At 49.5% G+C, this 144,179-nt stretch overlaps 1 protein-coding gene and 1 long non-coding RNA gene across 3 annotated transcripts in view; both read right to left on the reverse strand.

Annotated features, from left to right (window-relative positions):
* Window positions 1-21,574: 21,574 nt before the first annotated feature.
* Window positions 21,575-90,485, reverse strand: MVB12B (multivesicular body subunit 12B). Of its 2 annotated transcripts, XM_055719882.1 has the most exons (11): window positions 90,176-90,483; window positions 84,494-84,611; window positions 83,304-83,426; window positions 77,254-77,361; window positions 73,088-73,184; window positions 69,914-70,043; window positions 69,477-69,599; window positions 55,018-55,115; window positions 32,424-32,479; window positions 30,537-30,596; window positions 21,575-26,442 (listed from the first exon to the last, which is right to left on the reverse strand). In XM_055719882.1, exons 3-11 carry the CDS (start codon window positions 83,412-83,414, stop codon window positions 26,131-26,133), a joined length of 1,095 nt encoding a protein of 364 aa, XP_055575857.1. In that variant the 5' UTR covers window positions 83,415-83,426; window positions 84,494-84,611; window positions 90,176-90,483; the 3' UTR covers window positions 21,575-26,130. The 2 variants fall into 2 exon arrangements, with proteins under 2 accessions (XP_055575857.1, XP_055575856.1); XM_055719881.1 differs by lacking the exon at window positions 84,494-84,611 and having other exon boundaries at window positions 90,176-90,485.
* A 49,008-nt stretch (window positions 90,486-139,493) lies between these two features.
* Window positions 139,494-144,179, reverse strand: part of LOC114015343 (uncharacterized) — a 9,798-nt gene continuing 5,112 nt past the window's right edge. The window contains exons 2-3 of the long non-coding RNA XR_003559209.2: window positions 143,916-144,052; window positions 139,494-139,729 (exon numbers count right to left, since the gene is read on the reverse strand). This is a non-coding gene — a long non-coding RNA (uncharacterized LOC114015343). The remainder of the gene's footprint in view (window positions 139,730-143,915; window positions 144,053-144,179) is intronic.

The raw sequence follows: 144,179 nt of genomic DNA on the forward strand, positions 1-144,179 counted from the left end.
GGGCTATGGAGCCTGTACCCAAGCAGCAATTCTTGGGAAGCATGTCTTGCTGGATTACTTACCTGCATCAGCACCCTGACTCACTGCAGGGTCCTGGCCCTGGATCACCTTTCACCATAAGTGAAAATATTTCCATCTCTCTTGGATGGATAAAGGAATGAGAAAAATAAAATACTTTGTCACTTGTTTTGCATTTAGCACAGCTAGCAAGACCTCCATCCCTGGGCACAAGACTTCCTGGAAATGGGTGGACACATGAGAACACCAGCATGCAGGTCTTGAGGTTCATGGTATTCTTTGATGCTGCATTCCCTGCCCTGTGCAGGCCTCCCCCCACCAGCCATTTAAACCTACTCGTGGCAGGAGTTGCTTGGCATTCAGGCACTCACTTGCCTGTCCCAGAAGAGCTATTTGATGCAACAACAGATGGACAGAGCTTGGCAAGCACTAAACAGAGGACTCAAGGGGACCTGGCACACATTTCTCTGGTCTTTTCCACATTAGCCTTTAGCTTTAGTTATCATGAATAAAGTCAGATATGAACAAAGTCTCCTATCCTCATCCACCAAAACATTAGTGTCAACATCCTTCCCTCGTGCACTGGTCCCTAGACAACACCTCCCACATGTCCCAGTGCTGTCTGTGCACTGGGCTGGTTCGGGGCACCTGTACAGTTCATGTTCTTTCTCCTTTTGGGTGGCTGCTGTCCTCTGAAGCCCTGCCCAAGCCAGGGCAGCCCAGCCCTGAGCTTGGACAAGTGTCACCAAGATATGTGAAGCTGTCCCTTTTCCTCTTGGGAGGCTATTGCACATAACCAAAAAGCACTTCTGCTTTGGGAAGGAGCCCTGTGCTGCTCATGACACAGGGCGACGATACACAAGGTCATATGAACCTTAAGAAAGCCTAATACCTCTCAGGCCACGGGCTAACAAGATGTCTATCCAGCCAGAGCTCACCTCAAGCACATCTCAGCCTCAGCTGCAGTTGCCAAGCTGAACCCACAAAGTGCAGCAGTGACCAGGCAGAATCTGCCACACAGCAGCACACAGGACCAGGTACTGCATAAAGCAATCTAACAGGCAACATATATAATTGTTATTATTTATAAAGTGTTAGAAGCATGCATGCCTCTTTACAGATTAATAAAAGGAAATGCCTTATCACTGTGACTTGCAAGTGTAGAGACTCTGCAGTGTGAAGAGTAGGAATTATTCATACAGTTGATACAGGAGAGTAGAAACACACGTTACATCTGCAGTATCCTGTACTCCCACTAAAGTTACATTACTTACCTCTAGGTACAGGTACAGAAATGTTTGAAGCTGTTATTCCCTGCAAATACATCTATTAGTGAGCATCTATGAGCACTTGTTGTACATGGTTGTTGGAGTTCAGTGGCACTGGGATCGTCCCTGAGCAGGACTGGGGCTATTCCAGTATCATTGAATGGTCAAGACGACTCTTACTCTTTGTACAAGGCAGAGGTGGTATTTTATACTGGAAGCCAACAGCTAACAGAGCTCCCAGAAACATCAGACATGCAAGCCCAAACTGATAAAATACTCCAAAATAAGCCCTGCAAATGTCAGCAGCTGATGGTGCAGAGTCTAATCCAGCCTGGCTGCTAATATCTGAGTGACACATTGGTCATTCTTATTCATTGTGATGTTCATTAGTACCTGGGGAATTCATTACTAAACACATACAGGTTACCTCCATTGCAGCTACTGGAAGAAACAGGCACTTCTGTCCTCAGTTATATATTTTACAACTGTAATGACATCAGTAAAAGGCATTTTTTTGATCGGATTTAAAACTGAAAAGTCAAGGCAAAGCTTAGATGCTGCAGTTGTGAGGAACTGCCACAAATACCTTTGGCAGAGCTGGATATTAAAACCTGTGAGCTTGTTTGGTCAGGGTAAAGTAATAAACCACCATGTTCAATCACATTGGAATGCAAGGGCTGCAGTGAGCGTGGCGATGCCTCTGTGCTGCCATGCCCTTTCCAGCGGCTGCTTCATGCAAACTTTTCAGCACAAAATCTGAAGGCAAAGTAAATACTGATGCAGAGAATACACAAAACAATATTGCAAAGAGCAGCAATGACCAAAAACTAATCATCATGACACTTCAGCATGTATGACTGAAGAACAAGAGACCTGTTGCTGAGAGGCAAAGGGCAGCTGGGCTAAATTAGCTGAGCAAGTTTGAGTCTGGATAGTGTCATTAGGAGAAAAGCAGAACTATGCCATAAACTCTAATGAATGCATTAATGGATGGCTTGTGCCTCTCAAAAGGGGAAAAAACGGTTTAAATAAAGTTATTAACACAGCCCACCTGTGTTTGGCTCTTGGACTATGTTGTTTAAATAGCCCATTAACTCTTGGAGTAACTAATCTTGAAAGTGAATATAGCCTTTCTGAAGTAGACATTTAACTACATTCATATAATTCAATTAGATTGAGCATTCTTAGTCCAAAGCCAGTATTCTATGCTTTCATCTCTAATAATGGTGTGCAGCAAACTTTGTTAATATGGTGCTAAAAAAAGAATTTGCATTTGTAATTGTAACCAAAAATAAATTGCTGGACTGACCGTAAAATATAACATGTAACTTAAGTGGTATGAGTTAACATTATTATAATAATACAGAATTTTAAGATTGTATTTAATTCTAAAATCAGCATTACAAGAGTGAGCTGAGTTTTACGGCTCTGCCTTAAAAACTCACAAGGGAAAATTAATGATTTAAAAAAAAAAACTGGTAGTGAGATAAAGTTTCTTTTCTGGGTACCAGAGCTCACATCATTTAACAGACAATACTCTGGACTGCCTCTGCTTGGGTTTTTGTGGGGAGGAAGCAGAGAGGGTGAGGAAGAAGAAAAACAAATCGTGGCCTGAGCAAGTTCATCCAGTTAATAAATAGTTAAAGCAAATTCATTAGGAAACAGGAATTTTATAGATTTAGTTAAAGGTTTCTTCCTATTTATGTCACTGAGAAATGATAAAATTCCTTTTATCACTCTACAACTTGTTAATGTTTTACCCCAGGACCACTTCATCTGTAATAAACATCTTAACAAAATATGCATCCCTAGGGAGGAACCGTTAATTTCCTTAAGGCCTCACACATGTAATAGGTTTTTATTGCATGCAGGTGCTTTGTGAAATTGCATTGACTTGTAATAAACGTCCAGTAAAGAGCAGGTAGCACCTAAAAGGGGGAAGTGTTTGTGCACCTGTCTGAAGAGAGACTTAACACACCCTAATCCTCCACGGGCTTCTTCTCCACTGCACATAGACATCACCGAGCCTCACCTTCTAGGGCGTCTGCTGCCTCTAATCACAGCAAGGTAAACGCTTGGATTTTTACAGTTGTGTTTATCCAACTTAACAAATAAATGCTAGGTGAATTTAATATATATTCAAATATATTTATTGCTGCTTTGGCTAAAATTGCAGCATAAATTACAATCAAACACACTCTAAAGGATAGGGATAATAATGCATGTCAGATTTTCCTTTTCTTTTGTAGGAAGTTATCTGTGTAAAAATCTGCATAGAATTAATATATTTTATTAATCTGTTTAGAATTAAGTATAAAGAAAGTTTAATTTAATACTTATCAGTAGTAACATACCTTAGATATTTCAGTGAGGCTAGCTTTGCCTTAAATGTTTAATTTTGTAAGAATATTTTTAAAAAGCCATTTGAACAAAGATATATTTATAGTTTTCCATGGACACCTATTGAAGAGGGCTGTTTTGCTCATCACACTAATTAACAGTAATGAAAATTTTGCATTCCAAGAGAATACCCTTCTAGCAGCAGCATTGTGTACATTTTTTTGAAGCTTTGTTATTCAAGCAATTGTTTTTCGAGTTCTGACAGAACAGGGAGAACATTTGCAATACCTGTGAGCAAAGAATAACTCCCCCCCGTCCTAGGGGAGTGCGAGAGGTATGTCTAAGAGACAGTGTTTGCAGAAAACCAGGGAGTTAATGTTTTGTGTCAGCATTTGAGGCGATACTAGAGTTTGTATCTGAGGAATTTCTGAGTTTAGTTATGAAGACCAGAACTTACACAAATTCTTCAGTAAAATCTCTGTGTATTTCCTTCTTCTCCCCGTTTTGTTTTGGGTTTTTTGTGGATTTTTTTCTTTTCCAAATACAGTTTCCCAGTGAAGGGATATCAGGCAAAATTGGAGCTAGAAACCAAATAAATGGTTCTGGTGATCTCAAGTAGCTCAGATTAGAAATCTTTGAGATGAGATTGGATCAAATGCCTTTGTCTAAACCTGTCTAGGCTTCACTCACTACAGGGTGCCAGAAGCAGCTTGCTAAGGGCAGTGATAAAGTCACTCTATGCACCCCTTGGTGAAAAACACAGGGCAAACTTTTTGAAAAAGTCACTGTGACACTTACAAACGCAAGTTTAGTTAAAATTTTTATCCAGGTCTGTAGGAAAGCCTTTTGACCTTTAACAGGACTATCCCTAAAGCACCAAAGATGCTTTTTTGTTTCAAATTGGATATTTTTGAAAATTGTGACCATATGCAAGATTAAGGAACTGAAATGTTTTGACTAGCCCAGACAGGACATACACTTCACAGTCCAAAGCATCACCTGAAATACTTATTAATGACTGAAGCATTTAAGCTCAGCAAAAGTCTAAGAATCCGAGCAGTATTTTAGGGGTGTGTTTAATTAAAACAAATACTTACTTTTCACTGACACCTTTCTGAACTGGATACATACTGTAAAAACTCAGCTATGATGTTATTGAAGTCAAGAATAACAACAAACAAATGTACTAAAATGCATCCTGACTTCTTGGTGTGTGTGTGTGTTTAAGATAAATTTGCTCACTACTAAATTGTAAGAAAACTATTAAAGGGACTGGAAGGGATGAATTTAAAGTCCTATCAGAATAAATCATAAATGGTTGTGTGTGTGGTGTGGGTAAACAAAAATTTAAGAGCAAATAGAGAGATGGTAAATTTTGAAAGAAAATCTTCCTGACTTTAAAAAGCAGAGAAAAAACCAATAAGTAACCTCACACCTGAGCTAAGATGGCAAAGAAATAAATAGCACTGCAAAAATCAGGAAAGCATTTAAACACATAAGTCACTCATACGCAGCCCCATTAAGCTCGAAGGGGCTGTGCACACACAGAAGGCTCTGCTAGAGCCAGGCCCTCGGCTCTGACCCCTGCGCAACACCACATGCCCAAGAAGGCTGATGAATTATATGCACGGCATCTATGAGGGCTCATTAGAAAATATTGCACCCGGCTGCGGAGGCGGGAGGAGGTCCGGGCGTGCAGGGGTGTTGTGGGAGAGCAGATGCTGGGGGGGGACCCTGTGGGGATACTGAGAGACTTTAGGGGTCTCCTGCAGCCGGTGATGCTGAGGACGGAGCATGGGAGGGAGCACAAAGCTGTGCCGGGCACGAGCGCTGTGCCCTCTGCGCCCCAGCACGTGCAGGGCACCGCTCCCACCCCCCCGGGCCAGTGGTCCCCAGCTCTCGGGCTGAGCCAGGCCAGGTGGGGGGAGCCAACAAGGGCAGCTTCTGGGGGCTTTCGGCCGGGAAGCTGTTGGCGATGGGGCTGGGGGGCCGCTGGGATGTACATCCCTGTGCGTCAGTCCCAGCCCGTCCCGCGGGTGGGGGATGCCGCGTGGCGGGTCGGGGGGACCCCGCTATCCCCGGCCTGGATGGCGAGAGGCAGGAACGACTCTCAGGACTGCGGTCACGGTCAGTGGGCGCTTGGTCCGGGCCCAACGAAAGGCAGCGACAGGGGCAGGGACCCCCGGCCCTCGGGCAGGAACTCGCTGCCCTCCTCCTCCTCGCAGGCTCCGAGGGAGCCCCGCTCGGCTGGAGCCGCGGCGGCCGGCGTGCTGCGAGCGGCCGCGCACGGAGCAGCGGGGCTCCGCGGCGGAAAGGGAACAGGTTGTGCCTGCGCCGGTCGCTGAGCGCCCCCCCGGACCGGCCACGGCAGCGCTGCCCCCCCCGGCCGGGCCGGGGCTGCGGGCACCCGCGCGTCCGGGCGCACCGGGCGAGGGGAGCCGCCAGACCCCCCGGCAAAGCCCGGCCAAGGCACGGCTGTGGGTGGAAACTGGGCGCTGCTACCGCGAGCAATTTTCCGGGATTTTTGAAGGGAAAGACCCTTCGTTCCTGCCCACCCCCGCCCCCCCCCCGTACACTTCGCCGGAAGAGCGGGGGCGGCCCCGTTGTGTCCCGCGTCTCTGGCCGAGCCGCTCTTTAACGGCGTCAGGCAGCAGCAGCGGGCACCGGCCGCGGGGGATCCACGGGCGCTGCCGGGGCTCGCCCGCCGGGCGCTGAGCAGGGGGCACGCTCCCTGCCCCTCCCGCAGCTGCCGGCCCATCGATTCCCTCCGAAAAACTTGGCGTGGCATCTTGATTTTTTTCAAGGAAAAAAACTCAAAAACAAACCTCAAACAAAAAGCAAACACAAATGAAGAAAAGCAGTCAGCCCCCTCCACACCAAGGAAAAAATAGACAGGAATTGTAGAGGCAAATGTAATTAGGAAACATGTGAGAAGATTCAAAAAAGTTCAAAAGAATATAAGAAAGGAAATGTATAAAAAGTAAATAAAACACATTGTTTAAAAAAGTTTCATATTAGACTTCCCCTATAAACGTTTTACTTTTTATTTTATAGATTTCATGCTATTCTAATCAACTTTATTTTTGTAACTTCACAACTGAAACTGCAAACCTTACAGCCTGTTTTCACATTTCTGGTGTGTCCTGTCAGTCTTTTATATCTCTCTAGATGGGCGGAAAATAAAGTCAATGAAGTGAGCCAAAAAATTCTAATTTCAAAACTTTTATAGAAATTTCTCCTGAAGAAACTCAGGCACCACATCATGGAAAGATCATAAAGGTTTGGTGAAAACAGTTCCAACTCCCAGACAAATCAAAGACTAAATAGTGTACTATTGCTTATGACGAGTATGTAAACTTGTAAAGGATATTAATGAAGGTGTAAACTCTTACTGAGGAAAAACAAATCTTTGCTGTAGAGGACTGGGGTATTAAAATAAAGCAAACACAGCACCTCATCTGCCATGCCTTAAACTGCACCAGAGCATTGGAATTAGAGAAGCCAGGTAATCTAAAAAACAATTTAGAGATGCAAGGCTGTTGCTGGCCTGCGGTCATCTGGATGAAGGTCCCATCTCATCTTTACAATCAAAGAGTTAACTCTGATGTCCCAGCACACAAATAAGTAAATGTGGGATAATTAGGAAACAAATTCTGCAAACATCTTGAAAGGGGCTGGAGACCTTTGATCTTTATAGAAAAGAAAACATTACAATACAGTCTAGCTTTTGGGGTCTGCACACATTTTATACCAAGGCAGAGGATGGTATCTTTCTTAAAAATCAAGTAACACCTAATTCCATCATACCCTAATTATCTTAACTGATTTCATATGTCTAAAGGTATTTCACCAAAAGATTAGAGTAGAAAGAGGGACTGACAAAATAATTAAATATGCAATTTGCCAAGCTTGGGCAATATGGCTTTGAAATCACCTTTTCAGGAAGTTTTACAGCTTGTTCATTGACATATATATTGCAGCCTTCAGATTCTTATTTAAGCTCTTTTGATTACTTTAATGGATTAATACTTGAGTACCATCAATGTAAAGTCTAATACTCAAGCCTGTTTCTAATTTGCCAAAAGTTACACTAGTTTCCTTTTGGTGTTATGATAAAAAAATAATAATCTGTATCTTAATCCATATATATATGTTTTTTAAAAAAATCATAAAATTCTCTTGTCAAAAATAGTTCTGTGAATACAGAACTACACCTGTATCTAGTATCCTTTTTAGTTATACGAAGTACTTTCATGTTTTCTAAGGTTTTGGTGACCTAACCAACATACGCACACAGCCATCAACAACATGTGGGGTGGGGTGTTTTACCAGAAGAGTGCAGAATTGTCACCTGAATCCTTTCAGTTTATTTTGGGCAAAGAACCCAAACTTGTAATGAATTCATGTCCAGAGCCTTCACCACTGCACCATCCTAAGGGGCACGCAAAGCAGGGCCGGCGTGGCAGCACCTGCACTGTTGCCCCCAGCAGCGGTGCCCAGCTCTGGTGGCATCGCCTGCTCACCCTTCCAGCCCTGAGGATGCCCTTACCTCTGGAGCCACCACAGCCACGTGACAGCTCCAACCGCATATCCATGGCATGGGCAACACTGAGGTGGAAAGACTGCCTCTCTGCATTTCCAGGTTCGTCTTCCAGCCAAACTCAGGGAGGACATTTCTATATTCACCGCAACAACATTCCTACTTCTCTTTCCTGCTTTGCATCTTCAATGGTACAAAGCTTGCAGGAAAACTTTCCACCAAAAATCTGTGACCTGCTAATGGAAGCCATGAAAGCAACCACAAGGGGTCAAAGCAAGAGTTGTCTGGCCAAGGTTCTGTGACACTGGCCAGCAGAAAATGCCCAGAGCAGAGCCTTGCATCTCATGGGTGACCCTCTGACACTCCATGGCCACAGAGTTTCCCGAGCCGGGGGTGGTTTCTGTATCTAGCAGCCCTCTGTCAACTTCTTCCCTCCCAGCTCTCATCACAACCCATGGTAATGCATTTCATGATATAATGGCACGCTGTGTGAAGAACCACCTTCCCCAGATTGTTTTGTGCAGCACAACATAGAAACGGCCCACCCATGCTATACACAAATGCACACGCACACAGCTCATACGGCTTCTTGTTAGAGAGCCAGGGGCAGCTCTTTCACCCAGATGAAATGGGGGGAACACTACTGAAGTTGAAAGACATTTTTAAAAAAAATGAAATGAAAATACACATCTGAAGAGTTAAATGATTTGGCCATGGACACCCAGAAGCATCGCTACCCAAATGCAATCAAGCGTGAATTGAACAAACAATTGTGTAGCATGGAAAAGGCAGCCAACTTCTCAAACACATCAAGCAGTAAAGCTCATTTTACCTAACTCACCTACCAAAGTTTCTTTCTCTGCCCTGCGCAGAGACAGCCAGTCATCCAAAATTCCTTGGGAAATGAGCCTTCCTTTGATACTTAACCCTTCCCTGACAAACCCTCCCGGACTACGCGGTTCCTGGCCGTGCATGCTGTAAGCATTCATACGGTCAGGGCTGACCTGGCTTCTGCTCCCACAGCCTGTGGCACATGCCATCTCTCCAGTTCAGTTCCTTTTGTGAAACCAAAAGCAAAGACAAGCTTTAGATTTTTAAATTAAAAAAAAAAAAAGAAATTTAGGTTTAGAAATGCACATAGATACCAGAAAGGGGAAGGCCTTCAGCCATTTCTCCAGAAACCAAGACACATTCTTTAATGAAGAACAGTTTTTCTTGAGATTTAACAAAACAGTCTAATCCAAACCAGCACAGCCTTTGCCTCTTCTTGAAGAATTCCAGCCTAATTATAAACTTCCACCACAAAATGAGAAAATATAGCTGATACTCACAGTTTGGAAGAAGATGTAGCCAGCAGCAGCTCCAACACAGCAATTCCACAAATGGCTGCAGGCCTGGAAGAGAGGATGAGAAAGGCCTTCCCAGCCCTCCTGGCAGAGGGGAGCTCTGTGTCAGGTCCCTCCTTTTATTGTCAGTTAGAGAGCCTGGCTTTGCAGGCTTGCACCTGGGTAACTTTCTTATTACAGGTGTTGTTGCACCTGACATGCTGGGTGTGTTGCATGTCAGTGTCCCTCGTCCTCCTCCATAAACAAACCCAGCTCTAGATTGTTAGGGTTGTTTTCCTAGTGACTTTTTTTGGGTTTATTATTTCTCTGTTACACATTATCATTCGAAGCCATCAGAAATGACCCAGGGTAGAGAAAAGGCAATTGCTGACCACAAACGTGTGCAATGTTCTTAGTTAGAAAGGCTGGCTGTGGGTTACTTGAAGGTCTCAGAGCAGGGATGGGGAAAATGCTGGTGGACTCTGGTCTTTGCTGCCCACAGGACGCTGCTCTCTCTCTTGCAGGTCCCTGGGGCAAATGCTGATCCGGCACCTCACATTCCAGGGAAAAGGAGTGGGTCATCTGGCTGAGTTGGGGTGCCTTGCCCAAGGGCTCTGTCAGGGCTGGTCCTCCTGTCCCTGCTGCATCCAGCTGAGAGGGAACTGGCTGAAGCCACAGCACGGGCTGCTGCCAGCACGGGGGCTCTGGGGTTGTTCACCTGTGCCTCTCGGGCCGAGTCCCGGTCATGGGGCAGCCTGAGTCCAACAGGCAGGAGCAGTGCTGCTGCCACGATGCTGCCTGCCATCGCTGCACGTGGGTGCCTCAGCCTGCACGTGGCACGGAGAGCACGGGCTGCCAGCAAAGAGACTTGCCTTTGCCAGTGGCACTGGGGAAGGTGCAGAGGGCTGGGAAAGCTGGAAAAGAATAGTGCTGCTTTGATGCCAAAACATAGTTCAGGGCCTGTTTGTTTATTAGTGTCCATAAAGTTTCACCAAGTGACACACGTTAGGATTAAAAATATAGGTAACGTCAGAAATATTCCCTGGAAGGCACAGTTCAGCAGATGCCTTTAAAAATAACTAATTGAACCACAACAGAGAGACACTAAACTGACCTGATCTTTTCCCTCTTTAAAATCATGTACATACACTGTGTTTCAGGGTCAATTTATCACAACATGCCCCTTCCTCACCGGTGCATAGCAAAAGGGAGTGCACAGACATATTTATAGCAGTCACTGCTTATCAGATGGTATAAATATGTCCATGCTAAAATAAATCAAGGCGTGGATGTGAAGCTCAGTGACCTATAGCAAGAAGGAAGTGTTGATGAGCATCTGGGTCGCTGAGGCACTCCTGCGGGCATGGGGCAGGCTGCTCACCCTCCATGCGGCTCGGCGAGTTCCCCCATGGTGAGGGCAGAGAGGCACTGCTGAACAAGGGCACTGCGGTGGGGATCGGCCTTTTTGTTTTCTTTCATACTTGCACCAAGGAGCAGATGGAGAGGATTAAAAGGAGCCTTCTCTGTATTACCTTTTTCTGATTGTTCCTCCGTAGCTGTTTACCTGGTTGCATTTTGGATATAATGAAGCTCCCCAAGACAAGGGTTTTTCTCAGCTTATCCTAGCCAGATCTTGGACTTGCCTCCTGTGGTATTAGTGATAAGGCACCGATAAGGCATGTAAGGCTCCTCTGCTGAACTGTAGAAAACAGTCAATGCTTTTCCTAAGCTTTTAGCTGTTACCAATTTGCTGTGATCTCATTAGCACTGTTGTCCAAATTCTAAACATCCCTGAAGCTGAAAAACCCCAAGAAAACTTCCAGAGACTATGGGATTAAGTAAACACCCCAACAAAGTGGGTTCCCCAGTAGCCATTGCTTTCAGGAGAATAGCATCTAGTGCATCCCTAGATACAGAAATAGGCCCAGACTGAGTCAATACACAGGAGAGGCGCAGGGAGAGTTTTGATTCAGCATCATTTCTGGCTCACTTGTGCATCTTGTATCTCCTGCAGCCTTGTGGGACAACTAAGATTTAAGGTTTGCCAAACTGAGGGCACAAATATATTGGCAGGCAAATTGGTTTAACTTTCGAACAGCAAAACACAGTAATTCACAAATCAGCAGAATTCTTGGGACAGAGCTGCTGGCGGTGATGCACAAAGTATTCACAAAAGAATTACAGAAACTGCACAGACCTGGCTTGTTAAGAAGACTACTGAGATAGAGCTGCTATGTTTCCGTATGGGGACCATTTAAGATAATGCCCACTCCTGTGCCTGGACAGTTAGGGCCTTCTAAGAATAAACTGATTAAAGAAAATTTTGCAACCTATAAACCTGGTGCAGTTTAAAAGAAGTCTTTTAACCTTGGAGGTCTTATTTTCCTTAATAAGAAGTTGGGAAGCCCCTTGCTTTCCCCAGTTTGATCAGCTCATTAACGGACTGACAATATCTCAGGAGCTGCTGATACTCAATGCTTTAATAATAACATCTGCTGACTTCCTCAGGGCCCTTTTCAGAAGAAATTAGGTACAGGTTTGCATGCCAAAGAAAGCAGGGATGTCATGAATCTGCATCCAGCTGGGAAAAGCAGACAGGCTGCAGAATCGCTGCTGCCACACAGTCACCGCCCAAGCAAACCCTGGCCAGAGGAGGCAGGTTTTGCTCCCCTCTCCCTCTCTTTTTACGAAGAGCATAAACCCGGACTGCCGTGCTTGCTCCGCGGGCCCCCCGCCCCGAGCATCGCCCTGCTCGAGACTGAGGGGGTGGGGTGCCACCGAAGGGGCTGGTAACTGCTGTGGGATTTTTTTAATCTAGTTTCCTATGAAAACAAGGTTCCTGTGATCCCTGTATGCTTGTCTGTCTGCCTGTCCTGCCCAATAACTTTGAACTCTTTTCTTTACTGATTTAAACCAGATTTCACAGAGAGGTTGAAGTCTCAAGGATAATTAAGTTCCTAAAAGTTTCATATAAGTAGGCATTTGGGCAGAAAAAGGAATTTAGAGTTAGAGCAGGCAAAAAGTTTGCATTAAGGGCTTTAAGTCCATCAACTGGCTTCTGCTGACTGCGATAGGTCACCGCTGGGAGACTGTGGGAAAAGTTTTAGGTGTAGGTGGGAAGAGTGGAAAATTTTTCTGTCATTCAGATAAAAGTCAGCCACAGGAAACCACGTCCATTACCTCCAGCACCTGTGAAACAAACTGATTCCCATGTATCCCTAAAGTTTATACTCCTTGGGTTTTGCTGGCAGCATGGCCCAATCCATGGACACAACAGCTTTTCCCCACTCCGTGGCAAACTTGTTAGTCACTATAAAATAAAAAAGTTCATTCACTGCTTCCCTTGTTCACCACAACTTCATGCGGCTCAGCCCAGCTGCAGGCAGGGTGCTTCGCAGTGGCATCCCACTGTGGGGGATGCCATCGGGCAGCCGTGCCACCACACCGTGCGGTGCCAGCTGCCAGCCCCGGGCTGCCTCTGGCTCCCGTCCTGCCTGCATCCTGCCCGGAGCCGCTGCTGGAGGGAGGTGGGGGTTACCATGCCCTGGGTGGGTTACTGTCCCAGGCGTTACCGTGCCCTGGGTTACCATGCTGTGGGTTCTGTGCCATGTGGCTGTGGGCAACTCGGGCTGTTTGCGACCTGAGGGTGCAGGGAAATTTGTACATGGGGCTTTTTATACAGGTGAGAGAGGTGTTGTTCCAGAAATGAGTGCAATTTATCAGCAAGTCTTGGTGTGCTGTCACTAGGTCCCATTCACCTACATCCAGTGCCTGGACCACCACCCCTTCCCTCCCCCCGTAGGGGGCCTGGGCCAGCAGCTCGGGAGAAGGGTTGGCCCCGCTGCAGTTACTGCCCCCTCTCCTTCCCCTTGCTTGCCTCATCCCCTCTGCTTTTTGCCTAATGCACCCCGACCAAGCCCTCAGGTGCTCCTGCAGGACATGTTACAGGGAATAGCAGTAACAGGCTTCTTGCCTAGTTTTTGAAGAATGACCCTGCTCAGACACTCCTGCTGGGAGCATTTCCCTGGCAGGGAAATGACCTGAAATAACCTTATGGCACATCAGTTTCTCGGGCTCCCTGTTTTCTTGACAATTCAGTGACTTTGTAGGCACCCTCCCCAGCATCCAGCAAACCCAAATAAACCACATCCCAAACTTTTCCGGTGACTGTGGGAACAGCCCACTGGTGCGCTCCCAGAGGGAGGGCAGTGCCAAGGAAGGGAGGGCTGTGGTGTTGGGCACTGCTGCACTCCCCTCCCCGTGGGGGCTCAGCTTTACCTCCACTGCTCCAACAAGCGTTTAGCAAAGACTTAATGACAGAGCTACACGGCCCTACCAGGCCTCACCTCTTCCTCCTTTAGGAAGCTTTCTTAATTTCCAGTATGAATTTTTCTTGCTACCATTTAAACCTGGCACTTCTGGTGCTCTCTGTCAGACCCACAGGAGGTCGTGGGTTCATCACCAAGGAAGCACGTCCCTCCCCGGTCTCTTCTGCTGGTGCCCCGATGGCTCTGCTGCCTGCAGCACGTCCAGCACCGTCCCGTGGTCAGGTTGCCCCTGGGCCAGCAATGCTAAGCCTGCCACAAATCCACCCAAGCCTGGCCTAATCTAAGACACAACGCTGCTCTTGGGAAACATCTGGTAAAACTTTTAAAAGTTGAAAATGAGATTTTGTTTCTTTGCCCAGCTGACAGTGCAGTCCAATTTGGTCAAAAAAAACTGTTCTGGACAAATAGTATCTTTATTTTTCCACACCAGATAGTTTAAATTATAAAACTATAAACTATAAGCAAACCAGTGGGCAGGCTCACCTGTTTGGCACAGGTGTAAAAACTCTCCTAAGAGAAGAGCACAGGTTCCTCCTGCCTGCTTCCAGTCTTTGCTGCAGTGAGACCCTGGCAGGGAGCACTACCCCCGAGCCAGGCAGGGCTGCCGCCGACGGGGAGCTCCGAGGGCACCGGGATCTGGGGCAAAGACCTCTCTGTCTCTTCACTTCGTCCTCAGTTTTCCAAATGGATGGAGAAACAGCCAGTTTGCTGTTTTTCCAGTGAATTTCTGCTTCTGATTTAACACATTTTCTTTTTTTAAATACCTTCTAAAGTAAAAAATCAGGAAAAATGGGTACCACAGAAAATGTCTCGGCATGGGCCCCAAGGTGTGGGGTCTCACCCGTGGGGGTTTCTCTGAGGAGCTGCAAAGGCAGCACAGGAGCTGATCTCCAGGCACTGCCAGCAGCCCTGACTGGGGCTAAGCCTTCCTAGAAAGGCCTTTTTCTGATTATGCAAAGCAAGATTTTAGCTGTAGCTTAAAAAAATCCAACACCCCCCCCCCAAAAAAAACCAAACCAAAACAAAGAAGGACAACATGTCTTTTTGCAACACATGGCTGCAGTTACTTAAGGACAGAGGTAACACACGGGGTTTCACAGCAAAATTTTGTTCACAGGTCAGTTTACGATCACTATGTAAATCATCAACATAATCCCCAGGGCTTCACACTGCACTTGCCAAAACCAATTGCTTCTCCTTCCCACGGGGGCTCATGCTCTTGAAGCCTCAAGTGGGTGCAACGGGCACTGGTGCCTCCCGCCGCCACCGCCGGGCAGCCACGCAGGGGGGCTCGGAGCCCCGGGCAGCAGTGGTGGCAGTGGCAGCGGCAGCAGTAGCAGCAGCAGCAGCAGCCCTGGACAGCACGGCTGGCAGGTCCCTGCTCTGCCTGTGTGGGAAACTGCCTGGCACTGGTTATCCCTGGGAAAGTGCCTGCCCTGCTCTGAAGCACCAGGAGTTCTGGACTTTGGGTGAGGACGTGTTATTTGATTTCAGGTTTCTTCACTCACTCGTGTTCATTTTGGAAGAATCCCCGAGGATCTGCTTTGGTCCTGTTGAACGATGGATGTTAAAGTGGGGCCTTAAAATATATAACTATAGGTAACCTGTCTGAGGTATGCTCAGCTGAGCATATAGCATTTAAAGGCTGATTCCCATCAAAGCCCCTCGAAGAGGATTACCTGGAGTTTGGTTTGGACTTTTTTTACCAGCAGCCCCCATTGGCAAGCGAGCGGCAGAGTCCTCCTTTATGTGTACAGGTATAGTTCTGGAAAGCTGTGATACGGTACGGTCTCCACTGTACAAGCTGGTGGGAAGACTGTAAAATAATATCTGGCAGAGCAGCTGGATGAATAGTCAGTTTAATTTAAGATCCAACACTCACAAGTCAAACTACAAAGTGGTCCCACTTGGGATATTCGCACAGTTTTTGGTTTAATCGAGCAAAATTCTAGAGGTCAAATTTCATCCTCGGTAGAAGTATGTTCAAGAGACTTCCAGCATTACTGGTGGAAAAAAACCAGCCTAGAACCCGTCTCCTCCGGAGAATTGCACTATGGTTTGCTCAGGCTTTTTCTCCTTGACACGTCACCCATTTTATTAACTTTTGCTTTGCTTTAAAAAGAGGTATCTACCGTTTTGCTTCCCTGAAGAAGCTCATAATGTTATAATTCAAGTGTCAGGACAGATTAGGTTAAATGTACTGTGTGATTCCCAAAGGAAAACAAACTTCCAAACATACTCTATTTGCCTTGTTACATGTCATGGATTGCATTAGAGCTGAACATGTAATTCTGTCGCCTAATGTGTTAAAGTTGGCATGAATTTTATTCTCTGTGCAAGGTGAGAAATTACTTAGCTAACAAAACATTTCGTTTCCCCCTCTTTGCGTTCCTTCTTTATGAGATTCTGAATGTGACATTTTCACAAAAAAAACCCTGCACTTATTTGTGAAAAATGTATATTAAAACCAAAACACATCAAATGGAAAGAAATCACAGATGGTTTTATTCACAAGCAGTAGAATTAATGGCCTTCCCTACTCTTTATAAATATTGGAAGCAGATGAGTTCATTACTATTTCACTCTAATAAAGAAAACCTGCTTTATTTTGACAAGACATCTACTTATCTAGTGTTTCTACTGAATAATAAATCTATTTTCTTTGAAAAATAGAAGAAAGTTTATCAATAAACAAAAACCTGCCTGGAAAATTTGTCAATCAAAAAACCCCCAAACATCTTCATTTCTGATAGTGCAGAAATGGAATTCAAGGGATTTTGAAAATGTCACTAATTTTCAGAATAGAAAGTTTTGAAATGTTTACTTTGTGGTTGTCTTAAATTTTTACATCTTTCAACAAAGCAAGCAGAAAAGTGAAAACATCTGAAAAGGCTTTTGAAAAGAAAAGCGTCAGCACAAGCTGGATAAAGCTGTGGGCTCCTTTATCTTCGAGAAATCTGCACACATGGAGCTGAGTTTAGGACTTTTTTTTTTTTAACTATGCATTCAAACACTTCCCACTTCACAATCCAGGCTACACTGAGTTTGCCAGACCTTCAAAGTACTGTTGGCAGCCTTTCCTGCGCTGGGATAAAACATCTTACCCTAGGGAAGCAAAAGCTGAGTCATTTTTAACCCCAAATAACATTCACTGATGTGGTCATCTTGTTAGTCATGGAAATCCTGTGTAATTTCTATTTATGCTTCTTTCAACACTTATTAACCAAGAAGTGAGGTTTTATTTTAAACTGCAGAAGATGTTTATCCTCTCTAGGGCCATGACAATCAGTTACATGGCTTATCCATCATTTCAGAGAAAGGAAAAGATTTTGCGAAACTCCCCAGGCAAGTTAATTTTTAAAGCTGTAGGAGGGAGAGGAGAAAAGAAAACAAACACCACCACCAAAGCCACAGGCACACAAAGCCTAACACAACCGTCCAACGCCGCAGGGACCGCGGCTGGCTCCTTCCAGCCCTTGTGCCTGCTGCTTCCCTCTGACAAAAGGAGATCTCCTTGGGGCTGGGGCAGCCAGGAAACACCTCGCTGGAGACAAATGGCAGCTCCCGGTGCCAGGAGCACTATGCAGAGCAGAAGAAATTAGAAATTTTCCTTAGAAAACAAATTCTGTGAATGATGGACAACAGAAACCAGCTCTGGTGTCACCCTGCCTGCGCATCCACCCAGGGATGCTCCTGGGCAGGTGGGTCCCTCATCGCAGCCCTGCAGATACCTGGGACCTGGGGTGCAATGCCGAGGGGCTGCACTGCGTGAATGCCAATGCCTGGACAAGCCAGTGGCCTGGCAGGTCGGTGCTGTCAACAGCCCAGGCCTCTGCACCGCGGCATGTGCCCTGGCTGAGACCCAGCACAGGGCTCGTGGCGATGGCCCCTCTGCACGAGCTGAGCTCTCTGCTTGGCACCAAAAAACCCTTTGCAGAAAAATTTAAATTTAATTTGTCCAACAAGAGGCAAGAGCAGAAAGAACTGAAATATCAGAGAATATTGTTCTAGTTGAGGGGGAAAAGATGGTTCAATGTATGGGGATTTATGTTTTCGGAACAAAAGAAAATGAAAATATTGTTCAGGCACTGCCTTGGTCTCTGATGGCACCAAGGGATGCAGCAGGTGAGGCCCCGGGTTTTTACTCCGTCTGTTTTTATCATCTTGGCTAATTTGTGCTTTTGAAAACCATGTCCATGCTCTAGCTTTGGCCTGTGAGCAAAACACCGCCAGCTAAAGCGTCACATCATGTCTAGAGGCACAGAAAGGGATGCCTCCCTGAGGCAGGCAGGGAAGGAGAAGGATGCCTGCGCTTCTGCAGGCTCTGAGCACCGCTGTGGCTCCTAACAAAGGAGACCCCCCTCCAGCTCATCACCACTAGTAACAGCAACTCTTTAGGTTACAGCTGTTTCAGAAGAAACACTGCGGAGAGAACTGGTGAAGAAGGTTGTGATGTTTGGGTTTTTTTTAAACATTCAGTAATTACCCCAAAATTCTGAGCAGCTGAATTAGGAAGTGCAAAGATCAGAGGCTGAGTAAAAAATACTGGGATTTCGGTAAAGTCTGGAGTATTTCAACAGCAGAGCAATTCCAGAGGCCTCATGGGGAGGGGAGTGCCATTCACCAGCAGCAGGAGGAAAGGCAGCTTGTGCTGTATGAGAGTGGTCCTGGGCCCAACCACGAATAAAAGCAAGGGTTGGGGGATGAGTGTCCTCCCCGGCAGACATGCCTGCCTGGAAGCCCAGCTGTATTTCCAGGCAGGGATGTGCAGCCCCAGCCGGCTTCCTGTGCCACAGAACAGAGCCCACGTCCCGTGGCTAATTAGGCAGAAGGAGCTTTGCTGTTTGCAGGCATCACCTGCTCAGCAGTGGCTCCAAGGCAGCTTATGTGCCTGCCCACCGCACGCCCATGCGAGGAGACACGAGCTGGTGTGCAGGACGAGCTCACTCTGGTTTACGTCCCCCCTGCGCCGCCTCCTCCCCAGTCGGGATATTCAATCAGGTGCTGGTGATGGCTCTCACAGCAGCTCCAAGACGCAGTTTCTTAGTGTTTGGTGGAACAAGTGGTACTTGCTTTCAAAGGAAGGTTATAAAAACATGTGCCTGAAGAGAATGTCGGGAACTTGGGTATTAATCTTTAAGTCAAAGACCACTCAAAATAAGCGAGACAGAAATATTGGCTGGGGTGAGAGAAGATGCCAGAGGTTGCATTGCGCACCACCAGCTTGGTCAAGTTCAGAAGAATAACTTAGCATAAACAATAACAATTTTCGGTTCTAGTGATGTAGTATTAGCCTCTCCCTAGTCGAGAAGTCTGTTTTCCCCACAGGGGCTTGCTGCTGCCGGCCATGCAGGTACCTGCCTGTTCGCAGCGCCGCTGGCCTGGCAGCCACTGCAGCTGGGACCCCTGCGGCCGCCTGCCCAAGCCCAACGGGAAGGGCTCTGCCCCAAGCCGAGTGCTGCCCTCACTGCCACCGGCACAGTCCCTGCACCAGGTATTTGTTTTGCCAGGTTTCATCCTGTCCTGCCCAGTAACGAGATTCTCCCTGCTGCTTGGAGATGGCCAAAGGGACTTCATCTTCCACCACTGCACAGGCACCAGGCACCGTCTCCCACCACTCAACCTAAGATCCATCCTGGCAGCATCCCTGCGGTGCCCTTAGAGTGCTCAGTGCTCGGCTGGGCACAAGCAAAGCATGGCCACGCAGGGCAGGCTCAGTCATAAAAGCACCGCACATCCCCGGCAACTCGCACTTCCATCCTTAGCTGCCTCTCTTAAAACACAGCTGCATTTCAGAGTTGATTATAGAACTGTTTATTTCTGCAGAATCCCAGTTTATAATATTTGTAAAATAGTGTGTGCGCACACATGCGCACGGGGGTGTGTGTGTACACCGCCCCCACCCCCCCCCACCCCCCCCCGGGGTTCCCTGAGCTGGGCCAGGCCACTCTCACCTTGCAGAAACACTCCCACCTGGCTCACGTCCAGCCTCCATCCCTGATGCATCAGCTCCGAGTCAAAACGCTGCACCAGAGGGTGGCTGCTGGGGCGGCCTCTGGGCAATAAAGCCCTGCCCGCAAGCCCTGCCTGCTGCGGGTCCTTGTGCAGTGTAGCAGGCAGCAGCCAGGGCCCTGGGGGCCAGGGGGAAGCAGTGAGGTATGCAGCCCCATGCAAGCTGCATGCTGCTGTCACACTGCACACTGCTGTCACTCGCTGCATGCTGCACTCACACTGCATGCTGCCACAGTCTGCTGCTGCTCCGGCTGCAGTGCCACGAGCTCCAGGCAAGTGCCATCCATCACTGCCCCGAGCTGTGGCGGCACCCGCATCCCTGGCATGGGGAGGCAGGTCTGTACAGAAGGGCCAGGCGAAGGACCGGCCGCGGACATGTGTGCGTGTTAACAAACAACAAATTCAACGAAAGCCTGTGCTGACAAGTCAAGCCTGCAGTGGTGTTTCCAGGCTTTGAGGCTGACTCCATGACTTTGACTTGACCTCCTCCTAATTACACACAACGCAAAATTTGCAGCTGATAATTATGAATGACTAAAGTTGTTAATCCTTATAGAGGATAAACAAGGTGTTTCACTGATGTTGCTGTCATTTACTGTAGTGACACACTTATTGCCACATATACCTGGGACACAGGCTGTGTGGCAGTGTAGATGTCACGTGTGGTCCCATATGCTCCAGAAAACACGCTGAGCTATTTTGATTTCTGTTTTGACTTTGCAGCATACCTCTTGAGAGAGACACTTTGGACAGATTTTCTTAAGTCCTTTTATATGTAATTTCCAAGGACAAAACCCCAAAACCGAAAGTAAATGACAGGGGGATCATGCTGTCACCTCTGAAGCTGACCTTTCAGATCCATGAACAGACTGTAGCTGCTTCAGTCCGCCGAGACCAGCCAGCACTGCAGGCAGTCGCTGCCGTCAGCCAGCTCCTCCTCAGAGTTTGTGCAGCCCCTGGTCCAGCTCCAGTGATGCCTCTGCTCCCATTTCTTTACTACTCCTGTGCCTGAAACCAGCTCCCATCTTTTGTGGTGTCCTTCACCATCCTGGGCAGCTTGAGAACAGAGAAAAAGCCATCTCTGGTCTTGGCCCTCACATCCCACCAAAACTGCTCAAAAAGTCCCCATCAGCCCCAAGCAGAAGCAAAAGGCAATCTGCCCCACTGCCGCAGAGGAGAAAACATCTCGTTAATCTTTCACATTTAAGCTTGCAATCCCTGTTCTTTACTGAGACTCTCCAGTCCAAGGGCTGACATGCATGATGATTTGGTATTTTCTTCCAGAAGTGGACAGGAGGTGGGAAGGGAGGCACGCTCATCTCTGCAGGACACCGCTGGAAACATCCACTGGGTGACAAACCCGTCCCCTCACAGTGTGCAAGGCTGACCCTGCACCGTTCTCATTCCTCAACGAATGTCCGTCAGGGTACAAAGCCCAATGCCTGCCAAAGTCCAGCCCTGCTGTAAGAGGCATTACCTGTACCAAGCAAACCTGTAATCACATAAAGAAACAGAAGTGGTTCCAGGTGCCACAGCTACAACCTCTATGTTGGGGCTCTCTTCAGAATAAACACTGACTCACGCTTCGCTCCTCCTGATGTTTTTAACTACTTCCAAAATATCCAGGTTTGGGATCTGAAGAAGTCAATGCAATGACTTGCAAGTCCAAGGGACTCCCACAAGTCAGAGCTGTGGCGTTTTAAGCTTCTTAAACTCCAAATTTAAAACACAAAGCACAGAGAATAAACTGATTAAAACAAGTTTTATTTAACAAATTATATTAAGAATACAGACTAAGTTATCACACAACGAAACTTCCCTTTGTAAAATACAGGAGGGTCATCTAAAATAAATATAAAATGTAGTAACATTCGTAAGATTAATGCACAGTAAATTCACTTTCAATAACCCAACAAAATGCATTGCATCTTAGAAAAACACTTTGCAACTGTGTAAAAGGTTTCTCTCTTCTATTTGCAGGATGACATTTAAAACTGTTGCTGTTAGGAAACAAGTGCACAATAAACAACCAAAATATCCAAACTGTTTGGTTTCCCTGTATTGAATGAATTGAGCAGCACCTTACTGAGCTTTTTCATGAGTAGAGGAGCACCCCCCCTACTGCAATGCTGTCAGAATTTTATGTCTCAGGATAACTAATCTCAGCTGCCCTGCTGCCGAAATTCCCGTTCTGTTTGTCAAGGCTCAAAGGCTGAGGTAATTATTGGAACACAGCGAGACGCGCATGCCCTGCAGCAGGAGCAGGAATGGCTCTCCAGTGAGCTGCTCTGCTGGCACCTGCGTGATGTGCCTGCTGCCACCCCGGCCAGGCTGCTGGGGCTGCTTTGGGACAGCGGCCGGGTGGGCACATCTGGGAGGACAGACCCCGTGTTGCCTGAGGGCAGCAGGGAGGTGAAGGCCAACGTGCGACCAGCCAGCTCCAAAGGCACCGCATGCCAATTTCCCTCCCAGAAGCAGATTTTTAGGGCCCCACTGAAGAAGCGCCCAGACCTGTGGACGCACACCCTTGCCACTGGCATCCACCCGGCACATGCCAAGCCCGTGCCGGGACCTTCTCCAGGCTCTGCGGGTTCAGTCTGAAGAGCTCAGGAAACCGGGGAGCAGGGGACAGGTATGGGCGTAAAACAAAACAAGCCCAAAGGTACAGACTACCAACAACCTCGCACTATACAGGAGGCTCACGGGGGATCCTCTCCTACAAACACCACGGGCAAACTCAGTGACAGTCAAAGGAAAAAAGTTTGACGAAGTTTATTCCTATGCAACTACACCTACGAGATGCTCCCACAGGGAAGACACCTGCTACAACTGTCCACACTTGAATTTTAGCACAAAGTTCACACTCTACGGTACTTTCTGGACTAATTTCTTGCCTTTCCATTGTTAACACATTAGACAGCACAGCCTGGCCTGGATGGCCCACGAGTCATCTCGGCACACGACCTGCTCTTTGCCGTGAGAAATCCAGGAGGCAGCGTGTCACTACTAATTCACATCAGAAGGTGTATTTTACAGCAAGCAAACCCCTCACTGCTGCTTTTCTGTCTCTGTTGCAGACATAGGATAATTTGGCAAACTGATTTCTCCATCAGCCACAAGATTAAGCTACCTAGAGACTAGTTTTGTTCTAGGAATAGAGGCAAGGTAGCCAAGCACATCTGGGAAAGCTCTGCAAATCCACTTTTGTTGCTTTCCATTGACTCATCCCCTCCCCTTATGCTCCAGAAAGCTCCTCCACAGCCAGACACCGTCAGCATCAACATCTCCCTGAATATTTCACCTGGGCCAATGCTACCACAGTTGCCTTTCAGACAGGGAGGGAGTAAGATGTAGAGATGCTGGTACTGGCTATGGCACACACCAACAGGGGACTTGCTGCAAGGAGGATGCAAGGACCAGCCTTGCAATGAGCTGCTGCGAGTACAAAAGTTATGGAACAGCAAATAAAATCTGCCCGTGGAAATGCTGACCTGATGCCCAAGGTATTGGGAATTCAGAGGTGCAATATAAAAGCTTCCTATCATTGGCGGACTGAGAAGATGACACATATAGTCAACCAACCTGCACCGTGTGTCTCACTGTGCTTCCAAGCACTGGCTCTGAGCCTTTGGAAATGCTGTTTTCCAGCTGTCGCTTAGCAGGTCTCAAGAGCTCAGCTGCCTCTCAGCAGCTGTAGCTCTTTGCTCAAGACAGTTCTGTTGCATTTGTACCACAAGAACTGCATTTGTACTATTCATGCTTTCAGTACAGGCTATCCTTGCAGTGCCACAGCACAGAAACACACAGTGAAGATCAAGCTAATCTCTCAAGTTTTTTTGCAGATGCACCCTGAAGCAGCTTTGCTAGCCCAGCGTAAGAGGGAAGAGTGAGAACCAACTATACAAATACATCTTTGAAGATTTCTTAGATGCTTGTCCCAGCTGCACATCCCATCAGCATTTTGAGCTATCCAGTGTTTCTTGTAGGTCACTGAAGAGAAAGCTGAGCTCACCATCTCTAAGACGACTGACCAAATGTTAACTGTTGCTGTAAGTATTAAAGCACTAACTTTATCTACTGATTTTCTTGAAGCTAAATCTCATAGGAAGGGACCCAAAGCTACATGCCCATTTTTCTGAGGCATATGCAGGGAGTACCCCACTGAACACAGGGCTCAGCAGCTATCTGAACTCGCTCCTCACTGAGCCCTCCAGCTGCTGCACAGTCAGCCCTGCCCTCAGCATGGGATGATGTGGCTTGAGGAGGGGCTCCTGGCAGCCACCCCCCCCCCCCCATCTCCCTGTGGCAGGAACTGCCCTGGAGCTCTGCAGACTCTGCACCGACCGCCCTGCATCAGCCTGCAGCCCTCACTCCTCCACCACCAATCAGTAACAGGGAAGGTCAGTTCCCTGCAGCTCCTTCATCCCAAAAATATGAGGAATGCACTGCTGCAGATGGCTTCTACCTACCTGCAGCGTCCACTAAGCCACAGAAGCAATGAATGGATGCCACAGAAAACTACAGAAAAAAATACAAGCAGAAAAATAGAAAGACAAAAGATGGATGAGATGGGCATAGTACTACAGCATGGAGTGGATTTGAACTTCAAGTGAACCTGAGCCGAATGACCAGGCTGCCATGGTATGTTCATTTGTCGATGTCGGCATCATCAATCTAGCCTTTGTGAAGCTTGGCAGTGAGGTCTGGCTTTTCTTTCCTGCAGGATAAATAAGAACTAAAAATGGTGCTGCAACCTCCAAGTAAACGAGCATTTCCATGGGGCCACCCAAACCTCCAGAGCTGGTGCAAATGGCATAGCTTTAATTCTTTTGCCCAAATACGACACACCTGCAACCAAATTGGCCTCTGCTCTCCAATTGCACGGCCTTGCTTTACAGAGGCAGTTTCAGAAAATTATTTACCTGATTGGAAGAAGTTGAAGCGAAGACTTAGACTCAGTCTGTCCTGAATGTTATAGTATTTTGTGCTCATTATCCCAGCAATACGGTATGGTGCCTTAAAACCAGAAATGACTCTTTGGACAAGAAATATTTTACATATATACAAATAAAAAATACAAGCTGACAGTACAAAACCTACTGTTAGTCACTATTCTGTCCAACTAGAAAACACAAGATCAATCAAAAGCAGTGCAAAGCAGGTCAGGGCATACATACGACCCAGACTGAGAGCAACAATACTATTATTTGTTACTATGGCAATTGCATTTCAATAGGGTTAGGTAATCAGTATTTTACAATATAAAAATTTGTATGTTTTAACACTTACTTAAAAATTGCCATTTTGCTGCCATGATGTAGCTTTGTTCTACAGCAGAGACTTGAAAAAGCAGCATGGAGTCAGATGGGCACTTCTAAATAACTTATTACAGCAACAGACTTCTCCAAGACATGCATTTGACTCGGGAGCGAGCTAAGGTCAGCGATCACAAGGAGGCTGAGGTCAGGGTTTAATGCATCCCACTCTCATCCTGCACTACGTCAGAGTTCAGTGCTTCCCCATGAGTGCACAAAGGAACAGGCACATCTCTTTTTTTTTTTAGCAGCTAGTGGGGCAAATATTAGAAAACTGTCCAAAGTTACCAGCAAGTGACAGCATCCAAGTTGTCAGCAGGGCGCCAGCTCCGCAGGCAGCTTGGCCAGGGGTCAGCGGGGCACTGCCGCGGTCTGCCTGGGCCGCTGCCAGCATCCAGCCCAGAAAGAAATACAAGACGTTTGTCGCTCTAGTTCCTGATGGACAAATGGACACCCTGTGCAAAGCAGAGGTGCTTCACCTCAGGAACTGCAGTGCAGCCTGTGCTCTCTACACCCCTCCACCTTGCTGGTCTCTGGAAAGAGAGCCCAAGGCAGGTCTGAGCAAGTGTCCCCAGCTCCACCAGCCTACAGCAAAAACAAGTGATCACAGTCTCGGGTTGATTCCGGCTGCGGCGGAGCTGCTGTGTGCCCGGACCTCGGCAGAGGCAGACAGGGCATCCGCCATGGCTCGGTGCTGCCCGCTGGACAGAGCGCTGCAGGGGGCCTCCAGTCGGGCGGTGTCGAGAGCCCATCAGCTCCATGTCAGTTCAGGTGTGATGCCTGGAGGCTTGCAGATTAACCAGCCATATTTTTTACTCTTCCTTACTTTTAGGGCTCACTGCTGAGCATTTCTTCATGATCCATGAGCTCATGGCTTGCTGTTCACAGCAGTTTGTAACAGCTCTGGGTTTTGTGACTGTCCTGCGGCAGGGGTTATAAAGTGAGGACAAGTGAGGAGCTGCTGTCAGGCTCCCAGTCATGTACTCACGTGGAGAGGTATCTGCAGCAGCGAGAGAGGGTGGTGGCAGCTGCTGAAGGGTTGCGCAGTCCCAATGCGTGGAGTGGCATGTGCAGGAGGAGGTGGTGCAGCACAGGGTGGGCGGTGATGGCCGGACGAGAGAGGTCTGCTAGGATGGCCCCAGCACTGCGTCCCGTGTCCCGCTCAGTAGTATGCATGCACACGCCTGCTCCAGCGCCGGCGGCCCCTCTCAGGACTGCGGGGACTGGTGGGCATCTGGTGGGGCTGGGCGGCAGGCGGGCCGCCGCGCTCTGCTCTGTCCGGAAGCTGTAGTCGTACTGTGGGACAAAGCAAGACAGAGGGAACCGTGGGGCACTGCCCGATGGCAGCCTGGGCCAGGGTGTGCAGCCACACAGCCATGCTCCCCGGCCTGTGCCGGGACGATACACAAGCAGAAGAATGACATAAGTAATGTGCCTGGCAGCTCCCTGAGCTGTGACCTTGTCCCTCTGCCCTGGGCATGGCCACACCGCGTGAGCCTGCTGGAACTACCACATCTAACTGTCCTGGCTAGGATTCACTCCGCTCCTCTAAAGCCCAGCGTTAACACAAACACAGCCACAGTCATCCTGCACGTAAAGCAGCTAGTCAGAAAGATTCCCCTTTGCAGGCCTCATTTACACAAGCATACTACCATAATTACACTACCATCATTACACTACCATCATTACACTACCATCATTAACATTTTTAGTTTGGCAAGGTGGCCGACAACACCTATACTCGTGTCTCTGCAGCCCACAGATGTCACTGCAGCTGGCTGGACACTGCTACAGCCCAAGGGACATCCCTGCTGCTGAGGGACAACCCTGCTGCCGGCAGGATGGGGCGGTGCAGGCCTGGGCGCCACAGCGCACACGAGTGCACCGTAGCAGTGCCATCTCGTGGCACGCCACAGGCCGCATCCTGACAGCCCCAGGCCACCCTGGGTGCCACTGTGGCCCCTTGCCATGCCATGGCACCCGTTGGAGAGGCCAGGGCGGCGGTGGCTCTCCCATCGCTGGTGCTGCGGCTGAAGCAGGAGCAGCACACGGCGCCGGCTCACCCACCGTAACAGCCCTGGATATGAACCGTCCTTCATGTTCCCCATTGTCCTCTTTATGGCTCCTGGGATGTCACCAAGATGTCCCCCTGTTCCCCTGGGCCAGACTCATTTGTCACCACTCCTCAGCAGCCAGCCTGGGGTTCGGCACACGCAGCCAGCACGGCGGCCTCGGGAACTCAGTGACTTTGCTGGTGCCTGACCCCGGCCACGTGTGCGGGGCTAGGGCCACGGTGCTGGCCGGGCTGGCTATGCCAGGGCTGCTGCGGGCCTGTGCGTGGTGCCAGGCACCCTCGGAGCTGTGTGCGGGCTGCGTGCCCCTGCTGGAAAGGCAAGCTGGGCCTGCTCCCGCAGCCGGCTCTCCCAGCAGATGTGGCTCGGCCTTCCCTGCTCCAGCGCCAAAACCTTCTTACCGCCCCGCTTCGGCTCGCCAGCAGCCCTCAGCGCCCAGCTGCGGCAGGGCCTGCTCCTCCCGCGGGCATCAGCCGGGCCCTGCAGCGCAGGTCACCGCGGGCCCTGCAGCGGGGCCCTCCCCGGGCCGGCAGAGGGCGCGCGGGCTCCGCGGCGGCCCCGCTCCCCGGCCGGTGCGCGGCTGGGCGGCGGCGGGAACGGCCCCGGCCCCGGGGAAGGCGCCCGCCCGGCTGGGCCGCGCCGCGCCGCGCCGAGCCGAGCCGAACCGAGCCGAGCCGCACCGCGCCGCGCCGGGCCGGGCCGCACAGAGCCGAGCATTAGCGGCCGCTTGCACGGCGCAAGGGGACGCGCCACGGAGCCGTCCTTCTGCAGGCTGCGTTTTAATTGGCAAACGCGTCTTCATTAATTTCACCTCAATGTCATGATGTCACAGCTAGCAGTACCAGCCCCAAGCTAAATAAGCAATAAGCCTCATTTTTCAACACACAAACACATAAAGATGTCAGCTCAAACTGTTTACTAATTAACACTTAAAAAGACACAAATTAGATATGCGTGGCTAAGAGCAATTATAATCAAGACGAATTTCTCTAGTCATTTGGGAACTGAAAAAAATGCCTAATTGCTGGAACCAATGTTTTAAAAACTGAAATCATGCCAGTTAGCAAATATGTTCATTTAAAGAACATTTCATGTGACTGCACTCCGGAGAATTGACTACAAACACGAGAACAAGGAAAAATATTTCTGTATAAAATTAAAATTTTAAGCCCTTTTAGATGTACAACTTCTTCATCAAAACATATTCGCGAAGAGCAGCCCACGAAAACTCGTAGCAATGAGGTGGTTAAACGCACCGCCTTCCCTGTCAGTTTAGGAGGAATGATTAATCCGAGATGCTGCTTTACTAATTAGCCTCTCCCCAGACTTTCCGCCCAACCCGGCTGCAGCGGGGGGGGGAGCGGGGGGGGAGCGGGGGGGGGGGGGGGGGGGGCGGGGGGGGAGGGCTCCGCCAGGCCCAGGGCACCCGCCGGCCGCGCACGCCGCTGCCCGCCCGGTCGCGGTGCCGCCCCGCCGCCCGCTCGGTGCTGTCCCGCTACCGGGACGGGCAGGCGCCGTGAGGCCACACCCGCGCGGCCCCGCTCCTCGGGGCCCGGCATCCACCAGAGCAGCGGCGGCCGCACGGCACCCTCGCCCCCAGCCCGCCGGCCCTCCGCTCCGCACCACTCCGCACCGCAGGGCTCCAGGTGCAGCCTGAGCACCCATTTTCAACAGCGTTCCCGAAAGGGCAGAGTCCATGCAGCTCACCTCGCAGGGTGCACACATCTGCAAATGCACGACAGAGAACAGTAACTCTTGGAATTCTTTGGGAATATTTTTTGCAAGGCATCTAGCTCCAGGGAAAATGTTCTTGCTGCTTTGGAAATCCAGAAGATTTGCTGTAATGGTGCTATTGCTTGCAAGGGAAATAAAGCCATGCAGAAATTCACAATATTTATATGCACAGCTATCTATGTACAGACAAGATGCTTCATCAAGGAATATGGGCTGCATAATTATACTTTTCATTACTCTGAAATGCACACAGCCTGTAACAGAACGGGAGGGTGTGGGGAGAGCTGGCAGGTATCAACCTCTCCTCCCAAGGCCACAAATGACGCCGGTGCCAGTGTCGCTGCTGCACGCCACTGGCCTGCAAGGGGCATGGGGCAGGGCTGCACAGCCCCCCCCCCAGTGGTGCCCAGACCTCTCCTGCACCAGGCAACATGCAGAGGACAACAGAAGCAAATCCAACACCACTTTGCCCTCCCCCCAGCAAAAGGGACCTGCTGCCCCATGGCCAGCTCCTGGCGTGAGTGGGGGGAAGGAGGCAGGCATGCAGAGGGGCTTGCAGCCCTGAGCACCCCTGGCTCACAGTGCGTGGGGCCCTCGTGACGGGCGCAGGCAGCCCCAAACAGAAGCAGGGCACACATGCCACACGGCAGGCCCACAGCGCCCAAGGCGGCAGGTGCTTCTGCCAGTGATTGCCCCCGTCGGGCAGCACTGAGCCACCGTCGGTGCTCCCCTGGCCCACTGGGTGCCTGGAAAGCCCTGGCAACCGACCACCTTCTTTTTGTACTCAGAAAAAACTTGCATCGGGAGAAGAGGATGGATTCAGGAAACTGGACTCACAACTGGAATCAGAAAGCGGAGAAGTCATGATGAGTCTGGAGGTTTTGCAACACCATCTTCTTTCTCTCTGCCTTCAACCCAGCTGGTTGGCACAAGATATGTTTGTGACTGGTGGTACCCGAAGAAGCATGTGCTGCTGAAACAATTTTCCTCCTGGTCTGAGACTTCAGCCGAGAGGCAGCCCTTGCAGAGCAGGTGGCTCCTTGGCACCATGCAGCCCAAGTCACGCATATACCAAAACGCTCCCTCAAGAATGTGAGACCACCCTCAGATTGATACATGTCTCTCCCCCAAGCTCCTAGAAGACTCACACTCACTGGCAGTGCAGCCCCATTTTCCTGGTAACGTTACCAGCACTATCAAACTGAAAAACGATGAAGGAGTTCACCTGACATTGCTTAGACAAGTTCATTTGCTTCCCTGAGACGCAAGAGGCAACCTAATACAGTGTCCCGTTTGTAACGTGTTTTGTTAATAAATGAGAAAGGTTAAATAGAAAGACATCTGGAATTAAACGGAGGGCAGCAGACTCTGCCATTAGATTCAGCATCTAAAGTACCTTCACCTGGCACAGATCACAGAGGACATCCCCAATTCTGAGCTTACTGTTTGAATCATGTTGACTTTTATCCACCAACAGTGACTTGGGGAAGTCAAGGGAGGCCTTTTCCATAAGGGAAAGGATCTCACAACAAAGTGAACACAGCTCTCACGACACTTTTGCTTAGTGCCTGGCTGGCTACCTACCTCCTTTTCTATTTCTGCAAGAGTTTTGATTGTGATGCCCAAGAGATCAACTGGCTGCATCTGGCAAGAAAAAAAAAAAGAAACAGAAATGTCAAATTCAGGGGTTTTTTTTGTTTTGTTTTGTTTTTGTTTAAAGTCAGCAAATACCCTTATCACCAGAGATTTAGAGGCACCATCTGTAAACACGTGCATAAGCCTTTTTCTCAGTCCACCACGAGAGTGAAGAAGCAGAAGGCGGGTTAGGAATAACAGCTCTAACGCCTTTCTCCCTAAGTGGGGACAGCTGACACTCATCTCGGTGTCACTTCACACAGGTAGTTCCTCAGCCATCTCCCTGCTGCAGCATGGCTGTTACTGCAACGCACTCTGTAACACCCTATGGATTTCATATGGCCACAGCACATAGGTGTGAGCAGCACCGGCTGTGAGAAGCCCTGACCAAACTGACCATATGGTGGCAATGGTGTCTAAAGGATCCGAGGGGAGGATTAGCACGACCTAATCTCTCTGCATTTGTCCTCGCAGCAGGGACTCCAGCTTTCTGGGAATAACGGCCCATAAACAACCCTTTCAGAAAGCAATGGTTGTGAAAAACTGCATCCGGCTGCACACGCAGGTTGTGTCAGCAGGAAGAAGAAAGCACAAAGTGGGAGCACAACATGAAAAATCAGATACAGCTGAGGCTTGGTGTTTGCCTTAACAGCTTCTTGTAAATTGATTTTTAAAGAGCTATTGTTTTAGGATCAAATGGATTGGGGAACTGGTAACGGGAGGTGGAGCCTCTGAGCTCTGGATCACCAACTTAAACTAGGACTGGCCCAGTGACACTCAAAAGTAATTCTGAAGCGGTATGGGGGTTTCTGTTTCAGCTGAGCAAACCTGTCCTGCCCAGGCCATTGTCGGCACCAAGCAGGCAGGACGCAGGACGCGGTGCCCTCCCGAGCTCCCCGCTGCCAGGCAGGAGCCCTGCCGCCAGCAGCACAGGCATGCCGAGCAGGACTCCACTCCAGGAGTGAACTCACTTAGAAACACGCCACATGAAAATAACCCAGCCTGTTTTGTTGCTGCACTTGAGACACTTTGGCTTGTATAATCTCCCATGCCAGAGGGCAATGGGAATCCTAAAATCGTTCTTCCATCCCTGCTCCTGCTCCCTGGAACGCAGCCGAGGTCCAGCTGTGGTGTCATTAGGACATATCCACCTCCGCAAACCTTACAGGCTGGAACTCGCAAACATGAGGGTGCAGCCTTCCCACCAAACTGGATTTTGGCCAGCGCAGCTGTGGCAAACCTGCTATCCCGGGCCAGCTACAGCTGCTTGCGCTCCACCTGCAAAACCACCAGCGCCCACCAAGAGTGAGTAACTCTGGAAGATCCTTGCCCACGTGTGGCCACCCAGCTCTGCCCATGCAGGGTGCGGAGCCGCAGGAGCCACATGGCAGCTGCCATCACTAAGGTGCACCATGCCATTACCATTGCATTGAACTTCTGGGGCACAAAAGGGAAGCTGTAAAGCTGACTGCACTATGCCATCTCCACAGCAGGTTAAATCTAGGAGAGCTGTTCATTTGCAGCTTTCTTTACAATCTAAGCTAAGAAATTAGGTATGTTTCCAGCGCCAGAGTCCCATTGACATTCCTGTTTCTGGTGGTGATAAATCTTCAAGTCCTGGGACAATTCAGTTTTAGAAGTAATCTGGCAAAAGCCATTCCCACACTATGGGAAAGTATTGTGAAACACAACCTTGGGTCATCTCAAGCACTAGGTACGTATTAGGCCCCACAAAAGAAAAGCTCCCAGAAATGGGTAGTTTGTGTTGATGCTTTGTGATCGTTCCTCATGCAAAGATGAATTTTAGACACTGGGAGAACAAAGAAGGCAACTCACCCCTTCAGGAGCACAGGCAAACTTCTCTGAAATCATAAAAGGCACTCCATCCATTGCTGAAAGGGACAAAACGAGTAGACATGTCACATTTCCAGCTGACTTTGACATGCAACTTCACACATTCCCAGTGACAGATCAGGTATTCATGGCATTGACACATGATTGATACCTCATAGAAGTTATTGCCAGGCTTTTCCTCCCTCTAACCTGTCAGTGGTTTCTCTCTGTTCGAGTCACAGCTGGGTTAGTCCCTACCAAATCAGGAATTCAATAAACCCTCCCTGCTCTATCCATATACAATCTCATACACTCAACGCTGAGTCTTCCGATTTGGTTCAGCTGCTCAAACAGGGCAGTATTTGAAACTGAAACTAAATACACACAGTTTAAGAGGACAGACATCTGTTTACCAGTACCACACAGAACCATTTGAGCAAAGCCAGTGGTGTCTGAGCAAGAGGCTAAGGACCATACCTCGTTCAGGTGACACACACCTCCCCACGGCAGTCAGTACTACTGCCTGGGCAGGATGAAATCAAAAATCCAGGGCCAAGCACCTTCCCCGGCCTGGCTCCTGCCAGGGCAAACCCAACAGCGAGCAATGGATCTCAGACACTTGCAAACCACATCTGGAAGATGTAAACCAGTGGAATATGAAGACAGACACAAGGACATCACAACACACAGAACAGCCTTGTATCACTGGGCCAACTCTGTAGCACAACCTCACTGACACCAAGAGGCTGGTTTGCCTTTATATTGTCTGGTGTATTCTTCTTAGTGCAATGATGTTCAGTGTTTCTGTCTTGCTATCACCACCTCAGAAACGTCACAGAATGCCTCCCACAAGACGTGTCAGTACAAGGGAGACACTTATTTTTAAAACATGTAACTCAGCAATTTCCACACAAGACTGAAAAGGGCACATTTCTAAGGCAGAGTGCAGCCCCAAACACACCCCCTTTATTTCTGTTACGTCTTTAACGTTCTAAGTCTTTAAATTTCAGCTCTGAAAGAAATGAAAACTTCAAACTAGAGCAAATTTAAGCCCTGAAATGCCCTCAAGTAATCCTCAAATAGGGTTTTCTTTCACAAAGCATCTGCACCCAGGAACCCAGTGTTTCTCCACTTGCTGTTTGTGACTTCCATCAGCACCAATGAGTTACCACATTAGTGATTTAACAAGGGTTACTAAGCATACTTAGCATTTTACATTTACTTTGTATATTTTCGACTTAAAAACCCCCTCCACTGGAGTTATTTGTGGCAGCCACAGTGCTACGCAAAACAAAAGGAAGCAGATAAAAAGCAGCATCACCAAATCCAGGAAGTTTTGAACCTGAAAGACCATCTGCATTTGTTATCCCGACAGAAACCTGCTTTGATCAGTCACACGCCGGCTTTTGTAAAGTAATTTAAAGAATAAGCTGCAATGAGCGTGCGTGCTCTCGCGGCAGCCCCCGCTGGACTGCCTCCATCCGTCCTTCGGTCCTTGAGCACTCCAGTCCTCTCAGAGCTCAAAACTGCAGAGCAAAGCAGCAGATGAAAGCAGGGTGTGCCAAAGGCTCAGCAGCGCAATTAGCACTCTCCTAAACAAACGAGCTTCAACAGAGCTGTAATTAAGCAGGCCGGTAATTAAGTATATGCCCTTTATCATAACGATCATGCTTAAAAATGGCATGATGCATGGAAGTGTGTTATTAATGCTGCACTCCCAAAGCGCAGGAGCGTGCACAGGAGCCAGCGTGTCAGGCCCGTCACCAGGCTGCTGGTAAAATACATTAAAGGGAGAAATCAGAAAATAACACACTCATTCAACAGCTCTGTTCACAGCCAGGCACTAGGAGTCACAAGGATTTAAATACCCACCAATTCAGGAAACTTTATGGGACTCAAGCACCAGGCTGCCACAGCCGGCTGCCTCCCCAGTGCCGGGAGGGTGGCAACCTTTGCCCCACGGCTTGGCCGAGCTCCAGGAGCCCCCAGTGCTGGCCAGTGGGGAACCCTCCCCCCCCCGACACGTGGGGACCGGCTGCTCATCCCTTGCCTCTGCTTCCAGGCTGGACAATGGCCCTGGACAAAGGAACCACTTTGGAGGAAGGACACCCTTGTGTCCCCCACCTCGCCCTGGGAGGTGCTGCCTGCCCTCCAGCAGCACTGGCCACAGGAAGGGAGAGATTCAAAGCTGCTGCCTCATTTTTTTCACGTTCACAAGGACTTCAGGAATGAGGCACCCAGCTTCCTTTTAAGAGTGTATATACAAATCCAAGAAGATTAACAATTGCAGCGACAACTTGTTCCAGCACAACACTGAACCGTCTCACATTAACATTAGCTTTTACATCATGTCAACAAGACTGCATCATGTTTGAACAAAACCATGCTGCTTCCAACAAAACTCCAGCTGCAGCAATGCCTTTTTGCAGTGATTTTACAGGGGAGGCTCAGTGCTGCGTACCCCTGCCCGCTGCACAGCCCCTCGCCGCAGCAGGGCCAGGCTGTCCCGAGGCCAGGCTGCAGCACCGGTCCCTCCCTGCACTCTGCAGTGCGTACCTCCCGGGCAGCGCCAGCTGCTGCACCACCAGCTCAGCAGCACGTGCCCAGCCCTGGCAGACACCTCTCCCCACACAGGACCCATCTCTCCATGTTTCCCATGTGCAGCATGGCTGTGCAGCACCAGCAGCAGTGCTGCCGTGATGGGGCTGCACATGAGCAAGCTTGCATTCAAAGCGTATGGCTTGACCCCTTCAAAGCACTCCCCCTGCCCCCAGCTCACCAAGACTTGCAGAAGGTAACTGCAGGAAGCGATCGCCAGGGCCCGGCATCTCCAGCAACAGGCAGGGCAGAGCTCCCGTCGCTGCACTGTGGTCTGCCGGGGTGTCTGGCACCTGGGTCTGGGCACGGGTGCCATCGCTCCCGCTGTGCACCACCAGACAGTATGCTACTACCATTTACAGCAGCCAGTTACTTTCATAAGAAAATTAAATGAAACCAGAAATGTAGGAGGCTTTTAATTCCATGTCCCTTGTTCTGATGTACTGTAAATAAACATCAGCAGCAGCCTCTGATTCCTCCCTTTTTCCTTTCCCACCTCCTCTCCGTTGCTTTTGAGGCATTCCTGGCAGTCTTTGATGAGCAGAGCGCTGTGCTGCGATTCTGCCCAGTGTTACCATTGCCAGGGCCAGCGTCAAGACTTACCAGCCAGGCTCTGGCCTGGAGCTGCAGTTCTTGTTTTAGTCTGGCCAAGAGCTATTCAGCACTTCTCAATGTCAATTTGTGCCACGTTCAAGACCAGCAGACAGTAACACAAAGGGATAAAAAGAAATTGGTGCCGGCGAATGATAAAGTACAGCTCTCTTTCCAAAGGCAACCTGCACTGATTCAGAACAGAAAAGGTGGGCAAGATCACATTTTTACAGCATTACCATCAGTAGTGTTACTCATACCACTACACGAGTAAGCTCATGCACTGATCCACATAGGTTTTAACATTTTAAAAGACTGTGACTTTAAAATATTTTTAATACCTATAGGACATTTGTACCTTGCACGTTTCATTTAAAGCCTGCTTGCACAGGTAGACAAAGCTGCTCCAAGCCAGGCCAGCAGCAGGGCCAGCGGGAACACCACCTCCGCCAGTGTGTTCCAAGGCAGCCACAGCCCTTGAGTGGTTGCAGCTCCTGACCCTGCACATGGAATTGCTGCTCGGCTGCAGAGCCTCACCTGCCAGGAGGATGCCGGGGGCCCAGCATGGAGGGGCTGGATCCAGGAGGCAGCAGGTTCTCCCCGTGCAACTATGAGCACAGCATCTGCAACACATTAGGGAGGTGCCTGCACTCTTCTCCCTCTGAACAGAACAAACTAAAAAGGGATTTCAGAAAGGTGGCTTCTGTCTGCCAGGAGCAGCTCCTCCCTGAGGGTCACATCCAATTAGCCTACTGCAATTAGATAAAAGAGTTGAAAGGAGCCAGGGGCAGCAGGGAGGAGGCCAGAGCCCTCAGGTGAGAGGCAGGGGAGCATGCCACCCTCTTCATCGGGGCAGGACCACTGAAAAGCACAACCAACTTTCAACCAGTGGCTGCTTCTTCATTACCATTCACTAAGACTTACTCTCAGCCCTTAAAGGGCAGGCCACAAAACTGTGCTCTATAAATACAACTTGTTAGCTTGCTTAGAAATTCTCTCTTTAATCTGAAAAAGTACTGTCACCTTCCCCTAAGCACACGATAGATGCTGACTTCTGTGCTGTAGACTCCAAGTAAATCTCAGTTGTCAAATTAGTAATTCATCTTTCTTGAATAACTATATTTTTAGCAAAGCTACCAGATTTAAATAATCAGACCTGCCAATGCTACCCTAATTTAAACATGCTGACGAACTTTCACAGGCAGCATCAGCTAACATAATGAGTTTCTGGATGACAAAGAACTTCAGACCATAGTTCTCTACACTACCCAGCGTAATAAGCACTTGTTCTTTTCTACTATGCGCACATAAAAGAGGAATCTAAATAATAATTGCTGTAATTATCTTGAAAAATATGTGGTGATTAATGGTGATTATGAAAATCTGTATAATTGTTCATTGAAATCTTCAATGATCAGATGCTTTCTTGAAACAACCATTAATGAAGAACTTCGGAACACAAAAAGCATCAAAACCCAAGCCAAGCTCCTGACCATTTGAAGCGAGTGAGGATGCGATTGCAGAACATGCCTGGCTCAGCTTCACCCCTCCCATGAACTCTATGCAAGAGGTTCTGCGATGTCCGTGATGTGACGCATATGTCATTGCGGTTCAAAGCACGAAGTTCAACCTGTTATTTATGCAAATAATTAATTACTCTTGTATCCAACTAGCAGTTTGTCATGACACATTAATGACTTGATAGACTTCTATGAACTAGTGAACACAGGACAGCAGAGCGCTTTTATCGTCATTTAATTTAAAAACGATCCTGTGTGAAATTATCTAGTCGTGAGTGATGGAAGCATAAAGAACAGACTCAGCAAAGCTTCTTTTGGATCATTGCTTTATTAATGGTAACGTCAGGGAAATGAAAAATGCTAACATTGTCATATTTAGCTCCTGGGTATAGATGAATAGCTGCCTCAGTGCTTGGCGGGTTCAGTTTGCACACTGCACTGAGCGCTAATTCTTCACACCACTATTGTGGGGATACACAGCCATGGAAGAGTTTATATACCTCAACTCCCAAGGAAATAACAGCTGTTTCTGCATTTAAATTCTCACCATAAGGTTTTATAGCTTTGGATTTCTTTACTGCTATTTTTGTATGGCCTTTTACACTTGAATTTTCAACTGCTGATATTAAAAATATTTAAATCAATCAATCCCTTGCAAAACATTTTCCCACATGACTCTGAAAACTAAGCATTGCTAATCCAAACCAACAAAAAAACCCCAACGCTGAATGTACTATTGCCACCTTTAAAATTCAAATGATCTTAGATTTTAGAAAGAGCTTTCTGTAATACTGCAAAAGTCTTCAGATTTTCCCCAGACCTGAAATGCTAGCAGAGTGTTTATGTTTTACCAAGATGAGTATCTCATAAACCAGCCTACAGCAATACCATAAACCCAGCAAAGCTCACCTGTTTAGAGAAAACTTAATTTTCAGCTCCATGACACCAGAGGAACTTGGTAGCGGGCAAAAGCCAGGGGGCCGGCAGAGAGTGCAGGCACGGCAGCGATCGGGCTGGGCGGCTGCTCGCACCTGCCCAGGGCAGCCACGGTTAGACCGGAGGGACATGCGAGCCCCTGCCCTGCGCGGACACCAAGGGCACCCACCAGAAGAGCTTGATGCTGCCCCAGCACGCAGCCCAGCCTCGCGTGGGTGGGAGGGCACCCCAGCAGGGAGGACCCCTCCGAACGCGGTTTCCACATAAGTGAGAAAGTGCAGCCCACGTGCAAGCCTTGTCCCCCAGGCCGAGGAGGGCAAGAGATGGCTCTCACCATCAGAAGCGGTGCCCTGCACGGGGTGAGGCTGCGACTCGGCTACGGAATCACCCCACAGCACATATGGAGACAGTTCTTGTCCAGGGAATGGCCACTCTCTGCAATCGTGACTGTGAACTCAGGGTGACAGCGCTAGGCTGATGGCTTTTCAAGGAACAGGACAGGGATCTCCCAAGCCCTTGCAGGACACACAGGCCGCCGGCTCCAGCACCTGCCCATCCATCCAGCACACCAGGACTCACGCTGCTACCTGGGTTGGCTGACCAGCCACGGCGGGTCAGGGCAGGCTGGGCAGGGAGGGACCAGGACATCACCCCCTTCACACTGCCTCCCAGCTTTGGCTCCTATTTGCGCCTCTCTGCTTCCCACCGAGCGCCCTGGCACAAGCTCTGCACACCTGAGCCTTTACACCCGCACGTGGAGTGTACAGCACACGACACCTGCATGAACCCAGGCACGTTCTGTGATCTCAGTACAGGGGGAAGTCATTCAGAAATATGGAAAAAAAGTTTTACAACAGTCTGCAACGCATCAAGAGAAGGATGCAAGCTTTTCAAAATAAACCACACTCTCTATAATGTACAGCTAAGCCTCCTACTTCTGTATTTCTGTACACAGTAATTTAAATAGCAGTCTGAATAGTAAACATGTGTGTGTGCTCTCTGCGCTACCGGGCACCGAGTCCCAGATGGAACACCACCACTCTGCATTTCCAAATCACTAATGATAGCAAAACCTCAGGGGAAAAACAAAAGCAAACTCTCCCGTGAGCTCCTGCCAAGCCGGCTGCTATCGGGAATGCTGCAACTGCCCCAGGCTGCGCTTCCCAGCTGCAGACACCCCCTCCAAAACACACACGCTTCTTTATTTAATAAAGGACCCAAATATTAAGACATTAACCCTGTTTCTTCTGGCTGCTCTCCAGCCCCTTTCCAGCCTATCCAGAGCAGCCCCACAGTAAGAGACCGCTTGAATGAGGGGCAGGGGATCGCTGAGCCACCCCCAGCCCAGCAGATCACCACGACGCAACAAACCAGCTGCAGCCCCACTGCACCTCCAAGACATATTGCAGTTTACGTTGTTGCTTGGGCTTGCCATCTGTGCTGCTCCCGCAGAGGCCATCACTGATGGCTGCCCAGGGGATCAGCAGGTCGCCAGCCCTGTGCGGCCCCTCGTTAGTCGAGCGCACTGAGAGGAGACCAGAGTAGTCAGGATGGTCCTGTGCTCCGTGCAAGCAACTGGCACCACGGGCTCGGCTGGCAGCGCCGTGTGGGCTCTGCCCACACCCCCAGCCCTGGAGGTGCCTCCAGCCGCCCCTGGCTGGACCGTGAGCAGGGGTGCAGGGCTCAGCCTCCCGCCTCTCTCCTTGTTCAGTTCCACTGGACCAAGGCACAAGCCCAAGTGCATGAGATGGCCCTGAAGCATCGCACCCAGCTCTGGGGGTGGCTGCGCTGTTGGTCCTGCAGCTCCCAAGGGAGCAGGAGCTCGCACCAGGGAGCTGCCGCAGGGCAGCAGCGCTGGGAACGCCCCAGCCCCGTGCCCTGTGCCCAGGCCGGGGCAGTGGGATGGCGGCAGCACTGAACCACATGGTGCTCAGTGAGGGGAGCGGGAGAGCAGGGGCCTCCCGGGCTGTGGAAGGAAACCTCCATGATGGGAAAGGTTTACAGCTTTCCTGTTCGTCTTGAAAAGACTTTGATTAAAAAAACAGACCTGGACTAAATTTTCATTTTTGCTAATTTGATTGTCAGCCTTGATTTTCTCTGTTTCCTGCATAGCTCACGACATGGCACAATTAGTTCTTTACTGCTAGATCAAGCCACGAAAACACTTGAGAAAATACTCCTGGTTTTGATTATTTTCTTTTTTAAATAAAGCGAAGGTTAAGTACTGCATGGTGATGGCTAAGTAGTACCTCAGCGCTGTGCCTGTATCAGCACCAGAGAACATGGAGAGACTTCAAACAAGCTCTTCAAATTGCAAGTGTTTAGGAGCTCTTGATTTTATTATTTTTTAATAAAATGTCCCCTTTGAAGTCTCCGCACCACACTAAACTTCAAAGATCACACCTAAGCATGTGCTACTTCCAAGCAACAACCCTTAATTAATTAGACCAGAGCAGATACAAAACAGGGCACTGGTGCGGGGCTGCAGCAGAGCTGGGGCAGGTCCCGCTCGAGGACAGGAGGCAAAGTGGAGGCACTGCTCCAGCCTCTGCGCAACGCTGTCGCGCTGAAGAGAAACACAGACGCTTTTCAATTACTTTCAGCTCTAGCTGTAATGATAGACAGACTCCTTGGAAGTCATTAAACATGTAATGTCTGTCTGCCGCAGAGAGGCATGGAGGTGCAGGCAGGCAGGACTTGGGCTGGAGCAGGCAGTTGCAAAAAGCATCTCAGGAAGCACCCACAATAGCTGCAGTGTTCCCCGGCCGGTGGCTGTAAATTTCTCCCTCTTGATGAGAGAAACATCCTGTTGGGTAACGGCTGCTTCCTCCCAGCTATAGTATTTTTTGCACTTCAGTCATTTCAGTACTGCAGGTTAGGAGCAGGGTATATTAAAGAAACACACACTGCATTTTGTTACAATATCTGGCCCTGGTAACTTTGATTTTCCTTTGCTGAGACACCTACAGAGGTGTGATTTTATACAACAGCAGCAGGAAGGTTGTCACTGCGAGGGTACTGGGCTCTCCAACTTGAAAACCTCTGGATGGGGGCCAGGTCACCAAGCAGTGGCAGACGCTCACTCTTGCAACAGCTGCCAACCTGGCTGTGTGAATTCCAGCTGTGTGCTCAGCGACCAACATCTGTCCCACAAGGCTCCGTGGGGAGATAAGGGTGCACAGCACTCTCTCTTAACATGGTTTTGTCTTAAGGGACTTAAGCTTTTTTAAACACACAGGCAAATTTTTGCTTCCAATAAAAGCAGAGAAAGGAAGACTGATCAGCTGTCCTGAAAGCACCACGCTCTCCATATCATGGGCACCCCTAAACATGAGTGGAAAGCAGAAACTCACTAACTAGCACAGCTACAAAGGACCTGGGACTCCCATCTCCTGCCCTGGAACTCACTGATGCACAGAAACTGATCCCACCATCCAATGATGTAACGCTTATCTAGCCAGAAGAGCCTTGACAAGGACCCAAAGCTGAGGTCTTCAGTGCAGGAGAGGATGGCAGTACAGCAGGGGCGATGGCCATGCTGCACAGATACCACCCAGCTGCGGGAGGCTGTACCTAACACTGAGGTTTGGGGAGCCGAAAAGATGGGGGGGGCATTTCCTCATTCTCCCAACGCGGGGGACACATTTCCTCGTCCTCCCAACGTGGCAGACACATTTCCTCGTCCTCCCAACCGCCAGAACACGGAGCCATGGCCCCACAGAGCCAACAGCCCTTCTGCGGGAGGAAATCCACCATGCCACTGCACGGCAACTCAGGATCCCGATCTCCTAATGTAATTTAATTTTTAAGTGCTCAGAGTCATTAGTGGAGCCACATATTTCTATCAGGTAAATTTCATTTGCATATGCAAATTATATCTAAATACACTGCACCATTAATATGATCACTAATTACATAATAATAGTCACCAATCTCCACACAGATCAAACTTACAGTTTTGTAGCTATTAAGGAAATTGTGCTTTGTAATTAAGATAATCTTCATTTCCAGATGCTAATTAACTATATAATAATTAGCTTCTTTTGCTAATGCAAATTAAGTATTTTCATCCTTATTGGTAAAAGAGTTGCTTATCACTTAAAAAAGAGACAACCTAGAAATAATTCCTCCTCCCCCTTAAAGGTGAAAAGGTAACTCCATTTTTATCAGTCTCATTTGCGAATGCAAATTAGCCCTGATTAATCAAGTCACAGATAAATGCACCCGTCTCGTAGCATGGCCGGCTGCCTGGAGCTTCTTTCCTGCCCTGGGAGGACAGGGCCCGTTGGCAGCCCACAGGAACACCCGGCTGGCCGCAGCTCCTCTCCTGTGGGTGCCGGGCCAGTCCTGTGGCGTGAGGCCGAAGGCCCCAGCCCTGGGAGTGGCGTGCCGCCTGGCCAGGCGGAGGACAGCTGTGACGGCGTGTGGCTCGTCCCACGGAGCCACTGAGTTGCTGAGGAGCGGCAGCGGGCACGAGGGGCAGGCGGTGGCGACTAACGACCTACCTGCTGAGGAGCAACCGCTGCCAGCCAGCCAGGCCGCCTTGGCAGGACTCAGCCTCGGCTGCAGAGCATTCATCATCTGCTAAACCAATCCACCCGCTCCGCACCACCATTTGTCATTAATTATGCTAATCAGCAAACCATTACTCTCTGATGACACCACAGCACTTATTAGCTAGTTATGGCTTTTCAAAAGCACAGCTTATTGTGTATGTAAGTGCTGCGCATACATTAGCCTACAGGGAAGAAATGTCCAATTATGAAAAGAAGAAATTTGCTATTATCTCCCTCTAACAAACCAATTTAGTAATTATAAAAGTCTCTGAACTCAGAAGGATTTTTTAAGAAGAGCTAAGTGATGAAACCGGAAAATTTTGTTTGCAATAACTTTCTGAGTTGGAACTAAAGCGACAATAGGGGAATGAACATTTTTATTATCGCAATTACAATTCTTGCATCTTAACTTTAGATGATCAAAAAAGCAGAATTTATCTGAGAGCACGATTGTATTTGGCTCTTTCCTTAAAGTGCTTGATTCGTTTATTTTAGTGGATACACAACCAGATTTGCGTAACACGCTACCAATATTTACGCAGGTTTAGCCTGTTCTCAACCTACACTTCACTGAATCGTTTAGGTTGGAAATGACCTTTAAGATCATCAAGTCCAGCCGTTAACCCAGGAACTGCCAAGTCCACCACTAAACCTACACGTGGATACACAAGCCAAACCACCCCTACTAAGCCCTTGCACGCCCAGGACACAAGGTATGAGCCGGTCCAAACAACAGTGCCAGGGCGCAGGGACTGCATGTGCCAGGAGCGCGCAGCAGAAGAGCGGGGACGCAGCCCGATGCTTACAGAGCTAAATGGATTGGAGGGGGTGTGCGAAGACTCAATTGAAAAACGGCCTTGTTGGAACATCCAATTCATTTACAATTCCTAAGTTGTTTTGCTCACTGCAAGAGGAATACCACTAGTTTTAGAAGCTTAATATGTGTTAAGAGCTCATTAATATCATCACAGTAAATGGGCCTATTAAAACATCTTTAAGCAATATCTGAACATAAATCTCCCTAAACTATATTTAATGACTGTACTTAAGATACATTATATGCAAGTCTTAATGAGACATTAGATAGCATTTTGAAGATTAAAATTAGAGAATCCATATAAAGTCTGTCCACTTAATGTAGCCTTAAGCTACACTGATGAAAAGCATTACTACCAAATTATTACTTCATTAGAACAAATATTTTCTGATCATTTCTGATTTATGCCATCGGTTGTCTCCATATATATTTTTTGTATATATACAAAAGTATTCACAAAACAATTTTCTAGTTCCACAGGAGATGTGAGAAATTTTGAGCTTTCTAATGGTTGAGTTAATTACTTGTCTTTTTTTCTACTGAGTTAAAAATAAGCACTCCTTATAAAAGTCCATTTACTGTATCCCCACTTTTCTAATTTAATTGGAGACTTTAATTCCATTAACCACAAGGTCATTTTTTAAACATTTGCTTTTTTGCTTTCCAAAGATTAGTAAGATGCCTTGTGCTTGGCCCCGACTCTCCCTTCAGCCCCTCAGCAGAGCTCTAAGAGTGGCGGCAGCAGAGACCCCCAGACAAAGCCCGGCCAAAGGGACAAGCAGGACCCTTGCACCACCAGGGCACCCGCTGCCTGTGGGCAAAGGTGTCACAACCCTGGGTCTGGCCAGAGGGAGGAAAACGGAGCAAACTCACACAAGCCTCCGTTGGCAGGACACAGCACAGCATGGGACAGGACACGATGCCAGAATTAACCAGGGCCCCACATTACTCTTGGACAAACCCGCAGCAACGTGTGAATGCCCGTCACAGCATCTTGCCTGCTCCGGCAGGACCGAGAGCAGCTGTGGGACCACCCTGCCCACAGCACGCCTGTGGATGGCACCCGCTGCCGGGACCCGGTGGCCGGCTGGGACAGCGAAGCAGCGGCACACCTCCTCCCAGTGAGTCGCCACCAAAACGAATTACAATAAACTTATTAGGAAGAGGGCTTTATGTGTGGTTTATTTTGTATAAACAGCTCTTCATTAGATAAATGAAGCCCAACAACCTTTATAAATGTTTTCAATTATGAAATTATGCCATTGAGATATCTGGATGACGATAACCAGGGAAAACACCAGTGACACCTCTTGATAGGAGTCAGAGTGTGCTGCCCGCATGACTGCTCCTCCCAATAAAATACAGCCTCACCGCACCAGTGATTTACAAAAATCCTTTTTTATTAGATGAAATCTGTAGCAACAAGACTATTTTCATTTGTTCTGCCCAAGTCTTCTATCCAAAAGAGAGAACATCTCATTGTAACAATTTTGCATTTTTAACTGTGCAAATTAAGCATTCTTCATAAATAACAGCCTGGTTTTCTACACTAGAACTCCTTTTTATTAGCAGCACAGTAACGAACAATGAGCAATGTGTTCTATTATTCTTTGTCAAATCACAGAATGCTACATTAGAGTAACTCTGCTGGTCAATGTAATATAGTAGATTAAATTCAACTTCTGTGCAAAAACCACTGTAAAACAGCATGATAAGAAGGCTATAAAAAATTTAATTTTACTCCAAACTCCATCAGAAAAAAAAAAATGGTGTGAAAAGTAATTTTGCATAATCAGTACACGCCATCTGGAACAATTAACCGATTTCTATAGAACTATGAGGATCAGTCATATCTGCTTATTAAAGATCAGAAATTATACAAGTAATAAATCCTTGAAAAAACTAAGCGTACTCCCGCCTGTCAACGCTATTTTAACTTCAAATACTGAAGAACGCCTGATAAGGCTGAAAAGAAGAGATTAATATATGCAAATTACATCCAGCATTTAAAATCCCCAACAACTGTCTCCGGTTTTCTGTCCCTTATTGCTGCCTTTATGTTTTATTCATACACCAACTCACCTGTCACTTCAGAAGCTATAATATTATGGGGGTATTATTAAACAGCATAAAGCCGTGCTTTAATTGGAAAGCTTCATTGCATTTTCCAATTATTTGGAGTAAATTAAAAGCAGATGCACATAGTTTAATAAGGAGTCTAATATCAGTTCCGGGAAATCAAAATTCATTGTCATTACTATGCCGTGATAGTTTTGCAAACTGTACTCAATTTCAGAGGTTTTGAAAAGAAAATCTGTCTATGCAATCTGTTAATTGTCATTCGGTTAATAACTGTTTAAATATCCAAACCACAGAGCGGCTTCCTATTTAAAAAAAAAATAATAAAATTAAACCATGGCACTCAGAAAAGCAAAACAAATACAGCGCAGCCCGCCTCAAAGGTTGTGCTCCACAAGCAACCTGTGCAAGTCCCGCCAGCTCATCCTCCTCCAGCAGCCACATTCCTGCGATGACTGCTGCTGGGCGTGCGGAGCGAGGGCAGAGCAGGACCCCTGCCCTGGCAGGGCTCCGCATCATCAGTGGGGTCCCCTCCGGCATCACCGTCCCTCTCGACACAGCCCTGCTCCAGCCATTGCTTGCTTTTGGATGCGCCCTGTGGGCTCGGAGTCATTGGCGTCAGCGCCAGCGGCTCTGCCACCACCCACGCCACTGGGATGGGGAACGTCCCTGCTGGTACACCTGCTCATACATAATTCAAGGCTTCAGGGGTAGCAGCAGCCAGATAATCCTCTCCGCAGAGATCAACAAGCAGCTTCCTTGGAAGGTGATGTGTGATCTGCAAAAAATGGGTGCAGTCTGTACGTCTGGTACGTTATAGCAGAAGAAGGCGAGATTGCCATGCCAGCCTGCAGCTTCATGGGACAGCCGAGACTAAGGCAAGAGAAAGAGCAGCACCGCAGCCAGAGCTGTCACGCTCTTGTAGAAGTATGCAAAAGTGAGATGATGAAGATAAAGAATGCCACTTTGGACGACAGCAGGTTAATCAGAAAATCACATGTCTGAAAAATTACACAGGCGGGAGAACTCATGGCTTCATCTTTCACCATTTGGGCCATGCCTGCCTGAGTGCAACACTGATAACGCAGGGCGGTACGCTGGAGCAACAAGCACGCAAAGATTCTGTATATCATGGATGAGCTAATTTAATAAGAAATATAATTTTCTGAATCTCATTAAATGCAGTATTAAGTAACATGTACATTTCCCTTCCTGAAATACGCAGCTGCAGCATTTTACGTGAGACTTCAGTCTCCCTGAACTGCTGGATATTAATAGAGCCTTTTATATTTTGAAGATTATCCAGGTCTCTTAGTCCAAAGACTGGAAATTGCAATAGGGTAAAGAACTGGCTGACTTTAATCTCAGCCTCAGTAAAGAGGTTTCAATGCAGAATAAAGCTTGTGTCACAACTTGTCTGCTTTTTGGACCATCCTGATTAAAATTCAGTGTCACAAAAAATAAATTTAGTTCTGCTTCTACTCTTAAGAAGTGCAAAGAACGTACACGCAGGAATCAGGATCGACAGTAAAATGTAGCACAGGGCCTCCCCCTTTAGAGAGCAGGGTGTACTAAAATGCTTGAACATAGGAGAGTATCGCAAAACCACCAGAAACTATGCTGGAAGATGAAGATAAAAGCAATTCTTGTGCAGTGATCCAAAAAATAGCATCTTCCTTTTTTTCAAAATTACCTGTTTTAATAAAGCAGACACACTGTGCCAAGCGAACCATTTAATTACCTGCAAAAATGATGAAGCAAAACAATAGTTTGCAAAAATAAATGACTAACCTCTGATTAAAACGTCTGTCCTCATTACATACAGATAAAAGATACAGTATATTTTAAAAGAAAATGTACATTGAAGAGAAGTAAGTGGCATAGATAACCTGACATTTTGCAACAAGAAAGAAGTTGACGTATGGGCACTGAAATGTAACGAAATCTTTAATTTTTCTTCCATTTCTTAATCTACAAAGACCTCAAAGAGACTTTTGTCATTTTGGGGGGGAAAAAAAGGAAAAAGAAAAAATAGGGGGAGGTACGTGTAACAATGCATTCCTGAGTCAATCACTGAGCAGTGGAAAAACAAAGCTGCCAGCACCCAGGCAGCCAAGCTGGGCTCCGACCAGGCTCCACAGCCATGTGTTGGTGTTTCGGAGCAGAACTCACAGCCACACTGAATAAACCAATGGAGCTCCTGAAAAGGAGGAGGGATATGGAAGCAAACTGCTGCAATAAGAGCAGTGTGTGAAATAAATGCTTCCAACAAAGCTGCCCAGACAAATTACAACTCCCCCCTGCCAAGATCTGCATTATCCAATACGGAACAGCAACTTGGTTTCCTTTTCAGGAATCCACTGGCTTTGATGTTTTTCCAGATCATTAACATCAGTTTCCACTCTCTCTGCTTCCTCCAGGGATCTGGATGATAAACTAGTGTGGAATGAACACCAAATCTCACTGTATTCCCAAGGAGCACCCGCTCCTCCCACAGCCATGCTCCCAGACCTGGCTCCCCATGCTGCCCCAGCCAGGCTCCACGGGACGGAGCCCCTCCACCCCCTCCCCAGCAGGGACCCGTCCCTGGGGGACTGGGGCCACTTCCAACTGAACTCGTGCTGGGACAGCTTGCTGGGGTGACCTAGCAGATTGAACTCTGACTGGAATCTACGCGCTTGCAAATGTTTCCCTCTACAGCTGCAGCCCAACCGTCCCATGTCGCAAAGGCAACTACTCCGACCTCTCACCTGCCCCAAGTTACCACCTAAGGCCCACCAGATACCACAACAAAACATCCTGCTACCCCAAAGCACTAAGTTTGTACTGACCTTTCTACAAAGTGTCTGAAAGAGGTGAATAAACATTTAAATATCATAAAGAAATATTTCTCTATAAAATATAATAATAAACAACCATTTAAGTAAATATTTACCTCTAAGGTAAATATTAAGGTAATAAATATTGCTGCATGACTCCAAAATAAACAAATTAGAGATGTGGGGAAAATGCCACCTGTTAGAGCTGCCCACAAAAACATCCTTTGTAGCGAGCTTGGCAAACAGGCACAGCCAACACTAAGCTGGCAACTGGCCGTGTTTCCCTTCATTGGTGCTCAGTCCAGTTTCTCTGGGAAAAATACTGCACACGAGTAACTGTGATGATAACATGGTTAAAGACAATCACAAGACAGTGCTTTTAAGACAAGAAATATACGCAAAGGCATTGCTGCATCAAATAACTGCTTTCAAAACCCACTGCTCCTAAGCAAATGAATGGGAAACATTGCAGCCTTGTTCAGAATCGCTAATGTTGCTTTATCAGTAGATAAAGCGTGTGACATGTTTTTGGGTGTGACATATAAGCTCCAACCCAGAGGATATGGCATTTTGCCTTTGAAAGAGAATGATAACCTTCACCTTCCGTTCAGTATCAGCAAAACTGAAGAACGCTGGCATTCTCAGAGAACAGCCATGATCATGGACAGCCTGAATGTAAAGAAAGGATTTAAGAAAAGTGAGCAGCAGCATTTGAATGGCATCAGCTCCACTCAGGAGCAGCCAGCAATGCTGCAGGCACACAGCACAAACACTGTGGGCACAGGCTCTGGCAAGAGGCACGGGGTGACGAGCTCTGCTGTCCCTGCTCAGGGCCAAGGGCTCTGGCAGGTGCAGCTCTAAGGCAGGCTCTGCACAGAGCCCTGACTGCAGCTCCACAAGCACCTTCTGCAGCATCTGCAACTGAACTGAAAACCCCTCAAACGGTACGAGAGTCTTAAGCATATTGTAAAAGACAACTGAGTTAACATTTATACAGCACAAATAATACGTGCTTCTGGATCCTGTTTTATTTCTATAGATCAACACAATTTAACGGTACTATGAGATACTGAACTTATGGATGACAGAATGGTATGTCAGGCTAACATCAACTATTTCTTTAAGTACTCACACAAATGTTTTAATTGTTTTTGGGCTGACAGCTGGCAAGTATTATTTGAAAATACTATCAATAAACAATTTAACGTATGTTCTGCTTTTGCTCTGTTGCTTTTCCAGCACAGCTTCCATATTTAAGCATCAAAAAAATGAAGCTCAGTCCTATCCAAGGGTAACTGATCATTTTGTTTATCTCCAGGTTTCTGCTAGAACAAAAATCCTTGGAGATCGGTTTATATAACTGAAGTTAGCTTTCTATGACTGAAGTTAAGTTTCTGGCTACGTGATGACAGCTGTAGCAGTACCTGGAAGTCCATACCCTTGTTTCACACATAAAATTGATACAAAGATGCTTTAGCTACTTTGTGCACACATTCTGACAGGGCTGAGAACAGGTCATGAGGAGGTATGACTATTGACTCCTATATTCAAATTACATAAATTTGTGTGCTACAACCAACAAACATGTCTATCTACAACGTGATGCCAAAGATGGCTACAGTAAAATTTTGGGGCAAAAAAAAAAAAAAAAGACAACCCTGCTTAGCAGTGTGCAGGGTCACACACCAAAGCCAGCAGTGACTTTGACCATGTCACTTTAGCCAAGAAAACTCGCACTATGGGGAAGTACACAGCTTGGACCAGCTCATGAGTTCCCAGAAACCACAGCTGAGGCTGTAAGAATCTCATTTGGCAAACTCGGTTATCAGTTTCCAACGCAACATGTTCTCAGACTGTCAAGATGGAAATCACATTGCACAGAGTCTATCAGATACTTCTGCACAGCCCCATCAGAATGTGCTCTGCAAGGTGTGTTAAGCCTTTTTTCCATCCCTAATCCTTTTCCTGAGACTAGTCGGTTGAGTACGTCTCAAACTGGCAGGTTGAAGTGATTCTGAAAGTGAAATCAAAGGTTAGAGCCGGTGTGGGGAGGCTCTGCCAGCTTCCACAGCAGAGCAGGGTCCCCCCCGCAGCGGAGGTCGTGCATGGCTGGCTGTGCAACCTCTCCCTGCCGGCCTCGTCCCCAGGCAGGAGACAGCTTTCGCCTGTAATCAGAATTTGAAGGGGGCTTTCAATGGAAGATTTTGTAATTCGAAAGGTTTACGTTTCAGTGGCACTTACACAGCAGAAAACTTATGGGAGACAATATCCCCAAGAGGCATCGGCATACTGGTCTGAAACACACTGTTTATTAACTTCAGAGAGCTACAGTGGTATCAGAACCCATCCAATTAGCGAGGCCTGCAGGAATATTTGCACTCCTAAATCTCTTGGTTTCTGAAAGGGTTAAAACTTATTATTAGCATATAATTTACAGGTCCTTTCTCCCAGGAAAGAAATAATGTACAGTAAATGCCACATTCATTTTAATAATACATGTTACAGTCTGTGCCCAACATCTGCACAAAGGTAAAGCAGACAGATTTTTTTGACATGTCCCACTCTGCCATCCAAACACAGGCTTTTTGTTTCTTAAGTGACGGAAGGTTTAATCAAGAAAGCAGGCAATTCATCAATCGAAACAAGGCTGCTCACATCGCCCTGACAGCACACACATGGTTTTATACAGAAGAAACCTGGCCACCTGTCAGCAGCACCTTTTACATCAGGATATACAAATACACCGAGTGATCAATCCTCCAGCTCTTCCCATTCATTTCTTCGTTTTCTTATTATATTTTTCTTTATGCTAGATGTTGCCCTCATTCTCTGCAGGGATAGATGGGAGACAAGGCAAGCTATGGCTGTTTATACACTATCGTAAAAATTTATATACCCTTAGAGTGACTTATTTCCCTTCTATTTGAGTACCATTATTATAAATAATTTTTCACTTCATTCAGGAATTTCCCCTGTACATTATTATCTGTGGCTGCCTGAGAGAGCTCCCTCTCTCCCTCACTGTCCTTGTAGCTCTGATAAGCCAAAGCAATATGCAGCCAGAAGATGCTGAAGTCTGAAATGAAGGCAGTATGTAGTCACAACAACATCTTAATTAAGCTGAAGGCCATGAAGAAAGACTACGCTGTGAAATACTGAGCAGTGTCTGTCGACAGGTCTGTCTGGAGCAAGGCATTCTTCTTCCAGCAGCTGCCCGTTCGAACATGCATATTAAACCTGTCAGCTCCTCAGCACCACACTCCCAGCAGTGCCCAGAGACCTTTTGCAGATCAACTTAGAAGTAATTCTGCCCGCTGGTCTCAGGCACAAGCCATGGGATGGGACCAGGGAGTCTGCCCAGCATGGAGGACAATGCCCGCAGCCAGCCGCCCTGTGACACATGGCATGCTGCCGCTGCGAGGTCTGGGCCATAGTCTCCTATACGCACCCTGTCAAAGACTGATTCATTAGTTTACTGTGCAGAGAGCAGTCTCCCTAACTTTCTGGTCACCCGATGCCTCATTGCGAAGACTGAAAGTGACAAAAGCTTGGTTTTAAAACTGTAATTACTACTTTCAAGATAATTTTTCCCTTGACTCCAGCTTTGTGATGATAACTGCACTGCACACCCCAAGGAGCAACAGGACAGTTCCAGGCGGGATATGGCAATTTCTGCCAAAATGTATTTTGAGATACAGAGTAAGCTTGACAGCCAAAATTCATTTCACCTTCCATAAATAGACTGAACCCCAGTTGGAAGTGTTGTTTTCACCGACTGCTGAGAAAATCGTGGGTGTCTACAGAGAACCAAGACCATGCTGCAGCTCTTTATTTCACCCTCCTTTACAGCCCCCTCCCTCCCTAAATAGCTCATCCTGTCCCCACCACAAGAACTCAGACCGAGGCGATACCAAAATTGGAAAGTAAGAGACCATACGTTAATGGCTTTTGTTTCCCTGTGCCAGCACCGGGGATCCTTCCATTTTGCTGAGAGCCAAGAGAGGGAGCCCGCAGGCTTGGCCACGCGCGGCCGGCTGGCAGCACCACAGAGCAGTCCTGCAGCCCCCAGGGCACCTGCCAGGGCACCAGGTCACCTCGCCTGCCACTCGCCACCACGGTCTGCACATCTTCCCCATGCCCACACCTCCCCTGGCGCCACGGGCCCCACAGCACACCGCAGCCGGGACCCCACAACATCCCAGCAGAGCAATTAGGGACGACAGTGGAAGTGCGTTAATAAATTTCCCGTTGCCATGGCACTGCAGCAAGGCACTTGCATTGCAGTGCAGATAAAACGGACTGGCTGCAAACTACACCAGCGTAACAGGAAACTTCGCAATGGTTTCCACAGTGTGTCTGGGGGCTAATCTACCTCGGCAATGACGAAGGGAACTGTCACAGCACCTCATCACAGCTGCTGAAAAGGCAGCCCTGGTCGGGAGTTACGCATGAAGATCCCTGCCAATGCACAGGATGTTTCCTATGACAAGACCCTTTCTTCAGAAATGATTCACAGCTGCAATAGCCATTACCGCACACGTATGCACAACTTGTATAACAACGTGTCTGGAAGAGAATGTGAAGTTGCGGGGGGAGAAGTTACATACTTCGACTGAAACGTGCTCACACAAACACGGAGGACTAATGCCATGCCCAGTTTTGCAGGCCTATTTTGTGCTTTGCTTATAACTATCTGGTTAAGTATTTGGGTTCTTTGCAAAACAGGTCACCTTCCCAGGCTGCACTGCAAGCAGAGGCAGTCCATGGGAAGTCCTAGAGCCGGGCTGTTCTCAGTAACATTCATGCAGAGTTGCTGCCTTGCTGTTTGTGCATTCGATGCTTCCTCAGGAGAGAAAGCACAGCCTTCTGTCGTCCATGCAGGACTATCTCTCATGTGGCCACAAGAACACGCCTTCCCTTACATTTCTAAATCTATTAGGGCAGGAGAGTAACAAGAAAAACGAGTACTGACAAGAATTATGCAATTGTTATATTCCATCTATTTAGGAACCCGAAGCTGCAGTTTCAGTCAGAGATTACCTTTTAAATAACCCTTTGATTATGGTACATGAATTAATGCCATGTTCCCATGTTAGAAGTGTCACTCATTATTAACAGCAAGAACCTGTGAATGGCACATTTTTGCCATCTTCTCTTCCCTGATTATGCACAAGCAGTACATATTGTACAGCCCACCGAATCCACTGCTGCTTTTTCTGTGTTTCCAAGCTGTCCTGAAAAATCTCCTTCAGCCAGATGAAGGGACTGTACTTCCATTAGGTTTTGACAGAATCAGGTTTAAAGGCAATATTTTTCTCCCCTTGCAAAAGGACATAACAAAAAGAAAACTGTGGCTAAGTGTGACTCTACTGTGCCTATCACAATATTTGTTCAGCTGTAATATTACTCCAAAAAAAATAATCCTAAGGAAAACTCTCTTCCACCCCAGCACTACTCAGCTGAAGCACAGAATATGAGCTAGCCCCCTAACAGGAGAAGCAGGTGAAACACACTGTTGTGCCACAGCTGTGCCTAACATTTTTCTTTAGTTTGCAGAACCAGAAGTCCTTTTGCTGGTGTTCACAAATAGCTTCCAGACCACTCAGCTCTTGGCACATCCAGGAATGACAGACTCCATGAGATACAACTCTAAGGCATCCCTGCCTCTCACTCCGAGAGGCATTTCTTCCTGGGCCCTGAGAACGAGGCTACGTTCCTTTTTAGTTCACCACTCCTCCAAGAAAACAAATACTTAAAGGCACTCCAGAAGAGCAGAGCTGTTGGGGACAGCTCACAGGAACCCCAGTTCCAAACCAAACCCACTGCATGGTCCTGAAGCACAGTAGCAAGTTCCCTCACCCATGTAGGTACAGGTATGGACTTGACCCTCCAACACTTTTTAAATACACATTTTCCCTGCATACCAGTACTAGTTAAAAATAAAAACCAGCTAAAATATTCATTGGTGGGTTCTTTCCACATTGACATCTGGAAACTATCACTAGCTCCAGCACTTGTATACCAGCCTGGAATGGTGAACAGAGAGAAAGCTGCAGTGAGAGTCACCAAGCCTGTGTGTGCAAGCACACACTTCTTACAAATAACACAGACACCCCCCCTCCATATCCTAACATCTAATTTCAAATTTGCCTTAATACTCAGTAAAGAAATCTATGCAGTGCCAGTATTCACGAAATACAAATGGGAAAGAGTAAAGATCTCATCTGTTTTTAATGTGTATGTTGAATGTAGCAAAGATTAGTGCATATGAAACTCATCCTTGCCAGGCAAGACAAAGCTTCCTGTGAAACGGGCAGAGATGTCATCTCTTATGACTCACCTGTGAAGATCATGAAAAAGATGAGGAGCAATGTTTGTGTCAGTGTTGCTTTCCATCAGAGCTCTCATCTAGCACCTCCACGGGCAGCATCATCCCTCCCCAAGGGCTGTGATCTCCCCAGAGATCAATAACGTTTGCTTCCAGTAACACATGTGCCTGGGCATTTTCTGGGGTCTCTCTGCACCCCTTCTGCTCTTGACACTTAAATAGCACTAACGAAAAGCTGGATGTACATTTCATGGGTACTGCACACCTGGCTGTCTGCAGAAGCAGGGTTGCTTTACTTGGTTACACGTCTGATTACACAGAAGAGCAGAAAACCATTGCGTGCGCCAGCTTACCTGATATGGCATACAAATTTGAGTGCTGGTGCTCCAAGTCCAGGCGAGTGCTGTGACTCTTCCCACGAAAGCTAGCAGGGAGTGTCAGCGAGATATGCCTAAGGAAGAGAGATGGGAAATGGAGAGGATGTTACTACAGAGCACAAGATGCTGCTGCTGCCGTCAGCTTGCTCTTGGCTGATGACTCCAGTCAGGTTAAGCTGCAAACAGAAATTTTAACATTGCTTACAAAAGCTGGAGCAGGCCCCAAACACCAGGGGGAGGCTGAGGTGGCGATTCAGCCATTACAACCAAGGGTGGTTCAGCTGCTTTACCTACTCCTTAGTCCAGCTGCGAGCAAAGACTCTACACCCTGGTGCAAGCCCCCTCCACCCTGCTGAAACGCAGACCCAACCAACAGCCAAAGCACTACAGAGGCAGCCAGCCACCCTCTAGCAGCTCCTTGCGAGCCAGCACCCGGGGACAGCTTGCGCGGTGGCTGGCAAGCGCAGTCCCCCCCTTTGCAAACACAAGCGTCAACATAAGGCATGGACAGCATGCCTGCACACTCTGCGGGACTCAACTGCATTTCCTTCAAGGCAGAAAGCGCTAACAGCAAGTACTTTGGATTAATCCATGCCAAAAACTTCCGAGTACATTCATAAATAAGATCTTTGAAACTCTCTTGATGACTAAGGCCTGCTCCAAACCTACCCAGAGCCTGCTGCGCACTCCCATGGTCCCTGAGGCAGGGGGTGACACACATGCTGAGCTTCCTGCACCAGCCCCGGAGAAAAGGGAAGCCAAACTTCACTCGTCACCTCTCTAGCTGCAGCAGTGCGCGACACCCTCCCTCCCAACCATGCTCTGCCCAGCATTCCTGCAGCACAGAGATATTTTTACATCTTCCCTTAAACTTTCCTATAAATAGGAAAAAACAGAGATCATGGAAGCAAAGTTGAAACTACTTTCAGTCACTCAGAGCTTATTAAAAGGAAAACCCAGAACATGGCAAGCCTGGACACAGGCTAGAAGATGAGGTAGGCGACCTTCCTGGGAATACACGGTGTGGGAGGGCAGGATGCGACACCCAGCAAGCCCTACCCTCATCAGGCCCTAGGACTGGAGAGGGGCTGCACATTAAGCGCCTGGAGCTGCTCTGGACCAGCCCACGGCACTGAGGATGGACCCAACAGCCCTTCGGGCAGGGTACACACAGCCAATGCCCGCTCCCCCGTCCAAGCAGGACACAGCCCCAGAACACTGCTGGGCACCGGAGTGCTGGGGCTTGGGAGAGCACAGGCAAGGCTGCTCTGCCTCTGCCACCACGCTGCCCACCCGATATGGCCAGTGTGGCCACCAGGCCAGCCATGGAGCTCCACCAAGAAGTCTGCCATGAGAAAAGACCTTTTGCTGGTAATTGTTATCGATAGCCCACAGATTTTTATGCTTTGATGAGAGATTCAGGCTTTTCCCTTTTAATTCAAATCTGTATTTTTCTAATGCTGATCCCAGATCTGTGACAATTTTTATAAAATGTTACTATTAATCTTCTGGACTGCATTGCCATGTGTAATGAAGATGCTCCCTCTTCATGGAGAGGCTTAGCACAGCATGAGGTAGAGGCAGCAGCTACCATTTCACACGAGCAAGAGCTACTAGACATGGCAAGACCCTTGACATTGCCCTCCTGCCAGAAAAACAAGGTGGCCTTTGCCTCCTCTCACAAACGGCATACCTGTGAGAAAGGGCCCTGCGTATCCTCCAGCAAAGCAACAAATCCATGTTCTTAGCTAGCAGGTTTTATCTATTGGACAAATCATCTGGAAATTATCTGCCTTTAAGAACAGGGCACATTTTGTGAAGAACTACGTATTTTTAGCCCTTGATGCAGCTGATGGTGAACAGCACGGATAAAATAAGAAAAGGCAAACATCAAATTGAGTTTGCTTGTGCTTCCCAAAGATATTTCTAACCAAAAAAAGATGGTGTGAAAATATTTTCGAATTTGGCTAGCAGTTTGCTGTTTAAAACACAATCCATATGAGACTCTTTGCGAGCAGAGGCAGGTTTGTCATGAACACACTTTAAAACAGAAGACCACTGCCTGTAGGCATTACACGCTTTTCATTTGTTTTTTAATAGTAGTATCCAAAAATACTTTCCAAGGCACCAAAACAGCTAACAAAGACTTTGAATTTCTCTTGCTTGTACAGGGAACCACTTTCTTCATCCCAAACAGAACAGCAGGAATTGTTTTGGAAGTAAACAAAGCAGATCTCCTTGAAAGGCCCATTTTTAAAGTTTTTTTTTTAAAAGTATTTTAAAGTTTTTTCTTTTAAAGTATTTTAAAGTATTTTTAAAGTTTCTACCAGCTTCTGCCGCAAGAGAGGCTGACCCTCCTACCTCCGGCCAGCCCTTTTCCACAGCTCTCCACACCAAGCCGGCCGGACCGCCACAGTCTGCAAGGGAGGTGATGAGCCAGAGGACTGCACAGACAGTCCCACAGCTGGCTCTTGGTGGGCACTGCCTAAGCACCACAAAGGAGCCACCAGCGCCACAAATGCACACAACAGCTTTCCAGTAAAGCTCCGAATTCTCAGTATGCAAAAGATTTTCTGAACCAAGTCCCCAGTCGCTACCAGCATGCCTGGCAGCTCATGCCAGCATATGGTGCTCATGAAACCTGGTGCTAAAGCGGCATGCATGCTCCACGCGTGTAATTAAAATGAATCGCTCTGAGTCAGAGGGACTCTGACCACATACGCGTGAGTATGGCGGCAGAAAGTGATGTATCCAGGTCTCGCTGCCTAACTCCACAGGGTATCCCATTTGCTTCTCCACTTCAGGTCTATCAACATTAAAAGACACACGGAGGAATTCCCTTGTGGCGGTAGGCATTATGAAGGCTAGGCATCAGGGTGCATGCCCTCGCCTTCAGACCTGCTCTCAGCAGCTGGCACTGCTGCAGCCACTCGTGGGGCTTGTGAGTGAAAGGGCCAGTTCCAGCCGCTGCTGACCCTGGCCTGCCAATACTGGGGAGCCTGGATGCAGGCTGTTAGAAGGGTGTTTGGAAACAACGGCCCGTGCCCTACCCTCCGTGGCCACTTTCCATCTTTGAGATAGGATGAATGGGCATTTCATCACTCCCACCGAGCTGCGTTGAGGAGAGCCAGGGCTCTCCAAGGAGAACATTTATCTGCAAGACCACAAGACGGAGGGCAGTAACTGCTAGAAGGAGATCAGCTCTCACCTTCCCCCTTCCCTTTTCTAAAAGCATGACACTGTATGGGAAAACGGGAAACAAGATCTAATTTATTTTAAATTAATGCAAACTTTGGCCAGGATCAATATAACTTATACCTACTAAGTTGATTGCATAATGTATTTTCCTTATGTGTTGTGAAAGCCAAATCATTTTGCATTGTAGAAGACAAAAAAAGAGGCTGCCATTGAAAAGCAAGAAAATCCCAATTACAAAGTCCCCAAGTTCCTAAACACATATCGTGAAAGTATGTGCAGCTCTGCAGCATATGGCAAATCAATTACTAGTTTAAATTTTAAAACAAAAACATGGTAAATGTGTTGCACAAATAATCAAGAACAACGGTTTCGTTTAGATTACAGCGGCCACTAGAGTTTTGAATACAATTAATCATCATTCCAGGCAATGGGAAGCCATATTGACACTTATTCCTAATTTGAATATTTAATTAGGGTGAAGTTCTTCATCAAATTATCACAGAACTGGGAGGAAAGCCTAAAAGATTTAAACAATTACTACTTTAACCCTTCACCAACTGCTCACCTGTGAGCACAAGAATCTCTTCCCCATTCTACAAAGCAAGAACATGCCCAGGCAATACAAAAACGCAGTATTTAAAAGTCACTACAAATACCCTGGGAAAGGTACATGGACATTTAGCATCCTGGAAGGATGCTTTGAAGATGCCAGACTGTCACAGGCTTCTGACCTGCCTACGCTCCTCGACCTTTATCAGAGCAAAGCTTTCAGTCCAGATCTCTATTTTAGCATCACATGTAGTTCCTACTAGGGGTTTTGTGTTTTTGTTGTTGTTGTTGGTTTGGGGTTTTTTTGTTTTGTTTTTTTCAACTGAAGATCCTGTCCAGGATCATCCACCAGGTTCATGTGCCAAGGGATACCAAAGCTGCTGCCCAAAGGCTGACCTGATGCAGCTGCCCAGTCCTGGACACCCTGTGTGCAGCAGGTTTCCCAGCCCCTGCCCTGCACCAGGAGCTCACATGATGCAGCTGGACCCCAGCAGTGCTCCCGACCCACTGCACCTCCCTCCACAATGTGGGTATCTCCTCCCTCCACACCACTATGCCTCAGATTGCTCAAAAATCCCTTTATGTGCTGTATTAATCCATATAAGAAAATCTCTTTTAATGAGGAGTGATATAGTTATGAACTCTCTAGAGCCATAATTAGAGCAAACTAATTGAAGTTGTGTTTTGACACACTTTCCAAATTCACGGGTACTGCATGACATATTCACAACACTACTGCTGCACAGCCATGGTGACAGCAAAATCATTAGGCTAATAACGCTTATTTGCATTCTTATCATGCCAGCAGCATGCCGTTAAATACTGCTTCAACCAGTGCTCGTTTACTCTGAAAGTTTCCACTGAAACATATTAACAGTAATTATTAGTACTTTAGTGGAATATCTAATGTTAAGGAATGGCAACTTGCATTAACTATCCCCATGCCAATTATTTTCTTTTTGAACTGTCACAAAAAGTAGCTTTCTTCCTCCCCGCTGAATGAAAGCCACAAAGTGGATTTGGTGCTGCTAGGAAGGATGGAAGGATGGAGAGATGCCTGCCCCAGTGAGGCCAGCTGTCAGGGCTCCAGCCCGCTCTCTCCACTCTCTCCAACATCAAAGTCAAAACCATGCTGCTCCAGCATGGGTTAAATACAAAAAATATCTTTCCCCAGCATACAATAATTTCCAGGCAATTTAGAATGAAACAACTGCAACAGCACAGTTCAGAACAGGGTAGATTTAATTACTCTCTTCAGTTTTTCTTTTAGTCATTAAATCTATGGAACAAGCCTACATACGACAGCAAAAGCAGCAGCACGTGATGAGAGAGATCCTTCACATGCTAACAAAGGCAGTTTGAGGTCTGCGTGCATTATGGCCACTTTTTGAACATTTTTGGAGAGAAACTCGCATAAAACAGGCCCAGGAATGCCCGACAGTTCCAAAGCAGTTATTAATAACTGTCTGCAGGAAGGTGATGAACTGCTTTTGAAGTTAGGGGGCAAGTACTCATAAAAAGTAACAGGGTATCATAAGGGGAAATGCCAGATATCAAAGGATGCTTCATAATTCATATAAAAATATCAACAAGGCACAGCAGAAGAACAACACTAAGTTTTTGCTTTCCAACTGGACTGGATGTGCATGGTAGAGAATTCAGGCAAAACTTTCAAGAACCGCCCCACATTATCAAATATATTAGAAACCATACTGCATGCTGCAAGCTGGAATTGTCCTGTCCTTTGATGTACTACTGTCATGACTGCAATTTATCTTAAATAAACTTAACAGTGCCGCAAAAACTGCGGTCTCGTAGGAATACCTTCAAATAACAAGAATCATATCTTCCATTATCAATGGATTACGCAAAGATCATGTCTCATGAAAAACTGAGGACAGAACAATTAAATTCCAAGCTGTAAAAGCTGAAGACACACCTAGAAGAACTTAGTATCAGGCTGTAGCTCCCAAGAAATGTAATCCAACTTGAAAGCTTTGCCCGTGGAGGGAAGAAATGGGCTGCTGGCATCTCACTGACAGATGTCAGAGGACCTCTCAGCAAGTGCTCACTCTACCAGAATGCATCTTCCAAACTGCAGCTTACAGACAATGCCATAGCTATGTTACCTCCGGTTGCAGCAGTGTCCAGAATCCCATCTACAGTATTTATTCACTGTCCTTAACTTTTACTGTGCTCAGGCACTGCGATGCCAGAACACCTACCTCATACTCCAAAGAACTGCAATGAAAAACAAAACTGAGGCAAGAATCACCTCGGGTAATGGACTTCATTCCAGACAATCTATTCCAATCGTGTAAACCAAATATTTAAATACTTTCTAAAACCTTCCTGACCCTTTCCCTAAAACAAGCAACATATGGGCTTTGCAAGCATTTCATCTCATTCCAAGCTACTAAAATATCCTGTTTCCCAAAAATCAATGAGAGCTGGTGGTGCCAGATTCAGATTTTATAAAAGCCCAAATGCAAGAGAGAATGAAAAAGGGAGTGAGTGATTCTTTCCACTTTTAGATTTACCCGTTTAATTTTCCCAGCTGCAGAAATGGAAAAAGGCCTGTCTGCAGCATGCATACTCAATGCACTACATACAGCATGCCTCCACACATCCCCCTCCCAAAATGACCACGCCTTGAAGGCAGGGGAAAATGATATTGCGCCGTTCTGTCAAAACTAAAGCAATCACCAGCTGAACAGAACAAACCCTGATGATGCTAACAAGGGAGCATGATATACTGCAGACCAGCAACCCAAAATGTAAAGCTTAATGCAGAATGAAGCTCTTGCAACTTCCTCTATACAGGGATTAATTTAGAACAGAGGACTTAAGTAACCAGGGTAGAACAGCTGCCAAACAATAGAAAAAACCCAACAAGTTTAATTTACACTGCTTGAAAGTCTGAGCTGTAGCCCATTAAATTGTTATAGGCAGAGGACTGCATCAAAGAACTAAGACCTCATACTGTAAGCATGAAGTGCTTATGAAGTGGTTGTCTTAGATGAGCAGCACGGTGTCTCTGGAGGCTGCAGCGGGAAGAGCACAGCCTTCCACATCCTTCACTAGCTGCTCTCCAGAGTCAGGAGTTTTCAGATAATGAAGCAGTAGGGGAAAATTGCCAAACAGCAGAAATACTCCAAAAAGATAAATTACACACGGTGTAAGCCTCCTCAGTTAGGATTTTAAATTCTGTGAAATTAATCAGCACAACAAAGCCCAGGCTCACACGTCAGTCCGATGAGAAGCATCTCTCCGGGGCGATCCCCTTGCCAGGGGTGGAGGGGGGCTGTCGCCCAGGGAGACCCCGCAGCACCCGGGTGCTGCAGGCACAGCCCAGCCCGTAGGGAGCAGCAACGCCTCCCCTGCAAAACCTGTTAAACAAATATTCCACATAAAGACTCATTTGGGAAGAGCACGTTGTCAGCACTTTGCCAGTAATAAATAATGACAGTCCATACACTTTACTAACAGCAATAAACCTCAAGAAGCGTTTTGGAAAATGGTGAAAAGTGATTGATTTAAAGAAGGAAATATCTGAACACAACCACATGCACTTCAGGGTGAAAGCACAGATTACAAATCAACAGTGGCAGAGATCATATTAAATAGCAGACAACACAGAAGTTTTAAGGAAAAAAAGCTTAATTCCTCTGCAGGGCTTATTTAACAACTGAGTCAATAGCTTCTTTGAATTAATACCTTCAGTTTGTACTTAATGACTCTACCCTACACCCTAAAGAAAACATGCCCGCAGGAATATTATTGTACCAGGAACAGGGCTCTATAAAGAAAAATGACTCTAAGGAGATCGAAGCCTCTTCACTCACAGCACACCCCAAATTTTTCAATGCGCCCTCAAAATCAGCTAAATCAATCAGACTTTAACTACAGTTACTGTCTCTCGGCTGCTGCAAGGGATTCTTGTGCCTGGAAGCCACTCATATTGTTTAAACATTTTTTCCTAATCATCATTTTCTACCACTAAAACATACTGGACCGTGACCAATTTTTGCACGTCTTCATCCAGCTGAGTTGGATGCAAGCCATACGGTCAATGCAGTTTCATAGCAAATTCCTTATGGGAAACAGACTCTGGCTAAATGTATGCCAGCACCCCTTACCCACTCAAACAAACCATCATGTTCCTATTTGCACAGCGTACACGCATCACAGACATTTCATCCTTAAATTTTGCTTCTTACGATACCCACTAGAAAGGATCTATGGGAACACTTCCTCCAGGCTTCAACTTAAGTGTTTCAATCTCTTTGGGTTTTTTTTATCCACAGCTACTGTGATGTGAACCGAGCCCTTGAACCATCCTTGCCCTCTTGTAGGGTACATAATTTAAAAACTAGGAATATTTTACTGTATTTCAAAATACAAGCTATTTGAGCATTCAAGCCAAACAATATGTTTTATTAGTTGTAAATCAGAAGGTAGTTTTACTTAGAGCAGTTTTGATGAAACAGATTAGAAAACACAACTCCATCAAGAAGGAAGCATTTTGTAGAAAGGATCAGACCATCAGAGATCCCACTGGCAATACCTCTCAGAGCAGTTTTCAGTCAAACTAGAAACGCCCATCCCAAAGTACTCCTCATTTGGTAGCATTTGGTTCAGATGAGGGACTTTAAGGTAGACTGCTACCCCTCTGTGAAAGCACGGTGGCCAACAGGCTACCAGCAGCATCTGCCTCTGGTCCACTGCAGATTTTGGAAGTCTTTGCTTTGTTCTGCACCAGAGGAGAACAACACTGAAACCCTGGAACTTTCTCTTGTACAGACTGTCCATAAAAATCTATTTTAAATGTCTTAAAAAACTAAGATAGTTGTTTCTAAATAATATTGTTGCTATTTCAAAAATATGGAAGGTAAAAGGCTTCCCACTTCCCTTCAATTAACCCACTGCACAGAGTAAGACCGGCTCATCACCAGAGTGAGTTTAGGTCTCTATCACACAGGCTTGCTGGTGCTTTATTAACTACCACCTATTGCACATCATCAGCTTCTAGCAGAAAGCCATACACTGATCACTTTCCAAGCTTACACGACAAAGTTCAAACACCATTAATAAATCAATTTGAAAAATCAGACTTCTCTGCCTAGAAAGGAAATTCTTACATTCCTTAACATTAAGCTCCACTGGGAGCAGAGAAACAGGAACAAATAATTTCCCTTTCCTAAGGAGGGATAGCTTAACTATTTAAAAGGTAATTGGGAGCACAGGAGGAAAATTTACACATCCTGCTCTTATTTCAGGGGTTTAAGTAGGACAATTGTTATCTGCTTATCAAAACTAGAGCAGCATGTCCCTGATGCAATACTCCTGCTAGATCAGTATTTCAAGACCTGGGCACTTGGTGGCACAGACCGACTTGTGCTCAGAGCACAGAGAGGGTGTGCAGGGAGGGATGGCTGCCAACCACACTGCAGACCCACAGCTGTGAGGGGTGTGAGCTGCAGCACAAATGAGCTGTTTCTGTGGCTTATTAGCCATGCGGATCAGGCAGGAGTTCCAAGTACAGCAGACTTTTGCTGGGGCCCCAGGGTCTTGCATGGTGTGCAGCCCCTCTCTCCAAAGCCCAGACCCCCGGGGAGGAAGCAGGCAGCAGGGAGAGGCCCACATACTGCTCCACCCCCAGGCATCACTCCTGGGCTGGGGCAGAGCCCCTGCAGGCAAAATCCAGAGGGACACTGCCTCTAGACCAGCACCAGGCCCTGTGGCCATGCTAGAGGCTGCTGCAGGGACCCGCACTCCACCTGCGGCCCCCACCAGCTGGGCATGTACGAGCACTCACTGCCCTTTCCAGCTGGGCCCCACCTCCAGCACCAGCAGCCTGGTCCCTTGCTTGCCCACGGTGGGCATTTCAGACTCCTTGGCTGGACACAGACCACCTGCACCCAGGGAGCCTTTTGCCTGGCTCCCCCTGGCCATGGCAGGCTGCTGCGCTCCAGCTCACCCATGCTCGCTGCCCAAGGCCAGCCTGGCCACTTCGCCTTGCTAACAGGAGAAAACTGTCCTTTCCATCCAGCCAGTCTGTGCCAGCTTTGGCTCTCCCTGCTGCTGTACACACAGGAGCGGGCAGCTGCCCCGCACCAGCAGCATGCTGCCGTTGGGGAAGTGGCCACCCCTCTCCCAATCCTCCCCCCACCTGGCTCTGCAAACTGGTGCCTCCTCCTGCCGGTGCCCATGATGGCTCAGGCCTGACTGCACCAGGAGTCCCATGCAGTAGGAGCCCGCTCAGTACTCCCAACTGCCATCCCATCGGGACGGCAACTCTCTCCTGAGCCACCGTGCTCCCATGCCGCTGGCCTCTCCTGGCCAGGCCAGGCAACCCAACAACTCTGTCACCTCCAGACATGCTCTCAGAGCTGCAGCACTCAGGGCCAACACTGTTTTGCTCACTCACATGCCTTTCTGGTCAATCCAAAGCACGACTGACTGACTCATGGCTCTGTCTCCTGGATGGCAGTGGGCACTGTGAGCCCCACCGAGACTTGCAGCTTGGGCTTACCCCCTGCCCCAGGACTGGCTTGCCCTCTCCCCTGCCCTACTTCTGTGGTTCTCAATTAGAACAGCTATGAAGACATGCCACAGGCATCCCACGAAAGCAAGCGGAGGAGTTCTGCCCTTCTGAACCTGAACACTGAGCACCCAGGCACACTAATGCATGATACGAATACAAGTGGATTGCTGCAAGATCTTCTTTCTCCCTGGTAAACGATTAACCTTTCAGATGACAGCCTTGCAAACTAAATGACTGAACGATTCCCAGGGTCAGCACAAATCTACATTTTCAAAACCTGACATCAACAAGTAAAAGTTGTGACTGAATCCCAGTCTCTCCGAAAGGAAGATTAAACGCCTGTGACACATCATGTGCAATCAGAGTGCTCCATTTCCCAAAGTATCCATCACAGATTGATAACATCCACGCAAAAAGTTAAGTGCAATTATGTCTGTCACTGTAAAACACACTTCAGCAGCACTGACTGACATCTTGCTTGCAGCTGACAAATTGTGAAAGGCCTGTTTGAATGATGGTGGCAGAGACTTCAGCAGCACCTTGGGAAGGGATGCAAAACGCACTCCCAAGCCACAGAAGCCACAAAGGCTCACAAAGCACCATGGATGTAATGGGAGCTGCCGTGTAGGCAGTTACAAGGCAAAATGGTTGGAGGTTGGCACAGAAGTCAGGGACTTGCTCCCCAAAAGCTGGAACTGGACTCGCAAAGAGAAGAACATTACACACAAGTCCTACTCCAGCCTACTCCAACAGAGCTTGCAGTATGGAGGGGCTGAGCCCCAAGACACTGCTCAAATGCTCATGACATGTACCTTTCTTGAAGTCTCCAGCCCATGCACTGGCAATCACCAATCTGCCGGCTGGGTGAAGCAAGAGTGTGCAAAGGGCCAGGTGAGTTACCGGTTACCAGCACTTCTTCGGGGGGAGGATTACCTTCTTGTTCCCTGAAGCAATGTCACAGCACCAGGGAGTGCAAGCCTTCAACACAAAGTAGATGTACTGAGGAAAGTTACGTTAAACTCCCACTGGTGACTCAAGTCAACAAAAGCAGTTCTTTAGTAGCAGCCTTCTAGGATGGGAAACTGCAAGTGCATTTCTCCAGGCTGCCATTAGTGCCAAGAAGCTGTCGCAGAATTTGGAGAGAAAAGACAGTAAAGCAGCTTGATGCCTTGCACAATGGCATGATTGTGCTCCACAGCACAGCATGCCATCCTCACTGGGATGCGCGAGGGCTGCCGTTAAGAGACCATTAAGCCAGATGCCTGTAGTAGGAAACACCAAGGAGAAGAAATGGCTGAAAAATAACATATGCAGTCCAGCACAAATATCAAACAAAGCCTCCCCTTGTGCAGTTCTGACTGCGAGCCGTAACCCCGTGACACAAGCAGCGGAAGCAGCATTGCTGACGAGCAGCAAGCTGTGGAGGTCAAACCTCTGACACATGACAACACTCTGATGTGCCGCCATCCACTGCCATCAGTAACTTATATCATGGATCAGAGGAGGAAACATGGCTGGCACAGAAACAAACATCTCCCACAGCAAAAAGTCCTTCCATTTAGGAAGGTTTTGTGGTGCAGCAGCTCATTGGTGTCTCTTACTAGTTTAGTTTATATCTAGCATTGGCAATACTTTTGAGGCACCCAAGCACACCCCCTTGATTAAAAATTATTTTATAATGCTAGACAGCAACTAAAGAGAATGGCTTAAATATCTGACCAGCCTAACAGCAGAACCTCCGTAGTGCTCTCTATTCAGCACTGCTTGCTGATTTTCTCCTAGCACTCATGGCAGGATAACTCACTGCTGTTCCCGTCAGGATATATCCACATGGAACAGAACAGCAAACTGGCTACCAGTGTAATCTCATCTCTCTGTGGTGACGTAAAAATAAGAGGTTACTTGTGACTATGATCTTTCACAAACATTAAGTGTTGAGTAACTTAGCACATTGCTGATAAAGTATTAGAAAAGGCTTCCAAGTAGTACGTGTTCCCCGTAATAATGAAATATTTGCAGGATGCACTTTTATATACATTTCTATTTCTTAAAAAATATATTGGATAATAAATAAACAGAGTAAAAAAACAGACATGAAAGATGCTTTGAATGATCAGGCTGTTGGTGTAAAAGTTACCTGTAAATCATGCACAGGGCATGAGAGCAGAGCTGGCTACAGACAGGTGGTTTTTACTAGGAGGCATTAATGTAACATTCAATTATTCCACTGCATACTGGCTGTTTTAACTCAGCCAAATTAGAATACATTTTATATTGACTATTTTGACATTTGCTTTATTTGGCAAGTAAAACAAAACTGATCCAATTTCCTTGCAGCCATTGTAAACCATAAACTGTACAACAAGAGGTTATAAAATATATAAGCCTTGTAAACACTTCTTTTCAGACTGTCGCTGATGCTCTGAGCTCTAATTTTGGCCCTGTTCCCAATAGCTGACACTGTTCTGCAGCCTTCCCTGCTCGGCCATAAAGTGACCCTTCCACACTTAGTGATTAAGGGCTGCCATTGACATTCTCTTGCTATGGTAATTTTTTCTCTTTATTGTGGAAATCTGCCCAGGCAGGAATTTCTTGCAGAGAGAAAATGAAGATCTGTACTCTAAAATCAAGACATCTTTTTGTTTGATCTCTCATAGCCTGTGCTAGCATGTAGCTTATGTCCAGTGGAGCTTCAAAACAACGTATCAGCTCCCGGTGGGACAGGTAAATCTCCAGAAGACTGTTGGCTTTTCATCTCTTTTGCCTCCATCTCTGTTTGAGAGGCAAGACAGCATCTCTGCCTGCAGCACATCTGACAGTACAGGACAGCAAGCAGTGTGCCACAGCACGGCAGGCAACTAAGCAAAACTCTCAGTGAAAGAAACACCCAAACGCTTTGGAGAGCTCAAAGAGCTGCTGCAAGACAGTAGATTTAAGTCTGGGTCATGGGTGAAGGCTCAAGTGTACACACCTGCCTTAAAAATATATCAGATAGCTTTTTTGGGAACAGTTTACAGCAGTTCAAAAGCATCACTCTCTGAAATGACCTGTAAATCAAGATTCTGAAAGACATGAGCATTTTCCACCCTTATGACACAGTGACCTTTGTATACAAAGCGATCCCTCTGGAATTCCCCTCCACTATCTGCTTCAAAATACTAGCTCTCAACAGTTATTGTAATACTGTAAATGTATCTGCAGTACACCAAATGGCTAGTCCAAAAATACATGTTCACATAATTAAGCAAAAGCCCAAAGGAGCCAGCAGAGAACATGCTGTCCCCTGGCAATAGCCCAGCCCAGAGTTCAGTCGATGAGCCTCATCAGTAGAAGCCCATCTCACCTGGATGCTGTGCTTTCATAGCAAATGCCAAGAGTATAAAGAGCTCAGTTTAACCTCTGTCTGGGTTGGTTTGTTGCTTAACACCACTCTGTTTTGTCCAGAGAAATCCAGCAAGTAGGCTGTCAATACTGTTAGATGCAAGTATATACACAAGTGTATACATTTATACACACGCAAATATTGCCTGTAACACAGGGAAAACAACCTGGATGGACGCCATGCCAGCACCTGCCCAGAAGTGCTGCTCCTGTCAGTCACTGCAGGATGAGCAGTCTACCCTGCATGTTCAACGTCATCTGCTAGACTGGAGCACAGGATGTGGGTCCAAGAAAAGAAAAAACAGGGCCAGTACTTCAAACCATGAGTGGACTGATTCTAGATAATGAGCAAAATTTGTCTCCCTATGCATTAAAATCTGTATGAACACTTCTCCCTCCCTTTGGTAATCAGCTTGACTACAGTTCTGGCCCACCCTCCAGGGGTGACCCACGTGTACTTGGAAACTACAACATCCCGCATAGTTTAAAGCAAAGAAAAGGTGTAGTTTGCCATTTCCCTTCCTCTCCAGGCTTTTTTCTTTCTTCCGACTTCTTCGTCTGTATGCCTTTGTATAAAGACAGTCAAAAGAACTTCCAAGTAGGCAAATACTTTGAAGAACGACACCCTCCCTCATGATCAGATCACACCACGTAATCATTCATATTGACATGGCACCCTGGTCTTGATTCCACCAGGCAAGGTTAGTAACAATACACCATGCAGCGTCAAGCAATAGGGGCTGGAAAGCAGAAAACTTACCTTGGCAGGTTAGGAGCTGGTGTCGAAGACTGCACTTGGGAAGGAGGAGTTGCAGGCTGTGAAGATTCATGGTTGCGTGGAACTCTGCCCATCCGGTACCAAATGCCCATGTTGTTCAACTCCCTGTGCAATCAACACAGAAGACATTAATGTTGCAAGAAAATGCTGCACATGTGCACAAGCATCAAGCACTGACATGTTTCACAAGCACCTTGGTTAGTGAGAACCAGTCTAATGGGAAGAAAAAAAAAAAAAAAAAAAAAGAGGGGTTAGTTAATTCCTACATCAAATTCAGCAACGCTTGTATTTATGTAGACTTTTCTAATGACAAGCTTCAGCTCTTACAAACTACTACTTAGTAATTATATGAAAACAGGGTGCTTAGCCTTGGTACAATTAAAGTTACGACAACAGCCTCTGGAGTGAGGGGTACTTACCCTATGAACGTGTACTGAGGAGGGGCTTGTTTAGATCTGCCCAGGATTCGGATATCACAGATCGCTGCCTCTGTAGAATCTCGAGGGATGAATTTAATGCACAGCCTCTTTTTTCTGAAAGCTATTTCTTCTGCAAAAACAACCCAGGACACAGGGTGGTTTTTATGCAAGATTAGGGTATAAATGTTATTTATTGTCTCTCTAGATATTAGGCAGATAATTATGGCAGGAACTGGAGCCAAAGAACAGATATATGTCAGCAAACCAGACAGTGCAGTGCCATTCAGTGACTGGAGAAATTTTCTATCAGAAGCTCTCTGTATACCGTGTGAGATTTGTTATTAGGCACTGCGATAAACCAATACTCCCTACTACCCTCTGCAGAGAAGATAAGGCATCAAGTATGCCACAGAGTACTGCACCACAGAACCGAAATGGCAGGTGATTTTTCTACTTCCACACACTTCTCACATTCTCCTTCTCTTTCCGAGTAGTGTTTGCCTTACTGGCCTGGTAGTTGTATCTAAATAAGCCTCCCACAAGCATGTTCCTCTAGGAACATACCTGGAAGTCACAGACACAACTGGTCAGTTTGTCCTGCCAAGCGCTTCCAAACAGCCAACCAAACAGAGAGGAGGAGCAGGCAGAAAATCAGACTGCCATGCAGCACAGCTAACAGTAAAAGCTGCCTGCTCAAATCTCACACACCATAAGTGATAGTGACCTCTCCTGACTCAGTCAGCAAGCACTGAAATGGTACCCCCACAGTGTTTGCCCCGGTATCATTGTAGGTATAAACCAGATTTACAAAGTAGTAATTGCTAGGAGCTCCTATGGGGCAACTGTGCTGCACTGACCTGCGTACAGAGGGTAGATGAATCTGCTGCATAGCCCCTTCCTGGCTATGCATCGCAGAACAAGTTCACTTGTTTCCATGTTATCTATCAAGAAAAACTCAAGCCCGTCAGAGTTAAGACTTATCTGTATAAAGAATTCATGTATATACACACTGTCTGCACGAAGATATAATCCACACCCAGTTACACATCAGTCCTGTGACAACGGGTACTACTAGCGTACAGACACGGATTTGTGGTGCTTGGAAACCATTGCTCTATCTCATCCTAAGGAGTCCACAAAGTCTCAGTGTCAGCAAGGCGAGGTTTCTATTTGTGAATGCAGGCACTTGAAAGACATGACAGAAGTCTATTGATAAACTGAAAAGCTAAAGTGCAGACACTGAACGAAAATCTGGAAACAACCAACAGCTACAAACAAGTGTCTGCAAAATAAAAACCCTTCAGTTTAATATGAATAAATATCCTCCAGCTTAAAAATATGCTCTCACTTCAACAGATGGCAAACAGCCCTGTCTCTATAGGCTCCTCCTGTTTTGTAATCTGCACCTTGGAGAAAGCAATCTATCTCAGCCTCTGAAATTTGCTGTCACACCAGCACCAATAAATGTACAGACCGTGCGAGGTGTGTCACAATACAGCATCTGTGCACTCAGCTTTGCAGTTACAGCACTGCTTTTTAGAGATGTTAAATACCTGTATCCCTGAAGTCTAGTCTTCTCCTGCTATGGAAAACTAGGGTTTTTATTTGAGGTGCCTAAAACTGATTTTAGGAGTCCAGAGTTTAAGGCTTCCACATATGAAAATTTTCTCAGAACCTAGTAAGGAGTACTACAACATTTAATATATTTACCACAAGTCAGTTGTCACTTAGAAATGAACACCGAAACATGTATCACCACAGATTTAACTGTGAACAAAATCAGTGCCTCTTACTTGACTTTCACTGTAAGTACAAAGCTGACTATTTGCTTTTGTCTTCGGTCTTTCACACTTGGCTAGAGTCTGCAGACTGTAGCAAACCTGGTTTAGGAGCTGGATTCATTAATTACACATGCTTAACCAGAGTTAATTTTAAGTAAACATATTATAAACAGTCAATCGAAATGTGTTCATTTATGCTAATGGAGGCAGGGATATGCACCACTTCATTAATACAGACAGTGCCCCTGCTTTAAAGATTGTATGGGTTGCAATCCAATGCATTTTAAATTAATTACGAAGTCCCCTTCCACCTTTCCACCAGGACTTTCACAAAAATTACAGTAGCACACAGTAAGTGTCCAGCACTACCAAGGGCGAGTAGGATAAGCCAATGACTCTCCGCTGCACCCAGGAATGTGCCCAGGAATTCACCAGGGAAAGGAGGTGACCCAGAGGAATGAGAAACAGGCTGCAGAGCCTTTCACTTCTAGGTCACGGGTTCAAATCAGAACAGGTCAGCAGTGACTGAAAACCCATCCTCATCTGTTGCAGACCTGGATGAATTATTCCCTGCAAAGCAGGCTCATGTAACTCCTTTCTACTCATAACTAGGCTGGATTTAATTACTGATGAGCATGGGTACCAGCCCTGCTCTTGAGGCCCTTGCATACACTCAGCACCAGTGCATGGTGTCCTGCAGCCCTTCCACACACAGATCCCACGGGGCTCATCCCCAGCCTCCTCCGCACTGCGAGCCCAAAGCACTTTATGCCTGCTGCAGAGCGCTGCGACCAGACATGGCTCCAGCTGCCACTGCCACGGGCCTCAGGGGATCCAAGTACACCGGGAACTTAAAAGTTGCAGCAAAGCTATTTCTGCCATGCAGAAATAAGGATGGTGTTTTCCCTGGACATTCCACTTGTGCCTTCTCTCAGCAAGTACAAACATACCGTGCCATCCCCAGCACTACCTGCCAGGACACCGGCCTTCATTTGTTCATGATGGGAGATGTAAAGCCAGCGTGCATGAACCCAGCACCACGAGCACATGCCCTACCCTTCGGTACCCATTTGTGAACATCCCTCAGCCCCGCAGCTCTGCTCCCCCCTTGCAAAATGAAAAAAAATAAACTATTGCCTCCTGCCCCAGATCTGTGCTGCTCTGGCAGCAAGTTGGTAACAATCAGGCAGCAGTATTAAAAAGCCCAAAGAGTACAGGAAAACCAAAGGCTGTTTCATGGCAGTCCAGAGCTGCCCCCAAACATGCACATGTAACCCCAGAAAGCAGCAGTGCTGAGAGCATCCCACTACCTGGGACTCCACTGCCTAACCACACCGGCACCGTGGAGCAGCTGCTCCCAAGGCATGGGACTGAAGAACAGACACCAACTTACGTGTATCAATGGTCTCCTGGATGGGGATGAAGCCCACGGGTAAAGTGTCCTTGATATCAATGAGCTTCATATCAACCAAGACGTTGCCTAAATGACTCTTTGGAGAGAGAAAAGAAACAGTTAGCTATGACAATGTCACAAAATGTAAACCCAGCTTTTATGACCTGCTGAACTCCCTGATACCTTATCATCATATCTGACCACCAGTCGCAGCACTATCAAAACTAGCCGGCTGCAACAGGGCTTTTACCAACCCATCCCAGGTTAACTTCAATAAGTAGTTCCTGCACCTTGCCCCGGCACAGCCACCAATCCCCCACAAGGTTTCAAAAGTTCATCTACTGTCTGTGTTGTTTCTTCATCCTCTTCTGGCCAGTCCACCCTGCTTCTTGCCTGCTCATCTCTCCTACATCCAGGGCATGCGCTCTCTCCTCCCTCTGCTTCCTCCAGGTCTCTCTTCATCCAGTCCTCCTCTTCCATACCCCTTAGAGCTATTTAACCACTTAGCAGGAACCAGCCACAGCTGCACCTTATCCACATCAGCCAACCTACCACCCCTGAAGCCAGCCCACAGCTGTTTATTATCAATGTTAAGTAACCCAGCTTCATTCCTCTACAATTCCCCTACAACCACCAACTTTGAAAATGGTAAGGAGGTACCAAGCCAACACTTGCAACTGTCTCCTCTGCAGGAACTACATGATGATTGACTGGGAGACCGGACAGCTTTCAGCATTTACAGATGCTTATGCCTCATCCACTGCCATATTTCTGGATCCTTGGAAGCACAACCAAATTATTCCGTTTGGAAACACAGCAGTTCAAAGTATTACCTCCACCAACTCATCCACTAAGCAGGTCACCTTAGTTCTCACACACTCTACATCTACAATAGTAGCACGACATCTCTGTGACAGCAACAGCAGAAAGCATTAAGGGAAGATGGTTCATGCAGACACAGCCAAGTTATTACATGCATTAGCTAATTAGTACTGAATAGACATGGTTCTAGCTCCAAACACAGGCACACTGCAGAAGAACAGGCCATTTGGAACAAAGAACTTCATTTGGAGTCCATATGAATTCTGAACTGATGCCTCATCCTATTAATCAAGGCTTGAAGAGCTCAAAACACAATTCAGAATGACAGCCTCCACAATTGTTTAGAGACCAGATTTTCTTTGCAGTTCTCATTAAAGCCTGCATTGCTGCCAATAATCTGGATTCACGTATGGAAGAAAACCACACTTTAGTTACTACACAGCCTTTATCAACAGAAATGCAATACAGAACAATTAAAATTTCATCCTAAGCCATCAAACCACATCAGTGTGTTTTACTGTTACTGGTTGCTAAGTACCTCCTGTAGTTTTTATCTGGCAGAGTATTTCAGGCAAACCTCTACTCTCTGACTATTACTCTCAACTATTTTAAAGTGTATTTAAATTTGCAGCCTCTGAAATAAGGGGAGATCAGATCCAAGTTTATTTTTTGCAGGTTCTGCTTTTCATGGCCAACTCCTCACCAGGAGGACCACCATGCCTGCGCCCTGTCCCACCACACAAACATGGCACATGTCCTCTGCTCATGCAAAGTGGTTGAGGCCAGGCAGCCCCCATGTGCCTCTGCCCCCACTTTGGCCAGGGCTTCTCAGAGTGAGCAATGCCGGATGCTGCAAAGCCTGAATGTATCAGTTAATGTAGTCCTGGCACAGCAAATAGTAGATGGAAGTGCTCGCTGCCGATTCATCCTTCATGTTTTATTTATCCAAACTGTCTGGCTGTGTTACATCAGCGTGCAACTTTCAGCTGAACCAACAATCATTCCTACATCAACAGCAGACAGGTAGGAGAGATGCCTCTGATAAGTTGGTTAGCTGCTGAAACACGGGGAGTCAGCACTGATGCTCTGCCACATACACAAGAGAAAAGGGCACAAAGCCTCCTTTTTGGCGAGAAGCACCATTCAGGACCTCCTCACCATGACACTCAAATACCAGCAACGTCCTTATAATCTGTCAAATATTGTAAGCTGTTGGGAATGATTATTCTGATAGAGAGACGCTACAGACCATCTCTGTTATAAATCACCTATCTGAGGTGCATTAACTCTGCTAACTACAACATGTTCCTTGGGACAAACTGTTCCCAGTGTTTTGTTAAACCCAAAAGCAGCAAAACTTCCAACCCAAAGTATAGCAACACATCAATGTCCAGGCAACAGGACCTCTGCCTCCCAGATGAGAGCTCTAGGTCATGGCTACTAGGGAGGACTGAGGCTTTTTAACCCTCTGAGGTCCCCACTCAGGCAGCATTCACATCCCTGTGTGGCTGGAGAGAAAGAGAGAGGAGAGAAACCTCTTGCTGGGCTAACTGGGGACAAGCATGTTGCTCCCTGTAGGAGAGGAAAAGGCTGTTCCCCCACTGGTCTCCTCCTCCTCCCAGCCCATCAGCCCTCTTCCAGTCTTCCCAGAGGACCAGGAACACTGATCAGGTCTGTGTGCTCCCCAGGGGCTGGCAGACTGGCACCAGCATCTATCGGTCAGGTCTCTGCCTCACAAAAAGGCCCCTCACACACGTGAAGCCCACTGCCTCAAGCAGCACAAGCACACGTTCTGCCTGGCACGGGCAGAGTATGTGCTCAGGATGGGGACCAGCCAGCTTTGGGAAATCCACCCTCTGAGAAGACAGGGTGCTCTGGCTGCCCATCGCGTACAGCCACGGTGAGCCACAGAAGCACGGGCTCAATGCCAGCGCCCTAACACGGGCAGCACCGCCTGCAGGCTGCTGCCCAGGAGCTCTGCCAGAAGCACCTGGGGGTCTAACACAGGGCTTGAGACAACCCACACACGGGACACAGCGACGCATGCCACACCTCACACACCAGGCTGCTGTGCAGCCGGGACAGGCAGTCCTCCCCCCAGCGCTCCCTTTAATTCACTCATCAATATGAGGAAGGCATTCCCAAACTATGCCGAGCAAAGGATTAATGCCGAAAGCCCAACAGGCACTGACTGAGGGTATTCACACTGTCTCTGGTAGCCAGCAATTGCTACTACTGTAATTATTTCTGACAACCTTGCATTTCAGGTAGCCACAGACAAACTTAATACTCAAATCAACACAAATCTTTCTGTTTAATACCCTCCCTGCCTATTCTGGGGCTATTAATTCCTGTTACTGCAGTTACTCCAGGATGAAAAGCACAATTTTTGTCCATCCACCCCAGGAAGCAGTATTTCCCATAGCTCTGGAGCTTTATTTTAATCTGCAGGCAGGCAGGCAGGGAAGTGGATGGAATAAAGGTCAAATGCTGGAAACCGGCAGTCCCCGGCTTTCCTGTCAGGACCCATAATCAGCCTCTGAAGTCACAGTTGCTTTTCTGTTCCCATCGTTGGTGAAAGCACAAGTACAAAATGCTATCTCCATACCCTGACAACTGAGTCACTGTGAATATCTAAAACATGACAAAAAGCAGGATTACCCACTAGATGGAGTGCATTCATTGTAGAATTAAATAGTTCCTCCAGAAAATAGGAAGTTTTCACAGTAGCCTCAACAAAAAACAAAGTAGAAGGCATCGGGTTCTCACTGCACATGGTCTTGTCTCCTCCACAGAAGATGCGGGCAGACAACTACCACTAATCAGATATTAACTTGTGCTTAATAGCCATACTAGAAGATTACAAGAATACGGTAACATATGCACAACGTGGGCAAATTTTCAAGAATCAGCAAGAAAAACAAGAAAGAAAGAAAAGCTAATCCTACAAGAAAATATCTATAATGCTCCTGGATTCAGAAACTAACATTTCCTTCATCAACGCTACCTGCAGCATTTGCTTCTCTAGGTAATTAGAAATTCATCAGGATCATGAACATGCACCACCCACTGCTACAGCAGGAAACACTAGCATGACGGGGTTGCTGAAATGCAAGCATTCCCTTTTTTGCTGCTTTTATTGCAGATTTTGCCAGCAATTTCTTCCAACAAAGAACACAGACAAAATGCAAATATCCTGCCATTGCAGTTTGCCTCCTGGCTCACCCAAACTCCGTGAAATGCCTGCTTGAATTATAATTGGCTCCATAAAATGAATCATCTTATGGGTAAAAGCATACCAGGCACAGATGCAAATCATACAGACACTCAGCAAACGGACTTACATTTTCTTTTGAAAATGATCTTGTGAAGCACAGGTATCGTGTGACCTTGGATTTAAATAAGCCATCTTTCCAGAGGTCAGCATCCAAGCCATCTGCTGTTTGTGCAACCTAGAAAGAAGAGACAGAGGGAGAGAGGAGACATGTGAGCCAAGATAAAGTTAATATATGTGCAGTACTTCTTCCTCAGACCTCTTCTAATTAACAGTAGCCCGAACTCTCACAGCATCTCATTAGTTTCTGCACGAGGTATAGTGCAAAGAACTTTCAAGAGGAGGTATAAAAAGAAGTTCTAAAAACCAGTGTCTCTCGGGAGTCTGTTGATTAAAGATGCTCTGACAAAAGCTATTCTAATGAGGAAACAGCAACTTTGGTTACGGTCTCCAAACAATAGTTTAGGAAAGTCAGCATATCTAGGCTCTCATTACTGCCCTACACACTAGGGCAAGCTCTGAGGAGGGGTCCATGTAGAAAAAGCAAATGAACTGCCCAATCTCAGTATTATTTTCACAGAAATGCCATCTAGGAATTCTGGCTGCCAGGCCAAAAAGCTGCTTCCTTTTTGGAAGGAAGGCTGGGGAAAGCCCTGGTCACTCAAGGCTTTTAGCAGCAGTGCCACATGCAAGGATGCACTCTGTAAACTTCCCTCTCCAATGTAACCATGCGTCCATGGCAAAGGAAATGGACCCCAGGCCCTCCACTAAAGCGAGAGGCATGTGCAGGAAGAGAAAAGCAGGGAAAGATCTTGCCTTTGAGCTGACTCAAGGAATGGGCATGAGGCAGCACCATGCCCAGGGAAAGGGCTCTGCTCCTTCAGCAGCCAGGCACTCACCCTGCATGGCGTAAGCTGTTGAGAGCCCCTGCCCCAAAAGGTTTGTTGTCAATTAAGAGAGGAGACAAGAAGGCAAATGCAAAGAGAAGGGTAGCAGAAGTAAGATCACCCCACCAGACTAATGCCTGACTGACAGCTCCCAACAGTAGACTCTTCGCATGGTCTGAAGATACACAGAGGCACAGCTGAACTTCTGCCTAATGCCTCTCAGATGGGGGCAAACTGCTCCGCTGTGGCTCTTCCAAGTCTAATCTTACTGAGTTAAGACCTTGGCCCCAGAGCAGCCTGATAACAAAGAGCTGACATTTGTTGTTACTGTTTGCACCCATGTTTTGTCAAGCAGAGATTCTGCGCAGGGTGCAGGAAGCAAGAGATGTGTGCTGACAAGACCCTCGAATTACCCAAAGTGCGGGAGAAAAAAAGCGTGTTTATTGTCTGCTCAAAGGGAGCAAAGTGCATTGGCTGCTCTTCACATTTTGGCAACTGCTGTTCACAAGTGCCTGCTCAGCTCGAGCCCTTGTACAACACACACAGCTTCTGCAAAGAAACATGCATCATTTGTAAATAATAAAATTTCAGAACAGGATTTTGGTGGGATTTTTTTTGTTTATTATTCCTTGATTTCAACTCTTTCCTAAAGTGCTAGTTTGGGAATATATAAAATCCACATGCACCTCCCTCCCCTGTGGGAAAGTCAGTCCTGGTGAAAAGAAATAAAAAAAAAAAAGAAAACAGACAGCTTAGAAAAACTGTTGGCATATAGAGAAATGTAGCTTTAACCCCAGCCCTTGTTAGAAATGGTTTGAGGGACTACAACCAGATTTATACATTCTGTTAATTAATATGGTTCGAGTTTGGTTGCAGTTTTTCTTGTGTCAGCCAGTTTGTTTCCCACATTAAAGATGCTCAAAACAGGCAGCAAAAGACCCAGCCTGCAACTGTAAAACCGGTGCTATACAAGTTGCTGTCAAACGTGTTTTTTGTCAGACCTCTGTAAGCTTTAGGGACTTCACATTGCCTACAACGATACCAAACAATTTTTGAGGTGGAAGTACATCACTTCAGTTGATACCAGTCTCTACAACTCACTGCCCAGGGCACAGCTGGCTGAGAGCCCTGATGGGCCCCTGCACTGGCGGGCTGGCACTGCTGCCCCTCTGGAGAAGCCTGGCACTGTTACACTGCAACTTGGTGATAAAAAACACCCAAACCTCTGACCCACACCACAGCCCCTTCCAGCAGCAACCTTGTCGCTCTAACCCATCAAATATCTACTAGAAAGATCCAAGCTGGTTCTGCAGGGAGCCACGGGGCAGGGCGCTGACCCCCCTCCTGCCAGGCACAGCAGCACTGGCTGACCTCGCACTCCCCCGCCTGACGGCCGGGCAGCCTGGGCACCACGCAGCACCGGCAGCTGGCGGTGGGACCGGGCCCTTGCCTCCTGGGAGCCAGCAGTGCCAGGCCTGGCCCACAGCACTGCCTCTTGGGGACAGGGTCCCTGCTGAGCAGCCGCTCGGGCCCCTCTGATGCTCCTCCACCCAGCTGAGCTGCCAGAGGCTGCACGGCTGCCTGCCCCGGCAGCACCAGGCAGGCTGTGCCTGCCGTGCCACCTGTGGAGCCTTGCAGGAGGACACCAGCAGCAGAGCAAAAAGCAGCTGGGGGTGAGAGCTAGTCAGCCCCAGGGCCCCACAGGAATGATGGCAAAACCATTTCTGCTTCTGTCAAAATGTAACAGTCACAGGCAACATCCCAAACAATTAACCCTGAGCGCTCTGCCTCCGCATCATCCTGCTGAAGACTTTTTCCAAGCCTGCAGAATGCAAGCATGCATTAACTTGTCAGAAAACCTATGGGGAAAGAAAACAGAGCAATATAAACAGGAATCTTCTTACATCATCTGCTGGGCTCCTGCAGGCAAGGAGGATCCCCACCACCTCTTGAAGCAGAGCTCTGCCTGAGCCGCGCTGCTTCACGATGGCAGTGTACCCTCAGTGGGGCAACATGGGAAGGGAGATGACTGGAGAGGCCCAGGCAGACCTGCCCAGCAGGATGGGCACTGTGCAGCCCCAGCTCACCCTGTCCTCTGCTTAGCTAAGAGGTGCGGAACATGCAGGACTGAGGACACGACACTCCAGGCACAAAGAACGGTCCTTCTCACAGAGCTGGGGGAAGACACTCCTCAAGCATGTGTTACAAAACAGACTGACTTGATGGAGTGACACCCAGTGTGGAAGGTGTTCCCCAGCCAACCCCTCCAAGTGCTGGTTGCTCTACCTGCTGCCCAGCAGTCAGTATGGAGTTACTGCTACCACTGGGCAGGCCTTTGGCAAACAGGCCCACCAAACTGCCTGCCCCACCAGTGGGTGCAGGGCCGCCCCTGCTCCAGCACAGCCACAGGTTAGCAGCCTGCTCAGGTTCCCACCCCAGAGCAAACCCCACTGTGGAGCTGGCGTCCAGCCCGCAGCAAGGAAGGTGGCTGCTGGGAACCACACCTCTCCACCCCCAGGCTCCCAGCCTCCCACCTCTCCTCCCCCTCCTCCCCACCCAGACACTCAGTCTTGCCAGTTTGGGCAGATTTTCAGGAATCTAAGTTCAGATGCACTATGTACATTCTGACAACGTAAATCTTTGGTCCTTCAGCTGTTAAATAGACCTGGCTAGTCATTACAAGCATCAGTAGCTGTTTTCTAGGCAGACACAAAGGCAATGGAGATTTCCGAGTAATTAAAAAATTACTGAGGGTAAGAGACCTCTGGCCCATTCACCAGCATTCCCCCAGTTCTGGTATCACAGGCTCTGCTGCAGTGTCACCTCCAGCCGGGGGGTGTGCTGAACCCAGAGGGCTCCATGCAAACCTGGAAAACGGACCAGGACATCCCCTGGGCTTTTAACTTACACCTGGGCTGAAAGCACCTATGCCTCTGCTTGTTTTGTTTTAAAAAGGAGCAAAGGGAAAAGGAAGGAAAAGAATATGGCAATGGTTGTTTATGGGAGAAAGGACACAAATGAAAGGGAAACTAGGTAAAGCCTGTAACATAGCTGTCTCAGAGAGAGAGAACTGGGTACTGCACAGTCACATAACTCAAAACCACCAGTGAAAACTACACAATGTCAAATTCATCACTAACATGAGGAAATAGTTTCCCATGCAACTGTGAATCCACCTGAGGAACTGAATGCTGCAGGATGCTGTAGCAAAAGGCAAAGCGACCAGGGGACTACAACATCCCAAGATAAACCAGTGTTAGCGCTTCCCAAAAGATGTAAGCGGTTCTCCTTTTCAGGGTGCAATCCAAATCTCTTTAACTATTAGGGCTTTAGGGAGTACACTCCTAGGATGGAGCTGTCACAGCTGCCTTCATCAAGGCTTTACACCCTGAAGCAACAATCACCTATTGGTGTCTTATTAGGGAAATTGCATATCTGGAGAAACACAGAGCCTGAGACCGCCCAACTCTGCACGTTGCCCACGTCTCGGAACATGACTCTCCCTGCTGCACTGAGAAGTGCACTTCTGCATGCTCTGCTTCATGCCTTCAGATAGTTCAGTGGGTCCCAGAGAGGTCATGGGGAAGTGGCAACCCCACATACCACACACTGCTCCAGAGTCCTGACTCACGCAGAGGAGCCACCTTCCCAGACATTCAGACAAGAAAAGCACATCCCTATGTGCCACGGCCCCATAGGTTTAAGTACCAGGACATCCTGTCACATGAAGGTGGCACCCAGAGTGGCCTCATCGCAGCAGGTGCTGTGCAGCGGAAAGGCCACAGACTGTGGCTTGCAGCACCCCGGCACCGAGCCGGACCGCTGATCTGCCATACATAAGGCTGAAGCAGGAGCTGCGTGGAAGCCACGCTTAGGGCAGGACAACTGCAGACAGCAGGCACTGCCCCATAGCCTGGCAGCAGGGACTGCTGGCCCCAGGGTCAGAGAAGAGCTCCTTGTAAACAGAGAGGAAGGCAGAAGAACCAGAGGAAAGGCAGCCTCCTCTGTGCCCCCTAGAAGAGAGTGACCCACATTCACAAGCATTATTACAACACCATCATAATTGGATTAAGCCACAGGAAGACTCTTTTATCTTGTTTAAACTGCGTTAGCAGCAAAGCTCCCTGTTAAACCACAGACAGGCTATCTAGGGTGAGCACTCTCTCTGCCCAGTCATTTAGCCAGAATACAATTCTGTTACCACAACTCTCACATTGTCCCGTGCTCCTTTATCAGGGCAAGCAGCTAATTACACAGCCTGGCTCACACAGGGAATGAGCCCTCAGAAAAATGCAGTGAATGCAAAAGCTTTCCAGGTCTTTGAGGAACCTTTTCACAATTCCCTCCCTCATGTCCTTACTTCAACCTGAAGCCTTCACACTGAACAGGGTATGCAGCGGATCAGAGCTGAAAAGGTGTAAGCAAAGCCTCAAGTCAACTGGTTTCCACTCCTGACCACACAAGCTGTGCAACTCTGGAAACCCAAGGTGTGATGTAGCACAGTTGAAGCACGTACATGGAAAGGTGACTAGGGCCTAAATCTTTCCATAAAGAGCTCTGCAAGGTCAGTACTTTATGTTATTTCACTGTTTGGGACACTAATCCATGGGGAGAAAAGTCATGCTGTTGGTTACACAGCAACTAAGCCAAGGCACAAGCAGCTGCTGAACAGTGACCTCCCTCTACACACTCATATTCACCTCTGCTGTATCCAGCTGCCTTTTCCTGCTGCTCAGCCTCCTGCCAAAGTTTAGTTTAGAGGTCTGCATTCTGTCCATCAAAATCATCCTTGCAAAACTCTTTGCTTTCCATTCTGGAGCTTCTCATCATTACTGTGCAGTGCTGATATGTGGGATTAAACAGCTGATGCGGGATCCATTTATTCAGAGATATAATTTGTGCAATACTTAGGACTCCTTCAGGATGAATGTTACTAGGATTATTAAATTTGCATGCCATGGTGGCCAGCTGTTTCTGAAAACCCCTCACCCAGGTAATTATGCTCCTCTGGAGTGGCACAGATGAAGTAGCACGATTGCACCCACAAACCTCCACTGAGGGAAAGCACTACGTGCTGTGGGCTGAGTGGTGGGCAGCTGGATATCAAATTGCTTCTTAAAGCACACATCTGAAGGCAAGTGCCCTCTGGAAGAGATGCTGTTCCCAGCAAAGTAAAGCCTCATTAGTGCAGAATCAAAGCTTTAGCAACAGCAGCTGAAATAGCTCTACTTACTACGTCATAACCTGTCGGTGCTCGATTCCGGGATGCAACCACACCAACACCCGTGATGGGATCCATCGGCAAGTCGGGCAAGGCATCTGAGAGGTCTCGCACTTCAGGCATTATGGACTGATCCTGAAAGAAAGGAGCAGAATTAAAGGGCTGCTCGGCAGCACACCACCAGCAGAAGACAGAGAGCACCCAGAGTCTGCATGCATGCCACAGTGCCTGTGCTGACACACCACAGACTACCAAGTTAAACACAGTATTAGGCCAGACACACCTTCTGCAGTTTCATTTGCTTTTGATAAGAGGGTACATTTGTGCAATGCCCAACAGGCTTGGAATTTGGGCCAGCAGCCTCTTCTGAGATTAATTTTGTTGTTTCTAGGATACTCAGCATGGGCTGGTCTCCATCTAGCAATGATGGGAAAACCCAAGCTCAATTCCCTTCCCTCCCAGAGAGCAAATTTCATCCCTGAGTCAGGCTGGTTGAAGCAGCTCTGTCATTTTAAACAGAAAGAAATCTGCTCCTAATGGCTTCACTGGGAGGTTCCCCATCCACTATGGGTGTTAGACACATGGGGGGGGTTCCCCTACAAGTCTTCGGTCCCATTGCACCCTCCTGAACCAAACCATTTTCATGTAGCAGCACAGATGTATCTGGCGCTGTATGCAAAATCACGCTTGCTGCAGAGAGCCTCAACACCAGGGGAACACAGATGAAGCAGCACAGGATGGTCTGATGCAAAGCAGACAGAGGCCTTGGTGAGGGCCTGAGCATCTTCCAGGCGAGGGGAGACATCACTGAGTACTTCATGGGAGGGAGATATGCGGAGGGGGATAGAAGCGGGTAAGACCAACCAATTCCGGAGAGATGCTGTTGCAGGAAGCACGAGGAAAGGACAAGAGAGCTGCTGAAACAACTCGCTGAGGAGGAGGAGGAGGAAAGGTGCACTGCCTCAGCACGTGATCTCCTGCAGAGGCAGCCAGTCAGGGCAAGTCTTCTCTGGCTTTCAGGCAGGAATGCCCCAGGAAACCACCCCCCACGAACCCAGAGATAAAAGGGCAGTGCTCTGTGTAAACAAGCATCACTGCTGAGCAGCCAGACAAGCCGTGAACCAGAGCTACCTAATTCAATTCCCTCCTCAGAGCAATTAAACCCCAGCATTTCTAGGCCATGTAGATGGCTGGTTACTTACTGCTTCTAGAAAAGGCAGAGGTGAGTGCTGGTGCCAGTGGGACCTGGGTTTACACTTCACAATGCCCAGTCTGAACAAACACCGTGCTGCAGGCAACAAGAAAGAGCAAGTCTGGGCCCTATGTAAATAATAATAATGTCACATGAACAGCCAGACTACCTGAGGAGTCCAGAACAGAAAATAGCAATCAGTAATGGTGAAAACACTATTGATGATGAGCCAAACCCAGGAGAGCTCTGCTTTGGTACCTAGACAAGCATCCAGACCCACTTTGCTTCCTATGCAGTCTAAGCCTCCAAAGCACAACTAGAAGTGCACCCTGAGCCATAGGGGCTCACTGTTCTCAGGACCCTGCTGCAGGAACACTGGTGGCACCCGGCACAGCCCAGACAGACCCCGCGCCCCTGCCTGCACTGCTCTACCAGCTCATCCAGATGCCTCCCAAATAATCCAGAACCCATTGCCTAAACGTGCAGTACCAAGCAAAAATAATGTGAATTTAACAAAGAACTTACAATCTGTTCTTCATACAGACGCACGTTTTCTGAAACCTTTCCAAGTCACTCTCAATAACATGATGACTTGTTATTACACATTGGGAGGAGCTGGACGATAATGAAAACTGATATGAGCTTCTCTTAGGCCATTTTGAACTCAAATCCAGGTAAGTGATGATAATCCCCAGCACGCTAAAAAACACTGCGCGGCAGGTCCCAGCAAGGCTGCAGCTGCACCGTGGGGAAGCAGATCTGCTCCCCCAGCGCCTCTGGCCTCCACCAAACCTGCCCCGACGAAGAACTGGTTTGCTCCACAGAGGTGGGGGAGCTGGGTCAGCTGGAACAGTACTGACACCTCACCTCAGGAGGGGAAGCAGAGGGGCTGTGCCCTCTCAGGCCCTGGGAGAGCCCAGGCGGGCAGGAAGCCCCTGGCGCTCCCTCCTCCTCCTCGGCAGCAATGACGGGGCTAGGGACCCACACTGGAAGCTGTTGCAGGGGGGCCTAGCTGCCCCGGCAGGAACCCCAGCAGCAGGGTCAGCCTGGGAGAGGCTGAGGACAGGTCCCTGGGGGTCCCCCGCACCACTGCAGGAGAGGAGAGGGGTGGGTGCCTCTAGGCAGACCCCTCACCCTGGCGGCACCCCATCCTCAGCGGGAGGAAAAAGGGCACCTTTGTCGTCGGAGCCGTTTGCAGTCCCTCTCAGCGCAGCAGGGGGAGGGGAAACAGCATCAGTCTTCACTTTGTGCTGGCTCACACAAAGCCCCTCTATGGCGGTGGTGGCGGCTAAGCACGGAGAACAGGGTTTTCCGCCTGGAGAGGGCGGGAGGCGGAAGCCACGGGGTGAGATATGATGCAGCACCGGCGCAGGGCCCAGAGCAGCACCCCACTACAGCCAGGACCAAGCTGAGCTCCCTGCGCCCGCCATCACCGCAGAGTGCCCAGTAAGCCTGGCACCTTCCTCAGCCAGACCCTCGGAGCACAGCCTGTGCCTGCAGCCAGCAGGGATCAGTGGGCAGGCGGCACATCAATCCAGAAAACAAACTCTGGGTCTCTGATCCGCATGGTGCACCCTGTTCCACAGTGGGAAGGCTTGGGTCAGCCTGTGCCTGGCCACCACAGCATGGCAAGGCTCTGTCGTGCCAGACCAGCCACTCAGGGCAGCTTCCTGCTGTGCGGATGGCACTGAGGATGCATCTGGAACAGATATGGAGCAGCAGCAATTCGTTTGCACACTCAGATAAATATTTTTGTGAACTCTGCGCAGGTCAGAGGGGAGTCTCTGGCTGGGCAATCATACAGATGATTAGTTACATTGCACTTCTCCCCCAGGGTGTCTGCAAAGTTTGGTTTTTTCTATTGTGCCTTTGAACTTAAAAAATAAAAAAACAAACAGTGAAAGAACAGATTAAATTAAGGAGCAGGATTCTATAAATACTCCTATTAGACAGCTTGTTATTTTAATTAGATTCTCTTTAAACAACTTGAGTTTCACCTACATGCCCACCTAACATCATGGTGGCTGAGAACTCAAACCAGCTGACCAGGAGATGGCCTTTCACCATCCTGTGCTAAACTGTGTTTGCCGAGCCCTGCCGAAGGGCCTGTGCCGCTCCACCCACTGCAGGTTTATTCTGGGAACAGCCCAAAAAAGTTAGAAGAACATTTTTTCCCATTAGCTAGGAGCATGCTCCCTGGAGGCCATTCTCAACTGCAGGGCCACATCCAGCCCCCAGCATGCCCGGGCTGCTAAGGGAAGCCGGATGCGGCCCCGGGGCAGGAAGAAGCTTCAGAACCCCATGGGCCCGCTCAGACAAAGCCAGCGGGGAGAAGGACAAAGCCAGCAGGGAGAGGACGTGCCTCCACCAGAGAAAGTCACCATGCATCCTGCCAGCACCAGTCCCGAGCAGCGCACGGCAGAGCGGGATGGGATGGCTGCAGGACAAGACACAGAAAACAGGCTCCTGGCACGCAGCTGCCACGCTGCTGGCTTTATCCCAAATGCTTCCCACCCCCTCGAACTGGCCATGCTGCCAGGCAGGAGGGATGAGTGTCCCAGGCATCTTGATGCCTGGAGCTGCAGGAGAGGCCTTCAGGGACTCTGCCAGCCTCTGCCACAGCCTTCTCCCCTATCTCAGCCAAGGCCCTGCTTTACCACCTTTGCTCCCTCCTGCCCAGGGTTTGGGGGACCACTTGCTCTGTGTGGTACCAGTCCAGGCATGGCCTGGCCGACCCCACCAGGTACCTCTGCAGGCGCACAGCACAGACCCCAACCCGCTCCCTCAGCGGCACAGCAAGGCCCCCTCCTTCAGCCCAGCAGAGATGGCTCTGCGGGCTGCAGCCCAGAGAGGAGATAGCAGTGACTAGAGTTGGGGTGCCCTGCAGCAGGCAGGCTCCAGGCAGAGCTGCCGATCAGGATTCTAGAAGTCTTTGCACTGGGGAGTTTGAGGCCAGGGGGCTGATGGCCTTTTACACAAACCAGAGCAAGTGGCACTCTGTCCTGTCCTGCCACCCCTGGCTGCAGAGGCTGCCAGCCTTCAGGGCATGCCACCAGGAACGGGCAGGGGAGATGAGCAGAGGAAATGCAGGCAGCAGTCAGAAAGCCACACACATACAGCCCAGCTGGGGTCTCAGTTTGATCCATTATCACACAACACTCACTGGTGCTCCGCTCTGGGTCCTCCTGCTGCAAAGTACCTACTCTCAACACACACCCCAGGTCTGCTTCCTAGGAGATGTCTAACACAGGGGCTGTGTTGCCCTGGCAGTGCGAAGCCCACCTGCCAACTGGCAGTGTGGCTCCAGGCAGCTACCTCAGCACCATGAACCTCACACCCTGTGGAGACGGCAAAGCTGAGGGCAACCCATCACTCCGGAGGGTGCCATCTTGCAGCCCACACATCTCCCCTTCTCCCAGCATCCTCGGGATTGTCTATGTCCTTTTCACTCGCTCCCACCCATTTTCCTGCTAGCTCATGTCTGCTTTTATTAGTTTACCCTAGGCATACTTTTCTGCTGGCTTCACTGTCGGCTTCAAGTGTGCCACTGAGGTGACTGCTATATATGCATCCCAGCCAAAGCCCAGCAGTGTGTGTGGTCAAAGGAATACATTTTCAGAAATTAATGTATTCTTGTGAGTTCATAGAGCATTTTTCCCTCTCAGTGCTCCTTTCCCACAAGTTAGGCAAGTTCAAGGGCTGGTGGGTACATGATCACATCAGACCCAATGATGTATTTGCTACAGAAGCATCATGCTGCCAGCAAAGCGGGTCAAGTTCTGAAGTTAAATAGCAAAGGACTTGTAGTTGAAGGAAGAAACAATAAGACCATTCTCTCTCCAAGCCCTGCACTTTGATATTGACTTGCTCTTCCCACAGACAGTAAAGTATGAGCTAAGGCAAAACAGGACAAAAATTATCAACTGCCTCGCTGAGTTCCTACACCCTGCAGGAAATAATCCTATCAAATCAAAGCAGGCACGTTACTAAAAACCTTGCTCACATGCTCGAGTTACTGCTCTATCATTTTGAAAAAGCAGCAGGTACTGCTAGCACAACGCAGGTTGCTTAGAAGTTACACTGACACGCTCCTCTGCACACACGGTCCTCCCACCGCATCCGGGAACAGGACACAGCCCCGGCCAATTTTCTATTTCTGTTGATGGAATGGGACATAGTTTCAATCAGAAAAACAGGAGACTGTGGCAGGACACAGGGTCAGGGCCCCGGAGGCCTCCATCACAAGCAGACAGAATTTCAGTTTCGCATTTCACCCCAAAGAAAGGTATGTCTGGAATCACCCCTTGCACCCAGGCTCTCATCTTCAAGACAGCTGCCCCATATCAGTTGTAAAATCTCTACATTTTTTGACTAAACTGGATGGAAACAGGAACTGAAATCACAGAACGTGCAAAACTGAGATCTTGTACTGCTTCACAGCACTTCTTACTATGGACACACATTTTTTTAGCACGTCCTATTTCAAACCAAAATAGGTTTCCATACATAGATGACCTTGCACCTGGGTAGCAAAATTTAAATGACATTCAGGTGTTATTTCTATCTTGGCACATGCATGAATGAGTCCCAGGGGTCTACAGGAACCCTTCAGCCTGGGATTCACTTTGTCAGAGCAGCATGGACTACAGGACTGAAGTGTTGTCTGTTTTATTTCACACCTCCTGAAGCTCAGCCTAAGCCTTTGTCCCAGCATGATGAGAAAATCTAGTGGGTAAGGCTAGCTCAGTTAACATTACAGGGATGACACTGCCAACCTGCCACATGATGCGCGGGCTCTGCTAAGGTATGTGTTAGCATGGTCTAACTCAGGTAAAATAGAACACATGATGGAGAAACCCAAGTTTTAGCCTGACCAGCTGAGCATCTGCTAAAGGCCAGCCTGTCTTGCTTCAGCTGAAGGGCTCTGCTTGTGGTACCACCACCACGCTGTGAGAACCCCAGCTCAGAAAAAGCACGGAAAATACTTCAGCTTGGTGGGTCTCGGAGAACCTCTCCAGAAACCGCAGCAGAAGGTCACAAGCCTTGGTAACGCAAGGCACGAGTACATAAGGCACAGGCTGCTCAGAACCACCGCTCAGGCCCGTGCTGCAAAGAGAGTGCCTGCGTTACCGCCTCCAGATACCCAGAAACCTGGCAACAGCCGAGAAACACGGGCACCAGCTGAACCCATGCTGTGAAACCCTGCAGCAAGAGACCATGTGAAACACCGGGGTTTTGTTACCCTCTCTAACCAGTCACTAGTAAAACGTGCAGTAATCTCCCGAGCAGGTCAAGGTCACCAGGGCTTCGCCAGACCGAAGCCGTCCCCACGGCGGGCACCCACCCAGCGGAGCCCAGCGGTCCCCCTCGGCGCGCAGCACTGCGAAGGCGCGGCCTCCCCGCGACGCACGGCCCCGCAGGCCCCCGCCCGGCCCTCCACCGCGCGCAGCCGGGCGCCCCGGGAGGGCTTTGCCCTGGCCCGCACGCCGGGGCCCTGCGGCCGCCCCGAGCCGGGTGCGGGGCCCGGCCCGCCCGCCTCCCCCGTCTCCCCCCTCGGCCGTGTGAGGCCGCCGCCGGGGGCCCACTCTCGCACCGCCCCGCCGCAGCCCCGAGCGCCCGCCGGGCCCGGCCCCCCGCCCGGGAGCGCCGCGGCTGCGCCAAGGGTTCCGCGGCGGGTTCGGGGACACTTAACTGTTGCCCGTGCGGCGGGCGGCGGGTCGCGACTCCCCCGTCGCAGGCAGAAGCAGCTCCTCATCGCCCGGCGAGGCCGGCGCGGCCCGGCGGGAGGAGCGGCGGTAGCGGGGGAGCGGCCTGCGGGCCCGGGCGGAGCGGGGCGGGGAGCGGCGTGCAGGCCGCGGCCCGGCCCCGCGCGGAGCCTTACCCGGCGGAGCGCGCCGTGCCGGGCCCGGGGAGCGGCGGGGCCGGGGCCGCAGCAGCACAGCGCAGCTCGGGCTCCCCGCGCCGCCGCCGCCGCCGCTGCGCAGGCCCCCGCCCACCCGCGGCCGGTCCGCGGTGCGCAGGGCCCAGAGCCCGCCCCGCCCCGGCGGCACCGCGACCCCGGCGGCACCCACCGCGAAGCGTCCTGCCCCACCGCGTGCTCGGGGCCACTGCCCCGGCCTCAGAAAATTAAACTTCACAGAAAAAAAACCCAGACCCGGCGATTCCCCTGCTGACCTCTGCCTGGGTAGAAACTTCGCCCCAGCTCCTGCTGGGTGGGGGTCTGCCCCGGCCTCCAGCTGTCTGCCTGAGCCTTTGGCAGGTGGGCAGCGCACACGGGGAAAACCAGCTAAACAATTGTAATTTGGTCAGTGTAACCTGAAACAACCTACACCCGGGAAATGGCAGCTGCTGTGGACTGACGGAGGACAAGTCGTGTCAAACCGAGCTAGTTTTCTTCTCAAGTCCCAGGGGTTAGGGGATAAGCAGTGTTGGGAGCTCCCTTGGCTTCAGTAAGGTCCTCGATGCTCCCTCACCGCCATCTGGAAAACAAACTAAGCAAACACAGCCCAGGGAGGGCAGGGCTAGCATGCTGGCTGGGTGACCAACAGCCGTTAGGGGTCCACTTGCAGCATGCAACATATCCTGACCTGAAGGTCTGCTGAGTCTGGTTCTGCTCAACGTTATCACGTGCCAGTGATGAAATTGAGAGTGCGCTTAACTGAATTAGCAGGTGATGCAAATCACAGCATAACCTGGAACAGTAGCATGGCCTGTAGCCATAATCACATGAACTAATCCTGCAGCTGTCCTGCATTTAGTTTTGAGCACCTTACCTCAAGGAAGGTCATCACTGATAATCTGGAAAGCAGCAAGATTGGTGCAGGGGTTGCCTTTGATGTGAGACTGAAAGAGCTGGAGCTGCTAATTTAAAGAAAAAGAAATCCCGGTGTGAAGAATGAAATAAAGGAGGGAGGAAAGCATTAATTTGTAGATGAATCAAAGAGGAGAGCAGTAACCTGTTTTCCCTGTCCTTTGTGATAAACTCAGAAGTGATGGGTGTGAAGTGCAGCAAGAGATTTGGCAAAGGTACAGTGAAAAACTTCACAATAGCAAAGGCACGAAACATAGCCTGGTGAGTTTTTATCACTGGTCAAGTTGAAAGCCCTCCTAAAAGCGCTTATCAGACATTACTCGGCTGTTCCCTTGGGGCACAGACCAGGTAAGTTTGTCTCCTGCATCCTTTCTAGAGCTGGTTTCCTTTATTTTCCATGACATGCCTGATCAGAACCATGGTTTCCTTTGTGCTGGAAACTTGGCCTCTGTGATTTAAAAAAAGGAAAAAGATCTCGCTCCAGATTTGCTCCCACTTGTCCCCTTTTGACCTGACAAAATCAGGTACCACCTGAAAGGGTGATGCGCTTAAATGGAGGTCCATCACTGTTGTTATAGGGTGATTCCTTGTCTGATATTCTGCCTTTAACTACACTACTAATTCCCTGTTTTATTCCCCTCTCCCACTTTCTTCTTGTTCAGGTTTAGTCATCTATTGAGTAGCTCTGTCCAGCCTGTTCTTTTCCTGCCTGGCTAGCTGCTGCTTCCATCCTATTTGAACTCTCTAGGTATATCCCCGTAGCCAGGCTGAACTGAGCAGGAACAGTTGAGCAAACAGCCCTTCTCTTTTCTTCCACGGGTGTCTCCGGGCTGCATTTGCATCTATCTGGCTCTCATTGAGGTAGGTAGATGCTCAGCTGACCGAGAGTTTCCCATGAGCCCAGCAGTGGCTGGTCAGTAGTTGCTGAGGTGCCTGTGGAGTTGGTTACAGCTAAGGCCCAGGGGAGTTCTTGGGTTTGATCCTCAGGGTTGTTCTAGGCCCTTGCTCTTCATCCTGGTGTGGTCAGACTTCTTATCAAGAGAAACACTATGAGCTTTTATTAGTTAGTGTTTGAGAGGCTTGCCTAGAGAATAATGTTTGCACTAGTGTTTTTGTATGCCTGTCCATAAAGCAAAGTGTTCTGCAGTAGCAGAACCCTGGGTACAACCCTGGGAGGGGACCGAACTTTCCTCCTCTTCTGGCTGGTGCTTCTCCCCAGTAAAGCATTTTTGACTGGTGCTTGCTGAACCACGGTAATAACTGGGTATTCTTAGCTACAGCTGTATTCCCCTACTGTTCGACCAAGACTTTCTGGCTTCTACCGCATACAGCCCTGATGGCTGGTAGTGGCTTCTGGATCCAAAGATTTAAAAAAAAAAAATTAATATATATATATATATAGTGATAAGGAATACAATGCATTTTTTTGATTTGGAGAGTAATTTAGAGAGAAGGAAAGATGATGCCTGGTGGAAATGAGAAATATATGTCCCATACATAATATATGCCCCTAATGCCCTATTACAAATACAACAAGATTTCCTGAACTGGAGAAGTTGTTACACATTACAGTGTGCTAATGCTCCCCCATGGAGATGCTGATACTGAGAGAGTCTTTAGTGTAATAATATTAAAAATCCTAGAGTTTCAATAAGATCCTCCCTGCTACCACGGCGATAGGAAATGAATTGATTCCAAAGGAAGACTCTAATTGCTGCTTAGTATCCACAAAATATTCTAAGATTCACTGCAAACATATATCCCAACATGTCTGTGGCATGATCTGCAATAACGTTTTTTCCAAAGAGACAGTCACTTTCCAGCACAGTTTAGCTGCTGCTTCAGTTTTACCCTCAAGAAGCTGCCCGAAGCAAGCACCGTGCTGCCCAAGGGAGCGAACGTCTCTGCTGCAGCCAGGCAGGCCTGCACAGCTCAGGGCAAGTGCTCAGCGCTTCTGCTTATGGAGACCTTTAAACCTTGGCAGAGTTTGGAGGCTGGGGAAAGGCACCATTGTGCTCTTTCACAGAGCATAAGCACAGGCTCTGAATCAGCAAATACTTGTACACTTGGTATTAGGTACATGAATAACTATACTGGAGTTGGTTAATCTACCAGTGTAAAGTTACTCAAAAGCATAAGTATTTGCAAGTATAATGTTTTCCTCTGAATATTTTACATAAATCTTTTTCAAAATGCATTTGTTTACTTCTGTTTATTCAGAGCATGTCTTTTCTCACGAGTTCTGTGGTCACGTACATGCTGTCCAGTTTGTACCAGTGTCTTGTTTTCAGGAGGCTGAATAGGAGGAATTTAAGTCAGTCTTGGCTACGGTACTGGAGCTATGGCTGGACAAACACAGCTCGCTCATCCTCGAGTGGATGGATGCCAGAATTTGCATCCTTCCAAATAAATGTGTGTGCTAGCTGGGATTGTTAGCGGTGTGGGTCGTGCTCCTTTTGTGTTACTCGACTCTGTTCAGCCACAGCAGCACAGCTTAGCTGGAAGGGTGGCAACTACTGGTGGCACTCCTTGGGGCTTGATGCTGGGGACAGCACTGCTTCACACCTCACAGTGGATTGCTGGCAGCATTTGCAGCAGTGGTGAAGATGCCCAGGGACCTGTTCCTGCAGCCACTCCGGAGGAAGGCGAGCACTGCAGCTGGCAAGCTCATCCCCTCCTGTGCTGGCCACAGCAAGGTCCTACTCATTGCGCCTGCACCTTGTCATCTCCATGGGGAGAGATGGCATGGAAGGGGCTGTGGCTGTTCATGCAGGAGGGCAGAGCCTGTGTTGTGGTGTCTTCAGTCCCAAAGCACATTGAGTGAGCAGCTGAATCTGCTCCTAGGTGAGAGGCTGAGCTAAGAGATTTAAGTTGAGCCCCACCACCCTCTTTACATTTCAAGCATAACGTAAGAGTAAAATCTGTCCATTCCCAGACAACACTTTGGAAGAGCAGCATAGCACAGGTTTCTATGCTTCCCATAGAGAACAGAAAAAAATACAGAGTCCTCATTTATTATAAGCAAAATCTGTGCTGAACTGCTGTCTGCGATGCACCACTCTGAGCTTGCTCAGTAAGGCACAGCATAGGTGTTGGGTGCTGTGCTGGTGCCAGGATGGGGATGTGCAGTACTGCGGGCTAGCACAGGGGCACTGGCCCAGCTCTGCTTCATGTGCTGCTCCCAAGGGGGAGCAGGAACTCCTGGCAAGTGCTGGTCGGGCTTCACCATCAAAAAAGGATCCCAGTTTGCATGGGGAAACACTATGACAACCTGTAAAGGATCCTGCATCTTCATCCTGACTGTAAGCTCAAGCAAGCCCTTGTTTGTTTAAAATCCTTTATGCTGCAGGAATTCATCTCTCTGTAGCCACATTTAGCACGGCAGTGAAATATTGCTGCATGCACCATTTTTTCCATGCTTGCCTTTAGAGAAAAATCAGCCTAGAGTTTAATTTTGTGCTGGAGCTGCTGCAGGTCAAGGCTCAGCTGCTGCCTGGTTTTAAGGTTTCTTGGAGGTAGGTTTCACCTGCTCTAACTTAGTGCACCAAAATGTCTCTTTTCAGCTACAATTTCCCTTCTATATTTCTATTTTAAGTTTTGATTATTCTAAAAGAAATTCAAAGGTCCTCATATCTCCTTAAATTCAGGCACCTCTAAGTGGGAAAGGCATGGCTTTCTATCTATCCCCATTAGACACCTATCCCCAATTGCTAGGGTGTTTTGAAGGACAGCAGCTGACAGGGAGAATGAGGGAAGTGTGCAGCTGCAGACCAAGCCCACCCTGAAAAGGCTCTGGGTGGTTTTGTCTCTAACAACACCCAGGCAAGGTTTGCCAGAAACCCCTAGAGTTAGTGAACCTCCATCCTTCTATTCCTCAGTGATACCCAGAGCCTGGGGCATGCCACTGCCCTAGCAGCAGATAGATAACAGTAGAGCTAAACCACTAGGTTTAAAATAGTGGCAAGTTCTTAACCAAAGCAAATAAACCACTCCAGAGGTTTTTAAAGACTTGCAAACTGTGCAGTAGGCACCTGCTTTCTACTGGGATGCATGGGGGGTGCTTTTTCATAAGGAGATCTTTGAATCACTTCAGGTAGCAACATGATCCTGAGAAGAGATGCAGGGATATTTCAGGAGCTCACTGTAGTCAGAAACCCCCAGACCACCCACTAGGTTTCACAGCATTTTTGCGTTTCATTTTGGTTTGAATAAGATCTAATCTTTTGTTCTTGTTCAACGAGGCTGTGTAATATTTCCTGTAGGGAAAATAGCTCACTATTTTACTGCTGCAGTCCTCATTTTTGGCTGTCTGATGCACCTTGGTGCACGTTACCACTGGCAGGCCAGGCTGCAGCCCAAGCAGAGCTCCTCACCAGCTGGACCAGGCATGCCATGGCCAGGCAGATACTTGATAGTCCAGTAGCCCTCACCTCCGAGCTGCATTTTTGGCTCCTTGCAACAGCAGCACTGACTCTTCTGTCCCTTTCAGTTTGGTCTGGCCACAACACTGAGGGAGCATGTGACTTCAGCCAAGGTTAAAAGACATAATTTCTTAATTTAAGCTGAAGAGTGAAAAGGCACACAGCATCACCACATCTTTTTGGCTTTGGGGCAATGCATGCAAATCTCAAGTGGCAGGCTGGAGGCCTGAGCCCATGGCTGGCGGCACAGCTCCGAGGTCTGTTGCCCACCCGCATTAAACCTCTCCCAGCTTCTGGCCTCACCCTCCCCTCCAATCCCAGCTGTGGCAGCCTGCAGCTTAATTAGCAAGCATGCTGCGTGACCTCAGGATGGGATAGAAAGTGTTTTTTAGAAGCACCAATTGCCTGTGTGAATACATGGCTTGCAGACACCTTCAGCCACTGCAGGATTGCAGCATGCACAGGGCTCTTTACAGCACAAAGCAGCAGCCGCTCTCGGCCCACTATTTATATATTATGGATCATAATATTTAAGTGGCCTGGCTATAACCCTGTAACTAGTTTTCCTTGACAGAATGAGTATTGCTCAGCACATACTAACAGCTGTCTGTAAAACACATTTATGAATTGTTCATAAATTTCCCAACCATGGCAAACCCCGTGTTGAGGCCCCCACACTGCTCCCAGAGCCCTCGCGGGCAGGTACTGCCTGTCCCCCTCCTGCCACCGAGGGCAATGCTGGCACTGGCAGCACCAGAGGTGAGGATCCCAGGCTGGTCCCTGGGGACCAGGAGTGGTGGGTGCTGGAGAGCCTGGGGAAGGGTGCTGAGCGTGCTCAGGCAGACCCCTGCCTGGGGAAGGCTGAGAGCCAGCCTGCTCCAGACAGGGATTGCCTGGCCAGTGTATCAGCATGGGGAATAAACAGCCCTGTTTGCTGAACAATGTGTCCTCGTCGGTGTTTATGTTCTGACTTTGGTCCTATCTCATGGACAAGGTCCCCTGGGTGCAGGACCACCACCTTGGACCTCGAAGGTGGGTGGACCTCCAGCAGAATGGAAATAACAGGCAGCTCGCTCCCATGCTCTGTTGCAGCTCCCATTGCAGCATAAGCAGAGTCCTGAGGAGATGCTGCAACTCATGCAGGAGCCTGCACACCAAAGGCAAACGCTGTATAGTGTTATCAGCTCCTCACTTCGCCCCAGGTCAGCAAAGCACTAAAAACAAGCGTTCAGTCTCAAGCACATGCTTAACCAGCTCCTGAATTACAGGAACGGCTGTAGGGTCACTGACTCAATGGCAGTCCCAAAGGAGCCCGCATATCTGCCTGTTGCAGTCAGACAGCCCCAACAGGAGCCACTGCTGCTGCATCCCTGCTTTGGCAGGCTCCTGCAGGGAGGGCAAGTCCCATCCCCCAGGGGATGTGCACAGTTGTGGGGCACATGCAGCTGTGGGGCTGGGTACCCTTGGATGATGCCTGCACCCTCGCTGCAGGTGGGTGGGCTCAGAGCCTGGCAGACATTGGGTGGAGGTAAGCAGGAGACCGGGGCTGGCTGTGCTCAGCTGGGTCCTGGGCTGCAGCTCTGACTCCTCTTCCTAAGAAGCGGATCATCAGACACCCCAAAACACATTGGCTGTGGGTGCAGGGGAGGCACTTACCCAGTTGCACAGTTTAGTGTCCTGCTGGTGCCTGCCAGCACTTTTCCAGGACCTTGCATGGGAACTGGCTCTTGCTGGCAGCAGACTTCCTCCTTTCTTGCCACACACATTTAGGAAAATATTGTTTGCAAGTATATTTGCTGCTTGGAGCATCACACTCACCAGACGTGAGTGAGCAGTGTCTGGAAAGTTACCAAAATAACCTTGGCAGAAAATTGCTCTGAACTGTTGTTTCAGGGATCCACTCAAACAGATGAAGTGATCTGGAAAAGGCACTATTCCTTGTTTTATTTCCCACTTACTTTCCTGTCCCATAGCTGTTACTAAAGAGCACTGATACTGTATAGGCAAGTCCTCATATTTGTATTATAGTCCCCATTTCAGGTATGATAGATGGAACACCACTGCACAACCCCACTGCTAGTGATAGTTGCGAAGTACATAGCGTCCAGTAACTGCTCCAGCCAGGGCTTGAATTCAGCCTTACACCCCTCCCCGCTGTGAAAAAGTTCAAGACATTCCTAATCTGAGGAGATCATCCAGGAATCCAGGAGGAAGGACTTTCACCAGCCCCCTTCTACGACAAGGGAACCAGAGCCCAAAGCATCCTGAGACCTGCCTGGGTCACGGGAAGCCACCAACAGAGGTGCACAGGGCAATGGCACCATTTAATGGCACAAGCCTGAAGCCTGGCTTAGTGAGCCCCATTTCAAGGCCCTGCAGCCAGGACCAGCCCTGTTTGTTCTGCAGGAACACCCCAGGACTGAGGTACAACTGCTGTTCTGCCTAAATAGGGGGCAGAACAAACTCCATGTGGCTTAATTACCAAGGAGAGCCACACATCCAGATCCTCAGATTATGAATAATAGCCACAGTGAGATGGAAACCTTTGCTTGAATAATTTTGAACAATGAACACATTTGAGGAAATAATGTTTTCTTTGCAGACCTCCTCTGATGAAATGTTACTGCTTGCCTGGCTTCCTTGCTGGGGGTGGGCACTGTCCTGCAGCGCTGCCCCAGGTCTGTGCCATTCGTGCTGCTGGCAGGGCAGAGGGAGCTGCACAGAGCAGCACACTGCTTATGGCTTTGACAAAGCCTTCCCTGCAGATACATGCAGGCAAAATCCACGGAAAGTGGCTATTAGGGCTGCAGAGCTGTTGTCCCAGGAACACACTGACAGCAAACAGCACTCAGATGACCGGGTGTTTGCAGGAAGGAATGCCAGTGAGTAAGTTAATAGGTGACCATTTGGCAGGCGGCACTGGGAAGTCGGTAACAGTTCAGCTGACTTTGCAAGACTTTTCCTAGGTGCAGCCCCTCCTCCATTTAGCCATGCAGCACCCCCAAAACAGCTCTAGTCTTCAAACTCTTCAAAGCAGGGCCACAGCCAGCACCCTTCATTCCTCTTAAACTGAAACAATTCACACACTGGTTAAGCTGCAGCCAAAGAATTAATGCCCCTGTTCCAGCCCCAAGCCATTCCCCCTGCCCTGCTTCCTATCATTGCAGCATGTGCAGAAGTGCAGCAGCACTGGGTAACGCCGAGGGCCCCGTCCCAACCCCTCCTGCAAGAGCATGTCCGCTCCCTCCATTGAAATTCCCAGGCCAGCTGGCAGCATTAGACAGTGCTGCTTGGCTCCTTGGCTACTGCAGCTTGTGCATATTAGCACCCCAGTGAGTTTCTCATCCATCTGACAGGACTCAGTGTAGATAACGATGCCAAAGTCGGTCGTAACTGGACAATTACAGTATCACTGGGAGATCAGAAAAATTGCAATTGAAGTATCCTTAATGACGAGGCCACAGGAACAGCGAGAGCCTCCTCAGCCTCTCCTGGCTGTCCCCAAACACAAGGTCACCACCCCAAGGCATCACAGAAGCCTTGGGCAAAGTCAGGATCCAGCCAGATGAATTACACAGCAAAGGACCAGAAATTGGGGTATGAGCTCAGAAGTGGGGTCTCCATGGTAAAACCTAAACCCACCACAGCCAGTGGCTGAAGCAGAAGCCCTGACTCTGCTGAGCTGTTCCGAGTCCCACCATGGTGCGACCGCAGGCAGAGCCTCCTGTGCGGGCAGCTACAGCAGTGGCAGGGAAGAAGCTGCACACTCAGCACCTGCTTAATGTCCTCCCAGCTTTATTGATACTTAAAACATCATATCTGTAGGATCCCTTCAGGAAAACACATTTAACAATCCTTACAAGGAGGGAGATAAAGCCAAAGTGAAGCGCATCAGCCAGTTCCCTCAGAAAGGTTTCTGCATTGCTGGCAAGTACAAGAGGATGGGTATCATGTGATGGGAGAATCTACAGCTCACCCAGCATCACTAATGAGAAGCCATTTTTTGAATACATAATTTGACATCCCATTTTATTTTCTTTCTAGCTTTGAGTTTACTCCTACGTAAGTTTGAAGGGATTTGTTCCACAATTACAGACCTGCACTTTCCTCAAAGCGCATCCTCATCCTGCAGACGTTTCTGAAGCAGGACTGCTCCCCTAGTGCCAAAACCATCAATTTCTTGCTAACCAAAGGGAGGTTCAACAAAGCCAGAGCTTTGCTTTCAGGGTGTATAATGTGCTTCAACAACACGATAATGAGCTGACATTATAAAGAGAAGGGCTCTTCCAGCTCCTCTCTAGCAGAGAGGATGCTTGTGCCAAGCATAGCTTTCATATGGAAAGTGGTGCATTTTCTCAATGTAAATATTTTAAGAACAGTGTTTTATAACAGAGAAAAAAAATCTCACCTGAGTTTAACAGGAAGGCCTGTTCACAGAGTTTCTTCTTTTTCTGTCAAAGATCTTGTTGCAGGATGCTCTGCTCCCTCTGTCTCTTGGGTAATTGTGGGATTTATTACAGCAACTTGTCTCATATTTCATTTCTTGGCTGTTCTGTTTCTGCTGCCGGCACTACCCTGCCCTCCGAGGAGGGGAGGAACTGGTGCATCAGTCGCAGCGCCGCACCAGCCTGGATGCCCACAACAGGCACCAACAAGCATCTTGCCAGGGCTCAGCGGGGCGGGGAACAGGTCTCTCTGGCCTGGGGGAATAGCAGAGAGCTCCCAGCTGCAGCAGCGCAGCAAGCTCTTGTGCAAGCTTGTGCACACATGTGTAAGCATGTGCACACGTGGAGGTGCTGGAGCTCTGCTGAGGTTGTGGGCAGGTATCCTCCCCGCCAGAAGCCCCTCACAGTACTGGAGCGAGGTGAGGGGGGGCTGGCCACAGCCAGGGCCAACACCCCCACCCGGACCACCCGGCAAGCCCATGGGATGGGACAGGCCCGAGGCCAGGCGGGGAAGCCAACCCACAGGTCAGGTGCAGCGGCTGCTGGCCGGGTCCGTGGGGATGAGGCAGGACCCAAGCCAAGCCGGCCGGCTGGTGAGGGTCTGCGGGGTCGGTGAGGGGCTGGGCCCCCTCAGGCAGCGTAGCTCAGGTGGGGGCTGAGGGCCTGGAGCTGAGCTTAGGTGGGCTCCTGGGCCCGTGGGGGGGTGTGTGGGCATCCCAGATGGGGCTGGTCAGGGCCATTAGGGCAATTAGTGCCCTAGGTTCTGGGTGGAGCTTCCCAGGAAATGCTGCCATCTCCCACAGGTGTGATGACCTGTGCTTGTTCTCAGTGTGACACAGGCTGTTGGGTGTTGCTGTGACAGCTCACCAAAGGAAACCCAACTACAGCTATACTCAGGGCACCCTGCTTGCCCTCTCTAGTGACACAGTGACAGGAGGCTCTGACCCTGTGTCTGTAAAAAACACCTAAACTAATTGTAGACAAAACTTTGCAAAGTCCCTGAGTTGTCCTGGTGGGTGGGATTCCCACTGCGCTCTGGCAGTGCCAGCTCGGCTCTGGGCAGCAACTGGAAGAGAGAGCGGCTGCCTGAGCATGAGGTCCTGTGGGCATTTAACAGAGGATGCAGTCGTTCAGCATCTCCCAGCACTCAGGGGGCTGCCCGGGCAGCTCATGTACCTGGACAGCAGGAGAAAGGGCTGAGAAATGCCTTGTCCTATCCTGCCCCATGTATTGCTGTTTTTGTCTTAAAAGTGACAGTAAAACAGCATCCGTATTACAGTGACATTAGCAGAATAGCTGCCACAGAGTTGCCTCCTGCTTTATGCTTTTCAGGCAGAGGCCAGCAGCAAGAGATCAAAAACTGTTTTTATGTTGCTTCAGAGCTGTGTCGGCTCAATGAGCCAACAAACCCTGCAGTGCCGGTGTGCGTCCTGCTAGCGCTGCTTAGCTCTTGGAGCATTAAATTATTGACAGGATGCTACTTGTGAACCTGCAGCACTCCTGACCCAAATACTCATCGTCACTAAACCTGGAAGACAGAAGTCTCCAAAATGTCAAATTTTCTGAAATATTCATGTTGTAAATACAGATGGTATAAAATCTCCAGCGAGGTTACAGCCTGCGTATTTACTTATGTCAGCTGCACTACCGAGAGTGAATGAGTCACAGCCACTTTATTATAAATTCACACGCAATAGCAAGGAAGGCGACGCATGATGTTGAATGGGCTTTCGGTGACACAAGCTCCTTGCATACATTGCTGCTTCCAGGAAAAAGTGCTCCTCTCTGGTCTGACACAATATTAACTCTGCTTTCTCCATTGCCCTGCTGGAAGCAAATCAAAGCTGCAGCATTATCTCCACAACAGAAGGTGCAACAAGCAAATGGGCATTAATCCTGAATAATGGATCCAGCAATGTCAGGGACAAGCCTCTCCCGCTCATGGGGAATGCAAAATCCTGGAGAAGGCAGGCACTCCTGGCCCAGCCTGGCACGGTCCCCAAACAAGGCAATCCCTTGGAGCTGCACGATAGAACTCTCCTTTTGCAGGAGTTAAATTCACCGCTGTATGGGAGAAGAGTCTCTGTCCCAGGAGGATGGATGTGTGGAAAGCTGTCTGGGGAAGGCCAGCCAGGCCCCTGCCCTCTGCCTGCTTCCTGAACCAGCCTCTGGAACACCTCCCAGTCCTGAGCTCCACAAGCCAGGTCAGCAGTGCATGAAGCAGCAGTGCTTTCCCTGGGTTCACCCCCAAAATGTGTAGTGATGCATTTTCCACAGTGACCTGACTCCCACTGTTAGCCAGAAACCTCCCATTTAAGTGGAAGTACAATTCTCCCTAAATCCCACCATCAGCTGTCAAAATGGATGAGTAGGTTTCAAACTTTCTCGTTTTGAGCCTAGCCTGTAGCTTCCCTTCCTGCTGCCTGAGTATTTGGGCCGGAGAAACAGTGGATCAAACCTGGGTCTATTGCAGTTGGGCCAGTCCCAGTTGGCACAGGAGTTAGCATGGGAGTCACAGGACCAAACTCCCTCTTCCTACAGGCAGAAATGCCTTCAGCACCTGCCTCATGGTGTCTTTATTCTTTTTAAGGACTCCATAGCATGACCATAGCAAGGATGGACCTCCACAGCCTGGTGCTGCTCTGTAGAGATGCTCATGCCTTCCCACCGCAGGGTTCCCTGGCCAGTGGTAGCATCACAATGCTGTCCGTGCTTGCTCAAGAAGTCAGGTTCATTCCCCCCAACACCATGGGGAGCTGAAAGAGTCACCATTTCCCAGGAGACATTTTGGATGGAAATGATGATGAGCAGCAAACTGGAGACCGCTCCTACCAAATGGTTTCACAGGTGTAATGAGGATGGGCTTGTGCAAGATGTGGGTACGTGTTAGCAGAGGATGCGTGTACCCACCAAGAGCGACCTCCTTGCACATAGGCTGTCCCATTCACCCGCCATGCAGAAATGTGCACGGGTGCTCTGCACAACTGCAACCCCAGTCCAAGGGTGCATAAGGGAACACGGCAGCAGGGCAGTGGCCCCATACAAGGAGCAGTGTGAAACCTTCCCTCGCCTGCGAGCAGAGGGTACAAAACGAAGCGCTCCAGCTGCCTGTGCCTTGCTGCCCTTGTGCAGTTGTCTGCCAGTTGTGTGTGCCGATTGCTATGAATGCCACCATCTGGTGTGCCACGTGGACATCATAATCTTTTCTTAATTACATTAGCAGTGCAATCAGTTACTGCATTACAAGGCCGGCGATGAGCTTTTAAATCTTGGTGGAAATCATAAATAATTGCACTAAGTACCAGGCGCCAGATGTGAGTGCCAACTTCAGTTGCTCTAGATAAATAGTAACCTTACAACAGTGTTAGATAACGGTCCAGTCACTGCTTTTCATGGCTTAACAGTGGCTGCACTCCCATTTTTTTACAGGCAGGCTCTATCCCCAGTGGTAGATTAAAATAACCCACAAACCACAAACAGGATTTTTCAAAATGTTAAGAATAACAGCAACATGGAAGAAAAATATGTTCTGGTTTAACACAGCAGAGTGGGTGGGTTCCAGGCAGCCCCCCCTCGCCATGAGCCCCTCATGCCACTGCTGGGGCTGGGTGGGGATCACCTGAAACCCAGCAGAACGGGGGGACACCTGGATGTACAGACACGGCAATGGGGCCTCCTCACCCTGCAGCAGCTGTGGTGGGAACGGAACAGCCTCGCGGGACCGTCCTGGGGGTGACACAGGCTGGCCATGGGGTAGGGCTGCCTGGGCTCGCCCCTGTGCTGGCTGAGCTGGGGCTGTGCGCCAGAAAGCCTTCTCATTTCAGGAATTTTTTTTTTTTTAGAAAGAGGTCATCTGAGTCACTGACTTTTTTGCCAACTTCTTTGGAGTCAGGAAACTCACTGTAACGATCCTGCCCACAACTAATGCACGCCTCGAAGGAAGAGCCTTCATCACGCAAGCAGAAGAACCTCACATGATTCCCAGCATCCCAAACAGGCTGCTATCCCTGTGGCTGTCCTGCTCCCAGGGAAGCACATGATGTCTGCCAGGAGCAGGCACCGAGGCTGGCTTTGCCATGGCCGTCCATGTGCCCATTGCCCAAAGGACGTGGCAGCTTGGCCACCGGCAGTTAGGAGGAACCAGCTCCTTGTAAGCGACTGTGGGATTCCCAAGCTGTGAGCACAGCTACATTTATCAGATGCTGTTTAGAAACCACCCGGTGCCTGGTACATCACCTGAGAGCTGCCATCTCCCCGCATGTAACCCAGCTCTGCACCAGCCCCGCTCGCACCCAGCACAGCCCTGGGCTGAGCCGAGGGGGCTGTCGTGTTTTTAGCGTCACTCCGAGATGGCAGAAAGCGTCACAGTGTGGCTGTGCCAGTGCTGTAGTTGTGACATGGGCATGTCCCCAAGAGTTGCCGTCCCCCTGGGGAGCTGGTGCGGGGTGGGATGCTCACCCCTCCACCGCATCCCAGGGGCTGTGGGCGAGGGCTGTCCCACTGGGCCCATGAGGAGAGTGCATGGTGGCACATTGGGATCCATCCTGAAGGAGAACAGGAGCTGATACCCTTGTGGTGTTTAAATAAGCAAAGTTTTTGTGCAAAGCAGAGGTTAATGTACTTTGTTGTTCAATGTCATGTTTATAGTGGATTGTTGGAGGAAAAAAAATGTGATTAATTGCCCAGAAACCCATGGATCTACAATTATTTGGTTGTTGTGAACAAATAAAGGGCTACAGTATTCATCATATTCAAATGAGGCAGTAAAATAAATGATGGCATGCCGTTTATGAACAAAACCTAGCCGTGTTCCCTCACAATCTGAAAATGTACTCGAAAAATTGTAAATGAGATACAGCCATTGTCGAGGGCTCACTGGTGATTTGTCTTTGTGTAATGTTTTGCAGTGCTGACCCATCACTTGCCTGTTTTAATTTATGTCACAATATGCACCTTCATTATGCACTTTATGAAAACGAAGTGCCAATTTGTAATAAAGACTTGTTTTCAATGAAATCTCCTCTTTTTGGTAGGTGTTCTGCTTTTCATTAGCACCCATTTCACCAGGCCTAGTTAAAGAGCACAGGTACAGACTAAATATGTCCAATCATTCATCATAATTTTGCTTTCCACTTTGTCACAGCTTGGGTATTTAAGGAAGATAGATGATACAAGATGTTGTCTCCTTTTCAGACTCTTTATGCTCTGGTAAGTGTGTCCGATGCAGAATTATTTTGCCACTTTATTATTTTCTAGTGAGTGTTTGTCACAGCCCGCTCTGCCTCTTGGTGCGGCGCTGGTGTTTGCTGTCACTCACCGCTGTCTCGCCAGCCGCAGCAGGGCTCGGGCCAGCGCTGCCGCCACGCTGCCCTCGGCTCCATGCACAGCTCAGCCTGGCACTGCGCTGCCACCGGCGCTGCTGAGGACAAAACGCTGGTGCCCGTTGCCCATTCCTTGGGGACCTGTTTCTTCTTACCTTGGGCAGCCATGTGAGGGTGGCGCTTACGCCCTCGGGCAGCTCTGCCTGGAAAGGGCGTTTCATGGTGCTGGGGGCTGCCTGCCCAGCCCTGACTCACATCCATCCCATAGACATCTCATCCCTTTGCTGCCTGTTAAGCCCATCCCACATCCTGCCCAGATGCCTTTCGCTGTCTGATGAGCCTTCATCACCTTGTGCTTCTCTCTGACCCTGGGCCACCTCAGCAGTCCCAGGTGATGGGACCACTGGTGGTCTGCTGCTCTCTCAAGGGCAGGCATGGGTGCCAGGTACTGGGGTTTGTGTTTGGTGGGACCTGGGGGACAGCAGGACTGAGGAAGTATGAGGTGCCAACACCAAGGGGAGCTGCTGTGCCGGCTTCAGCCAGGCACTGCCCCTCTGGCTGCCCACATGGCATGGTTGTCATCCAGCTGCAGGTACTGCCATGAACAGCTTGAGGCCTGGCCATCCCTGGCACAATGGGAGGCTCCTGGCACTCGCTGGAAGGTTTCCCCATGATGTTGCTCTGTGACAGCTGAGTGTCAATGAGGAATTTAAGGGCACTCCACAACGCTCTGACCATGCACGCCTTTACCCTGGAGAGCTGCACCATGCCTCAAATTTGGCTTCTGCATCCCTTTACATTGCTGGCAGCTTGGTTCACATTGTGATAGCAGCCCACCCCATGGCTGTACACGGATGGGAAAAAACACGGCAGAAAACTGGTGAGTGCAAGCTCCTTTAGGCAAGGGCTCTCCTCTGGGTCTGCAGTGTCTCTCGCTTCTGGCGAGCATCCTCAAAGGATGGACCCGAATCCTACACATCCCTCAGACATCTCCAACAGTTAAGGAGGGAGTGGCTGGTTCTGCTTTCTCTTCCTTCACAGACGATGACCACAAAGTGGGGAGAGCAAGCTGGTCTGCAGGCTGCTGCCCCTGGAGCACTGGGAGAAGACAAATGCCCCCAGCTCCAGGTGCCCAGCACCGCTGCACTCAGAGCAGCCTGCACCACTGGAGTGCCACAGCCACATGCCTGCGCCCTCGTGCCAGCCCGTGAGCAGCCATCCAGCACAGGAGTGCTAACAAGCTAACAAATGTCTCACAGGTTTTGATAACGAGTAGCGTGCAGAAGCCAATGCCCTGCTCCCCCTGCCCACACCTCTCTCTGACTCTGGCCCGCACGCGTGCTGCAGCACAGCCCCTGCCTGCACTCTAGGACGGGGCACATCCAGCCTTAGCACGCTTGGAAAGCTCTCCCATCCTTTCAGACCGGGAAAAGCTTTTGGCCTCAGCTGCTAAATAATGTGTTGTGCATAGCAGGAGCCCAGGAGGATGGCGACTGCGGATGTTGCTCAGTGGCAGGGCTGGCTCTCCCCCCAGCTGGCACGCAGTGGTGGTGGCACAGATGTGCGAGTGCAGATAGAGCTGGAGAGCAGAAGTGCCAGGAGGCTGGTGGCTGTGCCAGGGCTCATTGTGCTGCTGTGGAGGCAGCCCGGGATGTGTCACTGGTAGTCAGCTGCAGCCTGCTCGGGGCAGCAGCGCTTGCTCTTCGCAGCGCAGTCCCAGTGGCTGTGCATGGCTTGGGCGGCTTTGTGTTTTTAATCTGCTTGTCGCCACATTCCTCTCTTTGGTTCTTCCCAGCTTCTGCTTCCCTGGCACGTGTGCACCAGCTTGTCAGGACTCACCAAGTAGCACCAGGTATTTTCATCCATTCCTGCTACTGCCAGAGCCTTTATGTTCCAGGCACCCTGACTTTGCACATACAGTGGCTCTCCCCAGTCAGCAGAAGCAGAAGGGGAGAGACCTGAGGCTCCCCAAAGGATTCTTCTCATGTCTGGAGACCTCCTTGATATTTAGACACTCACCAGCAGATGCACCGGCAGTGCCCCAGAAGTTCTGGACAGGGAACAGTGTTTGCAGCACAGCAGAAAGGAGGTGGAATACATTTTGCTATTGCCCATGCTTACTTGGTCTGCCAAAATCAAGAGATCCACATTTAAATTCCTGAGTCTGTCAAGGATGAACAAATACAGCCCCACCAGCCTGGGGAGGTCCCCACACTGAGAGGCACTTTGGGATTGTGGGGCTGGGCATTTTCCTGTGGTACCTGCTGAGGTTCCCCCTGCAGAGCCCAGAGACGGCGGCTCGGGCTGGGGCAGTGATGGGGGGGCAGCCCAGCGGCAGGGAGCTCTGCCCCAGCTGTGGCCACTGCTGGGCCCCACTGCGGGCAAAGGCCACAACAATGGACCCCCAGCCTGGACTGCTCAGCAGGGATGAGGCTTTTTTTAAGGTGATGCTTTGAGCTAGGACCGGTGTCATGTGGGGAGCAGGGCTGGTACCAACCTCCATGAAAGGCTGGCTCCTATATCTCCTATATCTCCTGCAGCTCTTCACAAGTGGAGTGCAGACTGTATGAACAGGTTAATTCCGTTTCTAAAAGTGTGAGGAAAAAATTACCATCAGTACAGCTTCCAGTTCTGCTCTTTAAGTATCATATAATTTAGATTAACAGATATTTTGCAGATGCCAGCAAACTTGACAAGATATAATTATTTTTAACAAGAAAAAGTTGTTTTTTTGACTGCTAGTGAATGCAGGGCTGTTCCCAAACAGTGATCGTGCTGTGCATTGTGCCGGAGAGAACAACTCTTGCAGCAGAGCTGTGGAGGCTCCTTTTCGATTTGCATGTGGTATTTATGCTAATAATTGTGACTCCTGAAGATGCCCTTGAAAAGACTGTGCAATCCATTTCAGGGGCAAAATCTCTGAGTGTTTCAAACAGGCTCTTTTCGTTCCTAGTCTGCTACAGATGGGATTTGCAGAACGGTCACAATGAAACACTGGCAGCAGCCCAAGCGATGGCTGGGCAGAGCCTCCAGCTCCCTGGAAGAAATGACCCACTAATTAATCTCGACTGAAGAAAGAACAGAAAGAAAAGAGCAGGGAGGGAAGGGAGAGGAGGAGGAGGAGACAGAACTGAGAGGAGAGGAGAGGGAAGAGAGAGGCGGGAGGCAGAGGAGGAGAGAGAAGGGAGAGGAGGAGGGCAGAGGAGGAGGAGAGGGATGTAGGAAGGAGGAGCATAAGGCATTGCCGCCATGCAGCAGGTCCGTGTGTGCGGTGCCCCACGCGCGGCCTGTCCCCCGTCCCCGCACGCCCCGTCTTCCCCCCGCGTCCCCAGCGCCCACCCTGCGTGTCCCCGCGCCGTGCGTGGCGGCCAGCGACCACCAGGTGGCGCTGTCGGAGGCCGCCGCCGCTCGCTGCGAGGCCGCGGCTGTGGAACCCTCCCGGCACCGCCGGGAGCCACCGGTGCCCCAGACCCGCCCGGGACCTCCCGGAACTACCGGAACCCCCAGACTTCCCCCAGACTCCCGGGAACCGCCAGCACGCCTAGACACCCCCGCGGGACCCCTGGGACACCCAGACCCCATCACGCCCCTCCTCCCTCCCCAGACACATCCCTGGAACCCTCCCACACCCCCAGTCCCCTCCTCCGCACCCCTGGCTCCTCCCCGGGTCCCCCCCAGCCCCCAGCCCCGTTCGAGTGCTGTTCCGGGGAGCCCCCTGGCTGGGGAAGGGGCCACCGCCCAGCTCTGTGCGGAAATCTCGGCTCAAAGTTGTAATAAATGGTAAATGAAAATGTCTCAGTTGAAAAGATAAAGATCTCCATTAAAACATAGATAAATAAAAACTACATCCAGAGAGATTTGAAGGAAAGGATACCGGGTTGGACGAGATTAATTTTTTTAAAAAATTGTGACTATCCTAATGAAAACCCATCTTGTAATTTGTTTATGATTTTATAAAGATGCCAGAGGAAGCCACAGAGTTGCCTGCTCTGCGCCAGCACCATTTCCAGGCAGGTGGGTTTTTTTCTAGCAAACGGGGTGTTTCTTGCTGAGGACCACCAGGAAAGCACCAGCAGTAATGCATCCTGCAGTGCTGCAGCTCTTCAGCCTGACAATACAGAAACAGACGACTTTGTTTTCCATGTCCTAGAGTTCATCTGCGTGATTGCTGGAAACAGTTTGCATTTAGATCTCTCTGTGTAACAAGTCCGATGAGTAGATGAGAAGCAAAGGCAAAAGCAGCCCTTGGAGGAGCGAGACAAAGCAAACCCTGGGATGATTCACAGCAGGGAGGGAGGGAAGCGGGGCCATTCCCGTGCCCTGGAAAGTTGCAATCAGCAGCAAATAGAAACAGTGAAATATGGCTGCGCACTTACAGCCAACACCTGCACGGCTACAACCCCTTTATCGCCACTGTTTGGGCCACAGCCCAGTCAGTAATGACACGGGAATGATATTTATATTTCTCATGCAAACGATTAAATCTAAAAGCGAAGGAAGAAGAAGCGGGAGCACGTACATGTTCCTGCTGCCAGCGCCAGGCCAGGGCCAGGCAGGCATGGGGACCTCCGGCTCAGCACCAGTGCATGCAGCCTGTGAGCTGGCCCGGCCTGGCCGCCCGTGTTCTACTGCCTGCGTTCGTTGTCCCTGCAAATCCTGGCAGGTAAAACTTATTCTGCCTGCAGTGCAAATAACAGCACAGAAGTACTGATTAAAAATTAGCATGCCAGCCAGTCTAGGCTGAAGCACCCAGCCCTCCTCTGGAAGGAGCAAAGCCCACCATCCCACCACCACGCGGCTGAGCCCTCAGGCAGCTGTGCAGAGGGCAGCAACACTTTTTCTTTTCTTTCTGTCTTTTTTTTTTTTTTTTTTTAAGGAGAGCAGTTTTCCATCAGGGAAAGCATTTTCATTGAAATGACATCATGGGGATGTCAGTTTTGATGACACCTTTGATGGGAGAAAGATTAAACAATTTTTTTTCTTTTTAGAGTTGGTTGAACATTTTGATTTGATAAGGTAAAATATTAAAAATAAATACATTCACTGTTCTTACTTAAATTACTTTTGCTTAAAATTGCATATAATATTAAATATTTAGCATTATAATATATAGCCTATTGTATTTGATAATATTTTTATACATAATGAAACAATATATAGCCTATTGTATTTGATAATATTTTTATACATAATGAAACAATGTAAGATTATCAAGAAGGCAGCTCAGATGCTTCTAAATTAAGGTTTGGTGGGTTTGGTTTTTTCCTCTTCCATGGTGAATATTCAAGTTTTTCCCCAATTCACAAGGAAAATGGATTTTAAGGTGCCGGTATGTTCCATAGACCAGAAACGCTGTTCTCTGACCATTCCAAATCCCAGATTTTACTTTGGTTTCAGGGCTGATGTGGTTCCTGAGGCCACGCCAGCCCCGTGGGCAGTGGCACATTCCCCCACGCCACGGCTCGCTCTGCCTCTTCCCACCCACCGCGCTCCCCCTCGTTTTAGCACACGCCAGACTAAGGAGTAATGTTATGCAGAATGATCTCAAACCATTGCTTATTAATAATCGTGTATTATGTGAGATGCACGATATTGATTTAAACCCATGGGGCAGCTTTGGGAAGAGAAGGTTTAATTTATAGAAACACTGATGTCTGATAGCAATAAATAATTAGGGTGATTGCAAAAAAAGGGTTCATAGGGCACTGCCCTCCAACTCCAGCTGGCTGCTCTTGTCCTGCTAATAAATTGGTTAATAAAAGGAGAGAGAGAAAGCCTGGATTCTGGGGTTATAAAAACAAATGACATTTTTATGTTTAGTGGACAGGAAAGAAACGGGAAGGCAGAGAAGTCAGCCGGGTGCACCAGGAATCACTTTGTGGTTCACAGTCTGAATTCCTTAATGACATTCTCATTAAAAGTTCTTGCTGCCAAATGCTGTTTGCTTTCGCCTTCGGAACTGTCTGCATTAATAATGAGTAACTCTGCTTGGAAGTTATTTACATAAAGTATTGTTCTCATGTCACCACGCCGACAGCCTCACCAGGCTAGGGGAGGGGGACAACACCCAGGGAGCCCAGCACTTGCAGCCAGCCTGGCGGCAACCACCGCTGTGCAAAAAGCAGCACTCAGTGCTTCCAACGTGCGATTCCTCTCCTGCTTGAGCCAGCGACACCTGCGGACCAGGCGGCTGTGCTGGAGAAGGAGGAGCACAAGGGGCTCAGACCAGTGCCATAGACTGACCCCACCTGAGCCCCAAGCCCCCTGCTCACACCTGGCTCCCCAAGCAGGGGCTCTGGGCAGCGTTTGCCTCTTGCCCTGCACCGAGTTTTATGGGTGTGAAACCTCGCAGAAGACCAGGAGAGGCAATTTCTACACCCTTGGATATCCCAACCATGGAAGCAACTTGTTATTATCTAGAAGAAAAAGATAAGACCCTTTTCATATGAAACTGCTGATATTCTGGCAGCCTCTGCACTGAGACTGCAAGCTGAGCCATGGGGGTCCCAGCACTGCCAAGGGCTCACACTGGCTCTGTCCCCACCTCCTGCCTTGCTCCCCGAGGCACTGCTTATGCCGGGCCCACTGGCCATCCCCGGCCACAGCACCCACCCTGCCATACACCGTTGCCAGCTGCTGCCGTGGCCTTGTGTTAGCCCAGGGGTCACCACTCCATGTCCAGGCAGCACCTGGGGCAATGGTGCTCCAAACTGCAGTCGGGCAGAGAGCAGCCACCGGACTTTGCCCAATGCCAACACTGAACATTTTCTCCTTCAGTCTCAGCTGCTGCTGCCCCACTCACTGGCAGCGAGTTCCCTGTGCCCTGGCCGCAGCTCCCTCGTGACTCAGACACCACGTGGTGCGATAGCTGTGTGCCGCTTGGGCACAGAACCTGAGCTTGTGGCACCCTGCCACGGGCTTTTGGAGAGCAGGCAGCCAGATGCTGCCGTTTGTTCATGCGCTGTGGTAGCCGTGTTCGTCTGCTCTGTGTGTTCTCTGTAGCTTTTGACTTGGGAGAGGATCTCTGTGTCAGAGGCATTTGAGCAGTGTCCTCGGGCTCCTTGTTAACCTGAAGGATGCTGCTTCACCCCAACAGGAGCATTTTTTGCTGAACACGGGACTGTGGCACTTGGTGGGACAAGGAGGAGCCAAGCTGGCTGGGTGGTCTGTGTTCTAGCACTGATGAAGCTGATGGTTTCTGTCTTGGGAACACCAGAATCAGCTCTGTCTGCTAACTAGCGAAACTTTTTAGGTTTAACGGAGAGTTTTGAAGGTTCTGTAATGGATAAAGATTTTTAATTGGACTGGTCATGAGCATCACAGAGAGCCTGGAGCAGTGAGGACTGTAGGTGCGCTGCACACTGCCCTGCTTCAGGAGAGAGACATGGTGGGAGCAGACAATTACCTGCTGTAATGTCCACTCTTTGGAGTCACAGCACTGGAATAAGTCACCAGAGTCAGCACATGGCGCCTAATAAAGCGATTTCAGGTTTTATCATGTAACAGCACTGCCTATCACTGAAGAAACTGCCCAAACCGCACACACATGAGGACGTGATGCCGCACCCCAGCTGTGTGTTGTCCTCTCACACAGCTTTCTGCGTGAGGCGATCACTTGTGATTTAGGGTGCCTGCTTACGTATACGGAGTGGCTGTCCCTTCTCCCACTAACAAGCAATAGGACAAGAGGAAACGGTTTCAAGGTGCACCAGGGGAGGTTTAGATTGGATATTAGGAAAAATTTCTTCACCAAAAAGGCTGTCAAGCATTGGAACAGGCTGCCCAGGGAGGTGGTGAGCCTCCACCCCTGGACTGAAGGGATTTAAAAGATGTGTAGATGTGGCACTCAGGGACATGGTTCTGTGCTGGACTTGGCAGTGATGGGTTACTGGTTGGACTTGATGATCTTTAAGGTCTTTTCCAACCTAAACAATTCTCTGTTTCTATGATTCACAAGGCTGAGTTGGGAAGGCAGAGCAGTTAATGTGCCCATTTCTAGGGAAAGCATCCTATACCCTGCAATTATAGCAGGGGGACGGTAGTAAACAAACCTCATTTTAAAAGGTTATGCAAATGACTATCGGCACTGCAGTATCATCACTCTGACAAGCTGCAGACAGCTGAGGCTGAAGCACTATCCAGGTTTGTATCTGTCTCTTCTGGAAGCTCTTAGCTGTTTTACTGTCACGAGTGCAATTCTAACTGGGGCTTATATGTCTCTCAATAATATTATCATGTATTATTATAAATTTTGTTACTTACATTACAGTAAAAATAGCAAACTCCATGGGAAATAGGAGACCCTTTCACCAGGCAATAAACCAGTGCAAAACAGAAAGCCAGACCTCACCATTCGAGAGAGCAGTTAAAAGTGGGCTGGAAGAGGAGCCAGTTCCTGAATGGGAGGAGGTGAGACCGTTCCAGAATCTTCTGCAGAACAAAATTGTGTGAAAAGTCTAATTTCAGGTTAACATAAATTACTTATTTCAGGAAAACTTAAACTTTTATGTCCAGATTTTTATTTTATTTAGATTTTTAGTACAAAATTGAAACAAAATGTCAGGCTAAAGTGGAAAATTGAAACGTTCTGCTCTGAAAAGGTTGAGGCTGAATGTTTTGACCTTATCAGAAAAACTTCCCCCCCATCCCCAATTTTTCTTTCGGAACAATTTTTTGTCAAAGGCAACGTGTTCCTACAAAACATCTTGCTTCTGACCAGCTCGCATTTACTGACAGAGGCGGCCCAGCCAGGGCCCCCCAGCAGCTCAGCTGGCCAGCTGTGTGGTGGGAGCCACCCTCATCCCTTGCCCAGGGGGTCCAAGCTGCGGGCTTGGCAGGGCTCTGCCTCCCCACTCCCAGTGCTGGTGCTGGTGGCCACCAGTCCTGCAGAGCCGGTGCTGCACAGGGCGCTGCCCGCAGGAGCAGGACAGAAACACCCCCAGGTGTCACCCAGTGCCTGCTTCATCCCCAGCGACGGTGGCTCTGTGTGACGCGATGTGCCAAAGCATCACTGGGCACCTGCAGAGTGAGAATCAAGCCGTCCCATGCCTGCCCTGAAGCATCACTTGCAAACCCTGGCACTGTCACTATTTTTCCAACTGCATTCACTTGGCTTAACAGCATGTTTTACCTTCCCCTGCAAACCTCCTTGCTGTAGAGACCGAAACAGATGGAAGCCAACGCCCTGGCGGTGCCGGGGTTGGTGAATCCTTTCCAAGCGCTGTGCCAGGCAGGGCCCAGCCGTGAGCAGCACGGGACGTGCTGAGCCCCAGACCCAGCTCACCCACAGCCGTGCCAGGCTCCCCCGGTGACAGTCACCTGCCAAACTACTCCCTGCTCCAGCAGATGTTTGGGATGTTAATTTCCAGTAAATTTTGATGCATTATGTTTACTCCTGGTCTGACTGGCAGAGCTGTGCCCATCCCTGAGCGTGCGCTCGTGCATCACCTCCCAAGCAAACGCCGTGGCTGCCTTTGACTTGGCCGCAGCTGAGTGCCGTCGACTGCCTCCCCAGCGGCCTCACTGAGCCAAGAAATCACCTTCTGAGTCCTGCAGGTGTTTTCACTCCTGCTCCTGGCATGCTGTGCCCAGCTGCCCGAGGTGCTGCAGGCTTCCCCACGATTCCCCTGGCATGGCCATGGCCCCGCCGTGCCGCTGCCGTATGCACGCGGCCCTGGGGGCTCTTTGAAAACCGCAGCCTGGAGATTTGCCATTTCAGTTTCCTCAGTGATGCCGTCAGCTTACCTACAGCATTGTAGCCACCCCCGAGCTGACAGTGCTGCACAAACATAGCGTGGGGCTTCGCAGGTCAGCAATCAATAACCCGCGGTTCCGAGCGGGAAGGCAAGCCGGAGGTGACGTGCCGCCTGAAGGCGGGTGAACGCTGTCGTGCACTTGCACGTTGTGAGCAGCCGGCCCGTGCGCAGGCCGGGCACTGACAGCGTTCGCTGGGTGCCTGCATGCAGGGAGCCACAGCTGCTGGCAGGCGGGTGCGCAGCAGGTCCAGGCCAACGCACGCAGCAGCAGCGAGGGACCTGCACGTGTAGGTGGGCAGCCTGGGCAGGTGCCGTGGTGCACACGCGTGCACATGCGTGCACAGGCAGGCACCGTTGGTCTCAGCGGCCGTGCAGCCTGGCTTTCCCAGAGGCATTAGCAGCGCACTCGCCTGCCCGTTAGTCATCCCGGCTCTGCCCAGATCCCTAAGCCTTACCGGCGGTGCTGCTCCCTCTTCTGAAGGAAAGCTGTGCACAAAGGGCCATAAGAAATCGCCCAGATGCAGTGAAAGATTTTCGTGGCAAGAAATCAAATAAAATGTTCATAGTGATGAAGGGAAAAATAAAACACGCTTTCAGAAAATGGTCCTTTTCTTCTCTGTGCCTGGGAGGGGGGGCCTGAGGGGGAACACAGACAAAGGTGTCGAAGGTCTCAATCATCTCACCGCTTAATTATTCCATCTCTCAGAAGGCATCTCCAGGCAATTAGAATAATCATTCATGCCTGTGCTTTACCAGGGACTCTTGCATTCTTCCTGTGAAGCATCAGAGCTGGATTGTAATTTTTTTTTTAACTTTAGCGGTGACCTGCAACTAAAGGAAAAATAAAAGTTTTTTGAAATATTAGTTTAATAAGACATGAGAATAATATTAAGGATATGAGCCTCCCTTATTTATTATTTATATGTATAGTGTGATTTAGAGATGCACTTGAACCAAACAAGTCACTACCAAAGAGTGGATCTATCTCTCCATATATATATTAAAAAAACCTACAATATTCGCCTGGAGATTCTGTCCACATATTTGGAGATTGTGATTTAACATACACAGTTTATCAAGGCTGGTGTGCTGCACAGAGAGACTGGAGTTTTATGTAAGGGTATAAATAATCAATGCACATAGCAACTTTAAATTACTGCTAATGTGTTTTACTTATGTTCCCACTAGAACGATATGTGAAATAACAGGGAGTTGCTAGGCACACACTTGACAAATAATATCCATGAGTTTCCATTTTTATTATTTTTATACATTTCTTATTAAAGCAAGCGGTATAGTTCAAGCCCGTGCCGCCAGCCCTTACTGGTGGATTACAGTAAGCATGTGAGATGGGGGGTTAATGCTGCATGGCACAGCAGCAGGGCTGGGCAGGGCTGGGATGCCACAGGAGGGGCTGCACGTCCTCCTCGCCACCCCCTGCCCCTTGCTGGGCTTGCTGCCAGCACGTGGGCCTGTAAATCCTTCGGCAGAGTCAGCAGCCGACCCCCTGCTCCAGCCGAGGCAGCTCTGCAGCCCCTGGCTCCTTTGCTCGAGCCGGGTTTGGCTCCGCTTGCTGCCGCGTGTTCGTGCTGCAGCGCCTGGGCAGCTCCGGCCAGGGCCTGGCCCATGCGGATGCTGCTGCCGGCCACAAGTGGCCCTGATAATGTTTATGTTGAGCACATGGCTAAAACGATTTCTTTCTTTTAATTTCATCTCCAAAAACTATTTATTTTCCACTTTCCTCCCAGGCTGCAGGGCAGGGGAAGCCGGGGCTCAGGGGCTAGCTGCCTGCCTGGGGCAAGCCCCTGGTTCTGTTTGGTAGACAAGTCACTGCAGTCATGTGGTCCGTTGTCTCAGTGAGGAGGATGTTTGGATGCTCTGATGCAAGACGTCCTCTGGTGTCTCTGGACCAAAGCTGAGGGTGCTTTGGCCGTGGGTGGGTGTGCAGAGCAGGCAGGCTCTGTGGTCATCGGGATGGTATTTAGGGGAGTGCAGAAGAATAGTCCCACAGGCTTCGTGGTCCACAGGGGCAGCCCGGGCTCCCGTTCACTTTTCGTTGGAACCAGCAGGTTTCCGTAAGCGCAGTTTCTTGATGACTTTTTCGTCCCCATTAGGGTTTTGGCACAAGAGGAGTGGCACATGCACCTGGTCTGCATGGTTTGCCTCTGTGAGCTGCTACATTCAAACCGTAATTCACCTTTCCTCTTTTGCCATTTACTTTATACAGTGTCTGTAAACATCTTTTCTGGGCCAAAGGGCTGGAATTCTGTAACAGTCCAAAACCCCAGCAGTTACCTGGGGATAATGCGCTATGGCACTGTGCAGGCAGGCGGGCTGACACCAGGAGCAGGCAGCCCAGCACTGGGTCAAACTGTGCCAGCACCCGTGCAGAGATGGGGGGGCAGAAGGGCTGGGTCTACCTGCCCCACTGGGCGCAGCTGGCAGCAGCTCAGGCTGGGGGGCACTCCCCACCCCCGGCCTTGGGAGCCAGGAGCATACTCCCTGCTTGCTGCCAAATAGGGCAGCGGGCACCAGCCAGCCTGTGGCTCTGCTACAGACCCATAGCTGCCAAAGTCCACAGGCTCTGTGGGCTGGTGCCTGCTGCAGGAGCCGGGCCAGTCACGGCTCACGGGGGCTAGACCTCAGGGCTTCTGCTGGACATGGTTTAGTCCTCACCCTGCTGGGAAGGGATCGTTTAAAGTAGCATCTGTTGCGGGAGCTGCCATGCATACATACCATTCGTAGAAGCACAGCCTCGCCAGGCGAACTTGAAAGATGCCATCCACAGAAATCCAGATATTAAATGTGACACTGATAGGAAAGACACTTGAATAGACGGGAGGAAAGATTTACGTTAAAGCATGCAATCATCTGATATTTGGGCACTGGAGCTGTTACAAAAACCTTTTCTGCACTTAAGTAATTGGTACATGAGAAGCAAAGAGCGTGCTGCTTCGGGACTGCCCACCCTGCATCCATAGCGGTCCTGTACTAAACCCCAGCAGGGAGCTTTGCTGTTTTCCATTAAAACTATTCAGCAAACAATAACTATTTCTCTGTAAACAAATCCTTAAGTGTTTATTACTATGTCACCATCAAAACATACAGCTTTGTACTGTGCTTAATGGAAGAAAATTAACAGAGTGTTTTAAAAACCACTGCGCTAAGCAATGCTAAAATGGCAAATGGATTTCCCAAGGGCTGGCAGGTTGTGGCTGTCCCTGGCTCGCTGGGAGCGGACAGGTGCCTCCACTGACATTGCCACAACCCATTTCAGCCATACAAACACCCCCTTGCTGTGCATATAAGCAATAAAGACCCAGCAGCCTTTGCACAACATGCTTAGTCACAAACCAAATGTCATTCTTTGCAGGGAGAACAGAACCCAGTCCCACACTACTAATGTTAAATGAAAAACTTGCATTAACCTCAGTGAAAGTGCATGCAGGCTCATAAATATGAGTCCTAAATTAAATTATTATCATATAACACTAGTAGCTTACAGGTCCGTTTTGTTGTGGATGAACTAGCAGCCGTCAGTAAAGGGCGTAGCTGGGTTAAGGAGCTGGGAGCAAGAGTATTAATTTGGTCAGTATGACCATCAAGATTATCCTTAAAATGCATTTCCCAAGAGTGAGCAACTGTGACTGCCCATGATGGCAAAGCGTCGCCCTCGCCGGTGAGCAGCGGCAGGGAATAGGGCTGCTCAGGGCTGCTCAGGGCCGAGCCAAGCCAGCGCCACCAGCTAATGCAAATGTCCCTGTCAGGCTGCGGAGGGACACGGACACCCAGGGCAGACAGAGGCAGCAGCAGCTATTACATGGTGCACGCGCACTTGTGCACACGCAGGGTAGAGGGAAGTTATCCTTCAGCACTGAATTTGGTGTGGGGGGAAAAAAAACCCTATTCAAGTGAAAAGAAGCTTTGGATCTTTAATTAAAAAACAGGGTTCACAGCACCAGGGCATTGACTTCCACTAGTTAATCTCCATCACTTCATTTCACCACCAACTTCCATACTCTACAAAACTGCTGGAGACAATTTTTATTGATTGCTCTTCAAGCCGTCAAAAGCGTCCCTGGCTGATCATATGTTACCCCCAGACACCTTGTGCATTTCAGATAATAACTTGGTGCTCTAGAGAAGAAATGAATTGGATGTGCAGTCAGTAACTGTCCAAGTGAATCATGTTACTATATGTCAGCGGCCCAGGCTCTGACTATCATTTTAACAGAGAGAAATCCGCTATTTTCATGGCTGTTTGAAATTATTTTCCAGATGAATAAGATATAACAACAACTACTTACAGTAAAGAATAATATGGGGAATCCATTTGCTACTTGGAAACAAATCTTTCAAGTGTAATACTGTTTAATATTATTTAATCCGTAACTACAAACACGAAATTTTGAAACTAGCTTTCATGTAATACAAGAATCTTGTGATGTGAGGGAGTGGGAAGCTGGAGTTGGTGTGGTTGCTGGGTGGTGTTTTACATCTCCTAATTGCAATTATAGTAATTCAGGACATTACTAAAACACTGTTGACAAAGATGTATACTAATGCCAAACATCAGCAGTGATGGTTTATTTTGTGTAAACAATTACCACGTACTGAGATTATGCCCTTTTTTCGGGTGTGTTTGCAGTGTATGTTTTGCTTGGATTTGCTATAAATAACCGCACACGGATTTTGTGAGTTTAAAAAGAAGCAAATGATATAGAAGCTCCTATCAAACTGGTAACTCTTTAACTATATAAAGTTTGCATTTTTTCTAGTCCTGTATTAGTGCTGTTTGCTCTGGTTTCACACCGTACTTGTGACTTCCCTTTGCGCTGTGCTGGCAGGCACTGCTGTGCACAACTTCTAAGGGATGTTAAAAATGATCCGTGAGCAGTTTCAAGGATGCCATTTTGAAAGCGGCCAGATCGTGCCCATGTGTGTGCATTGCCACTGGCTAGGGCACCTGTCGGTGCTGTGAGCATCGACCCTTGCTTGATGGTGTCTCTTGAAAAGCACTTTTAAGAAAGACATTTGTGTATCCCAGAATGGAAGCAATGCATGAAAACCTACATTAACAAAAAAAGCAACTGTGACTTTTGTGCCCCCTCGCTCAGCGGCGGCAGGGGTGGCGTGGGGGATCACCAGGCAGTGCTGGGTCGGGGGGCGACTCTGGCTCATGGGCAGCCGAGCTGCTGGACATCATGTGCTCAGGAGCCGGAGCCGGAGCAGGCACTGCCCGTGGGGGCCAGGCACCCTGAGCCTCTCCCTGGGGTGGGCTCTGGGTGCCTGGTGTCCCCGGGGTGGAGGGGTGAGTGGCAGGCCGCTGGCACAGCGCTGGGCTCATGCTGCTTGTTGGGGCTCCAGGGCAGGGTGACGGAGTGTGGCCCTCAACACAGCCGTACCTGTGGCGTCTGTGGGGACGCCTCCCATGGGAAAGTCCTCTGGCACTGACAAATCTGCTGCAGGAAACCCCCACCCACTGCACAGCCGAAGGAGCAGCTGTCCCTTTCACTGCCTTATCTCCTGCTTTACAGAAGACTAATGAGAGGGATTATTTGACTGATACCAGCCTGCTTTCCCGTCCATCACATGCAGTTTCCCCTCCAAGGGCTGCAGACTCCATGAACAGCTTTACAGCCCCCCTTCAGGCAGCTGCCTGCAGGCTCCTGATCGCCCATCCCACCCTGGCTTTTCTAGGAAAGGGCCCAAAAAGGACGTTCCCTTGGAGTCCTAAAAGGACTCTCCAGCCACTTCTGCAGAGCCTCCTGCAGGGCTGAGCCTGGAGGCAGGGCTGGGACCCAGCTGATGCCCAGCCCCACGGAACCCCATAAACCTGCCCTGCCCTGGGGAAAGCCACCAGGCTAACCCTGATGCAGGGTGGCACCAGCCTGGGATGTGGCACCTGGCCAGGGCTGGGCAACTCTGCACATACAGGTGTTTTCAGAGATGCGTCACACCTGTGTATTAAAGCAGCAAAAGTGACAGAAATAAATAAAAGGTTTGGTGACTTGGAGGAGGTCTGGCGATGACTGCAGTTCTGTTATCAGCAGAGACAGGGGTCACAGCCACTTTTAACTACTGTTGTGTATTAGCTCATCATCTGTATTACTGTTGAGTTATTATACTGAAATAGTTAAATACGTCATAACTATTGAAAAAGAGTAATTTACTCCTTCAGTGGATGGAAAAAATAGCTGAGGCAAAGTATATTTATTCTGATGAGTTCTGGGGGTTTTACGGGACCAGGATTTATTTGCATATACATTTGCATCCATGACCTAAAAGGAGCCATCCCAACTGGGTACCAGGAGTGGTTCGCCATCCCTTACCGGGATGGCCCAAGGCCAGTTAAAAGCCCCTACCCTTGACCAGTTACAGCCCCCTAAGCACGGCAGGGCACTGCCAGGCGGATTCTTGGCCTTTCTCAGTAACTCTTCCTTTCTCTGCAGCGCCTGTCCCAGCAGGGTCCGGAGGCACAGCGCAGCCCCAGCCTGGTGGGAGGGAGGGAGTGGGATGGGACAGCGCGTGCCAGAAGTGTTTCAGATTTGGTACCACGGAACGCCACCACCTTCCCTCCCTCCGTCCCTCAATCTGTTCTCCAGCTTCCCAGTTTCCTGCGCCTGTCCCTGATGTTCTGTCACAGGCTCCCAGTGGGAGCTAGAAGCAGAAAATGCTCCTGCCACTCGCGACGGCTAAGCCTGCTCGTGTTCCAGCTGGTAAGTCATAAAGAAATGGTAAAACACAACCCCCTCAGGGCTGCCGGGAGCTGGATCGAGTTTTTCCATCTCTCCCCAGAGATGGCTCTTTATTCTCACACTGACAAAACTAATGGCCTCGCTGGGTCCGACAATGACAAAGCAGTCGACGGCGTTGGCCCCACCAGTGCGGTGTCATGCATGACAGGGCTGGACCCCCATCCTGGTCCGGGCATGGCTCTCTGCCCGAGTCCCCCTTGTGTTGATGCAAACCCAGATTTCTTGCAGCTAGAGATCGTGTTTCCAGATAAATATTTATTTTTAAAGGATGAAATCTTAATTACTACACTGGGTTTCACAGTGAGACTGTAATGCCAGCACCCTACCCATGCTTGGGTAGGCACAGGTGCTCGGAGTCCCTGCATCTACTTGGCCCCACCGCAGCATCCCCCCACCGCTTGCCATGGCATGTTTGGGGTCTGCACTGCGGAGGCCCAAGAAGAGCCAAGTGAGTGCCTGTGGCTGCCAGGGGAGGCACTGGCACTGCCCATGTGTCACCTCGCAAGGTTTTCTGCACCCAGTGTGTTGGTGCTGGTGCCATTTGGTGAGGCCGTGCAGGTGGATGCCTGCACACAGCATGCTCCTCCATCATTTAATCTGGAGTGATGCATATAGAAATTTAGATCAGGCAGCTTGACATTCCTGACTGCTGAGGCTGTGAATCGATGGCCTCTCTAACTCCCTGCTGGGGAGATCGATTCCCCAAGCACAATGGATTGGTTTCATCACTTTGGTTTCACCTTGTCAAAGTCATGTCTGATTTACTTTAGTCTGGAGGGCAGATTTTAAGTATTTCATTGCATTTTGTAATTTTGCTGTGTGTCTTGCTAATCACCCTGCCCTCCGTGTGGCAGGAGCACGCCTGGCACCTGGGCTGGACAGAAACACTCCACAGACGGTGCTTGCCTTTTCCCTGGGGAGTGAGAACTCAGCAGGTTTGCCAGCGCAGGTTTTCCCTGTACCACTGCGATGCTCGTGCCAGCACTGCGGCCATGGCACCTGACTTACCCTGTGGGGGCTCAGGCCAGTGCAGGGGGTGCCCCACAGCTGCCTGCAGACCCCACTGCTCAGGCAGTGAGGGTGCTCGTGCCAGCACTGCGGCCATGGCACCTGACTTACCCTGTGGGGGCTCAGGCCAGTGCAGGGGGTGCCCCACAGCTGCCTGCAGACCCCACTGCTCAGGCAGTGAGGGTGCTCGTGCCAGCACTGCGGCCATGGCACCTGACTTACCCTGTGGGGGCTCAGGCCAGTGCAGGGGGTGCCCCACAGCTGCCTGCAGACCCCACTGCTCAGGCAGTGAGGGCAGTGTTTGGCCCATGCACAGGCTTCCGCTGCTATGGGGCAGCTGCTCTGCTGTGGACCGGTGGGCTTGGTCCCGGTGTGCGCTTCTCTCATGGATGAGGAGTGAGGAACAAACCGCTTGGTGCAGGCAGGGCCAGGTCAGAGCATCCCTGGGAGTCAGAAGCGAAATGTTGCCAAGACTCAGAAGCAGCTGGGAAACATCCCTGGGATCAGTGTGTCCCTATGGGGAGCCTGGGGCTGTCCCAAGAGGGAGGCAGCTCAGTCCAGCTGGAATGTTTGGTCTGGTCAGAAAAACAAAGTTTTGCGTTCTTCACCAAAAGGAATGAAAATATTAAATGTTAATGCAGCTAGCGCAGCTGTAAACTCACCCTGGGATAGATGGTGGCCAGTCCTGAGAGCTTCCTAATGGCTTGTTGTTAGCAAAATTATTTTCCCGGTGCTCAGTCTGGCCCAAATTCTGCTTTGTCCAATTATACTCCTGGGTGAGTTTCCTGAATGTAGGTATTGATCACTCTTCAGACAGATTTTCTGTCTGTTCTGTACATCACCTTTGCTCTTCTTCAGGTAATCAATTATATTTTTATAGCTACGGGTATTAATCAATATACAGTAGCCACCTTAATTGATTTGTCTAAGCCTTCAATCTGCAGCCCATCAGTTATTGGGGGGGTGGGGGGGTGGGTGTCGGGGCCATGTGTGCGGCGGGGGAGTGGGTGCGAGGTGTCCCCATGAGGACACGTGAAGTGGGTGCCAGGAGAGCACCAGCTCCGGGCCCTTTCCGAACGCCTCCGCAAGGTTCCTCCCGCAGTCCCTGCCGGCCATCGGTGCTCTGACTCCCTCCCTGCTGCTCATTATCATTATTTATCTGTTACGGCTGCATCTGGAGGCCACAGGAAGGGTCAGGGAACATTCGTACGGAGAATTAGCAGTAATATTTCAGGGGGGAAATATATATCTCCTGTTTTAAACGGAGCTAGGAGGGTGAGTGGGCTGGGAGCCGAGCCGGAGCTCCCCGTTCCTCTCTCCACCTGGCCCATCTGTCACCCCGACGGCTCCCCCAGCACCGTGCTGCACGGGGAGACACATTTCACACTGCCGGCGCTTTTATCGATGCTAGTTAAATGGATGACTTAAAGTTTTGATACTCACATGGACAACAATAAACATTTATGTTTGGAAAGGACCCTCGAGATGCTCCTGGTCCTCTGGGGCAGTGGAAGAGGGCATGTCTCGTTAGTGCAGCGGTCCCATCGCTCTGCCCCGCGGGGACCCCAGCCCTGCAAGCCTCTGCTAGCAGAGTAGGGCAAGAGCTGGCCAGGCGAGCGCCAGGCTGGAGCCAGGCAGGCGTTCAAGGGTTAATTTGGGAAGATCTCTGTTGATAATAAAGCTGCTTTTTTCCTGGCGATGATAAGATCAGAGCGGGGTTGCTATGGCAACAGTGGCTCTAGAAACCCCCGACTGCTGGCGGCTGCCGGGTGCTCCGAGGCTGGGATGTGCCCACCGACCCATCCCCTGCCCACAGCCCCATCCCCTGCCCACTGACCCACCCCCTTCCTACCACGCCCTCCCCTTCCAACTGCACCACCTGGTGCCCACCACTCCATCCTGTACCCACCACCCCATCCTGCACCACTGCCCCATCCTGTGCCCACCACCCTGCTCACCCCCCAGTGATGCTGGAGGACTGGGCAGCCACTCCTGGGATGGGCCATGGGACAGACCCCCACACCACAGCCCTGAGCTGCTGCCTGGATGCTCTGCAACAGGCAGCCCCATGCGGGTCCCTTCCCACCTGCCCCCCGCAAGCTGTCGTCAGGGCATGGCTGTACCCAGGCCCCCTTCCCAGCCCCAGAGGGTCCTGGCTTTGCCACGTCACCCACTCCATAGACGCCACTGGCAGGGTGCCCATGGCAGCCCTGGTGGCCCTTGGCAGGTGGGACACCAGACCCACCACAGCACGACGCTCCCGCACGTGGCTGGTGGTGGTGCTGAGCCCACTGCAGGTGATAGGCAGGGCTGTCCTGGGGGGTCTGGGCCCCACTCTCACCTCGGGGGCCACACTCACCCCTGGGTCCGGCTGGTGCTGGTGCTGACATGGCACGTGACATGCTGCTCACTAAATCACACACCTCCTCCCTCCTCTCTCTCCCTCCCTCCCTCCCTCTCTCGCCCATTAATGAAATGAAATAAATTTTCCATTTTTAAACATGAAGTTTTAAAAAAATGCTGCAGTTCTGCGCACAAGCAATTCCCACCGGGAGGGAAGAGCGAGGAGCGCGGGGCCTGTGTGCTAAATACAGAACAAAGCCTTCTGTCTGAAAATACCTACGAGGAGCTAACAAATGCTAATGACAAAATAATGTATGGGGGGTTTAACACTGGATGCTTTTTATCAGCAAATTAGCACAGTTATTATGCTGTAAATGCATTTAACAATAATTTGTTTCAATAACTGTAGAACTGGTATTTTAAAAAATATACACCATATTTAGAGCACTTCATCCATGAAGGACCATTATTGTTTTTTTCCTCCCAAGAGAGTTATAAAGGTCTCTCTTACAAGTGAAAGAAATACAATCATCACCCTTCACAGTTCAGTTATTCTCTTTTATTTTATTCAGAGCCATTTAAAGTTCGTGTTTTTAAAGGAAAAAGAGAGTGTCTTTAAAGGGTCAAGGCTGGAGAGGGCTTAGGGACCTGTGCGCTGTGCTCGGGTTTAAATGGGATTGCTGAGGCCGGTGGCAGGGTGAGCCAGAACGCTGTACGAGCAGGATGCTGGCACAGGGCCTTGGGCAGCCGACACTCACCGCCACCTTGGGTGCTCCCACAGGGATCTGCCTCAGCTGCTGCTCACCCAGCACCGCTCACCCGCAGCACTCCGTGGGAGCACCACAGGCTGGCAGGCAGCCCTGCTGGAGCCAGGCCTGCAGGGCCCGGGAGCAGGGCAGGAGCAGGAGCAGGCAGCAGGGCAGATGGTACACGCTGCTGCCCATGCTTTGGCATGCTGGGACTTGCTCCCACAGGGCTCAAGGCAGGGCTCTTGTAGGACATAAGGCCAGGGTCCCAGTGAGCGTGCAGGTGCCTGAGGTCACTCCCTGCAGTGCCCAAAACCAGGTGGGAGGTACGTCCCCTGGAATGAGCAGAGCAGCTCGGCTGCATAGATGAATTGTTATGAACTGTTTGCTATAAAGAGTATTAAATGGCAATGTTAGCCCATGTATCCTTTATTCCGGGGGCTGCGCAGGTGGGCAAGTCACAGGGATGATGCAGGTGGGGTGCTGGGATGTCCCCTCTGCCAGCGGAAGAGTGGGATGTCCCAGCTCCTGCGGCCCCTCACGGACCATCGAGGGTGAAGAAGAAATCCTCTTCCCTGTTGAGACGGTGCCCATGGCCCAGCAGCCCCCACCTCTGTCAGCACACCCTGACACCAGCCCTCTCCCAGCCTGGCAGCCGGCCGCAGCCCCAGTGCCAGCTCTGCCGGCGGGTCTGCCCACAGGGTGGTCTCGGCCGCCGCACAGGCAGGGCTGCTCCGCGCAGAAGCCGCTTGTTTACAGCCCAGCTCTTCAGTCACAAACCATTAAGGAAGAGAAACAGCTACATAGACACTCACCAAGAAATGGATTCATGTGTAAATCAGCTGCTTTTAAAATTTCACTGAGCATGAAAGTTCACCTTTAAAATCTACATAAACCACAGCTGTTCCCAGGGCATCCGAGGCATAATCCCATGCAGGAGAGGAAACATTTACATGTTTAACGCAAGTACAGGATTGTCAGAAAGCCAAGCCTGCATCCATACCTTTAAACCCCTTCTTGTTGCAACACCCAACACCCAGCACGCAGCACAGCCTCTGGAGCCACGCTCCGCTGTGCCGGTGCTGGCCCGGGGAGCAGGCAGCATGGCCATGTGCCACATGAATGCATGGAGAGACTGCACCGTTGTCTGGAAGCCGGTCAGGTAAGGCGGCACAGTTTGGCTTTCTGGGAGATACGAACAGGATCCTTGTCTCTGCTGGGCTGCTGGCACCGCTGGCAGCCACAGCCCAGCCACGTGCGAGTGCCCCTCTGTTCAGCAAGGCCGTGCCAGGGATTCCCAAGAAACGCGACCCTAGAAATGCACAGTGCTTCCTCAGGCTGCGGGGTGAGTTTTGGCTGTGCTTTGGCCGGAGAGCCAGCTCTGTTCTTGGCTCACCCTACAAGCACTACTGATTTATAAAATCATACAATAACTTTCAGGACAGTCTACTCACACCATAAACATCTGAAAGAAAATCCATCTCTTCTCCATGCAAAACCACTGATGAGTTCATGAACTGTACTGTGCAATAAATCAGTTTTGCTTGTGCAGGAGAGCTGAGGTTTTTTAGGTTCCTAATAGGCACTCTGACAATGTGATTGCTCCATATTTCTTTGTAGCTGTCACCTTTGCAGGCCTGTCAATGCTCCTAATCTTTTTTCATTGCGATGTCAAGTTTTGGTAAGTGAAGAGGTGGGAGGTAGGATTGGGATGTGAGCAATACTGGGACCAGTTCCCTGAGTCACTCCTGAAGCCCTGTCCCTCCTGTTGGAGCCCACCCCTGGGCTACTGCCCTGCGGAGGGGGCTTGAGGTGGTTGCACCACCAGTGCACAGTGGCATTGCTGCACACGGGTCTGGCACCGGTGTGCTGGCACAGCCGCTGGCCCCAGGCTCCCCTCCCTGCTCCCCGTTGCCCTTCCCCTCTCCCTGCCCTGCCCTCACCAAAACTGTCCTCCACCTTCTCCCTCTCCCACCAAATCCGCAGATGCAGAAGTGCTGTTCCCGTGACAAGACAGCCAGCTCTGAACCACTAATGCATATAAGAAAGCATACTTTTAATATTCAGCATCTGGATAGACAATAAAAACTGGGACAAATAATCTAGTTGAGGCAATTACCTTAGCATAAATGTATGTATTATTTATAAATGGCTTTGAATATATAAATAATACAGATAAAATTAGCATGAGTAAAAAGAGACATAATTACCAAATAATGCCTCAGAACAGTGGATCCTGCTGGCTGCTTGCTGCCCTCATTCTCGTCCTGGGGGACCCTGCCCCAGACCTGTTTTGGTGCTAAAAATACAACATACACATTAAACAGTTAAAAAATAGAGCCTAAACCAAGTAAACCAGTTTAGAAAAGTCAGTGCTGCCCACACGTTTTGGCTGGGTTTTGGGCGGGAGAATTCCACGTTTCCTGGGGTTGTAATTCAGGATGGGGCGCCACGGTTTGGCAGAGGTGAAAGCCCCTTGCCAGGTAGCCCAGGGGTGCAGGGCTGTGGTCCCCAGGAATGCTGGGGTGTCCCTGCCCCGCTGCCAGCACTCGCCCTCACCCCTCGGTGCTGCTCAGGGCCTGGCTGGCAGCCACCGTCAGGCAGGGTTTGCCAGGCATGTGGCTCTGGCCAGTCTGGTGTCGCCAAGCCCGTCACAGCGGGTGCTGGAGCAGTTGCCGCTGTGCTCCCTCTACAGCGATTCACTGTCCAGGCACTGCTGGGGAGACCCTGATGGCTGCAGTCACCTGCCTCCACTTGCTGCCTGCAGCCCCCCTTGCCCCCAGCCAGCCCCTCCTGCCCTCCCCCTTCTCTTCATGAAAGGGCCAGGAAACACAATGGGTTTTTACCACTTTCCAGCCTTCACCGAAACCCATGAGGAGGTTCTGTAAAATGAAATTCACCAGCAAAGTGAAAACATGAACGAGAAGAAAATGAGCCGAGCCTTGCCTGGTTTCTGAGCTGCCGTTAGATGAAGTTGTCTGAGGCTGGCGCGTCCCACACACCACACGCGGCTCTTTAATAAAATTGGCTGAGATTTGTTGATAAGCCTGAAGCAAAGTCAATGTGAAGTGTCAATCCTGCCGTTCGCGGGAGCCTTCGGGGGTCAAGCTGCTTCCTCGGTATGATCGTCGTATCAAAGATATGTCAGCCGCGTGTTAACTGTTTTCTTATGAATCACGCTTGAGATCAGACATGAGACGCAGATAAACCAAAGCACAGGGACTGGAGCTGAGCTGTGCTTTGCCAGTCGAGGCTCGTGTTGGCCCCTGTAGCCTCTGACCTGTGGACACACTGGCCAGGCCAGGGCAGCAAAGGCCAGCCAGCAGCACAGGGGCATGTGGGGGCAAGGGGCTGCGGGGGCTGCAGGCACTAAATCCCATTTAGCCCCCTGGGTGCCACCACATGTGCCAGGCTGGTCTTTGCAGGATGAGCATCTAATGCTTGTACAGTCCACACTAAGTGAAGCTGAACGAGAAGAAATCAAAAGAAGTGGGTTTTAATTAAGTATCAACCAAGATTTATGCAACTTTCTCTCCCCATCATAAATATTAATAAGGAGCAAGCAGTGGCTCTGTGTGGCAGGCACTGTCGAGCCATGAAGGGATGTTAATTCCAGGCTCTTTGAGACGGACTAAGCGTGTCACAGAGCCTCTTTGATTTGGAATATTCCTTGGGTTTAAAAGTTAAATAACATGAAGGGGGATTTAGTGGGTAGTAAACCATTAGTGAGTCCGGGATTTAAACTCCAGTACGCATGTAGTGTATTTCACGATTGCCAAACTGATTAATGGAAGCGCTGCTGGAGGAGCTCCCTCACTAAGGCTGGGTGCACGCTGCTGGCAGGGTCTGCACGGCCGGGCTGGCAGCATCATGACATGGGGCTGCTGGGGCGCAGGTGCCACGGGGGGCAGCAGGGGGGACCTCCCAGGACAGGGAGCAGAAGCCGGGACACCTAGGGCCACCCTGCCATCCTGCACGCCCTACAGGCGGTTATTAAAGGTGACACAGCCAGCCTAAGTAAGGACTCGCAGAGCCCACTAAATCTCTAGCCATCCCTTAAATAAAACTTTATGCTGGCTAATAAATTTTAATGCCACTTGTCAGTGCTTGATAACTGCAATCATTTAACAGAGGAGGAGAAACCCCAGTGCTGGAGTGTAGCAGCTGTGCTTGTGCGCGGTGCCCTCGGTGCCCGTGGTGATGTCCCTCCACGTGGCTGCTCACCGTGTCCACCCAGGCAACAAGCACGTCCTGCTGGTTCCCTCCCTCCCGGTGGCAAATCGGCCTTTCCCAGAGTGTGCTGAGGAAGACATTGTCCAAGGTCAGAAAACAAGTGTGGCCCGAGGAGAGGAGCGAAGGGCTCTGCAGGTGACGTTCACACTGAAGCTTAATGACAGCACCACCAATGTGACACAGCCCGCTCACTGTTTCATATGCACCATATCTGCTCAGCTGGTGTCTGGATTTTCTCAGCCCCAGGCTGCGCTGCCTTGTGCAGTTATGAAGTCTGCTAGCAGCCCTGACCATTGCACACCGCAAACCCGCAATTTCAACACCACGTTTGTGCCCAGTTGAGGCTAAGAAGTGTAAGAAGTGTGTCTGTGAGGGTGAGGTCTGTCCCCTGGTACAATGTGCACAGTGGGGCTTTGGCCTGTGGCTGCAGCTACTCAGCCACACTGCAATAATCAATAATGATAATAATTATTACAGCACCACCACGAATTTCCTATCAGATCACACAATGAATAATTTTCATGTTTTATTAAACAAAAGCTTCTCTCTGAAGAGGTTTGAGGGTCCCACAGTGTCTTTGGTTTGCCACAGCAGGGCATTGGGACAGACCCGAGCATAAGCCTGCCCTGGAGGGGCAGGGACATGGGTGCCCTCTGCTTCCCTCCCCACTTTTGCAAGCCCATGCTGTGCTCACGGTTGGCACAGGCTGGTGGGCAGGCACATGGATGCTGCTGGACCCCTCTGGGCAGATGTGAGTGGACCCTCCCCTCCTCTGTCCTCTGAGTTTCTGGGGCAGCACAGAAAGCTTGGGTGGGAAGAGGTTGGTGTCCCTGTGCCAGCAGCCATGGCTGTCACCTCCAGCTGAGGCTGGAAGAGGCTCTGTCTATAGCCAGGTTAGGAGATCCACTTAGCCATGCCTGTGAAATCCTGGTCTCATTAGCATGGCTCTAAGCCAGTCTGAATTAGCATGGCTTTAACCCACTCATCCTCTGGCCATCTATTTTTAGGAAATATATAAAGCTAGGAAAAAAGTATCCCTGCATGGCCTCCAAGCTGAGCCACTGACAGGTGAGTGCTGTCCCCTTGCCATGAAGGTCTCGCAGCACTTCACAAGTCCTGTGGGCTGCAGGGCAGGGGGATAAAGCTCATGGCTGGGTGGACTGGCAGTAACTTGGCTCGATCCTGTACTGTGCCAGCCTGGTGCGTGAACCCAGCCACAGACTTGGGCAAATAATTGTGGTGGTTTGTTTTTTTTTTTTAATTTACTGGTCGAAAAGGGAGGTAGGAGAGTAAAAAGCAATTTATTCTATCTCAAACCGGTAATTTTCAGTGTGTTTGGGAATAGAAAATAAAAGCATTTGCTTTTGGAAGAATTAAATGTTGTGTTTGGGATTTTCGGAGGGGGAAATAGTAAAGAATAATCAAAAAAGTTTTCAATTTTCAGAAAACTGCTTTTGAGGCTAACAAATTTGTTCAATTTCACAAAAAAATTAAGTAGTCTAGAAACTGCGCTTTTCATCGCCAATTCAAAACACATCCCCAGCTTTACTCAGGATGCTGAGCCCAGGTTAACACCTGATATTATTCAACAGCAGCATCTCTCAGCCTCTTCCCATGGATGCAAGAGGCCGCTGGGACCTGGCTGCTCGGCCAAGGTAGTAGCTGCTGCTAGGAATGGCAAATCCCACCACAGCCCCATTCATAACCCTGCTGATGGATGGTCTCACTCGCTCATGGGGTATTTAATTATTTTGTCTGCGTTGTACAGTGCGGTAATGGCTACGGCTGAGTGGCTGCAGGGCCTGCCCAGCAAAACTGAGTGAGAGGGATCACTCTGAAGATGGTGTGTGGGAACAGATTAGATTTAACTTGCTGGACAGGGAAGCATCGTGCAGGCAGGAGATACGTGTGGAAAGGATCAGCTGGCTTTGCATAATAGCATTTCCTTCCTCCGCTCGCCTCACATGCTGCCTTGCAGCACGGCTGCACACTGAGATTTCATGTAATTTTGTTTTAGTGCAGAATTTAATGTTAAGTTTAAATATGTAATTATCTTTAATTGAAATTACATCCATGCTTTTCATTAGCAAGATGCAAAGAGTGAGCAGTATAACACAGAGAGATGTGAGATCCAGGCTGCATGGCACACCAGACCAGGTTGCAGGTTTGCTGCAGCTCTGTCCTGGGTGAAGTCCCATTAACTCCTGTAAGAAGTTTCATAGCAGGGTTTGCCAGGGTGCCCAGGACTGCTGGGGTGGCAGTGCCGCTCTGCCTGCCGGATGAGCTGTGCAGCCCCCCCTGCCCAGGCTTGGCTGCGCCCCAGCACCAACTCCCTGTGTTGGCTGGGTGCTTGTGCACCCTGAGGTGCCCCTGGCCAGTCCCTACCAGCACTCCTGCTTCTGCCCACGCCCTCCACCCCAGCCCTGTGAGGTGCAAGGGTCCCAGTCTATCTCTCTATTTCCTTTTGTACTGCTGCAGGATGAAGCACAGGAGGTGTTTAAGTAATGTGTAGATGTGGTGCTTAGGGACATGGTTTAGTGGTGGGCTTGGCAGTGCTGGGTTAACGGTTGGACAGGTATTTTCCAATCTAAATGATTCTATGACTCTATGACAGAAATTGCTCCAGCCAGCTCTGTCCCCTCAGGGAACTCAGGGGGGTCATCTGCACACATACACCAGCATCTTTTAAAAACCAGACCGGTCCATGATGCGTCCCGCGTCTTTACACTTGCAGAATAACTGGGAATGTTGGATAAAACGATTCTATTTGTTGCTGCGATGAGAAGCCCAGGGCAAGGCTAACAGGCCTTGCTCTGCCAGTGCTCCCGCCTCTCCGGGTCCCCGCGGATCAGCGCGGATCAGCGCGGAGCAGCGCGGCTCGTCAGCTCCGGTCACCAGGGGGTAGCATTGGTTCGGCGCTGCCGCTCCTGCCGCTGCTGCGGCACACAATGGCTTCACCATCACTGAGGTCTAGCCCCTTTCAAGACAAACATATATTGGTTTCTTTTTTTAAAGTAGCCAAGGAACAACTCATTTCCATAAGAGAACGTAAAATTGCATTTGGAAGTGACCACAGCCCCTCTGTCATATTGCATGGAAAAAATAATCTGTTTCTAGATTTAGTCCTTTTCAGACCTTAAGGTCAGTGATTCAAGTGGACATTAAACTAATACAGCAAGACAACGTTGTTACAATTGTCTGGTGGCTCTTCCAAAAACCTATTGATCCTTTCAAATTCTTGTGCTTCATTTCAAGCCACTCTGCAGCCAGCTTTGTTCCCTCGGGGAACTCACCAGCACATCTGCGTCTGCACCTTTTAAAAACCAGGCAGGTCCATGGTGTGTTCTGCATCTTTACATTCCGATGGGATAATCCGGTCCCTCACCGACACTGGTGGAAGGGGCACACAGGTGAATGATCCCCCGTCCTGGCGGAGGGGCTGCCGGTGCTAGCTGTTATTACTTAGGAGTCCTGGTCACGGTGAAGAAAAGGCTTGTCAGAGCCGTATCTCAGCAGCCAGCACTTGCCACAGACCTTGGTTCAGGCTGGGAAAAGCATTCTACATTTTTGATGTAATGTTTCCTAATGTTTCACCCAACAACCCATAAATTTCACAAGAACAAGCCTATAAAGGGTTTGTTTGAAGAGAAAAGGACAGATTGCTATAGGCTGTAACTCTGCGGAGTGAGAGGCCTTTAAAGAAGCTCTTGACAAACAGCAAAAGAAGTGCTATACATGCACAGGACCATTCATCAGGGGACGGTGCCCCGCGCCCCAGGCATGCAGGCTGCATCCTGCCCACCCTGCTCGAGGCCAAGGGGAAGGCAGAACCCCAGGATGGGTCCTGGCTGCTCCTCCAAACCTGCCCCTTCGCACCGGGCCACTGCTCTGCGTGGCATGGGGACAGACACTCGGTCTGCATCAGTCCCCCCCAGTGGAGGCACTTGGCTATTCCCCCTGCGCGGGACAAAACAGGGCTGTGCAAAGCTGGCACAAACGCTGCAGAGGAGCTTTCCAGGCAGAGAGCAGAGCATGGCATGTTGCTGGGGGGGTCACACTGAGGGCACGTCTCACTCCACCTAATCAGCTAAATTTAAATTTCTCTGAACAATTATTTTAAAACCAAGGAGAAAGACCTTTCTGTGGGTGAAAGATTACATTGCTTACTGACTGTGCTCCATGAACTCAGGTCTTTGTGGCCACCGAAGCAGTTTCTGTACCTTTTGCATGCACAGTTCCTATGGATTTATACTAAATGCTCTTCAGACTTGTTAGTAACAGTCAGCGAGACAATCAGCACATGCTAAAGTCCTGCTCTGACAGTGCAATCAATTAAATATCAATTAATCCGTTAATCAGTATAGAGCATACACAGAAGAATGCCAGTGATGGCTAGTTTCTAACCCTGAATGTTTCATGCCAGTTCCACCTATGTAGCTTGACAGGTACATTATTTTTGTGCAAGGGAGTTTCCGACAGTGAGATTTCCAATCCATGGGGCAGAGCTGGACCAGTGCTGCAAATGCTTTCCCACATGTACTCATTAGAACAGCTAAATAACTCCCTTCCTCCACATGACCTGTGTTTGCATCTTCTGCCGCGGTCATTTTCAGCCAATATCCTTGCAAGTGAAATTTAGTAACGCTCCTGAAAAGTGCTTTTTAAACCCAAATGCTCAAATATCCTTGTAACTGCATAACAGATCATCAGTGTGAAGCTGACGTCCAAATGCATGATTATAATGCTGTGTCCTTGTGTGAGGTAGGAGGAATGAGTAATAAACCATGCATCCTACATAACTCAACACCCATTGGGAATTCCTACTGCTGACCTAAAGCCTTCCTGTCCTGCAGAGCCAAGGCTTTATCAATGCAGAAAATCACAGAGAACTTGGAGGAAAAAAATGTTCAAGAATTCAGGAATTTGCTTCTAAATAGGAAGAAACTAAATTTGCTATAGAAGGTGTCACAAATTCCTCTTCCAGCTGTGGAGATAGGAAAGATGTCAAGATCCTGGCATACCAAATCTTGGCACTCTCCAGGTGTCTGGCTGATGGGTATTTCTCACATGCTCTGCACGGCTGAAAGGATCTGGCAATCTCTGTCACAGCCACCCCAGCACCCCACTACCCTGTTTCTCTTGGGGATGCACTCTGGCCCTGAGAGGAACCTCCCCATGGGTTGGTGCTGGGTCTCTTCCACCTCTCATGCTAGAGATGGCTCCTCCTGCCTTGGGGACCCTCGTGTCAGTGGTTGTGTGAAACATGTCCTCAGCACTGACGTTTGTGGCACTGGTGCTTCTTTCCTGGGAGAGCTGCCTGAATGGCTTTATTTCTAGAGCGCTCCTTCTTGCTCTCCCTTCCTTTCTCCTCCGGTCCATGACCATTCTCACACTAGAAAGTCTCCCTGTCTGCATCCTTTTGCCCTGCGAACTCCTGAACATTTCTCAAGGTAAAGCTGGGACGGGTGGCCCCAGAGACCTTTTCACCTCGGGCATGTCCTGCCTGTGCCTTAACCTGATTTGGATGTGTCTGTGATGTGAGTGATACACCTACCCAGGGTCTGAGACCTCCAGAAGCCACTGCTTGTTTCCATAGACCCCCATAAATGGATAACTGGCTCTTTTAATCTTGTTACTAAATTGTAATGGAATTATCCCTCTAATCCTTTGGAGCAAGAGCAGAACTCAGCCACCAATATAAAATTAAAAAAAAACCCTACAGTAATCATAGATTTTAAAAGTATTTATTTTGTGCTGCTCTCAGATAGGCTGTATATAAAATTTTATTTCAGAGGAATAATGCAATGTAGTGCACTTTGTGGCTGCACTGTGATTAAGTCCTTTTTAATCTGCTGTGTATGTTGAGGTGCAGCGCTTTCCCAGCACAGCTCCCTCCATGCCAGACTCTCTATTAATGGGGTTACCGGCTTATCGGGAAGAGGCAGAATTACCCAGCTACAGGAGGTTTTTACTCTGATCTGCTTAGAAACCCGGGCCATTTCAGGGCAGGGAGGGCTCAGGAATGGTAAGCCTGTTTCGTCCTCAGGACCGTGTGCCCCTCACTGCTCTATTTTCTTGCAAGGAACTTTCTAGCTGATAAATCTGTTTAGAGTGATTGGTTCCTGCTGCTGCTCTGTCTGTCTGTCTGCCTGCCTCACCATGGGCAGTAACTGGCTGCTGCCAGGACGGGCAGCTAATGCTGCTGACTGTGGGATGGAGAAGCAAAGATGGAGCCAGCAGATAGGTCAGCAAGGGCCCAGTAGCTGAAGTTGCCTGGACACAGTGGCAGTGAGCACAGCAAAAGCATGTTTGATGGAAGAAATCATTGGCAATAGGATGGGGAAGTGCAGTTGGCTCCAGAGCCTGGGGTACCTGGTGCAATCAGGAAAAGGCAGCTGGTGCTGCCACGGTGCAGTGCACGGAGCCATCCTGCTTGTAACCCTGATGCAGCATCCTCCTCTTTGCCAGCATTTTGCAGTAACAGGTCCTGTTCATTCCTTTTCAACCATAGCTCCCAAATCTTGACCCTGAGAGGTGCTGATGAAGCAGGCATGGGGACTAGGGCAGCAGAGGCTGCTGTTAGGACAAGCTGAGCATAGTGAGAAGGGCTTTTCTTCACGCAAAACAACCCCAGTGTTGTGGGGGCACATGGAAAATCATTTGGCTGATGCAAAAGCATCCTCTGGAAACAGATGGGGTTACAGACAGAAACACATCCCTGCCCGCGCAGGCGTGGGGGGCTCGAAGCAGTGTTTGTGTGATGCAAAGGAAGGAATGTCGGCATCCGGTCCTGGTTTGTTCTGTGGCTGGCACGTGGGGCGAGGTAGGGAGTGAGAAAGGAGCGGGTTAGGGATGTGCTAGCATCTTGTCACAAAGCATTTGCTGACCTTTCCGTAAATATTTCTCAGAAAAGGCTAAATGCCTGGGTCAGTTCAGAGGGTGCTGTGCTGTGATCAGCACTTTGCCTGGGGCCACAGCCACGGATGCTTTTGACAAATAGCAGTTGACCCGAGCCACTGCGGGCGCAGGCAGCCGTGCAGCGCGGGGGCAAGCCTGAGCACCGCTGTGTGCGCTGCTGCCTGCCACTGCCCAGGGTTGCTGTCTAACGGCCATAACTTCGTGTAGTGGGCATATGATGTTTTAGGGAAACTAATGCAATTTTTTCTTTAATAAAGTGAACGCTGCAGAGCACAAAATATTTATGAAATGCCGCTTCTCACCTGATGAGTTTGCCTGGATACTTTAACCCCAAATTAAAGAGGCCTTATCCACTCACATTGCAAACACCAGATATGGAGTTTCATGAAGGTCATATTGTCTGACTTAAAACAACATTACATGAGGGCAAAAAAAAGTGTTTAATGGGGATGTTTTAAATGTGAATTTATTCTTTCTTTTTTTTTTGGTCATTTGATGGCAAAAACTGCTGCATGGAAATTAAAGCTTGGAGGTTCATACAGTGAAGACTCATAGACCAGACTGCTGCAAATGCTATACTGCTAAATACAAACAGCTGGAGAAACACTTCACAAACCCTATATACTGGAAGGACTTAGAGTGGTTGGCATGGCATTTCATCAGTTCTGCCAGTTCATGAAAAATCTGCCCTGGTATCTTACACCAGTTTGACTCTGGATCATGTTGGAACAGCTTACATCAGTGAAAATGAAGCTGATGTGATGGAACCTGGTAACAAATCTTCACGACAGCATTTGAGCACAGGAGGCTGCACTAGACAAGTTGTGCTGGAGCACCTGTGCAGAGCAGCCCCGGGTCCTGTGCACGTTGCCCTGGCCATGTCTGTGAGTGAGCAGCCTGGTGGAGGGAGGCAGGGAAAGACTCACTGCACAGCGAGCCTTCAACATGCTTTCTTTTTCATGCCAAGTACCTGGCATGCCAGTGCTTTCCTGAGCTATTTTCTGTTCCCAGTCTGACCCAAATGCTGTCTGTGGCTGTGCATGACTGCTCCCTGCTTGTGCTCACCTCTGGCACAATTACTGCCTGCTAACATCCCCCTCCTGCTTCCCGGAGATGCAGACACAGAAGGAATTTGCTAAAGGTGGTGTCAGAAGTTCAACATCCCCCCAGCATCCAAAATGCTTGAGAAATGCTCGGGAGGTTGGCACAAGCGTCGAGGATTCTGCGTGCCTCCCCGCTCTGACACAGATGGCTCCACGAGTGAGCTTGCATGGCAGTTGTTCCATTACGCGTGTGCGCAGGAATGTGTGTGCATGTGTGCATGGGAATGCCTTAGGCCCCCAGCCTGCAAAGATTTATGTACGTGCTTAACTCTTAGCAGATGAGAAATCCCATTGAGACTATGCATGTGCTACAGGTTAAAGACAGGCATAAAGCTTTGAAGAGTCTAAATCTTAGATTATAAAGATTATAAATTTTAGGAGGACAAGGACAGTCTTTGTACAGCAGCGGTGTCCTGCAGGCAAGGGACAGCTTCTGCCTGCAGTTGCATCACCCCAACTTCACGCCTCCTGCCCCCCCTCCATCCTCCTTGCTCAATACCAGCATGGCAGGACTGCACCAGTGTGCAGCCCGGTGGGTGCCAAGCACAGCTGGGGGAGAGTCTGGGCGGGCTGGTGGTCATGGTGCGGGCATCAGGGGAATGCGTTTCTCAATGCACTGGCTTCAACAACTCAAAGGAAGGAAATGCAATGAGAAACAGATGAATCCATTCCTTTTTCGGCACTGGAGATCCTACATTTATGAATAGGACCATGGAGCTAGTTGCAGGTTGCTGGTGACGCTTGCCCAGGGGGAGCCTGCCAGATCCGGGGGCTCCTCCTGGGCATCGGCCCCTCTCATGCTGTGTTAACAAGACTAGGATGGGGAGCTGATGTGGCAGGAACTGGATAAAAAAAAGGGGAGGTGTCTGAGCTTTGCCAGAGCAGCCATGCTCAGGTGGGGCTGGTGCCGGGTGGCAGAGCCTGCGGTGCAGCCCTGGGGGACTGGGGGTCCCTGCCAGCCACCAGCAACCCAGCCCCATCATGGGGAATGCTGCAGCACGCAGGTGGCACCAACCATCCAGCTTTGCCTGGTATAATTTCAAAAAGACAGGCCAAGAGGAAACTATTTCCTGATACTCTGTATTTTTAATTCTTATTTTCACAGCTCTGCCTGTCCTAAATCCCAAGCAGATGGTGCAACTCAGCCCATCTCCTCCAGCAAGGATGATCCCCGGGGCCTCCCTGCAGAGAGTGTACATTTCAAAGGATAATTCCACGAGCACTTCTTACCCTGATCCGGAGCCTTCTGAGCATCCATATACTTCATCACTCTTCACACAGACCTGCCCCTGCCTTGCACCAGCTCCTGCTGGGGTTTCCTTTTCTCTTTCAAAAGGTAAGCAGAGTCACAAGCTCTTAGATGCAGCCTTGGAAGCAAGGGTAGCTGTGAAACGCAAGAACCAAAAATAAAAAACAAAAAGGAAAACAAAAAGAGAGAAGAAGGAAAATCCCTGTATGACTTCTCTGATTTATGTTACAAAAATGGCAACCGTCCCCCCACCTTGCAAGTGTGGAGGTGACCCCAGCCTCAGTCAAAGCGGGGGCAAGGGAAGCCCTTTAAAAAGCAGCCCCTTCCCCATACCTGCAGCACCTTTTTGTGCTCGTGAAGCATTTCTGTGCTAACAAATCCCATTTGATAATTGTGTTGCAAAAGCCTCACTCTGAATATTTAATAGAATTATTGCTAGTTATCAGCACAAGTAGGTGATAAATCACATGCTGCCTTTACCCGACACCAGGCAGAGCGATTAGGGGGTTTCAATCACGTTTCCCATCCTGCCCCCGTGTCAGAATGACCATGAATTAAAAAGAAAAACAAACAAACAACCTGCCCCCACCTCCCCGGGTTTCATTCCTTTGAAAAATAAAAAGATAAAGAAGGACTTATAGGCTCTGGCCTGGGCCCAGCTGTCCCCAAGTGCCACCAGCCCAACTTTTTGGTGCCCTCGCCTGCCTCTGGCGCCGCCTTCCCGGCAGAGCCCTCTGGCTCTGCCCCCCTCCGCGGTGTATGAATGAGGTGATCTTTTAGCTGCCCTTTGTCTTGGAAAAAAATTAATTCTCATTTGCATTACCTCGACTAAATGTCACCCACCGATATTTTGTTAGACATTAGCAATGCTGGCAGAGAGGGGCACGGGATAATTGCGTTCTGCCTAGCAGTGGGATTTACATAATTTCAGACAGCAATTAAAGAATCCCTGGGAATTTTTTTTTTTCTCTTCCAACCTCTCCTACAAAGAAAGTGTTCGTTTACATTAAGCGCTCAGCTCCTCGCTGTTCATTTGCATAAAATTAAAGGTTTTTGTGTTCTGGAACAGCAGGGTAACATTTAAAATTCCGTTTCAAAAAGCTCACCTTAGAATAATAAAATGTTAATATCATTTCACGGGCTGGAGAAGGTTGCCAGCTGCCTTTCACTTCAAACTTTTATCCAATACTAACTGTTTGGGTGGGTGATATTATTTTTTTTTGTTGTTGTTAAGATATAAACTTTCTTGAAAAAGTGTAGAGATGTAAATGTGCCTACGGATGGGTCTCTGCAGGGCTACTCCAGAGCAGAATGTTTGTTTACTCCATAGTTTTTTAATTAAAAAATCATGCAAAAGAGCAGCAGTGGAATATTATAGGCTTTAATGTGCCGTCATACTCCAGACTACGAGAGGAAATGCAATTTGGATCAAAACCCTTTCATTTGCTTTCATGGAGATGGAAGCGACACCCAACACGAGTCTGTAACACGAGATAACTTCCACTCTGAGACGGCATCGCTTGCCCAGAGCAGCGCCCGGTGCCGGAGCAGGCAGGGAGGCAGCAGGTCCAGGCAGCAGAGGGGGCATCCTGGCAAGACAGCTGAGACCCAGCCCCCGCTCCCAGGGCTCGGGGGACCCCAAGGCCCCCTCCCTCCTGCAGTCCAGGGGTGGTGGAAGGGCTGGTGAGGGGCAGCCCTCGCACGGCTCCCAACACTCAGGTGCCCACCGAGCCGCACGCTTCTGGGTCCCCTCTGACAGGCACCACGGGTAGGGATCACACAGCCCCTCACTAACAGCCACTGCTCCTGCGAGGAGGGGACGGGCAGCAGTCCCACAGCCACCAAGGAGGAGGATGGCAGCTCAGCGGGGCTCTGTGCCACGTTGTGCACAGGCAAGGGCTGGGAGAAGAGGCTGGAGGCTGTCCGAGCTGAAGCTCTCCCAGCCATCAGCTACCTTTATTCTGAGCACTCTATCAGCACTGAAAAATAAAAAAATTACATTTCCATTTGAAGACGACACTGTTGTGGTCCCTGAATGACCTTTCTTGTATCACCAGGGTCTCTCGTGCCTGGGAAGAGTTGTCAGCAGCACTGCCCATCCCAAGCACAGAGGACAGAGCCCCCAGCAAGGCACATTGTGGCAGGGAGGACAGGCTCTGCAGGGCTCTCCCACCACAGTGGCCAGGCAGGGAACACCCCACGGGGCTGGCAGCCACCAGCTGGCATGTCCCCTTGCAGGGGACACAGCCTCCATCCCCTTGCACAGGCCTTGGAGACATGGAGCCTCTCTGCCACCCTGTGACAACTCCAAAGTGGAGCCAGCCCCACTGCAAGCAGGGGGACCAGGGCCATGGGTGTGTAGGTGACCCACACTGCATGGCGGTGGGCTGGTGCAGGCTCTGCGGGAGGAGCAGGGTTGCAAGGAGAGGCAGCTCTTGTCAGAGATGCAATTCACCCCAGAGCAGCAGCACACTGCCACCTGCATGGTCCCATGGTGACTTCAGCAGAGGAGCGATGGCAGCAGAGAGGAGCCCCAGTAAATCATGTGCAGGGTGCACCTCACGCAGCTACTGCAGCACTTGCAAGGCAGGAGCAGTGCTGCTGGGACATGAGGATGAGGGGACGATGCTGCAGTGTGAATTTCACTGCAAGGTGAAGGGGCGATTGTTCCGCAGCGAGGATAGGACTCTGCCGCAGTGGAGCAGGAACCCCTGGGGGGTGTCAGCCTAGGGAGGGAGGCTTTGGGCAGCAGGTCCCACACTGGCTGGAAATTCAGGTCAGGAGGTGGCTCTGGCCTGGGCCCAGCCCCTCTGCTGGCTTCACTGGCCGGGGGTGGGAAAGCACGGGCACCATGCTCGGCTGGCACCACCACGGGGACCCGCAGGCTGGAGGCCCCTGGGAAAGGGGCTCTAGAGGCACACACCCGTGTGGCTCCTCCACATCAGGCAATCCTCCTGGGGCTGGGACAGGGGCCGAGGCACTGGTCCCTGGCACCCAGGTGTCATGAAGCCACACAACATGCTGGAGTGTGGCACAGCTGGCAGTGCCACAGCCTGGGCCATGCCAGCAGTGTGCAGCAGGGCCGGCCGGCATCAAGCTCGCCCAGCGCCCAAGGGAGCCAGGGGCACAGTGCCACGGGGCCCGGCAGCTGCGGCTGTCTGCTGTGCGGTGATGGAAGGGGCACCAAAGAGTCCCACAGGCCAGGTCTCCCAGCCCCCAGCCCCCTCCAGGCTGGAGGGGCAGGGCATGGGTCCTTCATGGCTGCCTGGGAGGCAGTGGCAGGGATGCTCTTTTTTTAAGGTGCCAAAAGCACCATCTCAGCCTCTGCCTTGACCCCGTGGGTGCCAGCCCAGGCGCAGGACCGCAGCAGGCAGAGGGCCAGAGGCGTTGGGCTGCCCTGCCCTGTCCTCTGGCACTTGTGGGGTCAGGGGGTCCTCACCACACTCGTGCTCACACTTCTTCAACCTCATCCTCATGCTGTTTGCCAGCACTGAGACTGCTCCTCTGCAGCTGCTGCTGGCTGCCAGCCCTCACCCCTGTCCACCAGCATCCCTCCCCACCACCCCATCACCACTGCACCTCGCAGCCATCACGGGGGGCTTCCCTTACAGAGGAACTTGTGAAGCAGCTGAGACAAGAGGAGATCTTCCACCTGGCAGTCCTCTTATCTGCCACCATTTGGGGCTGCTGTAGGATTGTTGCAAAAAGTATTTCATTAAAAATGAATCCTAATCCCAGCCGTTGTATTATCTGACTGGTTCACAGGCAGGAGAACAGCGAGCACAGTCTGTGGCCCCTGGTGCCTGTGTCTGATTCCTGCTTTGGTCTCCAGGCCACTGAAACTTCTACCTGCCTGCCAGCAAGTGCCATTTTTTCTTAATGATTTGCACAGGGAATCTACACCTTTGCAGCTACATTGGACACGAGCACAGGATAGATTCAGGCTTGTAAGCATCCAGCTCACCAGTGACATGTTATAAATGTTTTTCAAACTGTTTTGTGTCTCTGGGAAGTGAGAATTATCATTGTATCCCCGTAAAAATGAATATAAATTAGGATCAGCACACTGTATACTTCACACAAGTAAAACATGTGCCAGTCTGATGTCAGGCAGTGCCTTCATCACCTGCGCTACCTTGTCTGCCAGGACACGTCCCTGTTCTCCAGGGTTTTCTGTGCTCTCCACAGGCTCCTCCTGAGAAGTTTTAAAAGCCAACACAAAACCTGACTACTGGGGGTGAGGGCAAAGCAATGAGCAGGCAGCAAAGCGGAGAATGAAGAAAAAATTTTTTACCTGAGAGGGGAAAGTGGAGTAACTCACCTCCTCCATGAATGCCCGGAGCAGGCGACAGCAGAGCTGGGAGGCACCAGGCAGAGGTACCCAAAGAGGCGGGAACTGCATCCCCAGAGAACAGGGACCATACACCAGCTTCTCCCCTAACATCCCAGCTCCTGTGACTGAAAGAATGAGATGCTTTAATTTACAAAGCAAAAAAATGTGTATTTTCTTTCACTGTGCTTTTGATGCACTGTGAATATCTTTTACATCTGTTGCTTTGGGACTAGCAGGACTGGCACTTTCCTG

Source organism: Falco cherrug, chromosome 9 (genome assembly GCF_023634085.1).
Source record: "Falco cherrug isolate bFalChe1 chromosome 9, bFalChe1.pri, whole genome shotgun sequence".
NCBI lineage: Eukaryota > Metazoa > Chordata > Aves > Falconiformes > Falconidae > Falco > Falco cherrug.

Bases quoted from the DNA above. Each gene is read 5' to 3' on its own strand.
- MVB12B (XM_055719881.1), bottom strand. From the start codon at position 90,238: ATGAGGAGCTGCTTCTGCCTGCGACGGGGGAGTCGCGACCCGCCGCCC. The intron at 73,185-77,253 runs GTAAGTCCGTTT...CTCTCTCCAAAG, and splicing joins GATCATTTTCAAAAGAAAAT to AGTCATTTAGGCAACGTCTT. The intron at 26,443-30,536 runs GTAGGTAGCCAG...TTTGTCCCACAG, and splicing joins TTGCAGAAATAGAAAAGGAG to TACGACTACAGCTTCCGGAC.